Source organism: Chroicocephalus ridibundus, chromosome 8, assembly GCF_963924245.1.
Source record: "Chroicocephalus ridibundus chromosome 8, bChrRid1.1, whole genome shotgun sequence".
In the NCBI taxonomy this organism is placed as follows: Eukaryota; Metazoa; Chordata; class Aves; order Charadriiformes; family Laridae; genus Chroicocephalus; species Chroicocephalus ridibundus.
The window spans coordinates 18,139,570-18,283,006 of NC_086291.1; the positions used below are offsets into that span (position 1 = coordinate 18,139,570).

Consider the following 143,437-nt stretch of genomic DNA (forward strand, 5'->3'; position numbering starts at 1 on the left):
GTAGTCAATGGATGAATTGCTAGAGGTAAGGTTCTTCCCTCCCTTGGAAATGTGGAGAGGTTGAAAACGTGAAGGCTCATCTCTAACAGCCAGCAGCTGCCCCGGTGCAGTATAGATGCTGTGATGGGACGCTGCTGCTCTGCTGGCAGAAGCACTGGCTTGCAAGGCTCTCCCATGGGCACCACTGAAAGGAGGACTGCTGGGAGTACTTGAAGCTGTCGTGGGGTGGGGGACACCTGACCCTGAGGAACAGTGTGTTGAGGACCAGCAAAGCACCCAAAGCTGTGGGTTTAGGAGCAGGCAGCTCTTCCAGCGCTTCCTCCATGCCACATGCCCAGGCTACTGCCTGTGACTGGAGAAAGGATGTGCCAGGATGGACACATCCACTGTCCTGTGGAGTCGGGAAGGTCTACAGGACTGAAGGATGTTGGCCTTTTGAGCACTTGGGGAGCCACAGGCAGAAGGGTAAGCGGGGCTGTGGGTGCCGTGATGTTGGCAAGGTAGAGCAAGGCTGGCAGCGGGCAGGGCTGGTGGCAGCAGCAGGTTCTGCCCACCCTGGGCAGTCAGTCCTTGCTCTAGGCCAGAAATCCAGGACCAGCGGGAGACAAGCCTGGCCACCTGCAGCCAGGCCATGGGCAGGGGTGAACGTCCCAGGGAGGGTGGTGGGGCAGCGAGGCCCCCAGGTGCACTGTCTACCTTGACACAAGCATGAAGAGGGAGTACATAAGGTCTTGGTCTACTGAGTGGAATGTGTGTGAACAAATGAGATGTTTTTTTTCCATCCAAGCACAGAGCTTGTTGGCAGCTGCTCTTACTTTAGGGACCCAGGAAGGGTGTCAAAGTTGCTGAAGACCTTCTGCCGCGGTGGAGAATGCAGGATTGGTGGTGGCCCCGCTGGTCTACAAAGCCTTCAGTTATGGTCACAGCGATAGCCCACCTGCAGGCTGATGTCCTGGGCCAGGTCCATCTCCAAGAAGGTGCCCAATGCCCAGGGCTGGGTCTGACCCTGGTGCCTCCTGCCCTGCCCTGGTCCCTGGCTGGGGTGGTGGGACAGGTCCTGCTTGCTGGGCCCTGCCCTGCTGCCCCAGGGACCCCCCATGACTCCCACCTCCCAGACAGCCCCTGGCCCCAGTGACCTGGAGGACCAGGGAACTGTGGGCAAGACGGTCTCGTGAACTGCGGGCAGCAAAGAAAAAATTCTGGCAGGAATTGTATGACTGAACCTCAGGTCACTACTGTTGTCTGTAATTCAGGGAGGAAAACCATGATGGGAGCTGGAGGCAGGGTGTACAGAGCAGGAGGGAGGTACCGCATCTGCAAGCGCAGTCCAAGGAGTATGGAGGTCTGCCCAGGAAGGAAGAAGAGCTGCGAGCAGCTCGGCAAAGTTGGAAGAGGAAGCAGCTCTGACGGAAACGGTGACCTGGATTCTCGGATCACTGAATAGCAGGAAGACTTGGAGTCTAATTGAGCAGCCAGAAAAAAAAAAAAAAAAAAAAAAAAAAAAAAAAAACCAACCAAAAAAACAAACAACCCAGTAGAAACTCAAATTAGAGCCTGATGAGAAACTGGAAGTGCTTCACCCAGCAGCACGGCTTTCTGGAAGGAGAAAAAAGATGGCACTCTCTGAGAAAACAACTTTGAGGTCAAGCTGGACAACAGCATAGGCTTTCCAAAGCACTGGGAAAGGAATCTAGTTGAACCAGCAGAAAGTTTCTCAGCTGGACAATATAAGGGAGCAGATCCAGGAGGCAAACCTCAACACGTGGCCAAGGCAGGCAGAGACAGTTATGCTGCCCTGGAAATGCAAGGGGCGAAGCAGTTGTCCCCTAACTCTGTGGACACTTCTACATTACTAAGGCTGTGCAGCCTCAGTAAGTGGGAACTAGGTCATCCAGAAATTATATATCATTATTACATGCAACCATATCATATGGCCGTCTCTTACTGATTTTCATTGCTGCTAAAAAGGAAGTAGTGTCAGATGAAGCCATTAATACAGGGAGATGTACGGATTTCTAGAAGCAATGTGTGGAAATCTGAATAGAGCTCTACAAAGGAAAAACCTTCCTGCTCTGGAGAGTGAGAGCATGTGTTTGTGATGCCCAGAAAGCCTTGAGACAAGGTGTCTGAATGACTGGAAGGTCCACAGGAGAGGCTCACGCTCCAGCACATCTTCAGGTCTCTACAGTTCACTGGTGCAAACCCTCGTGTGGGTGCACTTGTACCGACTAGAGAAATTTCCATCTGCCTAGCTTGCCCTCATGGAAGTAAAGAGCCAGTTAAACCCAGTTAATATTATCTGGATTCAATACACACCAGGTAGAGTCAGCTGGCTTAAAGCAGTACCTTGGGGCCAGATATCTTGCCTCTCCTGCCAGCGGGACATACCGCTCAGAGCAAAGGCCTTCGATGTGGCCATGCTGCCACTGGCCCTTTGGTGGGCTAACCTGCAAGCTGCCGCCTTTGTACCACCCACATTTCTCACAGGGAGGTAATTCCTGTTGCCCCGTCCCGTGCCCAGGGCAGGCTGCCCGGCACGCTCTGTGCATGGTGGGCACCTTCCTGCCCCATCCCTGCTCAGCATGGACCCTTCCACACCTGACATGCACAGCTGACAAGCTGATGGGAATCTGGGGTGACCTGGGTGTCGTTTCCCCGGGCTGGGTGCCAGAGCAGCAGGCAGCAGTGCTGGGGGAAGGTGAAGGGTCTCCTGGCTATGTGTGTCTAGTGGAGGCTGCTTGTGCTGTTCCCTTTACAGAAAGCACCCGGAGATACTGAAGCTGGAGCCTTGTGCAACCCCAAGGAAGTTGTCGAGAAGTACGGAGTATCCACCAGCTGTCATCAAGAGACAGACAGACAGACATAGCTGTGGTGGGTGACCAGCACAGGCAGAGTAATGCACCTGGGGAGACCTGCCCAGCAGCAGAGTGCTATGAATAAAATACCATAGTAAAAAGCTGTGGGCAGATAGCGCTCCATCGTGTAATGCTTTTGCTGAGCAGGTGAGTGCTGTCTCTCAGATCCCTCACGCAGCACCAGAGGGGGTAACGCTGCTCAGTTCAGTCACGGCAAACCTGCCTTTGATAGCACGGAGTAGCACCCAGATTTCACCTGTCACTTTGGAAGGCACCAGTATGGAGAGATCCTAAAGAGAGAAAACAGAGGATCTCGGAGCTGTAGCTCACTAGGAGGGAAACACAGCACTTGCTCATGCTTCTTTCCTCTCCTCCCTGCTGGCTCTCTGAATTAAACCATCTCTTGTTCTCCACTCCCATCTCTAGGACTGCAGGTCTCCAGTACATCCTTAGGTGCCCTCTCTGCTCTCCATCTGCTGCTTCTGCATGGACCGGTCTCCTGAGGCCCCACTCTGTGTCTGGCAGCTCTGTGCAGCCTCAGAAACCTTGGGGTGGTTAAAGTTGTGAGTAGGCAAATTGTGTCCTGCTTATCTGCAGCTGTACTGACAGCCCCTCCTCCGTTTCCTGTGGGCCCTTCCTGTCTTCTCCTTTGGCTTCCATCCAGGCCTTGGTGGCATAATGAGAAGTTGCAAATGATCTCCAAAATCTCAAGTGCTTTGCTAGAGTTGTGGCTGCCTGCACGTTAAAGCCACAGCTACGGCAGCAGTGAAGCAAGGCTGATGCTGCTGGGTCTGAGCACTGCACAGCTCAGTGTGACACTGAGAGAGCAGCTCCTCCCTCTCCTAGAAAGGAAAGAGCTGGAAGGAAAATGATCAACAAGAAAAGTGTGTTCACAGGAGAAAGAATTTCAGTTGTTTGTGGATTCAGCTGCCCAGCACAAGCAATATTCGTTAGCACTGGCAGGTAAGGGCATGACACGGTGTCTTTTCTTTCCTTCCACCGGTTATCCAGCCCCCCAGGGGAGTGAGGGCAGGGGTCTAAATGGGGTAGGTCCAGCGGAGGATCTCCCATGAGGGACAGGACTTGCATGAGCTGAGAAGTCCTTGTAACTTCCTTCATCTGTAATTTTAGGATACATCCATTAACTGTATGCAGGTTTGGGTTTATTTCCTGTGCCTTGCCTTCTCCCTTCTCTCGCTGCTGGTGTCTTTAAAATATTCAGGGTTATAATGTTTTACCGACCACAAAAGTCAATCAGAAAGAAAACAGAAGTTAAAAACCTGGTGTCACTCTGAAGTTCGTTCATGGTGTAGGTATACGCCAGACACAGCTTTAACAACAAAGCACATTTTCTCCTGTGGCCGCCTCTCTTGTCGGTAATGAAAACAGGAAGATGTTGCCTTTTTCCAGAGCATTATCGTGAATCCTTGGAGGAGCAGTGATGGTGCTGGAGTGCAGTGCCGGGGTGACCTGTAAAGGTCTAAAGCCTTCCCTGCCCGGGGTGAGAGGGGCTGCGCTCAGACTGGGGCCGGCGGCAGCAGCAGGGACTGACCCCACGACAGAGCCTAAGCCGGGGTTGCCCGGGGGCTCACCTGCCGGCGGTTTACGACCCGGCCCCGCTGTGCTCCGGCGGCACCGGAGGGAGCCAGGAGGGCAAACGGGCACCGAGCACCCCGCGGGCCCTCTGCCGTCGGGGCTGGGGGCGGGCAGCTGCCGCGGCCGCCACCCCGCCGTGTCGCCCAGCCGCGGTCCGCAGTGGCACCTGCTGTCGGGGCCGGGCAGCGCCGCCGCCCCGCTGCACTACAGCCACCCCGTTCTGGGTTTTTTTTTTGGCTTGTTGGGTTTTTTTGTTTTTGTTTGTTTTGTCTTAAAAAAACTCCGCTTGCCAGCGACCCGGGGACAGTTTGTTTCGCTCGGCCCAGCAAAAGTCGGTGGGATTTAGGCTGGATTGTGAACCTCATTCCTTCGTTTCAGTGGGAGTTTCGCCCGCCTGAGAATCTGACCCATTAATTGAAGGGCCAAATGACTGCAGAAATACCTTCCCACACACGCTCAGTGGACGGCGATGCGACAGCTCATCGGGATGATTTGCATGGAGCCCTGACCCAGATCAGAGAACAGTCGTGGCATGAGAAATTTACTTCCAAAGCTTAATAATCCCTAAAGTATCTTTGCAGTAAACATTTCTCCTTTGCAAGTTTTACTGAGTCCAGTTGTGCTGCAAGAGCGGCCTCGTGAAAAAAGAACGCTTTCTTAGGGCTAGAATAAAGCAGCCATTTTATATTAATTATGGGAAGACACCAGTCAAAGGCTGCAGTCATCCCTGATCCATTTCAGAGCACGACAGAAAGGCTGTTATCTGGAAGAACAAAGGGAACCAGTAAGTTATTTATAACTGGGGCTCCCACCATGCATGGCAGGTCCTGAGCCAGTTTAGGGTCACTGCTCCCTATGACAGTGGCCACCCCAGCTGTTGCAATACCATGCGGCCATGACTGGGTTGTTTGATAACTTGGCTTTTGTCTTTCTTCTCAGGGCTGTGAAAACCAGCGGATGGTGCCAGGTGAGCAGAACAAGACTGGGAATGCCAAACATGGCAATCTCAAACCTAAATGAGCAAAGCAGCAAGGCGCTTCCTTGCTCTTGCACCGTGGGAAGAGCTGGCTAGCAAAGGTGATGGATGGAGCGGGGGGGTGCAGGGCCTGGAGCTTGCTGGGGAGCCCGGATAGGATGAACTCCCTGCCTCTGGGTGCTGCAGGGGGTGGCCTCCCTCCTTCCCCACTTCCTGCAAGGAAAGGTGGGATGCAGGGTAGGGATGTAAGGCGGGGGGAAAGAACATGTTAGCCGGCATCTTCCAAAGACAGATTTCATTTGCTTTTAAGATCTGTTCTCTCTTTTCTGTCAAGGCGTATGGAAATCGACTGCATTGTGTCCTGAAGCCCTGCGGGTGTTGGTTTTTCTGATTCAATAGTGTGTAGCTCATTATAATGTGGTCTGATAGGACATCTTCAATTCGCCACTGCAGACAAGTTTCTTTGATTGCTTTGTGACTAGTGCAATTGGAAACATGTTCCAAACACAATGATGGGAAGAAAAGGAGACCTACGTTTCCCTCCAGTGCGCCCCATGTGATCTATCTGGATGTATTGGGTCTGGCTGAGATGGAGTTAATTTTCCCCATAGCAGCCCCCATGGTGCTGTGCTTTGTATTGGTAGCCAGAAAGGTGTTGATAACATACCAGTGTTTTGGCTATTGCTGAGCAGCTCTCGCACAGCATCAAGGCCGTCTCTCCAACATTCCCCCCTCACCAGCAGGCTGGGAATGGGCAAGGTCTTGGGAGGGGACACAGCCGGGACAGCTGACCCAAACTGACCAAAGGGGTATTCCATACCATATGATATCTGCTCAGCAATAAAAGCTAAGAGAAAGGAGGAGAAGGGAGGGCATTCTTTATTACGGCATTTGGTCTTCCAGAGTGGCTGCTACTATGTGTACTGCAGCCCTGCTTCCTGGGAAGTGGCTGGACACCACCTGCTGATGGGAAGGAGAGAATAAATCTTTTGTTTTCCTTTGCTTCCACACTCTGCTGTTGCTTTTGTTAAACTGCCTTTATCTTGACCCACCAAGTCCAGCCATGGACTCGCTTCTGAGAACACAATGAGCTTGTCCATGTATATGGTGACTTGCAGCTCTTTTCCAAATGATCCTGCTCTGGGAAAGAAAAACGTAAGGGTCTCACGTTGGCATGAGCTCAATGATTTGGGGATTTTGCTGTACTTTATGGCTCCGCTAATTGAGTTGAATGGAATATCATCTCTCTGCTTCTGCTCCTCCTGTTCTCTCCAAGCCCAAAATGAGAACGTGAGGGCACAGCCCACCCCCTGTGTGAAGGCAAATGAAAAGTGGAGAGCATCTTCTCTTCCTTGTGTCTCCCATGGCTCTGGTGCTGGTGGTGTGGGGCTCACCTTATCCTTTTCCCTCCCCAAGCCCAGCAAACCAGCCAATGTTTCTGAGACACAATTCTGATTACCTAGATTTAGGAACTCCACATAGGAATAGATAACACAAAAAGAGTGAATTTAAGGGATTTTCAGCTTTGCCCTACTCCCAGTTTCTCAAGCTGGCACTTCCCCCCAGATCATTCCATGCTGAGCCGCGCGCAGCAGAGATCAGCTCTTCCTGCCTGTTCACGCAGCCGTGGGCAAACTGGTTGTACTTTGTTCAGAAGAATAAACAGCAACAAGCATCACAGTCAGCTCGTTTCTACCGTCATCACTGATCTCGATCTGTCAACTGCTTTTGCTGCATCTGATTTGTTGGCAAAGACACTCAAGCCAAAGGTCCTTTGGGAGATGCAAAGACAATAGAAGGAAACATTTGCCCGATGTCTGATGTTACCGCAAAGGGCTGGCCAGCACACATGAAAATACTGGACTTATGATGGAAAGTTTCATGGGAGAATTGCAGGGATAAGACCTGTACTTCTAAGGACCTATCTGCTCCCTGATGCGTGCTCCAATTCTGGCAGGAATCAGCCTTTCTCAGCAAACTCCCACCCCTAAGGCTGGAAGGCTTTTGGGCTCAGGTAGGGCAGGGTATTAGTCACAGCAGCTCCCAGAGTCATTCCCTGTTTCCTATTCCTGATCCTGTCATGACATTCAGATTTCCAAAAAGGAACAGCTGTTCCCATCTGACTAGTCCTGATGAGGAGTACAATTTAAGCCCAAGACACCGACTGTCCTGCAGTTATTCCTTTGGTGCATTTTGGCTCTTCCCTCTTGCACCAGAAACACCCCAGTTCAGACACAAGCTGCGACTGTTCTGTGCAGCTGCTGCTTGTTATCCTGTCAGATCCTTTCGTATCAAAAGAGATCCTGTCTACGCATGAAATGAAACCTAGTTATAAAAGAAGAGAAAAATGTGGATTCCTGGGGCTGGGGAGGAGGCTGTGGGACTGTCTTAAACCCTGGGAGGTTAATTTCTGGTTCTGCAAACAAGCTCTGAGTGGGAAATGCCTGCTGGAGCCAGCTCCTCCCACTACAACGGATGTGTTGAGACTCAGTGTATGTGAAGGTTGCATCTCTGGGAGGTATATTGATGGACCACTGTCAGTGCAGGAAACTAACAAAACATTGCACGGCCCGTGGGTGTAAATTGGAGAAGTCAGACTGTTTTCAGTGGATTTACTCTAGATTTAGTAACGTTTCATCGTTATTTCATATGTATTCAGATTTACTCATTAGTCATCTAAGCAAAGGGGTTTGCAATGGAAGCAACTGCAGATCAGGAGGAGGATGGATGTCAGTAGCAGCAAAGCTCACGTCACAGCAGCACCAAGGCTTAGGTAATTTGGAAGTGTGGGTACCTGTCTCTCACTGTTGCACTAACTTGAATTTGTTTTGCAGAGGAACACGTACAGAAAAGGGCTGCATGGCTGTTCCTGAAGAGGAAGGACAGAAGAACTTGTTGATAGCACAAGGACAAAGGCGCAAACATGCTAAAGGGGTGCGCAAGGAGGATTTAAAGACGGATTCAACAACAGCTACTCAGATGCGAAGAAGAAATTCTGTAGTAAGCACAGGTAAGAGAAGCTATTCTATATAGGAAAAATCTAAATAGAAATGGGAGTTGAGAGTAACAGCACAGAAAGAGACAGGTGTTTTTTTTCCAGAGGTTTGGAACTTAAAGGAGAGAAATTTGATATGGGGAAAACCAGGAATATAGAGCTACCAGTCTCCTCCAGGCCAGCATTGCCCTAAAATAGCATTTGGAAACTAGACAGATACCAGAAGCTTTCTCAAATACTGGCAATCAGGAAAGAGATGGTCACAAAGCGAATTTCAAATGTGTCCAGGATGCTGTTCAAATAGACAGTGAGGGTACAGAGCAGGAAATTTGGAGTTCAAATATATGGATAACAGGAAAACGTGGTGTGCAAAAAGCACCTAAAAGAGCACTGCAAACAGGCTTAAAAAAGATGCAGCAATGTACTGATCTCGGGGTCCAGAGGTGTCACTATGAAGTAATGACGCGCTGTCTCGCTTTTGCTGACTTGAGAACACACATGCAAATTACTCCAGGCTGCATTAACAAGCACGTGTGGACCTGAGACTACAGCAATGCGTAACACATGCCAAGCCAGCAGCCAAATGTGGGCTCAAGAGTCACAGGGGGTGGGGGAAGACTCCAGGGCACATTGAGCCATGAGACCTTGTTGCAAAAAGATGAGCAATATCATGAAGCACAAGAAAACTGTTAGCATTTTGCTGAGTTCTCAGATCTGAGACTGCTAAATTAATGTTTTAAGTAAAATAACAAGATTTTGTATCTTTCCGACTAGTCATTTGACAGCTTTCCACAGATGGTCTGAAGTATGTATGAAAATATAATGCAAGTGGAAAATTCCTTGTCTAACTTTACACCATCCTTATGTACTAGGAGAAGGGTGGAAGCAGAAGAAACCTAGCAAGAAAGAGTGATGTTCCCAGTAGGAAAACAGACTGTGGAAATGCAAAGGAGTTGCAAGGAAAAGCGAGGGGATGAGTGAAGGCGGTGTTAGCAGCACCCAGTTTATCTAGGAAGGGGTAGAGGTTGGCTGAGCTGAAAGGTGGAGACACCCATCAGGAGTGGGAACCAGCACAGCTGTAGATGCTAGCTGAAGCCCTCTATGCAGATGAGATGGTCTCCAGAAGGTGTTCCAGCAGGCATCTGTGTCCTTCACATGGGAGGAAGGAGAGGGCAGGGGTGCTGGAGACTCGCAGGTGGAGAGGGCAGGGCACAGATGGTAGCAAGGAAGGATGAACAGTGTGCCTGGGATGGGAATGCATGGAGGACACTGGGGTCCTGGTCCAAGGGGCTCTGTGGAAAGGGAGAAGGTGGCAGAGAAGAAAAGTGATTCTGAGAGACAAGAGGGAATATGACTTCTAAGGGAGTTTGCAGTCAATGGCATCAAAAGCAGCAAGACAGCCAGGGGGATGGGGATGGAGGAGTGAGAGGCTGTGAAACATGATGGTGCCAGCAGAGGAATGAAGGTATAGACAGGGGCTGTTAGCCTGAGGGTGGAGTTGGCTGTGGTGCTGCCTGGAATTTCACATTCAGAGGACAAAGGAAGAAGAAAGGTAGGTCAGGGTGGGATTTGGGGACAGTGAGAGATTACAACGTGCTTCCCTTGTGGGGCTTGATGAAGGAGCCTGGAGGAAACTGAGGATTTGGAGAGGTAAAGGATGGAGTAAGGCTAGAGGTGCAAGCTATTAGGAGGTGTGGGAGGAGGTGCAGTTTCTGGGGTATTTGGATAGACAAGAGAATGAGAAATGCTGTTGACTGTACAAGAGCCAGGGAGAGTGCAGGAGAGGAGCAAGTCTGTCGCAGACCCAGGAGAAGCTGTCAGTGCCCTGAACAGGGGTACAAGAAAGAGAAGGACTGTGTGAAGGAGTAGCCTGAAGTGGTGAGCAGGGGGTCTAAGGAGAAGGAAACTGGAGGAGAAGGACTGGGAGAGAGGGTGGGGCAAGAGGCACTAGGGAAGAGCACAGAAGGTGTGAGTAGGGAGGCGAAGAGGACGGAAAGGGTACAGCAGTGCAACATGGCTTCGTGTGCAAGAGAAAAGCAGATGGGAGTCAGAGCGCAGAGCTTGTGCGAAGGTGGAAAGGATGGAGAGATGGAAATGTTCCAAGGTGGGAGGGAGAGACAAATGAATAGGCAAATTATAACTAATGCAATAATTAGCTGCTACAGCAGTAATCCGATTGTCACCCAAAAAAAGAGGATGAGGCAGGGCGCTGGTGATGGAGGGGGAGGCGCGACCAGGCGGGCAGAGCCGGCAGGCAGAGGAGCAGAGGTGGGCCTAGCCTGCCAGGGCGCAGCGGCAGCGCGGCGGCAGCAGATGCTGGGGCTGCAGTTCCTATGGCAACATACGCAGGCAACAAGTGTGCAAACGTGGTGGCGTTAGCAGGGGACAGCTGGGTGCCTTTCCATGTCACGGTCCTCAGGGTGGCAGCAGAGCCGTGCACCGTCCCTGGCTACCAGGGCTGCAGGGTGCAGCCCCTGAGGAAACCAGCACAAGTTATGTTTTGAGGCCAGATCCTCTCACTGCTGAGAAATGGATTTCTTGTGCCCTTTCTCCTCGATCCTAGGCATCCCAAAGCCCAGCAGAACAAGAGCTGCAGAGCATCTTGTCAGCAGCGAGGTTCCTGCGTGCCACATGGCAAGGAGGCAGCTCTGCAGCGCGTGGCCTCTGGAGGGGGGCCACGGAGGAGCGAGCATCCCTCCCTCCAGTCCCCCATGGCCGTGCACCACGGGGCTGGGGGCTTCGACCTCCAGTGCCCTGGCTCAGCCCGGCCTGCTGCAGCCGGCACATACCGACGGTGTGTAGGTGCCTTGCAATGCCGCTGCCAGAGCACGGGGCCAGTCTGCTCAGAGCAGGCAGAAACAGCACACGTTTTCCACGGGCTGGGGCCTTATTCTTCACTCCTCAGTAATTTTCGGCAGGATCTTCCCTTCCTCTCCTACCGGATCTCCTGTAATTAACCAGCTACTCTGCAGTGTTAGGCTAATGTCCTACGCTAAACAGCTGGAGACAGAGTACAAAGGCCAATTTTTCTGTCCAAAGCAGCGGTGTTTCCTAATGCACCGACTCCCAACAGCAAGGACGCCCCTGCGGCGTGCTGAGCAAGGGCCCCGCTCCTTTTGCCTTCAAGAGGCGCCCTGGCAGAGGAGACAGCTGGCAGGAGGCAGCCGACCCAGCCCAGGCCATGTTGTCCAGGCTGCTCCCCACCACCCCAGCAGCAGCCTTGCTCCGGCGGGAGCCGCATCGGGCCTCCCAAGCGAACGCCTGGAGCTTCCGCGGGGTTACAGCCGGATTTCGAGGAGCAGCCGCATCCAACGGCAGAGGGAGCTCTGGGAGAGGAAGAAGAGCAGAGGAAGCCTGGCAGGAGCAGCCCTGGGGAAGGAGGCAGGCAAGGAGGGGTCTGGCAGGAGTAACCGCGGGCTGCTCTGCTGCACCAGGTAGGGAGGCGTTAAACGGCGTAAAGGGATGAGGCAAAAAAGGGGCCTGGGAGAGGGAGAAGTGGTTGAAAAGCAACCACCATGGAAACGAAATGCCAGAAGAACTTTAGGTATAAAAAGACATGAAAGAGGCGAGCAAAAGAAGTGTCCGGGTGCTCTTTCTCTTGTAAGATTTAAGATTTAGGCTAACTTCAGGGTGTCTGGTGCTAAATAGCTCTAAGGGGGAGGAGGATATCTTAGTTACTCGGGGAATGTTTTCAGTGTATTTAAATGTTAAAGAGGTCTGGCTACATTTTTTTCCACGAGGAGAATGCTCTGTGTTGAGCACTTCTCAAGTCAAATTCATTTTTGAAAGTTTCAGTGACATTCTGAGAAACTAGTGCCGTGAATTCACACCAGGATCAAAGCAAAGCAGCGAATATGCCTCTGTGGCTGCGTAAACGCATCCATTGGAAGATGATGGCCATTTCTGCCACAGGTGGGATGACAGCAATACCGATCAGCCACATCACAGCGCCTACAAAGCCAGAGCACGGATGTGACTCTCGAGCCACGGAGATCTTGGCAGGAAAATAAATATCCTGGTCTTTCCATCCCTTGTTCTCCGTGGTCCCGAGCACAGCACAAGAGCAGGCGTGATTCATTCTACAGTCTCTGAGCAACCCAAGGGAAAACCGCCTGCTAATTTCAGTTTCTGCTGTCAGAACGTATAATTAACCCAACAAAGCAAAATGCTATTTTGGGTTAGTATGTGATCAGACCTTCCTTCTCCCGCTACCTGTATGGTGATAAAATAAGTTGGAGGTGTTTGGGGCTGGGGGAGGTCTATGTTTAGTTGTTTTGTGGTGGCTATGCAGCATTCGCAGTGAATTCGCACATAAAAATATCGCCGGTGCTTTCTCCAATTAGTTTACATTCAGGGTAAACAGAGAGAAGACGGAATGATTTGGAGATTACGGTAGCCTGCTTCCCTGTCACTGCACATATGTGCAACATTCCTCCCCTGTATATGTCTTTGGAGCAGGAGATGAAGCAGGTTTTAAATGAGCGTGCTGACTGCCACGGTGGCTGTGGGTAGGAATCATAGGAATACTTGGGTCTTTAAGATGTGTCATGTTAAAGTAGAGTGGACAGTGTGATGCTAAACTGACAGTGGATATCTAATTGCAGAAGCTTTAGGGACTGGAATACTTTAGTTTATTGTCATTGTATTGGGAAGAGGATTTCAGAGGTGGAGTTCTATCATGTTGTTGCTATGTTTTCCCTTGGATAGAGTCTCTAGAATGGAGCGATTGATTTTGTTTGATCTATAATATGTACACGTAACCAGCAGAAGGTGCTGCAGTTAAAGTGAAAAGATTAATCTAGCCGTTTCAAGCAAAATCAACTTCTCTCAGTGCTGTGCTGGCAAGCCTGGGTTCTGCAGGCTCCCAGACACAGCAGCCCTGTTGCAGTTGTTGAGGTGGGAAAAGAGCTCCAAGTCCTGCTAGGTCCCTGATTAAGCATCCCCATTTTTAAATAAGCTTTCTCTTCTCTCCTTCTACAGAACAACTGGTGGTTTCTTTGCTCCATGGGAAAATAGGAAGACAGAGAGAAGATGCAGTATGCAAGAAATAAATCATATAGTAGTCCCTTACCTCTTTTTTTTTTTTTCTGCTGTTTTTGCCTGGTCTTCCTCAACTTTTTTTTTTAATGGTCTAGCTGGGTGAGTCCTTAATCTTCAGCCATTTGAATGACTGGAGATCAGTCATTTGCAGGCTCTGAGCATTTTGGTCCCACATATGTTCTTTCTTTTTCCTCCTGCTGCTCGGAAAGCTCTGCCCAGCTGTGCACCTCATTATGCCCTTGTGGCTAGGCTATTTTAAGAAAACTTATTCTAAATGAATAACAAAATCAGCAAGCTCTAACTACGGTAACTGTGGGATTGGGGAAGTAAAGGTTAAGTGCTAGCACAGGTATAGCTAAGCACTCTGAAGATAACTGGCTTGCCATTTCTCTAAAGACCATCACTTTCCTAGGTCCAGGTAGGGCACTTAGGTTTCGTGCCATGCCATTTGCACAGAGAGCCACAGCCATTTCACTGAGAAAGCCAACCGAGAGCTGAAGAGGGAAGAAGGGTTTTCAGTCATGATTTGAAGAAAGAAATAACAGACTGAAATGTCCCAGGGGAGGCAGGGAAATCATTCCAGCGAGCTGGGCTGGACAAGCCGTGACAGCTGAGAGCTTCTTTTGGTCATACCCTGCTAATTCTGGTTATGACAGGTTTTAAATTTTTATTTCCTACTCAGCCTCCACACTTAGCATTTAGTATTTGTGGAATCCAGGATGAACAGAAGAAGTACGGATCACAGAAGTAGTAAAGTGCAAAATTAAGAAAACAGGAAGAGCTAAGTAGAGGAAATGGACAAATTCAGTCATGGACTGACACCCTCTCCCAGCCCTCTGGCTCTAAAGGTCTGAAGGTACCCAACACCTCAGCTGTGGTAGCCGGGCGCTGCTGGGTTGGGATCTGGGTATGAAGGTGCCATGTTACCAGGCACTGCATTTGGCTGACACAGTCTCTACCTCGGGCTGACCAAGCAACACACAATCTTATTGCTGCTCCTGCCAAATTAAAGCCCTGCTCAAGCCAGCAGCTGGGGCGAAGGGTAGGGGATGGTGTTCGCAAGCAGCACCGCTTCCTGCCTTCCCACCAGCCCTCCCGTCCACCTCAGGTGACGCTGCATGCTTTGTGAATTTATCATCCTTTATTGATACGTGCAGATGGAAACGGATTGGCCATCTGTTGGTGGATCCACTGGATGAAGAGTGAAACCCCGTGAAAACCACATCTGTGTAACCAGAAGCAGCCAGCAGAAGTTCTTACATTGTTCCTGCCATCACTTGAAAACCTTTGCTGAGCTGCAGCACGACAACAGGCGCTGCTCGCCATGCACACCAGCACGGCTGCTCCTCATATTGCTTCAAAATACAAAGGTACTTACTAAGAATGAGGTTTCATACCCCAAATCTCCATTCCGTTTTTAGATGGCTGTATTGCATGTTGAGTGACTTTGTGTTATCGCAAATAAAATAGAAGAACTGGTGAGAACACTGTGGAGTTATGGATGTAATTAGAAGGGGGAAGAAACTGCTTTTTATCTAAAAGTCATTCTGACGTTGTAAGATAGAGAGACTCCTCCTCCTTCCAGCACAAGGACAAGCTAAGGAGAAAGTGACTTTTTCCAACCAGGAAGTTCTGAAGCTGTGACAGAGTCACAGCTCTGGAGCAGAACAGGCTGGCTTGCAGGGCCTCCAAAGGTCACCGCGCTTTTAACATGGAGACTGTTGTGCCAGGTGTTTGGAGGCAAGCATAATAGCTAAGTGTCTTCAGAAAATGTGGTAACATGGGTGTGGATAATTATTTAAGATGCAGTTATAAAGTAGCAAAGAAAGTTGGTTGACAGGAATTAAAAAAAAAATAAAATTGATGGAATTTATTATTATTATATAATAATTTATTATTATTATTTAGCATGGTAGGGACAAAGTTTTGCAATGCTTTTTACAGTGGAAAAACATGCTTCTTTCGTTTTCTCAGATATCATTGCGATGGTCGGCAAAACCATAGCTAAAGGAGAATTGTCTGACATAATGTAGTTATATTTTCCGAAAGCTTTGGCATTGGGTGCTGGTCACGGGGCACACTGAGCTGCAGCAGTGCAGAAGTGCAGCCCTTGGGTGACAGGTTTCCTTCTCCTCTCCGGAGGAGCAGAACCCCTTGCCCCTGGGCTGGCTCTCCACGCAGCAGCCTCCCCCCAGCCAGGGGCAGGCACAAGCAAAGCAGGCCCTTGCCAACATCATCTGACTGCAGGGCAATAAAACAGCTGCCAACACATTGCCTAATTTTGCCTGGAAAGTCGTCCTCGCTGCCGCTGCGGGAGGGCGCGGGGTGCAGAGGTGGCACTAATAATGGCTGGGTGGGTGGCAAGTGGCAGATGGGGGCCGATAAGCATGACTGCATCCCCAGCTCCATCTCCCTGCCCACGTGTCCTGGATGAGCACCACGGGCTGAACTGTTCAGCACTTAGAAACCCTTTTTCTTGGGAATGGGTGGCCAGTATCCAAGTGAAGTGACTCATATGCATCCTCCTTCTTACTTAAACCAGAGTCTTCTCCTTCAAGCTTTGCCCGCTCCATGAAGCCAAATCACTGTGTTTCTGGAGCGGGGAAAGCCAGTTCCCTGCCCGTATCTTTTGTCTGTGTTGCCATCCGCACTTCTTCCCAAGTAACCACCTCATCTACCACTTCATATGCCACTTCATCTTAAATTTGCTTGCGAGAAAAAATTGTCAGCCTACTCAAAGCCAGGACTGAAATATTTCCCAGTATGGATTTCCCTCACCATTTTCCAAGGAACCACTGGCACTCGCTATTTTTGGCACCATCTCTTCCTTATGTTCACCTTCTGCTGGTGTGCCTCCTGCACCTGGCTCCCTTGGACAGAGCTTGGACACCCGCTGGACAATGTCAAGCAGGCATACCTGACATGCACGGGATGGCCGAAGGAAAGAACCGGAAAACATCTCAGAATAAATTGTCAGCTTTTCAACCTGCCTAAAACGATAACTCTATTGGAGGACAGATATTTTCTAAAAATTTTTAATGATACAAGGATGTGGATAATGCTAAGGTGGAAAAATCTGACATCTTTTGTCTAGTCAAGGTTAGGGAATTTGAAAAATTTAACCTAAAATGCAGTTATAAAAACAAACAGGATGAATTTATCCTGTGAGGCATATGGCTGCATCGCTGTTGCTTGTTAATGTAATCACTAATTCAGTCCTCTGAAACACAGATGAAAATAACAATATTAGTTCATTTTAATTGTAAAGGGCTGATGTCAAAACTGTGCATGTGGAAAGAAGCCATTTTTCCTCCACTGTCTCTCTTTTTCTGGCATCTCTTTTATCACATGGAGTAACTTGTAGCTTGCTGACTTGTACTTCTGCTGAAACAACCCTGTAGACTATAGCAGGGTAACAAAACAGCTGGGACTTATACTTGCCCCAAACCGAAACAGTGATCTTGAAAGAGCTGTGCTGAGAGTTGAGCCCAGAGAAGACCAAACCTGAGACAGTGGGCGAGGTCTCTGCTAGAGAAGATTGAAAGGAAGTAACGTGAAGAGTTCTAAACGAAAGAAAATTTGAGTTACCTTTAAATACGTATTACAACAAGGGAAGAAAACCAAACCAAGCAACCCAGCATACGTTCTGTAGGAGGTAAGTCTTTCACACTTGCGTTTGCCCCGTCAGAAAGAGACTCCAGTAGGATCTGCATCTACCCAGTTCCAGGTGTCTTCTGCCTCAGGTCCCCAGAGCTATTTGTTTGTTTTGCTAGTGTGCTTCAGCTTGGCAAGGTGTCTTGATTGCCAAGTGAATGTGGATTCAGCCAGCTCTGACCAGCTCTGGCATTTTAAAAAAATCCTTTTTCTTCCGCTTCAATTTCTCTGCCAACTGCCTGCGAGTCAGGATTTCCCAGCCAGCAGCTCCTGTTATTATCTGTTTTCACTTGCCTTGATGTTTACCAGATTGGACTGCTTTTATCTCTATTAACCCTACATCACTGTGGAGCCCCGGTATTACACACCCTGTGTGGCTTGGGCATTGGGTCAGAGGAAAAATAAATAAATAGAAAATAAATTCACCTTATTGAGGAAACAGTGAGGTCTAAAATACTGGCCAAAAATAACACAAGTGTTGATGATCTCAGGGAAGAAAATAACTAAAAGGCCAAATGAAGGTATTAAAAATCAAAGCTTAAAATAAATGACAGCTCATTAGACTAAATCTGAACTCCGCTAAAATTCTCCACCAGATGAAAAAGGCGGTATGAAAATAGTGTTGAACAGCTGAGAGCAGGACAAGCTGGCCTGATTTTCTCCGGTCTCGGAAGCTGAATTGCTGCTAAGCAGTGTTTTCATTTGTAACCTTAGATGCATCTTGCAGCCACTTAGACCAGAAGTTCTGATTAAAAATGCATCTAAAAATATAAAGGGGAGATTCTCAATCTTTGAAGGGCCATAAAGCTGTTCTGAACAAGCACCTAAGGATCCTTTCCCATCTCCCACAGTTCCTAGAAACCATGGGCAGGAAGCAAAATTTGAAAGATGATGAGCCAGTGTTGGTTGTTTTGTTTTTTTTTTAATTTCATTCTTGATCAAGCTCAATGTAGTTTCAAAAGTCATAGGCTACATCCAGTTCTAGCTAAAAAAAAAACCAACACAGGTCTGGTCACTTGTCAGGTCAGTGTTCGACAAAGACTTCAGGGTATCGATGCCCTTTCAGTTTAAGGAGGAAAAAAAGTTTCTAATGGATTTTGGGGCGAGGATGAGGTTCAGTTTGACTTCTCCAAGGCTGCGTGAGCTGCTGTGGAGCGGGGCAGTCCCTGCCATGCAAACGGCCACCTGCACCCAAGCTAAACCGCCTTTGCCTTTCTGGTTCCCTCAAGGGCTCAAGACAGATGCAAGAAAACTCTATTTTTTTTATTCTCCCCTCCCCCACCCCCCAGGTAATGTGTTTATAATTAAAGCACGTCATTTGAACTTGTCGCTATTTTATTTACCTCACGTACTACACTTTATTTACCTGCACAACGAGAACAAGCCACCAGACGTTCTGCTACCGTCAAACCCGCGCCCTGCGGCCGGGCCCGCCGGCACCTGAGCCCGGCGGCTGCGCGGGGGGCGAGCGGGCGGGCCCGTGGCCCGGCCCGGCCCTCACATGCGCGGCGCGGCGGTCGCCATTGGCCACCGCGGGGCGGCGGGCGGCGCTCCGGGTGGCGGGGCCGGCCCTCGCCGCCGCCGGCAGCCGGTGCCGTCCGTGCGCCGAGCCATGCGGGTGCGCGCCGCATGCGGAGAGCGCGCTGCAGGGCGCCGCTAGGAGCCGAGCCCCGCCGGCCCGGCCTCCTCCTTCCCCGCCTGCCGCCGCCCGCATGGCAGCGCCGCGGGAGTGAGCGCCCCGGAGAAGGTCTGCGTCCCCGCGGCACGGCCGGGCGGCTCTCGGGGTTCCCCCAGCCCGCGGGGCCGTCCCTGAGGTGAGGTGAGGCGAGCGCGGAGGCGGGCGGGCGGGCAAGCGGCGGAGGGGCCGCGGGGGAGGGGGCGGCAGCGGCACCCCTCACCTCTCCCTCCCTGCGCTTTCCGTCGCGCTTGCCTTCCGTTTTTTCTTTTTTTTCTTATTTTCTGCCTTCAAAAGGGGCTGGATCGGGCTTGCTGCCGGCGCCGGCGCGCCCCGCGGCACCCCGGGCCCTCGGCAGAGCCGTTGGTGGGACCCCCAGGAGCGGCTGCGGCCCCCCCGGGCTGCGCATCCTCGCAGGACGTGGCCGCCCGTGCGGGGGGCGAGCGGCGGCGGGGCCAGCCCCGGCTGCGGGTCCGGGAGGACGACGTGCTACTGGGAAATGAACGCGGCTGGGGGGAAAAAAATAAAAAAAAAAAAGCGAGCCCCCTTCCGAGAATGGTGGTATTGAATCCATGTGGGGACCGCCAGCTGCGTGTCTTTTGTATGGGGTCAACTGCTCTTGGTGTTGCACCACACGCAGATTAAAAGGGGCCTAAACCAGTCAATAAAACACATCTTCAGGACAAAACCAGCCCTTGTCAGAGAATCATCTGTGTTTTTTTCGAGGCACGTCTCCTCCCTTCCCCCAGTACGTGGCAATACTGACTCCTGCTCCTTGACGATCCCCGAGCCTGGCACAGCAGCTCCTCTGTCTTGCAACCTCCATTTCCCCCCCGTCCCCGTTACAAGGGCTGCCACTGCTGTTCAACAAACACGAATTCAGGCACCGAAAGCTTGTGACTTGCCCAGCATCCTTTGGGGAAGCTGGTCTGCGGTCAGCGGGGGGATGCAGGCTGTGCATTTACGGCACGCCAGCAGCCCCCTGGCAGTTTCTCCCCTGGACGCTCCCAGTGTGCAAGAGCCATGAGGTAGGTTACTCAGACTTGAAAATGGAGGACGGTAGTGGCAACCAGCCTGTTGTTTGGTGGAGTAAGTCTCAGCAATGTTTCCTGTAATGGTGGTGCTGAAAGTGATGTTGTGCTTGGCTTAGCTGCTGGTGCAGAGAGTGAAACATCTTCAGTACTAGCTTTGGGGTACGTGCTATTCATAAGCATTGTCAGTTACAGTTGTTTTTTTCTCTTTTTTTTTTAAAAAAAAAAGTATAGAGAAGTATTTTGTTCTTTTCAGCGTTACGTCCGTTGACTGTGCTAGGAAAGGATCATCTTTTCCGCCTCTAAAACTGAAGATGGGGAATCGCTGTGCCCCCTTGTTTGGGAGGGAGGGCTTTAGGATGTGAGAAATTTGCAGGAGCAGCACTGGCATTTTGATCCCACAGCTCTGAGCTATCAAAAAAGCACTCTCATTGCAGAGGGGGTAGCTAAGTCCCTTTCTTTGTGTTGTCCAGTTCCTCCCCCCCCAGCTTTTTTTTTTTTTTCCACCCCTCTTCTTGGTGGCAAAGGAATCGCCTTTCTTCAAACTTAGGGTAAGGATTGGTAGTATAGAAGGTTAGTGTTATTTGCTCTTGATTGCCATCTTAAATTAATTCACCAAGCCTTGCGTAAAGGCCAGGATCCTATTCATTCTTTGTGATTTAAAAATCCCCTATAAACCTTTTATTGTTAGTTGAAACTGATTTATGAGGTTCTGACCTAGGAATATGCTACTGTGGCTGTATTTTCTGTGCTGTACACCATTTTCTCCTGTGTTTCTGAGCAAGCGTTCCCTGTATAGTAAACTCATTCAGTGCTTTGCCTGTGTCTTGCTTAGTGTGAAAAACACTTGTCTGTTATGTATGCTGTATCTTTTTCTTCCACAAAATAAGCAAGGAATATTTAAATAGATGCTGTTATTTGCAATCAAGATTACTTTGATAAAGATACAAAGTTTACAAAGGCCACATGAGGTAACGTGGGGAAGGGAGCAGCATTAAGCAGTAATTTATTTTGTAAGACCTAGATATGCACAATAGATATCTGTACCAGTCCTGACATCCTCGGGGGGACGGTAATCTGTCCAGCGTGTTCAGACCTGGAGGAGGAATTCTAAAGCAGCAGCACCAGCAGGAGAAAGTCTGCGTGCTGCCGTCATGGGAAGGTAATTATTAATAGGAACAAACCTGTCTAATAACAATGCAAAGAGAGTGAAAGCATTTAGGTCCTTGCTGTGGAAAGATTAACTAGTGTACGTTGCACTAACACATAGCTACACACATGAAATATAGTTCTGGTGTTCCAGTTTGTTCTTAGCCCTGTGTTTCTGTCACCTCAGAGCAGCCTCTCTCTCTCCTGTAGCAGTAGGTAGGTGGTGGTTTGGAGATATCTCAACTGTACATCCCTGTGTATGGACAGCTTTCTTGACTGTGTGCCTGGAAGAGGAGAACAAAGCTAATGCTGTTGGTGATATGCTTGCAATAGGTCCTGCCAGGGACAGGAGGGTAAGGAAATAAAGGCTGGTGAAGAAAAGGGTACGTACATCCCTGTGGTCAAAAGCGCTTGCAACCATGTGTATTGTGGTTTGGTACAGTTTTTTAAGTGACTGTAGTGAAACTTCCCACCTTGGAGTTAGTTTTTTTAATTTCTCTGTGTCTTCCCAACCCCGCTGTGCATTGAGGTCCTGTTCAAAGTCTGTTGAAGACGGTGGGAGTAGGCAGATTTGGAATCGGGTCCTGTACCGCTGTCTGAGTTTCTTTTCCCCTGTTGTGTTCTCTGGTGGCACCGGCTGCTGCGTTGGTCCCACCCTTTGCTGCACAGGGTGGGCTGGCTTGGGATGTCCTGTGGGCAGAGCGCTGGCTTGGCCCCCCAGCCCAGGGTCACCCTTTACTTTCTCCTGCACCTCTAAGAGCCAGAGGGGAGTTTTGATACAGGTACACAGACACTGTGGTCACTGAGGATGAGTTAGTGGCCTGAGGCTTAAAGCATTTAATCAGTGCGAGGCTGGTGATGGCTGTTTTACTGAGAAATAGCTTGAGTCAGAAATGATGTCATGGGGGAACCCAGTAAGCCAGTTTCTTAACTGGATGCACACAGAACGGAGTCTCAGAGTTAGTGTTTTACCAAATACTGAACTCTGCAGGTTTTTTGTTTCTTTTCAGAGCAGCAATCTGTATCTAGCAATTAATTCATAAAATTGCTCTAGATCCTTAAATAGTCATAAAACACAGTTAGCAGTATTTATGTTATATTCAAATGTTATTATATAAAATGGAAAGAAGAGGACATGTTATTTCAATTTCTGCTGTTTGAATTTCTCCATGTCTTGCTATTATTGAAACTGGACTACACAGTTCTCCTTTTGTTTTTTTTTTGTTGTTGTTGTTGTTTGTTTTTTTCCCCTTCTATTTTATTTTATTTTATTTATTTGTTACCTCTCGGTTGCGGGAAGATTATATCCTACCAAAAAAGCCCCCAAGCTATTGATGTACTAAGGAAAATGGAAATAATTTTCCCCAAAAATCTTACATTTAGATAAAGCACTTGTCTGTGCTTTTGCATAACTGACATTTTAAACATTTTTTTTATAACAAGCAGTGAAAAGTCTGTGGACTTCACCATGCAAAGGCTTGTGCACATGACTAATTTTCCACACATGTATAGTCTCATGAGTACGCATGCATAAGGCATGACTCTCTGGAGTCACAGGAAAGGTGCTTGATCTTGAAAGTGTTTATTCTTGGCCGTGGTGTTGAGATGCTGTGGGCCTACTCTTGTAAGTATTTGCCAGACAAGGGGTGAAATATGGAGAAGAATGTTTGTGAAATATGGTTTTCTATCCGCTACTAGCATTATATCTGTAAAAGCGATTGTAATTAGTGTTTCAAAGCTATTCCCTTCCTCTTACCTTGAGAACACTTTGAGCTACATTTTATCAAAGTTTGACTTGCTTGCGTTGCGGATGGGTTTGGCTCAAGATCTTTTGGTCTAAGCAAATTGAGTGCAATTTTCTTTTAACCATATAACAACGAATAGGTACTGATTGCTTGCTAAACAACTTTTCCCCTCAGAGATTTCAAACAAATTCAGGAAAGAACAAAGCCAGTATTTCTAGTGTTTAACTTCTTGAGAGTCATCTTGGGTTTTGGCATGTTAAAAAGGAAAGTGCGTCACAAGTCAAGTTGGCACTTTGTAATACCATCAGTAATACTCACTTCCACATCATTAATTTTAACTGACACTGCTTCAATCTTTCTCTCGCCACAAATTTCTTTAATTAAAAGAATCAAATCTCCTTTCGCTTATTTCTATATTCTCTTCAGCTGTATTCTTCCAGTCTCGCAAGAACAGGTTCCTGTCCCCCTTCGGGAAATGGATAGGAAGAGAAGCTCAAAGACCTTCATGTAGCAGCTGCCAGACTGTTCAGGGAGATAACCCTGAAAGGAGGAAGCTTGTTTTCTTGGAATCAAGCCAGCAAAATGCCACTTTTGCCCAACACTTGGAGGCTAGCAGTAGTATAAGAAGAGAGTATGACTGCACCAAGGACCTGTTTGTTGGCACTGTTTTAAAAGAAATACCTTACCTTTTCGTCTTCTTCCTCTTCAAGTATAAATCAGGGTATGAAAACACGTTATTCATGTAGTCTCAAAACTGTTGCTACCTATAATTTTCCTTCTTTTCACTTAAGCTCTTTCCTCAGAAGTGATTTGTTCTAAGACTGAAGCAGTTGTGATATTCAAGACTTCAGAAACAATCACGGTGTAAAATACAGCCACCCTTAGAGGGGGGAGGAAAGTTATTTGTTGCTCAGATTTTTTTCTTTTCACAGACCCTTTTCTTGGTGAAGGTAACTGATGAAGAAGCAGGAAAAAATAACCAGGCTGAAAGCATTTGGCAGCCAGCAGTGGGTGAGGATAGCAGTCACCTTTATTAACCATGGTCCTGCATTTTGTATTGTGTGAGCAATAAAAAACAAAATGGTCCGGTTCTTGTGACCTGCCTTGCTACTTGTCAGTGTTTAAAAAAAAAAAAAAAAAAACAAAAAAAAAAAAAACAAAAAAAAAAAAAACACAAAAAAACCAAAAAAACAACCCTTTCTGTATATGGTCTTTTTGTTAAAAGGCATCTCAGGTGTCCTGTCTTATGAAGGTCTCCTTTGAAGACCAGGCAAATGCAATTGGAAGATTTCTCAGACCCAAGGGTTGGCATAACAGATAATTAAATGCTGTTGCTACCTTTTCCTATCAAACATCTCTTCAAAATGTTTGCTGTGCATTTAAATTTGAAAAAATGGCACAATTCCCAAACGGGAGTTTTAACATCCCTCTCTATTCACTCGCTCAGGATTTATCTGTCTGAGTTACGCCTCCTGATGATTTCTCCTGTACGTCGGAGGCCATGGGTGAGGCTGCCTAAATACAGCCATCTGCTGCTGTTTTAGACGTCTTATCCGTCGCAGTCACATGGAGCTGGTAAATATGATGAGACCTACATCAGGCAGTGTCCTGGAGGATCTGCTGGAGACCAGTGATGCTCTAGAGGGACCCTTCCCTAGATTCATTATGGAAAGATACACACAGAAAGGAAAAAATCAAACACGCAGGTTCTTTATAGCCCTTGCAATGAAGCAGCAAAGCAGGCTTCTACCCGCCCCTGTGCAACCTAATGGCTACAAAGCCAGAGCTGAGATGCAGGGGTTTGGTTTTTCTCCCTTGGACTTCATTCTTTACAAGTCAGCACTGAGATAAGTTTCTCTATAAAAGGTGTTCCTGATTGCCCTTGGGTTCTACAGAAGCCAAGGCTGCCGCACCTCTAGTGTTTTCAAGTCTGGCCAATGCCACAGATACCAACATGCCTGCTAAAAGCAGTGTTGTTTCTTTGGGTGGACTTTGTTTGAAGCACTTTATTCCTGCTGCAGTGATTTTCCAACTTGGGATTATATGTCTAGGGAGAAAACAAGTGCATAGGATGTGTATATGAATATGACATCTGAATATCTATCTGTTCTTCAGCCATTACCAGATAGGAAGGAAAGGAAACTTAGGCGCTTTCAGATGGTGTGAGAACTTGTATAAAGAACACCCATGCCTGGGATGACCCTAGTGCAGGCTTGCCGAAGCTGTGTGTGCTAAGAGATGGAGGCAGTTCTACAATCTTGATGTGTGCACATACAAAGTTGATTTTATCATATTGTGGTATAGTTTGTCTATCTCAAATGCACTGATTAAAGAATCAAGCTTATACAACACTCGTTTGCTAATCATTGAAAATAACCTTTCAGTTGAAAAGCTTCCTCTGTGAATATTAATATTTTATACAGAAGTATTATGTAATAGACATTTTGTCGCTTTTGCAGTCCTGCACAGAGGAACACGTTGTTAAGCTGATGTCATTTGGATTGTTCAGTATAAATTTGTCCACTAAACCAATGCAAATGTCAGTGAATGATTAGAAAAAAGTCCATCTTGTGTATTTGTACATAGTCCTTTGTGTACAGATCGTGGAAAGGGAGGATAGGAATTATTTTAGTCTGACAGTCTCAGCGTTAAAACTTGAGTGAGAAGCATGAAAGGTAGCGCACTAGCTTGCTTTGTTTTCAAGCTCCACTATGGTTACAAACACTTTCCACATGCATTAGCAATTGCCTTCATCAGAGATGCATGGAGGAACCAGACTTCATGCTTAATCTGACTGGTGTTTAAAAATACAAACTGAGAAGTCTACATAGAGGGTTCCTCTCAATGGCTGCCATCCAGAAATTTCATGTACTTGCTTTCATTCTAATTGAATTAAGAAATAAAGCCTAAACTACCTAGTTTAGAAGAGGAACTGACAAAACGGAAATGAAACTTTTCATGCATTTGAGTTTTTTTTTTAAAGTAACGTTTGCTGTTTTATAACCCACACTAAATCCCTTCACTGTTTTACCTCATTGTCATTGTTAGCAGACAGAAAGGGAAGACTGGCTTGATAGTTTTGCTCTTCTCCTCTCCTGCCCCTCTGACCACAAATCCGTTGGCTCTTGAAAGAAGGAAGTGGAGGAATGCAGATCCACAAATGCTCGTTGGTGCTGCAGGAATTGTGAGTTTGGTCAGTGCTAGTGCCCCCATGGAAAGTGTGTAGGGAAGTGTCCAACAGCAGAATAATGGGAGAAGAGTTGTGCTTAAAAAAAAAAAGTGGACTGAGAAAGAGACAGAATTGTACTAATAGTAAATCAGGAAAATGAAAAATGCAGTGGTTTGGACAAGACTCTATTTCCAGTGGTTAAAATTTGTGGTTATGCTTAGTTTATTTTTAGCATAATTTGAATTAGGATGTACCTAGATTGAAAGGTGAATTTAAAGAGTGCCCTTATTAGCATCAATCAATATAACCAAAACAGATTTTAAAGAAAGAAACTGCCAGGGCCAGAGTTACAGGAGAATAAAAATAGTGAAGCATGTAGTAAAGCCAGAAAATAAAAAGATGAGAGGCATGCAGAACTACAAAAGAAAATAGTAACAGTATGGCAAAGGCAAGGAGATAACAAAATTGTTGAGATAAGTATGAGTAAATATAAAAGAAAATCTTAAAGCACGAAGTTGTATGTACTGTTCTGCATGTGGAAAGTGTACGAATTCTGTTCATTTGACTGAGGGAGTCTCATCTCCAGAAACAGGATTTTCATGCTCACAGCTGAATTGCCAAGTTCTCCCAGTTTGTAATCATCTTGAAAACAGGCTGCAAAGTGATACAGACCCCTGTGTGGACATATGTGTTCATTACAGCAAATTTAACGGGCACCTATAAACTTGCAGGTTGAATTGGTACAAGCCTGGTTTTGGCTTGGGGTAGTTTTGCGCCTGCCTAATTTGTGTTATAAAATCCCAGTCTGTCCACGTGCAGAGCCTCCCAGAGCAGCCTGGTCACAACCAGTATGCAACTGGTCAGTGTGAGGAGCACAGAGTGCTGCTCCTCTGCTGTTTCTTTTGTGAATGAAGAGAGGATGGCGGCCCTCTGTGCTCTGGTAGCTGCTGCTTTTTGTCACCCCAGCCATGTTAAGGCTTCTTCAGTGTCTGATTATTTACCTGCTTGCTGTCTGAATTTGTAAGATCTTAGATCTGGCTTGCTATCTGCTAAAGAATGTAATACCGGAGCTACCAGCAGCAGCCCCGTGTCTTATTGCCTGTGGATCCCACAATGTGTTATCTGTAGAACTGGGAAATTTTTCCTGCTTGCCCAGCAAGGTTTGATTCATTAATGTCTTGGTTATATTCCTGCCTTCTGCGACAGAAGAGAGGAAGCAGGGAGAAGTTTGTGCACAGCCCCTGGCTCCTGGAGAGGGGAAGAGGAGGTGGCCGCAAAGAGAGAAAATTACAGGGAGCTCCCAAAAATCAAGGGGGTGTTTGGTGGCATGTGAAAAGCTGCAGCGAGGCCCTAGTATGGACAATGAACTCCGTAGGGAGTGGCAGTGGGATCCTGTAAGCTCCCATGGAGCGGGAGCAATGCCTAAGGTGCTTTCCAAAGGGAGTGTGTGTGTGGTTTCAAGACCCGCTGGAGCAAATTTGAGCTCGGACTACTGTTGGAAGGGGAAGTCCTGAGCTGCCCCCCCACCTCTGCCTCAATCCGGCAGGACGCTTCTCCCAGGCACACACCAGGGCAGAGGGTGGGAGTGTGTCCGGGGGCCACCACTCTTAAACAGCAGGGTGGCCACAAATCAGCTTAAGCTGATTGCGAAACCTCACTCAGAGATAGCAACAAAATCTGGTATTTATCTGGTTAGGTTACATGCTGCTTTTGACAATACTTCTACAGTAGGTTTCTGTGCTAGTCTGGGGTTTTTCTTCTCTCTTGATGGCATGACATTTTTCCTGTGTGGTGGTTTGTTGTTTTTCTTATGCAGCAACAAAGGAGGAAGATGGCATTTTAACCAAAGTGATTGTCAAATGTCTGCTGTTGCCTGGGTACTTGGAGATACATGTAGAACCGAGAATTATTCAGTTGTGCTGAAATTAAACCTCTAAATGACTGGAACTACTTTGCTTACTTTATTAACTGAGGTGTTGTGTTGCGTTGGTTTTTTCCCCCTAAGTTCTCTACTTCCCCAAAATACTGTGATTTTCCTCCTCCTTTTTTTACAGAATTTGCAATAATTTGCTCAGTAAGTGCATCATCTGATTTTTTTTTTTTCACTCAGCAATGATTGTTTCCCTGTTAAGGGCAACAGAAACAATGTTTTCTGTGGCAGAAAAGATGTTTGATCAAGTGACTGTACGAATGAAGGCAGCCACATGTAGGCTACAGTATATAGGACGTGGCATTTGGAGGTTGCACGTGTTATGCCTGAAGTGCCAAGTGCCTGGCTGTGATTCAGCTAAAATTGGCACTGGGTGGTGCCAACACCCCAGTGTAAGTGGGGTGTAAGTCTTTCCCTATGCTGAAGGGGCCTGAGAAAAAAAAAGAGAAGAATTAAAGGGAATGAGTGCCAGAGGGGACTAGGTTATAAGAGAAGTGGTACATGTGCTCCTTATTTAATCTCCTTTGTGCCCACTGTCCCACATACTGACTCTATTACAGAGTGGGTGTGTATTCTTATATCAGCGCAGATGCTTCTGTAAGTAAGACATTGCTTTGTTTTAATAAATGGAGTTTGTCACTTCAAAAATGGCGGGGGAGGGGAGAGCTAAGGGAAGAAGCGTAAAGAGAGAATTCTTCAAGTAGGATTTGGAACAAAATCCAGGAGGATTTCTATGGCAAGAACTGCAGGGAAGGTGCCTTCACTGGTCTTGGCTCTGCTCAGCCATTTACTTATGCACTGATATGATTTATATGAGAATTTCTGCTATATCTTTTTTAAAAAACAAAATCAAAACCTTATGAGTGCGTTTTGTTTTTTTTTCTCGTTTGTTTCCCTCCAGGTATGTTCCAACTCCTGTGCTCAGTCTGTCTTGGGAAGGGGAGGGCGGTGGTGATGGACCTCAGCAGTCTTTCAGATTGTAGTGGAGCTCTTGAAGACAAGCTATCCTGTTCTTCCATGCCTTACCAAGTGTGGTGGTGGTGTTCGGTTTCTCCTGATGCCTTTCCTTAAGACTGACGCATTTTCAAAAAATGCATCCCTCCTACTTGGAGGTGGGAACTGCCTTTGCCTTCTGTTTTCAAAAACTGTGGCCTTTGGGGTAGCTGCTGAGGAGGGGTTGGAGGGCCCAGTGAGCTCTGCCGTGGCCCTTTTTATGTGGGTCTCTGACCTTGTGAGAAAAGGTTACAGAAACAGCCAAGGTGAATGGCCCTGTGGCCATGAGAGCGTTTTCTGTCAGAGCTCAAGTACGATCCAAAGGTCTGTTCTGAAACCTGCTTGCAGTAGACCTTTGTAAAGTATATAGTCAGAGCGTTTTTCCCCCTGTGTATTTAAAAAACAACAGTCTCTGAAAACTCCAGTTCCACTGATCTATGCTGCAAAAAGGGATTTAGTTCTCCCAAGACCACTTGACCACCCAGACACCTTTGAAGGAGGAAAAACAAAGCACCTGTAATTTCTGTACTTCTTTAAGACGCAGATTTTATTTGCGTATTTGGCAGTGTCTTCCCCATCTCTTTATCCTGGGTCTGTACTGCTACGAAGAAACCTGGACCAGCAGGTTCCCGCTGACCTTTAAAATGCTCTCAGTGGAAAGCAGGACACAGGGCTTGTTCCTGTGGGCTTCTGAGTGCCAGCGGGTGCCAACCCTTAAAAGGCTTCAGCAAATAAATTAAGAGGGAAGTGTGTGTGGGGGGTTGGTTTGTGGGTTTTTTCCTGCAGTGGTTTGGGAGCAGCTCAGGTGGGTTGAGCGCCCTGTGCATGGTGCTGGGCACAGCTCCTTATGGCAGAGCAGCTCTCTGCTGCTGGTGCGGAGGCAAGGGGCTGGAGCAGGGGATGCAGCCAGTTGTCCCTGCCTTTGAGCCCTGGCAGTGGAGCATCCCCTGCAATGAGGGGCTGCCCGTGTCCCTGGCGAGATGCTCGAGTGCCCTGCTGTGCTGGCGTGTGCGGGCGCCGGCAGTGCTGGGCAGGGCTCGGGCAGGCAGCAGCGTGGCTTGGGGCGCAGCCAGGGCAGTGAAGGCAGGAGAAGGGCAGCACGGCGGTGGCAGCCAGCCTGCCGCCCATGGAGAGTCGTGTAGAGTCATGCCGGTTGCTAGGGGACTCATTTCGGTTATAAAGCAGCATCGGTCTACATAGCGGCTTTCTCGGTGTTTGTTGATTGGAGGCAATTACTGTAAAATACTTGATTTATAATGAGGCATACTTAATAAGCAGCAAACTAAAATAAATACTTGTGAATTACCTGCCGGAGTCTGGCTGTTCGTTCTGCTGAGTTGTTGCTTTCCATCTGCGGGCTCTGCTCTGTCCCGGAGCCTCTGAGGCGAAGGCAGCCCCGTGCTGGGGTTTTGGCTGGTGGAAGTGTTGGGCTAAAGGAGGACGGAGCAAAATCCTGTTTCTTCTCCATTCTGTTCATCCTGGGGATAGAGATGTTTTCCAGGCAGCTCATTGACTCAAGGTGGGCTGCTTGCCTGGCATACTGCTGTAGTGCAGCAGTTCAGTTGTGATCAAAGTAGTTGTGTGGAGCACACAGAGTGTGCAGCTGCCCTGTCATTGGGGTCTAGTCTGGCTTTTGCTGTGCTGTAGGGAAGCAGCAGCATAGAAATAGCGATACACTTGGTTAAGTTTGAATGAGCTAATATGTTTAAGAAAATATGTGCGAAATGGCAAATTGCTAGTTTGAGGGATCTCTGCCCTTCAAGAATAGGACAACTCATTTGGAGTATTTCTGAAATTATTAAAATAAGAGTGTGCCCAGCCTTCCCCAGAGATCAGGCACTGGTGGCAAAAGGATGACTAACATTCTGCTTCCGTGTCACAGAGTGGCATTTCTCTTGACACCCCGCTAGTGTCAACGCTTTATTTGGCCACTTTGATTCACAGCAGTTTCTTTTTACACAGGAAGCGTCTGTGGCACTTGTCAAAATGAGAAAGTGACCGTCAGCGCCTGGCTTGGTCATCCCATCACCGGAGCCTCCTGGAGCCAGTGCTCAGCCCAGCTGAAGCCAGAGGAGGAGGAGGGAGAAGCACAGCCTGATCAGGTACTGAGCTGGGAATGGGAAAAGTTGTCTGATGCTGAGTTGAAGTGAAGTTGTGGATGATAATTAGTAATTAAAATAGAGTTCTGTTCCTTAAAATCTCTTGCTAACACGTGTGATACGATGGTGGCCCAGTAATGACAGCCATGTCATCTGTGTGCCTGGCATGGGTGCGTGTTATATGCTTGAGTTCTGTAATAGATCTGAGGTAAACAAAACAAATGCAACTTTGCGTTTTCTGGGTATTTGATTTACACATCTAATGTGCAGTACAGCTCAGTATGTGTTTGCCCATACCTGTATGCAGGCTCCATGTGAGTTTGAAAGAATGGACTTGGAATACTCTTAATGAATGTTTGAACATTGAAGAGACATTTGATGTCTCGAAGGAGAATTTTTCCTCAGTTTTATTCTTTGTTCTAACAGGGAGATGTAAATGCCAGCTTTTGAGGAGCATAATGTTATGTGGCAGCCATAGAGCACAGAAAGGTAGCAGACTGATCGGGTTCTAAGACAAAACCAAGTGTCAGCTTGCTAGCTATATTTTTATTTGCTGAGGTTCCCATAACGATTCCTGGAAACTGGTATTTAGTCTTGCATTTGCATCTTTCAAAATGTCATACTTAAGAAGACTATTATGTTTGTCTTGTATGGAGAGTCAGAGAAGTTAAACGTTTTGGTTATTGTACTAGATATTTTTTTTTCTTACATAACTGTACTTTTCAGTTTATGTGGAGCTCCTGCTCCGAGGACCATGTTCTGAAAAGACTTTGCATGTTTTTATGCACCTTACAGATTCCTTAAGAACAGAGCTGATACTTATGTGTGCTTGTACAATGCTTGCATTGTAGGTGAGGGAAGTACTCTTTGAAGAGGCAAGAGGCACAGTGTTTTTCACCTCATGTGATGCTTTCTCTCCAGAAATATCAACATCTGTCCCTTAGATTGTCTCAATTTATTAGTCACATTTTGATGTTATTTTTTTATTTATTGACCTAGGTGGAAACAGCGGGGTTTTGTTTAGATTATCTGTTAAGAAAGTTATTCCTAATGTTCTTGGGGTAATTTCCAGCTCTATCTAATTATATCTTTCCCTGTGTGGTTAAAAAAGGGAAGTCCTTTTCTAGAATGCATTGGGAATGCTTCACTTTTTTTGTCTTGGGAAACAAAAATCAGCATTTATTTGATTCAACAACCAGCTTCCTGCTTCCCAAGGAAGAGATAGTGGCTCATTTGCCTGCAGACATCCCTCCTGTGGAGAGTCTTTGTTGGGGGGTTGGAGAAAAGCTAGCAGCTACTAGTAAAATAGCTGCATGGCAGGATGAAGAGGGATTATTGAAGCATTACTAGGAAATTCATGGCTGTGTACAAGACCTTATGTACTCCGCAGACAAGCTGACCTAAATTCTGCAGCCAGGCCTTACTGGTTTCTGCGTTGATATGATGTGGCAGGCTGGATAACCTGCAGCAGATCTGGGTTTAAAAAAAAGCGGGGAGGGGACAGAGAAGATTTACATTTGAGTAGAAAGGCAGACAGGGCAGTCTTTAAGATGGATTCATTACAGATATAAACTTTGTTGTTGTTTTCTAACCCACACTTCTTTATTCTTAATATTGAGCACTTTTCATGTAGTCAGGATGAGTCTGTGTTATAAGAATGCTCATTAGGAAGAGTGGAGAGGTTGTTTATTCCTGGATGGGGAAATACATGGACGGTTTTACACATAAGAGGCTTTTACAGATGGTTTGGGGTTGTGAGATATGTTTTAGCAGAGAAATGCTGATATGTATCTTACCAGTAGCGAAACAGTTAACCCAACTGACACTTAATCATCTCTTGGGGGGAACAGGATCCGTATCTACTTGACATAAATGGAGTGGCTTGCATTTATGTTTTCAGGCAGCCTGTTCCTGAAGAATATACATTGAACACAAAACATGACACCAAAATCCAAATAGAAAATGAAATGCTACGTCTGTCAAAGTTGGTCAATCTGACCTGTGTGCAGAATTTTACTGCTGTTACTTCTTGTAGTAGGATTGTGGCTTTGCAGTTGAGTTTCTGCTGGCACAAACCCGGCAGTTACTGCTTCCCCTCTTTTTCTGTCGATGTAAGCTAGCCTGATGCAATGTCCCCCTTTGCCTTCACCCCTCCTGCCTGAACGCTTTCGTTACCCGGGCTCGCCACTTCCTCCTGAGGTGCCCCCATGGCTACCAGAGGAATATTTCTGCTGCTTAAACTGGGTCCTATGAAAGGAATGGTTTATGCAGGCAGAAAAAGTTCACAGCCGCGAGAAGGGCTTCTGCAGTAAGGTTTTTGCTGGCATAGTTGGGAGGCGAGAAAAAAAATAAGATCTTGGCTGATACAGCTAAATAAGCAAAATGTTACAGTGTGGCTAGGGGCTTTCCTGTGCAAGTGTTCCAGTCTGGTTACTGTGATGGAGTGTGTATGTATATATTATATATATTTGTGTCTGGAAAGCTCTTTTGTGGGAGCATAAGCTTTAAGCTCTTTTGATTTCTTTCTTTTTTTTTTTTTTTTAAGAGGAATTTCTGCAGCTGCAGAATCCTGAAGTGCCAGGGGACACAGTGATATCCTCAAACATAGCTGGTTTATTTTAGATCACGTTTCACTGATGTGCTTTTGATTTCAGAACAACTTGTCTGTATAAGCTATTTGTTTACTAGACACACATAATAAGCAGCAATGATGACCTTCTTCTGAAAGTAGGAATGAAGGTACCCGAGGAAGGGTGGATTTGCTTGCTTGTTTTCTTTCATTTCTTGTGTCCCGCTTTACCAGCGTTTCGGCATGTAACTCCTCTGTGCGGTGTAAGACGGCATTCGTTCTCCAGAGCTAGGCAAATGTGATGGATTTACTTGCTATGCATCAGCTCCTTCCGTAAGTTAATTATAAAAATGTATTGATACCAAGCTTAATGTTAGGAGGTAACTTGAGTCAGCCTGCTCTGATCTGTTCATGGAGTGAGTGCCAGGTGTCGCTTGCACCGATGGTCGTTTGTATTTCATGTGTCTGAGCTGTGTGAGCTTGTGGCAGAGGTGGAGGGTGAGACCGTGAGTAGCTGGCTTATGAAAATAAAATAAATTTTGGAGAAAATCAATATCAGTTTTTGACAATGGCTACCAAAGGCCAGACAAAAGATGGATGTCCTGAAGAGCTGTGTGTTTTGAAGCACCTTTCAGCCTCTGGGGAAGGGTGAGCTGGCTCCAGACATGTTGCAAATGGCAAATTTTCCTGGCCATTCACCTGCAGATCGATGTCTAACTTAAATGCTGAGGTGCGCTCCTGCCGTGTTGTAGGGGCTCCCTGCAGGTCTGCCTGCTCGCGTATCGAGAGGGTGTGTTTCAATACCAGAAGCAGTAATTAGAAGTTTATTAATTGACAAATAATTTAAATTTATTTGAATTCCCCACAAACGGATAAACTGGTTTTTGCTTGCAACAATGTTATTGTCAAGGCTGCCTCAAGGCAGAAGTAAATTTTTCCTTAGGTGTAGATATGGATGTCATTTTGACAACTTCTCTGCAATGAAAAGGACTTCTGTGTACCTCGCTTCAGTGTTACAATTTTCATGTCAGGTTATCTTCTCTTTCCTCCTATCCTCCCAGCAGAATTTTCAGTGTTAACGTCAGACACGCAAACTGGAAAACAGCCCTACTGTGGTGGGTTTTCTACTGTTTTTGGTGCTGTGTTTTGCTGCCTGGGCGGGAGGCCTGTCTGTTACTGGTATCAGAAGCTGGTCCCCACAGCCACGTGGCCACGCGTCTGTGAGCTGAGCTGCCTCCGGCCAGCCTGTTTTCCTGCGAGCCTGGACCCAGCCCTGGTACCCACTGCAGCGCGGGGCGGGAAGGTGACGGCACTCATGGGCGTTCATCAGCGAACCTACTGTAGCAGAGAACAATCTGAGCTAGGTCACAACGTGCTCTCTTTAAACCTTTGGCGGAGTAACGTCATGTTGCGCCTTTTCGTGGGTTTCCTGCTTGAGGTGTACCAAATTCAGTAGGCTGCAGTAATCTTAGCTGTGTTGTTTTGACACAACATGATGTTCTTTTGAAATATTTACCTGCTCTCAGTTCTCAACTGGAATCTCAGGAGGTGCATTTTGGGTAGATGGGAAGAGATTCTCGACATGTGGTCGCTCCCTCAAGCGTCGTCCCTTGTCTTTGGTAGGTGATGCTCTCTTGAGTGAAGGGAGCACCATCATAGCGTGCTTGTTCTCGTAGAGGCTGGCTGTGAACCCTGGAGCACCAAACCAGCATAGTGAGGTCCAGCAGCAAAGGGTGGGGTATGCCCATCCTTGGCCATACCTGATTAAGTTTCACAGGGAGGAGAAACGCTTTTAACAGTTGAGAAACCACAGAATGGATTGGGTGGGGAAAAGTTGGCCTTTCCAAAACCTGGTTTTCTTTGTGTTGGTGGGCCCAATGTTGTCTATTAATACTATATTTGCACCTTTTGATGGTGAAAGGGACATACTGTAAGAAGTTGGTGACGTTATTGACTGGCGCCTCAGACAGTAAAGATGGGGGGAGAGAGGGAGATTTGCAAGGGAAAAAATGAACAGCTCTTTGTTGCCCAATTATTTTAGTGCTGCTGTGGTTTAGCTGTAATATTGCGTTACTCTGTCCACAGCTTTTTATGGGCCTCTCTTAGAAAAATTTTAGATTTGAATTCAAGTGTTAGAGTTTGCTTGCAATTACAACATTCCACTGCCTCCAGTGATTGGATATATAAAATCCTGTCCTTTGTTTCTGAGCAATAAACTCACAAACTTTTCACTTATCTGACTTTGCATTTCATGAAGTAGCTCTTGCTCAGTGTTATTATTGGGAGCTGTGGAAAAGTTTTCTCTGCATAATTAGAATTGATTTGATCAATAAGGCAGCAGTCTCTTTCCCATTCAGTTAACTCTTTATGTTCTGCAGGAGGTGGGCAAAAAAAAGTAGGTTTTCTGCTCATAAACTGCATCTGCGACCTTTTGAAGTAGAATGTTTTTCCAGGCAGGCTGCAAAATAATTTTTATGGACATTTCAAGTAATTATGTAAGAAACTTTAATGATTGTTAACCTTTCTGATGTTTGAAATGTTGGGGGGGGGAATTTCATGAAAAGAAATCTTGTGAAAAAGGAAACCCCGGACAGCCCCTGCCCACCAGCCCGACACCATGTGTTGTTTTGATGTCCTGTGGTAGTTAAGGAGAACACGCCCAAGGTTGGGTTTGTTTTTTTTTCAATCTTTTCTATGGAGGAAGCGTGGTGCTTTGGGGCTTTAGAGGCAAAGCTCAACCACCACCACACCATCTCACCACCCTCAAAAAAAAAAAAAAAGACAACCAAAAAAACCCAGATTGTGGCTTGCACCAGAGCTACAGTTTGGGTCCGGCCATAGTTTCCGCTTGGATCTGGCAGTCTCACATGCCTTGCCTTTTTGGCAGGTCGTGCTGCGCGGTGACTTGCTGTCTCCCATCACACTGGGCTGGCTTGTTGGTAGTGCTGCTGTAGACTGGGGGTGGAGGTCATTCCTCTGGCACGGGGGAGGGCTGTAGACATAGGGATGTTGCATAGGATTTTCTTTAGATGCAAGAAGCAGTGGGCTGTGATAGAGCGAGACAGTCCCACATCAAGTTACCACCTTTAGGTTGATTGGTGGTAACCTGCAGTCAAGATCCACAGCAATGCCAGTATTTCATTTTCAGCTGAGGGAACGGGATGGGGAGCTGCAGGGAAGCTCTGCAGGATGTGGACGAGTGTTTGGGAAGGCAGAGGTAGGTGATGGCGGAGCAGGGAGGTATCAGAAGGGACAGCAGCATGGAGCAAAGAGCATGGGTAATGGTATGGGAATGTATTGGTCCATTCTGGCTTGTGCTGTCCTGGTATGTGTATTTAGACTGAGGCAATCCGGGCTAACTGGCTGCCAGCTTGGTAAAATAATCAGGTTGCCAAGAACTCCATCGTCTTGTTAAGCATCATTTCAGATTTATGGCATATTTGTCCATCTTTAATGCAGCTAATTTAAGATATGCAAATGGTTTTTTTAGCACTCTGTAGTTTCTCTCCCTACAGTTCGTGTAAATTTTTTTGTTTGTTTGGGTTTTTCACCGCTGCGCTCTCAACCAGGGTTCAGTCACAAGGCAAGAACTGAGAAACTCTTTCACTAAAGGGGTTTGTCTAGGTTGTAGAGGATGGGAAGATGAGAATTGGAGCTCTCATCCATAAACATTTACCAAAGCTTATTTCAACAGCCACTTCTGTCTTTGTTACAATAGCTGGAGCTATGCCAGTCTAAAAAGCCTAAAACCTGCTTTGCTTTGACATTTAGCTAGATCCTTATATATAATATCCTAGTGAGGGGTAGAGTTACTTCTGTTTTCCTTGCGTGTTGGATGGCACTTACATACAACTTTGGTAGAACTCGGGTGTGTTTTTTGCAGAGTCACTGAGTTTCTTTTGCTTGCGTGGGTTGCTCACATAGCTGTGTTAGCAGGAAGACAAACACTTGAAATAGAAAAATATGATGAGGTGAGGGCTGTCAAGTATTATGCATATATTCTGTACCTTGCATGCTGAGTCCCTGACCTACTTGAGGCCTCTAGGCACTTCTGCAATATAAGTGTTTAGCAATGATAAACTGCAATGTCTGGCAGAGGGATTCAGTGTGCAGGAACAACACCTGAAAAAACAACCTTTAATCCTTTCCCTGAAATAAGCCAGTTCCAAGGTTTCTGTTCTTTTGGGAGGGGTTGGACAGGGTGTTTCCATTCAGTGTATGCTGGCATGATATTCAGCGGCCAGCACCTTGTTTTAATACTTGTCAGCAAAGTAATATTGATAGAGCTGACTTATTTGACCTGTTTTTTTCCTGCATGTGTGCTGCAGTAATTCTTTAGTATTTTTTTTTTCCCCAGAAAGAGTCAGTATACCAGGAGAAGCCCCACTCACCAAAAACGTCTGAAAACAACCAAAAAGAGCAGAAGATCAGACAATCCCCAGATAGCCCCTAAACAACAATGAGCTGTAATGTGGTCAAGGAGAGAGCTGCTTGCAGCCAAGGGCACTTGCTAAGGTGGAGACAGGTTATGAAAACCCGACGGCTATCTTTGATTTTTGAATGAGGACAAAGGTAGTTGTGTTCTCCAAATAAATGCTCAGAGTGGCCATGTTAGTTAGTGTTCTGTACAATATTAAATGGCTGAGTTTCACAGCTTGTCACAAAAGGCCTTGGAGCTTATTCTTGGCTTTCTGGATAGTCTGATCACAGATGATGGAACTAGGCAGGCTAAAGGGTCATGGCATTTTAGAAAGAGATTCTCTTAAAAATAACTCAATGACTTTTAGAGTTGGAGGTATCCCCAAGATAAGCTGTTTCTGATTGATCTGAGGCCAGGGATGTGAGTGTTTCCTCCTTATTAAAAGTATAAAACATGGGTAGATGTGTATAGGATTAAAAGGCTGTGTGGATCAGCACTGGTTTAAAATGTTTTATGAAGTTTGAATGGGTTAAACAGTGCTACTGACGTTTCTTGACACTTTTTGGGGAATATCGTCTACTGCACTAAAAGTATATTTAGGGGATGGACTTGTTTTCATTCTGTACAACCAGAGGGCACATAAGGAATGTGCATCTTGTTTTCAGAGCAGTCATAGACCAGTCCTCAGGAGCTGACTCACTGCTATTTTGTAAGCAGGGTTTGCCTTCCTTTCATGCGGTTCTGCATTTTTCCGTTCCCTAGTCCATGGTAATTTAGATCTTAAGTGTGCTGGTGTCAGAAAGCCTGCTTCCTAGAATAGTATCTTATCCCTGTGTGCCTGGTGTGTACTCGGCCTGATTTGATACTAGCAAACGTAATTATTGATTGTTTCATTTCTTTCTAGTTTGGTCTTCATCAAATTATGGTACAGAGGCACTTTCCCTGCAGCTAACACGATCATTAATACACGGTTATTAATCATTTGGGGGGGTATTGTATTTAGTCTGTTGTACTATCTCACTTGTATGGGCTTGTTTTCAATTTTTCCTACACAGTAGGTGAGACTTTCCCGAGTTTCAGATTAATTGACTTGTTCTGCTTGCATTTTAACTGAGCTTCACTATTGGGTTGCCATGGTAGGGTGAGACTGGGAAAAATGGGCCACTGGAAAGAATCAGAGGGAAGGCCGTGGCTCCGTACAACTTGAGCATTCAAGTTACAATTTCTAGTATGTAGCATACCTTGAATTATGACACTGGGTTCCACTATTGACTTTCAAAATCACTTAAACTTACTCTCACGCCTTAGTAACACTTTATTCATGGCAGGTCAGGTGTTTTCACGTGATTGATAGTAAATTTTTATTACTTCCTTTTACTTGGATCAATTCATTTTTTAATTTATTTTTTTTTTTACTGGCAGCTTAGGAGAGGAGGTAAGGTGCCAGAAGTCTTCATCACTTCACTGTCATCGTTTTTATTTTTTAACTAAAAGCTTTTCTGAAAATAACCATGCACCAATGTGTAAATCAGTGTTCCAAGAGGTCTGCTACCTGTAATTTTTTTATAGCTTTGCTAGGTTAAAGTTGGAAGGTCTGATTTACTTTTTTTTTTGCAAAACTTGTGTGGCTGGAAAACTGACAAGAATCATGCGAATTTCACATTACTTCTGCATGATTAAAATCAAGGGCAGCAGTGTGGGCTGCCAATAGAAATATTCCCAGGAAAACCATATGGGGGGAGATAACCCATCAGAGGCTTCTTCTTCCTGTTCCTTCTCTTCCACTGTAGCTCCAAGGCTGAACATAGTAAATGGGAAAAATGGAAACCACTCTAATGGAGAAAGGGTGGAGTGATACCACTTTTCCTGATAGTAGCCAGAAGGCTGTGGAGAGGGGAGAAACAATAGGAAGCTTTTCGTTTCCTGGGTGGAGTTTCACATTTGACGCTGATAAGTGGGAGCCCGATAGACAAGGCACCGCACCGGGCTAGTAGAAAGGCAGCACCTTCCCTGGGAGCTGCTGGACTTCAGTCTGGGTGTTCCTGCAGGAAACTCCACCCTCTTGTCCTATCTCTGGTGCGTTTTCTAAGCCTTGATGTCGTCGTCTTGTTACTGCTGGCAAGAAGTTGCATGTGTGGGAGATATGCAAATGTGCTGCCATGTTCTGATACAATTTTAGCGCAGGAAAAGAGCAAGCTCTGTACATAGGTATCGACAACTGAGCTCCAGTCTTGCAGCTTAGTTTATTTAATAGAGCTGTGAACTCTGAAAAGAGGTTTACATGGATGTGGGGTATAGGATCAAGTTGTTAATTTTGTAAGCTTAAAAAGCAACTCCTATCAAGCCATATTTCCATAAAACTAAATTCCTTTACAGACAGTAGGAACTGTCTGTATGAGTGTGAAAGAATTGGATTGTTTAATGGCATGATTATTGAGGATTTCTGATGATGTGAATTCTCTCATTGCTTGCAGTGTGTACCATCACTGGCAGAGCACTGGCTTTGCTATGAATAACTGAGGCGGACTTTATCTTTTCTTATTTCTCTCAATGTAAAAATTCTAAATACGTTTTGCCTTTTTTTTTTTGTGTGTGTGATTTCCTTTTCAGGTTCCATGAGAACATGGTATTTTTGTGGGAGAGAGAAATGAAGCTACTAAAATCCTTTCTTATGTGCAGGGTTAAGTATTGCACTCAGGAGGGTAAAGCTCCAGTGGAATTCGCAGTCTTCTCATAACAATTTAGACTTTGGTAAAGAAAGTGGATGAGTCATTGCAGGGGTTTGATGGCTGAAAAGACTGATTAATAATTAATTTTAAAACAAGAAGCCCTCTACTCTGTGTCCCAGCTTTCAGCCATTCAAAAGATCATCAGATTCCCACATGTAGTTTAGCATTTGAGTACTATGGACATGTTTGTTTTATGTCTTTCCCTGAACTGCAAATGTTGCTTTTTCTTTGCTTTTGCTTACCCGTTATTTATAGACATAAATGTCAAATTTGGTTCGAGTGTTTTGATGAGGTTACAGCACTATGAAAGAGCCAAATGTTCCTATTATTTTGGTGTGAGTGTTAGGGTTAATTATACTTGCTTCATAACCTTTTCGAGTTGCACTGGTGTAGTAGGTGCTTAACGGGTAAAGGTTTTCCAGTTTTTCAGTGTTTGTATGCTCTTGCGTACAGGTTCATTTGCTTTTCCTCAACAGGTGTTTCTCACTCAAGGCCTTATATTTCTACAGGTTTGTGTTTGAGCTGGGTGTCTGTTATGGTTTGGGAAAACCCATAACAATTTATTGTCGTTTAGACAATTATTTTATCGCCTGATGACCCCTCCCCACCTGGAAAGAGGAATTGGGCAAAGCAAGGAAACACGAGGGTTGAAATATAAATAGATTTAATAGGATAAGACTAAATAATTAACAACACTAAAGAACTAGTATTAATCCCAATACTAATATAAGATATACAACAATTATACTCAGCCAGTTATATCAGTAGGAAGCTTGGGTCAAATGCCTAGGCCTCACTCCTCATCCCTGCACCTGGCAGGGCTTGAAAATACTGAGGCCTTATGTCCCACGTAGCCTAGCTGGCTATAAAGTAAATGTTATTACGAATTCAAACACTAGAGTCTTCTAAAACTGCAGTCTTCCCCAGAAGATAAATTAGTCCTGTGTCACTCAACCCAGGACAGTGTCTAATGGGAAACCCTCGGTCCATGGTGCCGTTTTGCCTTTATGCTGGGGTAGTGGTAAAAGTGGAGAATGCCGCAGCGCGATCCTGAAGGGACGACTCAAAATGGCCCTTTGAATTCAGTTAAATTAGCATAAGTAATCTCTATTTGAGGAGTTTTTCAACTGCAGTAGGCTAAAGACCAGTTCATGAAAGGTGCGGAAGCTGCAGTGACCTTTTGAAATCCTTTAAGATGTAAATTGGTGCCCTCTGAGTGCTCCTGTCTGGAGAAGATCTTTGATACAAGGTAGGTCTTGTGGCTCTGATCCTAGAAGAGGTAATAAACTGGGTTTTGTCTTTTTATTAATTAAAACCATGTTGTGTGCAGTCCTGGGCATTTTTGGTACCAAATCTTGGATGTTTAGTGCATGGTGAATATACGTCAAGGCATTTGTTTGCTGACAGTGAACAAAAAGCCACTCTCCAACATTTCTTTCATTTTTATTTATAAGCATGAAAGGTGATGAAAACGTGTAATAATTTTACCTTGGGCTATCGCCATCATTCAGTATAAACCTGAAATGCTTCATGTCTTCAATTCAATAGTCTCCTTAGTTGTTAAATTCTGAATTATGGCTAGGCTATAGTCTTCTGACCAAGCTCTCTAATAAGAAGACGGCTGTTGGGTATTTGGCACTGAGATGTAGCTACAACCTTCTGGTGTTGGTGTTTGTGACATTGTATTTTGTCAGATACGTACAGTGCAGCAGCTGAACCTTGCACTTCTCAAGGCCTCAGTCTGTGAAGAGATGTCTAAATTTTCCAGCTTGCAGATAGCGATACACTTTGGCCTGCTTTAACCGTGAACTTTAATTTACCTTAGTCAGAAGTTAAGATTTAGTTGTACTGCTGTATAAATTCTTTATAAGATTTATCATGTGGTGCAGAGTTACCTTGAGTAGGGTTTTTAGAGTAGAAAAACAGAGCGTGCAGGGCTGCTTTGCAAGGATAGCACTGGAGTTAGACTCTAGTTACTTTTGTAAAAAGAGGTTGTTTCACCTTTGTAATAAAACAATTGTTTGCATTGGCACAAAATGTGGAAGGGAAAGCCTCTTTTCTTTCTCTCTTTTCTTTCTCTCTTTTCTTTCTCTCTTTTCTTTCTCTCTTTTCTTTCTCTCTTTTCTTTCTCTCTTTTCTTTCTCTCTTTTCTTTCTCTCTTTTCTTTCTCTCTTTTCTTTCTCTCTTTTCTTTCTCTCTTTTCTTTCTCTCTTTTCTTTCTCTCTTTTCTTTCTCTCTTTTCTTTCTCTCTTTTCTTTCTCTCTTTTCTTTCTCTCTTTTCTTTCTCTCTTTTCTTTCTCTCTTTTCTTTCTCTCTTTTCTTTCTCTCTTTTCTTTCTCTCTTTTCTTTCTCTCTTTTCTTTCTCTCTTTTCTTTCTCTCTTTTCTTTCTCTCTTTTCTTTCTCTCTTTTCTTTCTCTCTTTTCTTTCTCTCTTTTCTTTCTCTCTTTTCTTTCTCTCTTTTCTTTCTCTCTTTTCTTTCTCTCTTTTCTTTCTCTCTTTTCTTTCTCTCTTTTCTTTCTCTCTTTTCGTGTTAAAAGGATTAAAAGAAGAAAATGTGAGGGTGATGAAGCAATTTTAGCTGCAGGGAAGGATATGCAATTTTACTTAGAAAACCAGACCTCCTCAAATGCTTGTTTTACTTCAGTACAACCTCCCTGGGTAAATGTCATGTGCAGGACAGAGTGGGTGTTCACCTGCTGGGTTGTAGAGCGAGGAGGACAGGAAAGCAGTTTGCTCTTGAGGGGTGCAGGGAAGAAGTGGATGATTTCATGGCTTCAAGTAGATAAAACTTGCTCTGGTGGCAGTATGGGCAGTGGAATTTGACGAGAAGTGGGAGGGGAGAAGGATATGTGTGACTAGGGTGATGTTTTGCGTTGTGGAAGGAAGAAGCAGGGTCTGGAATTCATAGTCTGACATTTTTGAATGTGTGAAGTAAGCCAAAGGAAGCTAGTGGGTGTTGGGACATAACTGATTCGCTCCAGTTTGTTGAGTAGGTGTGGACAGAAGGACAGCAAGAAATCACTGGGCTCTGTTTTAACCTAAGAGGCAAAAATTGTGCAACAGCACTGGTCAGAAGGAAATGTCCCAAGGCGCCTGGGGCTGCTCTAGGTCCTGGTGTGGGAACCTGGCAGTGCAGCTGTATTCAGTTCACAACTCCAGAGCTGCTTCTCTCTGGATTCCTGCCATTGGAAACCTCCTAATGCAGGGAAGGCCCTAAACAGAAGTAGTTGCAGTTACATTTGCTTTTCCTGTGGGATCACTGCAGAACCCCTGGACGGATGAGATAGGGTCAGAGATGACCTGTGTTTCCTCCAGACCTTAGTTTTTCCTACTTGCAGACTTGCCTGCGTAGAGAGATTTGTGGGTTGAGGAATGGTGCTGTGAGGGGATTCTGTGGCAGAGCGAGTGGATCTGGCTGTTGAAACTTGCCCCAAGGAGCAGGGCTCACCGGGGCGGCTCATCTCATACACTTGGTCCAGAGCCTGTAAAGCAAGAGTTAACATACACAAAATATGTGGCTAGGCAATGCTTTTGCATTAAACCTTGGTACAGTGTATCTCCTGCTAATTATCTCACTGCAGAATAGGTGAGAAGTGAGATTGTTGGGGTTTTTTTCTTTTTGTTTAAGCTGAACTTGCAATAGTCCCTATAGGTTTTCAGGCTTGGCCACAAGAACATTACTTGTCATGAGGTGTCACATCAACTGAGAAATCCTCAGACAGTAAGTCTGCTCGGATTTTCTGACACTTGCCTTTTTCCTAGTCTTGTCACAATTTTTCCATCATTCAAACTGACTTCTCTTGTATGTTTGGGTTATGGAGGGTGACAAAGCCTGTGAAACATGACTATCCATGAAAAATAATAGTCTGTAATATTCTTTCAGCTTTTCTAATGGGATAATTTTTCACGTGTACATTTGCATTAATAGCAGTCAGCTTCTAGTTAATAAATACAGTGTCCTGTGAAAATAATGGGTTATTAGGATTGGATGGGTTCCTATGGTGCCCTTCGTGCTGCAGCTTTCACTAGCTAGCCGTGCCTTTGCTTGTGTGCCCAGCAGAGTTGTTTACATGTTAGGAATATGCTGGAGGCAAGGAGAAAGGAACAGCTTTAATGTGATGCAGCTTAGATGCTCTGTGGGGGAGGCCTCAGAGCTGTTCATAACAGGATCAAATGTCGATCAATGTTTTAGAAAGAATAAAGTCACTGTTTATGAGAAAATTGAAGAATAGTATATTTCATGCTTTCCAGCCATCTTAAAGCCATCTATTTTTGATCCTGTCTAGGAAAATGTCCCTCTCCTGTGGTTCTTTTGAACCCTGTAGAGTATCAAGTGGTGCCTTATAGAAGCATCTATCCAAACCACTCCTGTTTGGCTCCAGCTGCTTCTCAGGGCTGCCTTCAGTAAGGAAACAAGATGCCAGCTTTTCTTTCAAGAAACGCCTGTTGATCTTGCTGTTGAGGGTGCTGCTGGAACACTGTGGCTACTATTAAATTTGTTTTAAAGGCAGATCTGGGGATTTACTTGCTCCACAGAGTAAGAAAACAGTTACTCTGACATCAACCCGTCAACATGAGAAGATGGCCTTATTGCAAGGTATAAAAGCTGGAAGGAGAGGATAAAGACAGAGGAAACGGCTAGAGAGGACTGGGGAAGAAAACAGCTGAAAACCTCCTCCTCTCCCTCCAGAGCTATTTTTTGTCAGTGACAGAGAGCTGTGGGATGAGCAAAGCTGATCTGTATCTGCAGCAGGCCATGGCTCTGATCTGAAAATGTATCCCCAGGAAAAAACAATGAGAGCCTAACTGCGGGGGAGAGAGCATCCGAAGTTGAGGCACCTCCCTGCTGGATCTGAACCTGCAATTCCTGCTCCAGGCTGCTTTGCATTGTATTCAGGTGATGCTTGAAATCTTACAGCAAGGGGCTGTCACATTTTGTGTTGGATTGTGCCCTGTGTGTCATCTGTCCGGGCAGCAGGTTTGGGAAAGAGCAGCTGGGGGATGCAGCTTGAGGGAAAGGGTAGGGACGGGGAGGGAGGGAATGGAGAGGAGTCTTGGAAAACTGTGTCAGAATAAAAGGCTTTTCAAACTAAGGCTAGGTGCCTGTTGGAAATGCTTCTCTAAAACAAACCTGGCAAATACACAGTCATGAATTTACCAGAATTCAAGCTTTTCTGATTGTGTGGTTTCTTGCATTCTTCTTAGAATGGTTTGGTGTTGAACCAGCATCCTGATGTGTTGTGTTGTCTGGGCCTGTCTCCCCGGGGAGATATTTTGGACAGTTACTCCTGAGTAAATCCCACGTGGTTCTGGAGTTAAGAGCTTGTCTTCACATGCCATTGAGAAATTATTTGAGTCAGCTGAAGGTGTGAATTTAAAGTTAATTGCTTCAACTGCCCTACCTTTCTGTGGCAGAGTAGTTGAGAGTAACTCTGATTCTGGAAAAGAGCATCTGAAGAGGGTCTCAAGCAGTTTAATCAATCAATTTTTTAATTTGTATGGGTTTTGTTTCTTAAGAAGTAATCCAAAGTGCCTTATGCAGACAAAGCCTCAAAGTGGATTATGTTATGTAGGAAGGCTGTTCTTAAGGACTTGGGAGGGTTTATGTGGACACAGATGTATTACTAGTCAGAAATAGCACTTGTATTTTAAAGTCACTCTGTACTTTCATCTGAATTTAATATTCAAGCAACTCCTTCAGACTCTGCTAACCTTAAGCAGAAATTATGAGAGGAATGTGAACTGACTTTAGTCTTTGCAATAGACCTTTGAAACACTGTTGTGGCATCTTAAAGCTGTCATTAACTGTGTGATGACTGAGAGTTTCCGTAGAAACTTCTAGATCACATATTTAATCCTTTGTAGTGAATGGTATGCACTTCTTAGGTGGGTAAAGCTGCTGATTTCTCATGAGATTTTCTAAGTTGATGGGGGGGAGGATGAAGGATGTTAGAGGAATACAAGCCCTCCCAGCAAATTTTGGACTTTCAGCCCAAACTGAGATTTCTTCCCATCCCATACAAAGCTTTTTTAGATATGTGTATGAAGCAGAGAACTTTGGTGAAACCTGGGCAGTAGAAAAAGGCTCAGTGTTTTAGTATCCGAGGCTTTTGGCAACCTGCATAGTTATGTTTACCTCAAGCCTGAGAGGAGGGAACAGAGGAATCCAGCACAGGGAGTGTATGCTTCAGACTGAACTGTCTGTGCAGATGGGTGGTTTTGAATATTTGCTGCCTAATTTAGGGGGAATTTTTTGCAGAAGGTATGGGTAGGGCTCTCCATTTTGCTTTTTAATGTACTGCTACAGTCTTTTTTTCCCCCCTCCTTCACATTCCTTCCTATTTTGCTGTTTTAATAGAAGAGGAATGACTGAACTACGGTATTTTTTTTTCCTTAGTCTGCAGTTGCAGTGGCTGATGTACAGCAAGAACCCAGGTTATTTCCTTTTCAGCTACTGAATTTAGACTCTTGCTAAACATCATAAAGAATTTCTACTGTAACTAAATGCATGCAAGTATGTGCTGCAGGAGCCATGTGGGACTCCGATAATGGGGAAAAGTCCATCGTGTGTGTTGAACTGCAGAATTACATCTGTAGACTGCTACCACCACGCTTCTAGGATACTTAACAGATCACTGTGTGTGAATAGTTAGCATATTTATTTAAATAAAGTTGTGAAACTGGAAGGCTCTGAATGTTTTTCCTACTATTGTGGCAATTACAAAACCAAATGTTGTGGTTTTCTTGCTGAATACATTAAGTTTTATTGCCCTGTGAGAAAATTGGTCCTAGAGGCTAAAGACTGATTCTGTACCAAAGTTTAATTGACTGCATGTGCAAATCCAGGTGCAGCATAGATGCTTCCACCTTGGGCAGGTAACGAATGTTGAAGCCACACTCAAGAGTGTGGCTCACTGCCTTTCTTCTCTGCTGAGACTGCTGAGGAGCACTGCAGTTTCTGTGGTAGTGCCACCCTGGGATAGGACTGAGGTCAGTTCCTTTTGCCTTGTTCATCAAACAAGCAGCATATGGCTGCTATGGAGAAGCTATTAACCTGGGTGAGGGTCAGCATGATGAGGAGGAGCCTGCATTATATGTTCATTGTCCAGTCTGGCTGACTCACCAGATGGGTGACTTTTTAAATGCCTTACCTTTACAATCAAGGAATAGGAGAAATTAATATAGATCTTTAAGTGATTTTTGGATCACTTTGGATTTTTGGAATCAGCAAACATGCAGTCTGTTAGATTTTGTTGCTTCCAAGGTGCTGAACATCCTGTTGGCATCATGGGAAGATGTTCAGTGCCCTGGAAATTCAGCCCATTGCAGGTCAGCTCCTGTTCCAGCTCTTCAGCTGAGACAGCTGCTGTGGACTTTGGTATCACACAACTGGAAGTTGGTGGTTGCCATGGGACTATCAAATGTGACCCAGTTACATACAGGGTGGACAAACAGAGAGCAGCCCCAAAGAAATTATACTTAATGCTTCAAAAGACCTTATCCGTCATCATGGAGAATTTGATGTTATTGTAGGAAGAAAAATGTGAATGGAGAGCAGAGATCTCTATAAGAAGATACTAAATAGCCCAAAGCTGAAATTCTGGTTTAAAGAAAAGAGACAACAACTACACTAACAGCCCTTTGGCTTCAGGACAAATCTAGAAATTTCAAAGCAAAATACAGTAATTAAGGGGACAATGGATACATGAGAATTAGTGTACAGTAGAAGTCAGGATGTAAGTTAGAGAATTAACTCTGGGTATATTCTCCAACTGAAGTATGTTAGGAAATAAATAATTCCAGTTACTAGATGGACATAATAAAGTAGCTCATGCAAGAAAAGTAGAAATACTTGTTAATACGGTTCTGTATTTGGGAAGGTGCAGAATGTGATGCCATGAATGCCATTCCAACAGAGAATTAAGTCCATCTTAATGAATAAAGATTATTACCTTCTAGGGATAGATGTATGTAAATCAGTAGCACTATCGACTGCTTTGAAGAGTTTGCTGAAAAGTCTGCAGGCCTGCCGACAATTTTTAATAACTGTTGGTATTGAGGATCTTGAGATTAACTGTGCCAGAGTAGATGAGGGAATAGATGATTTAACCATATTCCAGCTAGCTTGACATTACTTCTCATCAAAATATTGGAAAATTTAATGCAATATTCAATTGATAAAATATTAGACAAACTAATATCAGTCTATATCACTTCAAGGGAAATGTGTCTTAGCAAACATGGTGACATGCTGGAAACTTAGGTTTTACTTGAGAGAGGGACATGCATGAGATGTAGTAAAGCTATGTCTTCTAAAGGGACCTGATGTAGGCGCAGGGAGATAGTCCAACCTTTGCGGTCCCCTACTACTCCCTGACTCCTTCCAAGTGCTTTCTCAGCACTTTCTCAGTTAGGTTTCCTAACCATGCCCCTTTCTCGGCAACAGCAGAGGTAGTCAGGTAAGACTTCGATATACCCCTTTGTGACTCCTGTCCTGACACGTTAGTGCTATGTGGTATTGCAAAAGTAAATGGAATAAGAACTGACTAACTGATACTTAAAAGTTAGTCACTGGTGGTGAATCATTATCAAATGGGAACGCTTCTAGAAATCTGTTTTAGGGATTGAGGTGAGGCCAGATTCCATTGAACCTTTTCATCAATTACCTGGAGACAAGGACAGGATCTGTACTGATACAACTGGCAGGCCATATCATGCTAGGCAGCGTGGTCAGTGAGGACAGGGCAGCTTCTACAGAGTAATCTGGGTATCCTGATAAGCTGTATCAATCATGAGTGCATTTTAACGTAGTTGGATGCAAGATCATGGGTCCTGCCGGTGTTGTACTTCAACGTAGTGATAGAATAGGAGCTTGGGGAGAAAACTACTTGGGGGTCCAGTGAGTAAACAACTGGACATGACTGCCCTCTTGCAGAGCAGCAGAGGTGTTTTAAGTTTGGGTGATAGGTAGGAGGGACAGTGGGCAAAAGAAGGTGAATTGTGTATGACTCTGGGATTGTGAGCAGCCTGTTGAAAACAGGAGTGAGTTCAGGAAACAGTCAGAGGAGGTATTTGAAGTCTGGGTGGTGTTCAGGTACCGCAAGAAGAGCCTGAAAAAGCTCATTCTTTTGCTGGATCTGTTGTTTCTTGGTAGATAAACAGGGTGACTTGATAATTAGCGAGGAGCACGCTGGAGGCTAAAAGGCTAACAGAAACAGGCGTAACAGAACTGATGGCTGGGACCTGCAATCAGGCAATTAGAAATCAGACACGCATTTGTAATGGTGGGAGAGCATAAGTGCTGGAACAAATAAATGACAAAGGAAAGTGGTGGATTCCACCCAAAATGTTCCCAGGAATGAAAGCTTTTCTAGAAGTGTTATGTTAGGCAAGCAAACGTTTGGCTTAGTGTTACATGTGTTCCTCTGGGCTAAATACAGGAATAATTGACTATAGTGGTCTGTGGTATACCTCTGGCTTCAGTAATACATAGATGGGAATATACAAACCTGCAAAACAAAATGTTGCTCCTACGCTGATTAATTGAGCACCAGCTGGCCCCTCTGATACAAAGTATATATATTGTATGTATGTATACATACATACATGTGAGGCATATACATGGATGGTGCCTCTTGGCCTGAGATATGTAGTTCCTCTGTTGCATATTTCGAGAGCAACAGAAGAAACTGGAGTCCACAAGTGGTTGCTAGGAGTTTCCTCATCATGCATATGGTTCCTCGTGGACTCAAACCGCAAAATATAGGCGCATTTCCACTCTGCTTATGCTAGGAAGTAATTCCTCTCTGCAGGGTGGATTAGCTTGTGCATGGCACTGTCTGAACTCTGCTCTCCTCTCTCTGGAACTGATCTTTCTTACATATAACCAGTTTTGGAATCTTTGTGCTGCTCTTCTCTTGCAAAGTAGTAGCTCAGATCTTTCTGTTCCTCTTCTTGAAGGTGCATCTGAAGAAGTGACAAAGAAAATTAGAATGGAATGGAGTAAGTGCAGCAGGAGGCTCACAAGCAATGACTTTATAAGCAACATCTTTGGGGTTTCTTTGGGTGTTCTTCTTTCTTTTTATAGTGCACAATTAATCTCTGGAACTTGCTGCTGCATGATACGGTTATGGGTAAGAATTAATAAGACTCTAGGAAAGATTAGGCACCTCAGGGGATGAAATTATTCCATTTCATATAAATCTATAAAATCTCTTGTTCTAGGGTTTAAAACGTTTTGTAACAATGGGGTCTAACGTGGTGGGCAGATTATAATTGTTTACTAGGAAACTTCTTTTGCTGTAACATCTGTTTCTAGCTACTTCAACAACAGGAACTAGTGATTCAGAGGTCTGTTTCTAAATTTAATATGAGAAGGAGCGTAGTGCTGGCTGAAGGAACACTGAGGGTGTGTGTACGAAGGGGAGGTGGTGATAAAGGGAGAACGCACCCTGCGTGCTAGAATGTGTCACTGTGCCTCTGACTGTGGGGCATACGTGCTGATATACAAACAGAATATACATGGATCAGAGTAACAAACTGGTTTTGAGCATTCAGCTTTTCAGTCATCATACTTGTACTGTGTCCCTCCATTGTATTTAAAGTAATTGATCCGCAGAGAAAATGCATGGTCTTTATTGGAGGATTGATGTCTTTAGAAGTGGAGGGAGGAATGGGAATGAAGCAAGGAGATTTAAGATGTGGAAGGAAGAAGCCCTAGCAGTGTTTTTTATCAAGAAAACATCTCCAATTTCCTTTATTAACTACCTCCTGACACTTGTTTTGGAGAAAGCTTCTCTGCTCTTTGATGGAGAGTTACAAATGTTTCCATCTTCATTACTTTTTTCTTTCTTTTTTTTTTTTTTCCCTTTTCCCCCTCCCAAGGCTACATGCAGGCACACCCGTGCACACCCGCAACTTTATTTGTGTATGACAGTTGCCTCTGGTAGATACTAACGGACAGAAATTCATTGGCGGGGCAGTATAGGTACAGGCATAATAACTGTGAGGGTTGTTTCACTGCTTCTTCCCTTTGGTGGTCTCCAAGCACGGGGAGTAGCTGCTCAGCCTTGTTGGCAGTGTCTACCTCAATATGCTCCTGAGATGTCACTTGAAGAGCAGAGAGCTCTTCTGTGTTTGTCACTGTTTGTGTCCACACAGAAACACATGTACTTGCTCAAAGAAAACTAGTCAGCTCCTGGACATGTCTTGTGACACACGTCTTTGCACTGTCCAAGAGTCTCGGTGGCAAAGAATCTGCAGAATTGCAAAGAGGGGGAGGGAAGTCTCAAAACAAGAATGGTAATACAATAAAAGTTTTGAAGCTTGAGCAAATGCAAAAGATCAAGCATTTTAGCATCTCTGTCTTTGTAGGTGGGAATGGTTATTTTGTGGTCATGCCATTCGTGGCCCAAAGATGGGACTTCCTTTGAAGCTCTGTGCGAGGATAAAAATAACAGCTCAGTCCTACCTCCCTGGGCTGCCAGTCTAATTTAATATAGCACTAATCTGGCAAAGAGTCAGGTAAGGATACTGGACCTTTGAAGAGAAGAAAATACATTGTTAAATTCATAGGTGCTGTGAATTAGCTCTTAAGAGCTGCATCAAGAAGCGCAGTTCATAAGTGTGATATTTTATGGCTTTTGTATGAATGCCATATTTTTCCCTGCATGCAGTCATTCCAACACAAGTTAAATTCTTTGTTGTAGAAAAACCTAAATATTTTGGAATGCTGAGTCTGAAACACAGATGATATACTGCAGCAAAAGACTCCCGTGGGATTTTTTTATGAGATGGATTTTATTTGTTAAATGAGTTTTCAGTAGTTCTTCAGTACATGCTATTGTATTGTTTGCGTGATGTCTTGCAGTGTCACTGGTCTGATCTGGACTGTGATGACTGAATAAATTGCATCACTTGCTAACTGTGGAAAGATGGCTTGATCTGTAAGACACATTTGTGTATATGTGCATTTTGTAATGCAATTGTAAATCATAAATTAAAGATGTTCAGTTAATGACAAATACGAGCTGTGTCCATAGCTCTTGGTGTTCTTGCCTGCCCACAGGAGTTCCAAGAGTCAAAGGGAATCACAGAGGAAACTGAAGCTGCTTTTGTACTTTGTTGGGGGGGGAGGAATGAAGTAAGTTATGTAGTCTAAGACATCTTGAAGATGGAGACTTTTAAGTGGTCTTTGGGCTTCTCCCAAGGAACATGCTGCTGGCATTTTGGTTTTGTGTATTAGAGGAAAGAAAACACTAGAAATCCCTTGGCTTTCATCTACAGAGAAATAACTGCACTTTGCTGCTATGTTTTGGCCGTATTGGTTTTTGGCATTGGTTGCGGTAATTCATAGTTTTATATCCTGTGGGTTTTCAGTGACTTAAATTACTAAGAAGAAATAGTTTGTCCTGTGGTGGTTTGTGAGATGGTGTTACAGCTGGCAGGGGGACCTTGTCTAAGAGTTGGAGGATCAGACCTGTGGTCTGTTGCGGCTTTGACAGTGACAGCTATAGGAGAGACTTATAGTGCAGAAGACTATAGGAGAAGACTTACAGTGCAGAAGACTATAGGAGCTGGCTGTGGTGACACAACCTGGTTGATTGTTCCTTGCTGACCTTTGCCTTGGACTATAACAGTATAGAAGTCCTAATTAAAAAGCTTAAATGCAAGTCTAACCTGGAAAGTTTGAATAATTTCATGTTAATCTGCTTATGCTTTTGCTTATTCCTAGTAAACTTCCATTTTGAGTCTGCTATAGTCAGGGGGTAGAAAGATCTTTATTCACATCTCTGTTCAAATTGCAGCTATTCACAAACAGCAACTCGGAAGCAAGAAACCATTTTATGTAACTGGATAATTTCAAGTGTGCCATCATCACACAACTTTTTTTTTTTTTTTCCTGTTAACTGAAAGCAGTAAAGATTCCCTAATAAATGAGTCACGATAGCATTATTGCTCTTATTTATATAACTTGAGATCTTGTAGTCTAAGCCTGTTGGCCTCTACCTCCATGAGTGTTTTAATTATTGATGGGGGGGTTGTTTTTGTTTTAAGGCTATCTTGTGATTACTGATTTTGTTTGTGTTTTAGAATCATAGAATTATTTAGGTTGGAAAAGACCTTTATGATCATCAAATCTTGTACAGATACAGCCAGTTGTATCTTCTCCCTTTAGGGGTGGAAGTAAAGCTTTATTACAACTTGCTTCTCTTAATTTGACAAAGCAAGTGTCAGTGAATGTGTCCAGTTTCAGCAAGTAAGTCTATGCAGAGCACTAAGAAGCATTATCCCCAGATTAACTGAATGTGGAAACCTCAGCTACACTCCCTGAGGAAGAGTTACGATAACTGGTGAGAAACAGTTTTATTTGTGAATTGTACACCCACATGGAAATAGCAAAATTTCTTGGCAATTTATATGCTTCAATGATATCTTTGTTAAATCACTTTTCAGAATAGAGTCACGTATTAAGGAATAATTCCAACACGCTGCTAATACTTGCAAACTTTTTTAGGATGTCTTTACTTTGTGACTTTTTTCATGGTCAAAGTGTTGCTAACGTAGAAGATAAAAGGAGATTTATTCCCCTTTCTAGCCCACGGCATAGACTTAAAGGTTCTTCCTTTTATAACTGGTCAAGCTCGAAACTTTGCCTTCCTCAAACACTGTGCCGTGTTATACAGTATGAAATCTGATGCAATTCAACTGAATTTTTGGACGGTAATCTTTTTGAGACAGGATTACACAATGCATAATGCAGTAAGGCTTTGATACAGAGTACGAAATTGAACCTTTTATGCAATATAAATATCAAGTGATAGCAGTGTCTAGCTCTTTGTCCAAAAATCACTTTTTTGGGGGGGTGGGGGAGGGGGTTTGTTTGAGTTTGAAGGAACTGTGACCAAGACCCGGGAGCTGAGCGCTACATGAGGAGCGTAGAGCAAACAGTGCGAGTATTGTGAAAGGTAGCAGCATCTGATGCATGGCATGATGAGACAGGGAGGATGCCCCTAATGAGTCAGGAGCAGGAGAGCAGGATTGCCGTAATGGTCCGTCATATAAAGAATGTCTTAACCCAACAGCAGCACTGACACTCGTAACAGAGCAAGCAGCACAATAAGCCATTAGCCCCATTTTGGGACAAGGCTGCAACCTTCCATCAAGCCTGAAGAACGATGTCTGTCTGACTGCCAGCCAGCTGTTGTACTGGCTTTTCCCTTTCTTGGCTTCAAACCCAAAGTAACAGCCATATCATGCCTGCGTATGTGTGGCAAGCGAGGATCCACCTTCAATATTTCTGCAAAGGCTCTGTGATCCAGGGCCTCTTCATTGTCCATGTGGATGTGGCTTACAGCTGTAGCACATCACCTGCCTTCTTCAAGTCACTGTTTCAGGTCTGTCCTGCAAGGTCAACTGGTGCTGTGCGTGCATGTCCCAAGCTTTGTGATGGGGGTAAAGAACGGTCCTTCACTTTGGCTTCATAAAGCAAGTCTGTTCCTGAGAAATTGAAACTAGCAAAGGCTTAAAGGAATAATTTAATTAAGTTTTATTAATCCAAAGTCGCTTGGTGGTTTTATATCTACGAGAAAGGGTTTTTATTGTTAGCCTTTGAGGAACTTGAAACAGAGATTGGAATTGCTGATTAGCCTAACAGGGAACAAAAACTATGATAGAGTCCTGGGCCTTGATAACATTTATCTTATTTTTTAAAAGTGTACTTGAGGCATAATTTGGCACGCAAAATTCTTGGTCAAATACGGGCTGTTACAAAACTTTATAATAAATGAAATGAATGGTTTTGTTCATGTTTCGGTCTGGCCATGACAAATCCTGAACTCTTAACTGACGGTTTATGGGAATGTAGTCATATGTATATTATTGCTGTACACCCACATGCACAGGCAGCAGTCCAAGCGTGCAGATGAGATAACAGGAATGTATAAATAAAGTGGTTGGCTAGTTGTCCTAACATTCTTGTATAGATCCTTGTTAAAATAGTACCAGTCAAACTTATGAATAGATCTGGTGTATCGAAGACAACTTGCATTCGGCTATGACGTTGTACGGGTCACTGTGTGGGCAATTTGTGGGCAATTTTTTTTCTGTTTTGTGTTGAGTCAACAACTTGAAATGCAAACTGAGAACTCGAGTAATGCCTGATAGTTGCAGGTTGCCTCCAGGCTACCCTGTTTCAAGTGAGAGGTGTGTTTGCAAGCCCATAGGGCTGTGCCACCTGATCTCTTAGGAGTCTGAGGAGGTCTCTGCATGCCTGTGGGAGAGGAACACTGTAGTTGTCCTGTCTCCCACCACCACTACTGCACTGGAACTGGTGTTTTCTGGCACTGTTACCAGATAAAAGCAACATTTACTCCGTTGTTCCTGCCTGCTTCATATATGCAAGTAGGCAATGCCCTGCCCATCACCCATACCTTAGAAATACTTCTGGAAATGAAGTTTGGGGTTTTTTTTTTAAATAAATCTTGGCATGGTGGAAGGGCTAGAAGATGATTTAGAAGGGACGGACCCTTCTCCCAGGTCAGTATGATGCTAGTGTTGCATCCTAAACTTGCCTTGCTGGTTACCCATGCTTGCACAGACCTTCCTGGGGACTTGACTGGGGCCTACTGGAGGATGTGAAAATTACCTGGTTTGGCTGTGTATTGAAGCAATAGCAACTACATAAACCTGACTGTTTTGTTTTTCTCCAGTTAGAGGGCATCTCTCCTTTTATTTCCATAGCAGCTGGGGAGCGGCCGTTGTGCTGCTTTAAGTGATGAGTTACTTGCCAAAACAAGTTCAAATGGCGAGCACCTGGGGTAAGGAGAAGTGATGCCTACAGAATAAGAAAAGCTGCCTCTGGACTGACTTCCCCATTTGGCCATCCAAGCAGATAGCACATTGGCTGAAGAAGTCAGACAGACAGTGACATGGTACATGACTGTGAAGCTGGCTGCCAAAAACGTTATTGCGAGTGCATGGGGAAGGCTGTAGTAATCACAGCAGGGTGGGAAGTCCTGGAGCAGGAGTGACATCTGTCTGTAGATGAGAGTGAATAAAATGTCTCCTTTTTTCTACATTTTTATTTTGTTTGAGTTGAAGTGAAGTACATGCTTGGAAAGCTTCATTGTCTGTTTTAAACCAGATTTGACTGGAAAGGAAAGCTTCATTGTTTGTTTTACTGGAAAGGTAGGATTCAAGAGCTGTTATGTTCAGTGCCTTATTTTTGAGATAGCATCACCCTCAAACCAGTGGGAAGGAGTACGGCTAAGTATATAGGAATGCTGTAACTGTAAACGGATTTATCTGGACATAATGTTAAGTCTTTTCAAAGACAACAGTGCATTAAAATGTTAAGTTTGATTATACTTTTAATCATGCTGCTATCCCATTTTTTCTGTCTTTTTCTGGAAGCCCGATGTTTTTTGTTTTCTTGCTTCGAATTTTACGGCCACAAACATGCTTATCATTGCCTAACAAATAATCACTTTTAGATTGTAAGCCTTCAGGGGCAAGGGTTGTCTGCCCGCTCCCTGCTGGAGAGCCCTCAGTGCAGAGGTTACAATTCCAGCTGGAGCATTTGGGTCAAATCATAATATAAATTTAGCAATAGTAAATATTTAAATTGGAGGCTGTATGGATCTGTTAGTGCTGTGAATGGCAGCAAGCAACACAATTGAGCCTTACTGAACCTTTGTGCAGAGCTGGAAGCTTGCTTGTTAGAGCAGGAATGCCGCTGTCTCAGGGAAGACAGCAAGTCTTTTGGAACGTTTCTTTCTATTCTTAAGGCAACGTTTTTGAATGGGGTTTTGAGAAAATAGAGCATAAAAAGGAAGGAGGTGATCTGAACTCATCAGCAAAACTTCAACAGCCACCAAAATATGTGTTGTAGTGTAATTCCTTTTAATGCTTAAGTACTGAGATTGAAGTACACACCCTGAACCAAACAATTATGGGACTAGGTGGACTAAGTAAATAGCTTACCTCTTACAGAAAGCAGCTTAAGTTTAGAAAAGGAAAAAGAAATATAGTAAACTTAAATCCCTTTGAGGGTAAATGCTTCAGCTGCAGGCATTTTTCCTGGCATGAAACCCCTGGAGATTCAGCTATTGGAAGCTTGGCAGGAATGCAGTAACATTAATAAGTCATCCTTCATCTGTTGATGAGAGTTTTATGTGAGAAATCATTGTTGTTACCCATCTGGCAGGACATCCGAAGCACAGAAGATCTCTTTGCTTGATAAAGAGCAGGTAGGGTTGGGAGCAGGTTATTTGTCGCCCGTTGTCTACCCAGGGTGGGGGGAGACAGGATGGTGGGAGGGGTGTCAGAGGCTGCTTGGCAATTATCTGGAGTAGTTTCAGTGACACAGCTTTACAGCTAGTCCTCGGCTCGAGCAAGGAAGTCTCCCCTTTTCCCTGGGGAGAGAAGAAGCTGCGTGACATTTAAGTAGTAACGCAGTTTGACTATTATCCCATCAAGAGTTGGTGAGACTGTGTATTTGAAAACTGAGGGTGCAGCCTATTTAATGAGCTGTAAACTTGCTGCCTCTTTTTTTTTCTTTTTTTTTCTTTTTTTTTTTTTAAATCAAGGCAGCTCTATGTTGTCATAGTGGGTAAAATGAACGCTGGACTTTTTCATATCCTGATTCTCAGCTGCACTTGATGTACCTTCCTAGTGCCATGGAGAAGAGCTTGGCAGAAATAGAGGAACTCTGATATGCGAGTAGGAGGCTGGTGTTTACGTGTAGCTTCTTGTGTCGCTGTGTGCTTTTTGATGGTTTTGTGTGTGTGTGTGTTTTAATTTGCTTTTGTTGTTGTAATTTTTTAATTTTTGTGACCTTTCCTGGATATCGCTTAGCTAATGGATGTCATGGAACTGTCACTGCAGGTACTTGAAATGCAGTAGTTCATATGTGTGCAAATCTTATCTACGAAACTTCTGTTTAATGTGTAACCCAGTGAGAGTCGCTGTGTTTGCTGTTCTGTCTGAAGAGATGAACCAGCTCAGGTAGGGAACAATGGAGCCTGTTCTTTAGTTAAAGGAACTTTTTGCCTGCTCTTGGCTCTAGATCTCCATGAGGATGCTGTAAATGTTTCAGTGCAAGGTCACTGGCATGTACATTAAAAATAAAAAGAAGGAGAGTATTCATTGAAAATAACTTAGTTTAGTTACTCATAAACCTGTGTCCATTCTGATGGGAATACAGTTTAGAAATTAAGTAAACCTAGACTTTAGTATCATGAGTTAGGGTGGAAGGGTCATTTTGCCCTTAAGAGGTACTATTAAAACCTAAAGCAATGTGAACTTCAGCGACACATTTCTTTTTCTTTCGTAGTCACTCCTTCCTATTCTTTAGATATGTTTAGGGTGTGTAGGTAAATGTACTAATATGTCCTGTAATAAGATTTGTATCTTTACAGTCTGTGGCTTAAAATCACCCAACTAGCAGCTCTATGCCAAGTTCAATTTCTTACTGCTTTTGAAGTTGCCCCAGTTCCAAGTGAATCCAGAACAAGATGAGACAGAGACTGGGAGTGTGTGTGGCTGCGGATCAGAAAGGAGTGTTTTTTAAAGGAATTGCGTGAATCACTGAGTGCCGTCTCTATCTGAGATCAAGCTATTTCATATAACAAACTTTGTAGCCATGTGGTCTTATTTATGTAAAAGCAAATTTAAATAACATCTCAGGGTCTAAGCCATTTTTAACGGTTCTGTTTTTTAGATTCCCAAACTAAAAAGGAAATACAATTTTGTTATATTTTTTTTTCCTTTTTCTCTTCCAATCCTTTTAATTACTTCTTTTAAAATTGTATCACTGGGGTTTTGTGAGTGATAAAAAGCAGCCTCTAGGGACTGGAGTTACCAGATGTGTTTTTATTTTGGTGCAGCCTGCTTTTGCATCTTGATAAATTCCAAAAGTGCTCTGGCCAGTAGAAGCACCAGATGTCTGCTGTGTGTTCCTGTACTTCTGACAGCGGTCATGAAAACACTGCAGAAACATCACTGGCTAAAAGATAGGGGAACAGCAGATTTTGAAATGGCGAAGGGATTAAAAGTTTACCACTTGTGCGCCAGCAGCTATTAGAGTTTATTGGATGGTGTAATTCTTAATTGCATTGTATGTCCATGCCAGCACAGGTAAATCAACTGCAGCAACTTTCAGTTGTGTCTGTACTTGAGTAAAAGCACTGAGTGTTAAACTGGGGGTCTTGCACACACAAGTTAGGCTGTCTTTTCAAGATCACTGGTTTAGGTATGTTTTAGGAATTCTGTGAAATGAGATACAAAATGTCCGCTCACTGTTTTTGCTCTAGTCTGGCCAGATAAAACAGAAAATGCGATTGGAAATTTGATTGATGAGCCTTAGCGTCACTCCTACAAGCACTGGTGATGTGCTGCCCCACATAAAAGACGGGTGAATTGGTATTGCATAAATGACAGCAGTTGTAGCAGCACTGTAGGGTTTGGAATGCGTGTGCCCGCGTACACTGCGGCATGTTCTTTGCCTTCATCTGCAAGGTCCTTGTTACGCTGCTGTAGGATTTCTGTTCAGGCAGTCGTGCTACGCAAGATTCCTGCTCTTCCTGAGAGAGACTGCCGGTCAAATGCCTGTGCATTCACGGACTCTTACTTACAGATACGAAAAGCATAAGTTCAGTGTTTACTCCTGCTGGGGTCTGGCCTCATTAGTCATCTCTCTTGGTTTCTTGCATGTTGCCTTGCTAGGTGGTTTGTTTTATAACTGTAAAATCACGTGTGGCAAACTGACTTGAACTGTAACACATATATCTATAATACTGAGCTCTTTACCAGCTACAGAGCGCTATGCAGAGGGATGCTCAAGGACCACTCTCCTCTCCACTCTTGTTTCCTTCTCCCATCTCTCGCCCTTTATGGTCTCCAGGGCTATAAACCTACGCAAAGTGAGGACAGAACACAGTGTTGCTGCACATTCAGCTTAGGATCTCTTTGAGCTTTTCAAGGTAAAAAACTGACAAGTTGTATTCTGAAAGATACCACGTGCCTGCACTGAGCCCTGAAGCCTGGGGACAGATGGGAACAAAAACTGAAGCTTGTGCTTTTGGTCAAAGCAGTCCTCTCCTAAGAGGGTGTCTCAGGAGTACTGCAGTAGGCTAAGTGGGAAGTTGTTCATTTTCTGTGCTCTGTGGACACAGAACTCGCATGTGGCAAACACAGAGTTAACTGTGTTATTCATCTTTGGGTACTTTGAGAACCTAGTCCGAAATACAACTCGGGGCTCCTGTCATGAAAGTAATCCTTAAACAGACTTCTCCGGTCATTTACAGCAGGCAGGAATGAGATATGGTTCTAGAGTTTATTGTTAGGGAAATTATGGCCACTAATACTGCTTTTTAAATATCACATTGATTACAAAACCATCTGTGTAGGAGTGGTGTATAGCACTAGACCTTCAAAGAGCTGGTAAACAAGGAAGATTCAGTGTAAACACTTAAATAGCAGGATCCAAAAGTAGGTTAGAGTGTTATACAACCTGAAAAAGCCCAGCTTTGAAGGGCAGAATTTTTGAAGATTTAAATAAAGAAAAAAGTTTTTTATAGATTTAATTTTTATAAATGAGTACTAACTTGGCATTGGTTATATAAATCAAGAATCTTATTTTTGTCTTCAGCTTACTGAAGCCTAATATTTCTCTATGCAGTCTGAGAGAAATTAAATTTTGGTAATTTTTTTGTTTACTGAATTACTGTCAGTCAGGTCAATGTTGTTCATAAAGATGACAATTGCTTAGATGGGGAATTGATTTACAGTCTCTATCAGAGATTATATATTCCCTTTGAGGGAAAGTCCAAAAATAATCGCTGTGCAATTTGGGCAGTGGTATGGGGGAGTTGGGGAGATGGGTTAGTTGTGGTGGTGGGTTTTTTGTTGTTTTTTCTCCCTCAAATAATGAGTTTATGAGTGGCGCTACTTAATCCTTCTTAATCATGTAAGTATGTTATCAAATAACAGTATCATATTTTTCCATATATATTTATATAATGAGATTTAGTTATACTTAAAAGCTATTGTGGAACTCTTGTTCTTTAGTTGGAATGTTTTTCTCTACAGGAAATCTTCTTTCAGGTTTGTGTTTGTTGCTTTCTCCTTATTCAGTTATCATCCATTACACCCACAGAGCATCTTGTGGTACACCATCTCTAAAATACTACCTTCAGTGTGACATGCAATTAATTTTAAGAAAGTCAAGTCGTACAGATAAATATCCTATCCCATAGAAATTTGCTTAGCCTGAAATATCCAATAGGCCAAACCAATAACAGTTTGCTCAGTCAAGGGGTAGCCAAACAAAAATAAACTAACTCAGATCTTGCAGATTGATCTAAAACTGGTAGATTTGTTCACTGTCCGATGTTTAAGGAAGAAATAGTGAGTGGGAATTCTTGTAATTCTAACTCGGTGGAAAAAAGTAATGGGAATCTTCTTCCATGCAGGTTATGTTAAATCTGTTTCTGATCTTCTGAGACAAAAGCGCTAATCAGGAAGTATCTGATACCATAAGCAGCACTGTAGTCCTTGCATTCTCGTGTTAACGTTCTGCAAGACCTTCCGTCACTGAAGAAGTAGAAAAACATTTCATATAGTAGAAAAACACACCTTTACAAATACCTATGTTGTATTTTATTGTGGAATGTTTCCTGGGCTTTTCAGGCAATAGGGATATTCAATGCACAAATCCACGCTCAGCTGAATTTGGAGGTTTCATTTGCAGGATGTTTGAGAAGAGAAGCTGTGGTCACAGTTGTACCTTAAACTGGTTTCGTAACTTGAGTTGGATCAGGTAGAGCAGAGCACAATAATTTCCAGTGGAATAAGGCAGCAGAGAGTTAACTCCCCCTTTTCAAATGGGCTGCTGCTTCTCTACAGCTATCCAGAGGCAGTGCCTCAGCCAACATACTTGGACGTGCAAACCAGGCTTGGAATAGCTGCAATATTCCCAGCTACAGCAGCAGGGACAATTTCCCTCTGTTACTATATCCCAAAGCCTATTGGTGTTTTGGTTAAACCTCCTTCAGTTTGTTTTAAACTTCTCTTAATCTCAGAAACTGAATAACTAATGAAGGTGATGAATGTGTCTGTATGCTCAGAATGCATAAATTCATTCATAGGCTCTTTTCTGAATGCCTTTATGCATTATTTTACAAGGGCTCTGGGGCTCCTTATACTTGGTTCTGTGGGGAAGGGGAAAAAAAAAGGATGGTGCCATATCTTTGATCTTTGCAGATTGTCTGTGCAAGAATTGGTATTTGCAGCATCCTGGCTAGGAGGAATCTCATAATCCGTTCATATCACATTAAGGTCTAATTGCAGATATTGCAGATAGGATGTTGCAGCAGTAGAAAAACATAGCAAGCAGAAATGGTTGGTGGAAAGAGAGAGTAAAATATACAGTGGAAATAAATTTAAACCTATGATCACTTCATCAAAAGCAAGCTTGCAAAGCCCTTTAGTTATGGGAAAACTTTTCTTCTCCTTAATTTCCTGTGGGAAGGGAGAAGACAATTTGTTCATGGTTGCACTTTTTCTTTTCAACTAGAAATGGGGTTTTTTTTAGGAAATGCTTGACCAGTTGTGGTGACAAGGCTAACTCAAGAATCTTTTTGTTTCCCGAAACAAAGTGGGCTTGTTCAGAGTCTTGGGAACCTGAAAGTAAAATGAGAGGTTCATGTGCTACGATTCTGTTTTTATTTGTTTGTTTTAACTTTGAATTTGCTTTAACTTTAAATATGCTTTTGAAACAGGAGAGCCAGTGAATTACAGGGGCAGACAGATGAAGTTTTTATCAGTAAGTACAGGAAGAAGTAGGATGTAAATAAACATTAGTGACATACCAATCTGTTGCATCCTTTTCCTCTAACTTCTGTATTTAAGCCTGAACAGTTTCTTAGGAAATGACCCCAATATGTCCACTTTGTATTTCAGCATTTATAGTCTGAAATTTGCCAGAAAAATTCACCAGGATAATCACATTCTGAGCTGTTTCTATTACAGCTTTTCTTTAAGACTAATGAAAGGATTAGTTGCTAAAATTAAAGGTCTTCCTTATTTTGTGTAGCTGTGCAGCCCTAAATATCATACTGTAATAAGCTTGAATTAAAATCCGTGCTTATTAAAACTGAACTAAAATATGCTATTATAAAAAGGAGACTATGTCCTGAAATTCCATATTGGGAATTAAAAATTACTTCTCTTCAAAAACCACAGGTTTCTAGTTTGGGTCTAGATCTCAGTGTGTCAAAACCCCATGTTCTGCTCAGCTTCAAGGTCCATTAGGTGCCTTGAGAGGCCTGAAAAAGGCTGAAAGAAACGCATGTTTTCACCATGAGAAATCAGAGGTTTTGGCTTTTCAGCTGCATAGTACTTTGTTCTTCAGTTTGAGCTACCTGCATACAGGCTCTTTTTTTGCACCAGGTTGTGAATAGGACATGGACTGGTCTTGAGGGGAGACCGCCTATGGCAGGGAGCTGCAGGCTCTGCCTGCCAGACACAGAATGACATTTACATCTCTTTTTTTCTTTCTCTTTTTCTTTCCTTTTGTCCTTACTACAGTGTCATTTCTGCAGTTTATCATGAAACCCCACCACAATCTGGTACCCTTAAAAGGAGGTGAAAATTAGTGATGAAAATACTGTCTACTTACTCCAAGTCGTATTGTGGACTTTAAAAGCAGGTGTTGAAAGCTTCAAATAGTCTAAATTTAACCTTGCAGTAAAGAAAACCCCAAAACATTACAATACTGTAGAGACCTGTTGTTCTGAGTACCTCTTAATAGTTTGACTTCTAAGTATCTGCAAAAATAAAATAAAAGTGAATTTCTATGGTTATTAGTTTAGTAAAATCAAACACCAATAGATGTAATGAAAGATTTAAGGGAGAAAATATCACATTTTTTCGCAGCTTGTCAGTCACAATGCGTCTTATACTGTGTGTAGGCTTATAGTTTTTCATTTTGTTTTTTAAGACTGGGAGCATTTAAATATTTCAGGCATAGGAGGACAGAAACCTGTTTTCGTCTCCTGGAATTGAGGTTTTTCTAGCTAGAAAAAGGTCTGCCTCTCTTTTATGAGACTCAGTATTAGACAGTAATGCCACAGAGGGGTTTTTTTTGTGTGTTTTATAACTGCTAATCTCTGCCAAAACAGCAGTTCTTCTGTGAGTATCAGTAACTTGAAAGAAAAGGCATGTTCAGAGTGTTGAATGTGGTACTTCTCGGTGTAAAGCTCCTGTTACGCCACCCTGCCTACAGCCTCACAAAGAGGATTACACAGGCTCTGTTGTGTCTCTTAACCTTTCTTTAAATCATTTTGTGTGCGTGCAAGACAGAGGTCTCATGGAGGTGATTTTTAGCTTTGAATTTTTTTTATTGTTCTTTCTAAGTCTCTGGCTGGAACCACTTTGTGCTCTCTCATTTCTTTTCCATTATTTCCGTTGCTTAGAGCAGCCATGTCTGCAGCGCTTGGGTTTTGGTGCTTTATCCACGTGTTCTCATGGCAGAAGCACAAAAATCACCTTCATTCTGTGAAAGGAATTCTGCATGTGGTGCCCCAAACCGCAATGAAGTAACTTCCCATGTAATTAGCTAGTACAAAGTTGAGGGAAAGGCTAGCCCCAGAGGAACAAGCAGTAGCAGCTCCCCATGTTTGTTACGGCAGTCACCTCGTTCCTCCTTCCCATCCCGCTTGCCGCCTCCTCCCAGCGGATCGCAGAGCTCTGTGTGCAGCGGTACAGCTGTAGTAAGCATGCACTTGTCCTTGCTAAGTGTTTGGCTCTGTGCTCTCCTGTCCAACGATTGCACTGGTAACCTAGCGGGGGAGAAGTTCTTGTGGGCGAGACCACAGGGAAAACAGCCTGGAGATGTGTGAGAGCATCCCTTCCAAACAGCTTCCAAGAAAGGGGGGAAAAAAAAAAATCCATGCAGGAAAAAAACAACCAACCACTGACCAACCAACTCTGTGGCTGTTTTTGTGGTTCTGCTGTCCTGGGCAGGTGGCAGTTGTACTTAGGAGTAAGGAGGGTCCTTCTATATCTATCTGTTCACATTAGTACAAATGACTAATGCTATTCTTTTGCACAGGGTTGTTATTTAAATGTCAAAGGTAGCACTTCTAGGGCAGGCAGTCAGGCTGTGACTCAGTCTAGGTATGCACAGGGAGACATTAAAGAAAATGGGATTTTGTTGCTAACTTCGAGTTCAGCACTGTGAGGGTTTGATAGCTGCGGGGCGTGGAACTGGTCCCCGTCCTTCAGCGCGTCCCACAGCAGCGACAGCCCTGGGGAGGCATGTGAGGAAAGGCTCCGGAACCGTGCTGCCGGGAGGAGGCTCCTGTGGAGCTGAGAGAACTGTAAGACCCCCCACAGCTTGTGTTACTGATGATGGTGGAGTATTTGATGATTGTCCACTGGAAAATATAGAAAGTGAGAGCTGGGAGGTCCTGTCCATTCCCTGAGTAACTGAGCCTTAACTTTTACATTTTGGCAACTGTGCAAAGAGCACCAACGGAGAGGAGTGCTGCACTGAGATAAAGCCTTCTCCTCTCTGGCTGCCTTCACCAAATCCCAGGCTAGGTATGCAAAACCGGTAAGAGCTCCTGGGAGGAGAGTGTGGGAGGCCAGGGGCTGCATCCCTCCCTCCCTGTGGTGGAGAGACACTTTCATTGTGAGCTCTGTGCTGGGCTCTGCAATGGTGACCCCTGGCCTTCCCCACAGATGGAGATGATGGGGGCTGCTTGCACTGGTGTGAGGAAGGAGAGGGGTTAATGCATGCCTTTGACCATATAGGCAGCAGCTGATACTTGAGTTCCGAGTATAGAAATGTCTGTTATCTTCTTCAGAGAAATGTGGCTAGAAATGATCAAGTGATCGTGTTGTATATTCATGGCCTGTGACACTGTCCTCTCGGATTTGTAAGGTGCAGGTCTATACGAATTTGTATGCTACAAGTAAAAAGTAATAAATCTGATGCGTCTTTATACTGTCTGCTTTGGTCTCCTTCTGCTCTGCTAAGCCATTCTTCTCCCAACCAAGGGGAGACACACTCTGTGTGGTAATATACATCCCGTCTCTTTCCCCTCTCCATGTGTGCACACAAGCTGCATATTTTACTTCAGAAACGGCAAATTTTGGTCACAAGTTCAGCGTCTAAAATGATGATTTTACCACATCCTGCTTGCACAGGAAGCTTATTTTTTAAAAAGCCAATAAGTTGAGCCCTCTAGATTTTGTCAAGACAAAAAGCAAAGCAAGCTATTCAAAGCTGCAAAGAGGTTTGGATTCTCACATGATCAGTTTGCCACTTTGTCTGGCAGTGAATATGTTTAAGTTGAAGTGAAAGCCTCGCTGCCTGCTCCTGTGCTACCTGGACTAACCAGCTTCCTGTCATCACCAGGCTGTGATGATAATATGAAAAAATATTTTCTCCATTATGCTAAGAGAGTTGTGGTTTTTTTTTTTTTCTTGGTTAGCTGAGTTGTATTTTTCTGAGGAAGGATTATTTCTTCATTAATTGGGGAAAAAAATTATACAGTACCATTTGGTCCAATAAATAGGTAATAACTATTTCTCACTGTAAAACATCAAAACACATTTAAAAAAATTGTGCCCAATATTCATATAGTAACAGCAAGACTTTCACTTGTGCAGTGGTACTTAAGGTAAAGGAGCCAATCAATCTGGCAAGCGATGTCGATGCTCAGTAGCAAGGAGTGGGAGACATTGACTGTTATTGTGTTAGATGAAAAAAAATGAGAGAACTTGCTCATAATGTAACAAGAGACCTAAAATGTGCTGTGCGAGTCACGAGGAAGGTGCAAAGCATTTAACAAATGCTATTTTGTTTAAATGCAAGGTACTACAAAATAATGTTAGTGCTGGATTTCATGTGTTCGGACTGAAGCAGTTATTCTTACAGAATCAGATTTTGTGCAGCGTACTCAATTGTTGCTATTCGTGTTATTAATACAGATCAGCTACAGCACTTTACCTTTCAGATATTTCAGTTGCACAGAGCAGGCCTTAGTGCTTGCACTGTGAAGTGGCAAAGATACATAAATATGATGTGAGATGAAGTGAGAAGACTTCTGTTTTGATGCTGGAGTAATGCATCATTTCAGAACATATCCTTTGAGATGAGGATTGAGTTGAGTGAAATGATGGACAATGTGTGACAGGCAACAAAACATAAGGAAAACTGGAACCTTCTGAGGATCTGTATGTCACGGTGTGATTGTTAAAAAAACAGTAAAATAACCTGCTTACCAGTCAACAATACTGATTTTTGTCTTTGTTTTCTTGTAGGAATGTTTACCCTTGCAGAAGTTGCATCGCTCAATGACATCCAGCCAACTTACCGTATCTTGAAACCATGGTGGGATGTATTTATGGATTATCTAGCTGTTGTGATGTTAATGGTTGCCATTTTTGCTGGAACCATGCAGCTGACCAAAGACCAGGTGGTCTGCTTGCCAGTTTTGCAGTCTACTGTAAATTCAAAAGCACAACCCAGCACATCAGGGAAGGCTGACTTTACCACTGTTGAAACAACCACTGGTCAAGGAGAAGAAGCATCAATGAGAACGGTTTCCTTTGGAAGTGCCCCTACTGTAACACCTGACATACCTCTGAGCAGAGCTACCTCTTCTCAGTATCAACCCACTGAATCAGGCCAGGAGCTGAAGAAGGAGCGGAAAGATTCTTCAGGCCGTAAAACAAATTTGGATTTTCAGCAATACGTGTTCATTAACCAGATGTGCTATCATTTGGCTCTTCCTTGGTATTCAAAGTATTTTCCCTATCTTGTTCTCATCCATACTATCATTTTAATAGTCAGTAGCAATTTTTGGTTCAAGTATCCCAAGACTTGCTCAAAAATTGAGCATTTTGTGTCTATATTAGGGAAGTGCTTTGAGTCCCCTTGGACTACAAAAGCATTGTCTGAAACGGCATGTGAGGACTCAGAGGAGAACAAACAGAGGTTAACTGGTGCCCAGTCCCTGCCCAAGTATGTTTCCACTAGCAGTGATGAAGGAAGCCCAAGTGCCAGCACTCCCATGATAACAAAGTCTGGCTTCAAATTTTCAGCTGACAAGCCGATGATCGAGGTTCCCAGCGTCACTATTTTAGATAAGAAAGATGGCGAACAAGCCAAAGCGCTGTTTGAGAAAGTCCGTAAGTTCCGGGCTCACGTGGAGGACAGCGATCTGATTTACAAGCTCTACGTTGGCCAGACTGTCATCAAGACTGTCAAGTTCATATTTATTCTCTGCTATACTGCAAACTTTGTCAACACCATTAGTTTTGAACACATCTGCAAACCGAAAGTGGAACACCTGATTGGCTACACACAGTTTGAATGTACGCACAACATGGCTTACATGTTGAAGAAGCTGCTTATCAGCTATATTTCCCTCATTTGTGTCTACGGTTTCATCTGCCTCTACACGCTTTTCTGGCTGTTCCGAATACCTTTAAAAGAATATTCCTTTGAAAAGGTCAGAGAAGAGAGTAGCTTCAGTGATATCCCTGATGTCAAAAATGATTTTGCATTTCTCCTGCATATGGTAGATCAGTACGACCAGCTGTATTCTAAGCGATTTGGTGTCTTTTTGTCAGAGGTAAGTGAGAACAAACTACGGGAAATTAGTTTAAACCATGAATGGACTTTTGAAAAGCTGCGGCAACACGTTTCCCGCAATGCCCAGGACAAGCAAGAATTGCATCTCTTTATGCTGTCGGGGGTCCCTGATGCAGTGTTTGATCTGACGGATCTGGAGGTGTTGAAGCTGGAGCTGATTCCTGAAGCGAAAATCCCAGCGAAAATTTCCCAGATGACGAATCTTCAGGAGCTTCATCTGTGCCACTGCCCTGCGAAGGTCGAGCAGACTGCCTTCAGCTTCCTCCGGGACCACTTGAGATGCCTTCATGTGAAATTCACAGATGTTGCAGAAATTCCTGCGTGGGTGTATTTGCTCAAAACCCTCCGTGAATTGTACTTGATAGGCAATTTGAACTCTGAAAACAATAAAATGATAGGGCTCGACTCTCTCAGAGAGTTGAGACACCTTAAGATTCTCCATGTGAAAAGCAATTTGACCAAAATTCCCCCCAATATCACAGATGTGGCGCCACATCTGACAAAACTAGTCATTCATAATGACGGCACTAAGCTTGTGGTACTCAACAGCCTTAAGAAAATGACTAATGTTGCGGAGTTGGAACTGCAGAACTGTGAACTGGAAAGAATTCCCCACGCCATCTTCAGCCTCTCTAACTTACAGGAACTGGATTTAAAGTCAAATAGCATACGCACAATTGAAGAAATCATCAGTTTCCAGCACTTAAAAAGATTGACTTGTTTAAAGCTGTGGCACAATAAAATAGTCAACATTCCTTCCTCCATTACCCACATAAAGAATTTGGAGTCTCTTTATCTCTCCAATAACAAACTCGAGTCCTTACCTGCCGCAGTGTTCAGTTTACAGAAACTTAGGTGTTTAGATGTAAGCTACAACTCAATCGCATTGATTCCAGTGGAAATAGGTTTGCTTCAAAATCTGCAGCATTTTCACATCACGGGAAACAAAGTCGACGTTTTGCCAAAACAGTTGTTTAAATGTGTTAAATTGAGGACTTTGTGTCTGGGACAAAACTGTATTACCTCAATCCCAGATAAAGTTAGTCAACTGTTGCAGCTGACTCATCTGGAACTGAAGGGAAACTGCTTGGACCGTCTGCCAGCCACACTGGGGCAGTGTCAGCTTCTCAGGAAAAACGGGCTCTTGGTGGAAGATCACCTCTTTGATGCTTTGCCCCCAGAAGTTAAAGAGGTGTTGAATCAAGACACAAGCATTCCCTTTGCTAACGGGATTTAGGCTGAGGTGAAATGCTCTGGTAGCTGACTTCCAAACAGCAAATGCTAAAAAGTATGGCAATTGTGAGACCATGCGTTTTAGAAAGCAGAATTCCTTGGAAGGCAGGACTACTAGCAGGATTAGAAGAGGTGTAACCGAGCGTTCAATGTTTGCAGTGTTTTAAAAGATTCTTTCCAAAATTTTTGAGAGGATAAAGAACCTTAATAATCTCAATTCTTTTTTCCTTAAATTGTTTGTAACTTGGATGCTGCCGCTTTTGAATGTTTACAAATTTGCTTGCCTGCTTAAAGTAAATGATTAAATTGATGACCTTTTCTTACTATGCAAGTTATTCTTTAAGGTCTGGATTTACTTTAGTGCATTACGGGGGGTGGGGGGGAAAGCAAGGTTAAATGTTGTATATGGTATGGTTCTAACAGCACTAGAAACACATGTGGATGTGTGTTAGCGTTCAGCCATCCTCAGCAAACGAAACCAGTTTGGCTGTGCTTTGAACTGCACCAGAACCACCATTTTCCTGCATTTAAGGTATGTGGTTTGCATCAGGCCAAGTGTGTTTGCCTTCATCCTTCATCCTCAAGGCCTCATGGTTTTGGGTGAGACTTTTTCTGTGGTTTAGTGTGCTACTCCTTCACACTGGCAAAGACTGGTCACATTCCCGCAGCTAGTCTCTCCCCCAGCTTCCTCTGTCCCACGCAGCGGTGGGTGGTAAAAGGGAGAATACTGCCACTTGGCTTTCAAGTGGGGGATATTGGAACTGTTTTGCAAGATGACTTTGAAAGCCATTAAACACCAAGTGACTTTACTGCTCATGTTTTGTTCCTCTTCCCAGTTTTCATCTGGGAAACTCAAGGCATTTTACAAGTTGGTGATTGTTTTGTTTCACAGCCCTTGCTTAGGGACTATGGTGTCTGCTCCATTTTCTAGACTAATGACACAGACATAAGAGTTATGATTTACCCAAATGTAATGTAGCTTTATCGCCTGTTGTGGTGTGTCTTCCACACCTGGACTTTAACCAAAAGACCATCCTTCTCCCCCACCCCAGTCCAAACAATTTGATGTTTTTGAACACTTACGCGCTGTTAGAGAACCCTAACCGTGTGCCAGATAAATCATCAAATAAAGAAAAAAGCAGACAGTAGTGAGCGTGGGATTTATTTTTTTTTTTTGGTGGTGTTTTTTTAACTGAATTTGCATTGCCAGAACCATTAAAGAAATACAATCCATTAAATCTGCGAAATCATCAGTTGTAAATCTTGGCCATTTACATTCCATATGTGCAGAAAAGAAGTACTATGCTGGGAGATGATTACATGATTACTCATGGTTTAAACACAATTCCCTATTGTAGTGCGGTCAGGACTGAACTAGTCTGTCGTTCAAGGCACTGTTCTCACACAGAAATCCTCATGCACAGCGATTTCTACTGTAACTTCACCAGAGCTGCCCTGACTTACACCACTATTAATGAGGGGATAGTTTAGGCCTAGGGGCATTGAGCAGTCGGGAACATTTCAAATACTGCTCTTACGAATCTTGCACATTTTATTGTTAATCATTTACTGTTAGTCGTGCTGGGAGGACTGTTCTCAGCTGTAGGTAGCAGTCTCTGAATACATACCTGCACCGTGTGGCATGTATTTCAGAAGACCGGTCTATGAATAGTGGTTTTCCTGCTTCTTTGGGGGATATAGTCTGTTTGCTACTTGCCAGCAGGTAGTAAACTTGGGATGTTGACAGTTCTGCAACACCAAGTCACAGGTCTGGCAGAATACTTGCAGTTACTGATCTGTCCTCCACTGGGAAATTTAGTGCTAATCCTCAGAAAAATTTTTTTAAGTAGAATTTAAGGCTGCAGCGGATTTTTTTTTTTTTTTAAGAAACTCCTTCATGTGTTTATTTTTTGCACATAGATCACTTTAAAATTGCTGGACTATTGACTCTTTAGAAAAACTGTGGAATATACTATTGATGTATACTTTGTATTTGCTGTTGAGTGTTATTTCAGCTTCCAAGAAATTGTGTGTAGGAGGGAGGAAGAGTTGGAGGATGACAAAGTAATTAAAATATTTAGAAAAATAGTTCTATTTTTCATCTTTTTTTCTTATTTTAATAGTAGAGTCGCACAGAATGCGGCTGTGGGTTGATCCAGCTTTTAAAAGCTTTTTTTGGTGTTTCCGATTCTCCTACTGTCCCTACTGATGTTCAAAAAATAAACCCATGTCCACTTCATATGAGTATGGTATACATAATTTAGACCACTGTTTTGACTAGTTATTAGCCAATTGTACTTCTTTAGACGACTTCCTCCAAAATAAGTATGTGTTAAAGTTAATTTCAGGCTTGTGATGCTTGCTTAGCATAAACTCCATTCTTGTTTTTAGGAGAGCTTTCTCAGAGTGGGGAGGAATTGCCCATCGTCCCCATGTCGCCTCCCCCTAAGTCCTTCCTTCTCTTTGTGACTGTTTATAATGTTCCTATTTCCTGTGTGTCAACTGACACAGTCTTGCTTTAAAGTCTTGGAAGTTCATCTCTTTTCCATGTAAGGCATGTGAAGTATATTTTGCATTTCTATTTGATTTAATAAATAAGATGTTTATATCTTCCTCTAATCTATTTTTTTTTAATGGGGGGAAAAGTGTGTTTGCATAGTAAAATCTCTGATTTCAAGTATTTTGCACCGAACTTGTTCTGTAATGCCTATAATAAGGAAGAGGTATGAGTTGCTGTTCTGCGTCCTGTAGGTATGGTTCCTAACTAGAATACAGTACTTCAGGATAAGGTTTTTTCTTTTTTTTTTTTTTCCTAATTTACGTAATCTAAATGACCTGCCACTGTTTTTATTTGGCTAACGGAGTTTTGCAGAATATATGCAGGGTCCCAGAAGAGAAATGACTGTATTCATTCAAATGAAAGGAAGTAGGAAATTGCCCGTTCTGTTTGCTCCTGTCACTGTAACATATTTCTGCAAAGATCCTTTAATTTCCCAATAAATTGGAAGATGCCTTTTGGAAGATGCTTCCTGTGATGCAAGTACAGCTGTGGCTGTCCTGAGCAGCCATCAGGTCTCTTGGTGCAAGGGAGGTTGCTGACACTCATGAAAGGCTCTCTGCCGCTAAGTAAATGGCTTTGCAGTCCTGAGGTGCCCTCCCTGGTAGCAAATGGGGAAGCCCGGACACTGTAAGTCACGTCTGGTTATGGGGGATTCACTTTGTGAATAAAAATTCTTAATAAAAATCTTACAGAAATAGCTGTTCTGTATATTGTGTTTCCATGAATGTACACAGAAATTAGTGGTGTACGGTTATGTGAAGGCAATGGGCTGGACTCTGATTCTTTTACCTAAAGGCAGGTCAAACAAATGAGGTGTTCCTACAGCTGTGGTGTTGACCATCATCCTGACATCTTGCAGGAGCAGACTTTGGCTTTCAGACCTCTTGGTTGTCAAGATAGGGAGCTGTGCAGGAACCTGACAGTCCTGAGTCAGGACTGAGACAGTCCTGAGTCCTAACTCTTCTGCAGCTCATTGTGGACATCAAAGATGAGACTTCTGTCAGGTCTGTGGGATGTGAACCCGTGAGGGTGCTAAAGATGAGAACAAAAACCTCAAATTTGCCGAGGCATCCCATTGTTGATGGCGGAGCAGTTGGGCACGGTGGCAGTGGGTTGAGAGTAGTTTATCTGGGCTGCTGTTGCCCAGTGCGATGGGATTATTGCTTGTGCCACCACTGGCCTTGAAGATGACATGGAGCATGGCATTGCTCTTCAGTCCAAAGCAAGGAGGGAGGCTGAATCCGTGACTTGAGACCTACTTTTGGTTTTGGCACAGCCTTCTCCTCACCTGGGGAAAAGGGGATTAAAAAGATTTAAATTTCCTGTCTATAAGCTGGGGATTCTTTAATGAAGGTAAAATGCATGAATGATTGTGAAAAACACAAATCCTGTGGAAACGAGGTCATGTAGAAAGATTCAAGAGGCACAGGCAGTCTTGTCATTAGCTGCATGGCTGAGCCCTATCAACGCGTTTCTAATATGTGATCCCAGAACGATTTGATCCAGCAAACTATCATAGGCAGGACTAGAAGATGCCTCAAAATGTCTTTAAGCCTGCCACCCTGCCCCATGCAAAATAAGGTTCCCTAATTTATTCCTGCCAGATGTTTGGTAAAATGTAGGAACGGGTTACACAGTGGTGGAGATTCCAGCTTCTTTAGGCAGGCTGTTTCCTTAATCGTCTTCCCTGTTGAAGAAACACAGCTAGAACCTTAGCCTGGCAGCAACTGCTGATGCTCAGTTTAGGCCAAACTAAATGCTTAGAACCGTATTAATGTATTTGCGTGCAGAAGTACAGACTGAGACAGACTTCTGCACGGGCATGTTGCGTCCCAAGCAGCTTGGGAGCACTGAAGTTTGGAATTCCTTTGAAAAGAGCTCTGAGGGGCAGGTAGCATCAGTCTAGTTACAGATAGAATGCAAAACGTTGGATTCTCCAATGATGGCAGGGCCATCTGCAACCATGGTGCAACGCATTTATGGCTGGTCTGCCTCAGCTTTGGCTGGTGGTTGACATCCTTACCCTTGCAGAGCCTGGGTGGTCTCTTTGTTCAGAAAGACATTTTGTGAAGGCATTTAAATAAAATGTTTTCTCAAGCAAGTTTGGTGTAGGAACATGCAAGGTGATCCTTAAGATGACCAGTATTGAAAGAATTGAAACAAATTCTGTAGTGTTTGTAACCTTGGCATTAACCCCTTGCCTCTGACTGTGAATTGATGAAATTGCTGCACGAACTACTGATTAGCTTGCAGGGTTCCCTGAATGATTGGCAATTTTAGCACTGCAGAAGAGTTGCCGGTTCAGACTGTCCACTTGTGCTTGTACAGTGTGTTCAGCGCTTAAAACTGAAGACATCAAACACTGATGTTGCAAAACCCTGCGGGCTTATGCTGTGACCAATTTCCCAGGACGGCAAATCATTCCCAATGCTGCTAAAGGGAGGGAAAGCTGTATTACTGAGTACAGTTGTTTCTGTAGCAAAGACGAGGCTTTAGAATTAAGCTCAGAAACAGATTTTCCAAGCTGATTACAAACACGCACCCTTTCCACTATAAAAGCCATGAGAGATGTCACTTCTGGCAGAGAGAGGCTGAAAATAGTTCCTGTAACTCGGCCAGGCATGGGTGCAGAAGTGGCAGCTCTTTAACGCTGCACATCAACACAATGCAACTCAAGTGAGGATCTTTAAAACCACAGGCACTGGAGTTTGGCCAGGCTGCATCTCCCTCCCTCCCTTCCCTGAAGAGAACAGCCCCTAAGCCCTTTTGCAGTTACTAGAGCCAGGACCTTTGTTCTGTCTTGCCTCCGACAGCACGTTGCCCCTTGATGCTGGAGGTAACGTAGGGTTATTGGTTTAATAATGACTGTTTGGGAAGAATGCCATCTTCTAAATTAACACCATGGTCGCTTGCAGGAAGTCTTCCAGCACAGAGCAGGTCTGTTTCCATAAAATGAACATGTTGTGCCCATAAACAACGAAATCTTGAATTGGGATTGGGTTGCATAGACCATTAGGAATAAATGCATGAACACGTTGCGGTTCTGCTAACCAGTTCTGGGTAGTTTTGCTGCTTCAGGTGGTTGTAAAAGTTGATTTCAAGACCTTTTCCCTAACACCATCCTGCAGTGTCTCACGAGCCAGCACTGCTGTCCTGGGGCAGGCTGGCTCGTCCAGAGGGTGCTGCTGGAGCTGAGGTGGGAGAAGGCCTGGGTGCCGTGGCCTCTGCCAGCATGCCGTGGAGGATCCCCTCTGCTGGGGCAGATGGATTTATCTCGCTCCTCCTGAGGCATCGTGTATGGAAGATGCAGCACGACATTGTGTCCTTAGCTACTAAATAAAGGGAATGCTGTTGACTGTGACCTATTGCCAAGTGACGCGTCTGAAAGATGGGGAACATGATAATAGGAGGAAATGCAGAATAAGGCGGGGAAAGAAAAGGAATAAATAGTCCTGAGAGGAGGTAGAATCCCCCACCCCCAGCTCAGAATTTCATAAGTTTTAGAAAGGTGGTGTAAAATCTGGAGTGCAACTTACAGCTGCTCCTGCCCAGAGGCAAGCTCAGACCTTCAGGTCACCCTAGGACTTTTTGACTCCTTTTTTTTTTTTTTTCTTCCCTTTACTTCTCTCCCCGCTGTCTCTCAGACAGGGCCATGGGTGCCTGCACGGCTGCTGCTTGTGTGCTCTCCTTCCCCTCCTGCTCCCATGCAAGTATCCGCGATAAGCTCATCCCTACAGAGCTGTTAATGCTTATCCCAGCACAGCCATACCCGGGGCTGCCCCCCTCCCTGGCTGCATGCAGCAGCGCTCTGCAGGGAAAGCCCGGGCCCTATCGAGGGACAGAGTCTAATCTTGGAGCTGCAGCTTCCCCTCCTGAAGGGATTCCCCCTCCTCTGGCTGGCAGGCGATACCCGAGCGGGGCAGAGCCCTGCCAGCACCGGGAGGCTGAAGCTCCCTCCCGGCTCCCAGCTTCCCGCTGTGGGGCTGCTGTGTGCAAGTGCTGCAGAGGGGGCTGGTGGGGGTCTCGCGGGGATGTGGGACCTGGGCTGAGGCCTCCCAGCGTAGAGCCGCTGAGCCTTGGGTCCTACAGCCAGAATGAGACTCCTCAGGGGCAGTGTCTTCACGCTGTGCTCCTGGGTTGCCCAACCGGCCTACCCCTGAGCGGGTGGCCCTGCAGAAAGCCTGGCCGCACCGACTTCCCGGCATCCTCCATGGGAAGGAAATTCAGATGCGGTTTGCGAGGCGACTTTGGTCTGATGGCTGAGCAGGGGAGAGCGGCAGGGTGTCGCACAGCCTCAGCGTGCCTCTGCGCAGGGCCAGGTGACTCTGCTGCTCTCCTTTGCTCTTTGGCTTCTCTGAGGTCCATGGGATATACCTGAAGGTGGTGGCAGCTGGTCTTCAAGCCCTCCAGGCTCTTACCTATCATGAGATTTTTATCATGGACTTCTTCACGCTCTGTAGCTGCAAGGACATCCTACGGATGTAAAATGCTGGGCAAGTGGAGACTCCGGGTACGTGCCCAGGTCTGTAGGGCTGTAATGTGTAACAGAGCTGGAAACCGGATGCCTCTCAGGACTTCAAGTATTAGCCTATTAAAATTGGGAAACGTGCTCTAACGAAAGGCAAAGGCCAGCTGGGTTGTAAATTGATCCCTGTCAGTATTGATGTTTATGTGTATTTGAGACCTAGAAAATGCCGGCATGATCTGACCCAGGAGAATCAGATACGCTTCCAGGCTGTCTTTGTTCTAAAATCTAGTTAATTGGCTTTAAATCTGAGTGTATTAAAAGGGTGTGAGGTGGGACCGTCCCTGTGAGCCAGCCCTAGTGCGGGCGAATAATGCACACGCTTGGTACTTGGAAAAGTTCCTCGCACCTTCAAAGCTATTTTTGCTTATGTGATGTCTGAGTCTGTGTGTGCCTCTCGCCGCAAACTTCCGCCCGCACACAGAGCATGGGTGTTTTCCTCAGGTGCTGGTGGTCTGAAAGCACAGTGACGCAGTGCCATTCCTGCTAGACGGAGGTGAACTCCAGGAGTCCCCACAGGCATCGCATAAGGAGCCTTAGTGCATCCTCTCTCAGGGACCGCTCTTCTTTCAGTTGCGGACCGGTAAAGCTGACAGGCTGCAGTTTGGAACTAGAACTGTACAGAAGAGGCCTTAATTAAACCATTTTTTCTGAATTAATTAAAAGACTACAAAACGGTCACGTAGACAGCAGCGCTGCATCACAGTTTGAAACCTGCCTTTTTCCTCCCCACTGGGCGGTCAAGCTAAGCTTGGCCACCTCTTCCCCAGCAGAGCAGGTACGATCCCAGCTGGGGGGTCTCTGCAGGAGCTACCCCTCAGAAGCGCACCCACAGTGAAAGGTAAGTGCATCTCTTCCAGTTTACCATCCCACATAGACGAGGTCCTTGTGCCTGTGGCGCTTTGTTTATCTTTGTGCTTGTGTTATCAGCCTCAGCAACATGTTTAACTCTGAATATATTCGTTTAATTAAATGCTTTTAACATTCATTACGGGGCTGCTAATTGCTGACTCCCCCAGCAGCAGAAGGCATGGGGTGTGAAACACCGGTGAACAGCCCGGGTGGGACCACTCAGTGGGTCCCAAAATGAGCGTTTTAGCCTTACAATCTGCCGCTCGCACCTCACCCGACTGAGAAAGGGTTGGCTTGAAGGAGACCTGAGAGACCCAGTGTTGCCGCAGTTGTGCTGGGCTGCAATCAGTGCTCCTGAAAGCCTGGAGGGCTGCTGCTATTATTAGCAAAATGTTGGCAGCGTGATTAGCTCTGTGCAAGACTCAAAGAAGCTTAAAGGATGAACGGAGAGATGCAGACTGGACTTAGGCACTGCCTATTATAAAACGGTGGCAGCCCTATGTGAGTGGAAAAAGGTGTGTAGACACTGGTTCTCTACTGTTATCCTGCTGGCCACAGCACTTCCAGGGATTGGCAGCTAACGGGCCTCGGTGCGAGCTGCTGCTCCTTGCTGTAGGAGAGTGGAGCTGGCTGGGGCGGGCAGGAGGGATTCCTCACGCTGGGATGTGCAGCGGGGCTGGGCAGGTTTACGAGGACGTGGGGTGAAAACGCCTGAGCCTCGAGGCCATGGGCTGTCAGCAGCCCCGCTGCCTGCAGGGCTGGCTCAGTTCCTCGTAGTAGCTGTGGATTACACATCTTGGGAAAGGAAAAACAACCCTAAACACTCGGTTTAGTACAAAAGTATTTTGGTGTGGTGCTGTTTTGGAGGTTCGCAGCCGCGAAACTCCTGCTACAGGATATTGGGGATGTTATGAGTTTTCATAGTCTCAAGAGGATGTGTTGTGGTTTGGGCTGTTCGTTTTAGAGAGTTCAGTTAGTTAGAAGAGGCTTCGCTGAAAAGTAAAATTACTGAAAAGAAGATTGGTTCTGTTTTACCTCAAAGCAGGACAGGATGCAAAGGAAGTTCATGGGAGAGAACTCCAGGGAGGATTAGTGAATACATGGAAACCACCATGGCATGGCCCTGGCTTTTGCCCTGATTTTCCTATTATCTGCAGCATCTCCTGTGGCTGCTGTCAGAACAGGAGGCTCTCCGAGAGCATGCCCTGGTGGAGAGCAAAGAGCGGCTGTGTGCTGCGCAAGCCTCCTTCCTCCCCTCCGGATGCACCACAACTACAGCATCTGCTCATGGCCCGTGGCACGGCAGCGTGGCTGCTGGCCACGGGAATGGCTTCAATTCCTCCATCATGACAGCTTTATTACAGGCTGCTTGGGATAACTCTTTGTGATAGAAAACCTAATTTCTCTGTCCTTCTCTGCCTCGCTTTGGTCCATCCTCCACGGCACATACCCCTTTTGCTTTTTCCAGACCAGGCTGTGGTGGGCGCAGAGGCACCATCTGCTTGAAGGGAAGAGGCGTTACTCCTCAGTGTAAGCTACAGCCTTTGATTGATAGATACTTCCTTGGTTGTGTGACACAAACAGGCCCAGACCACAGTATGTGCCCCAGCTGCTCGCCTTTGTCCTTCTTGGGGGGCTCCTCGCTGGCAGTGGCCCCTCTCCTTCCCACCCCATGCAAGATGGACCGCTGTTTCCTGGTTCCTGAGCGGTCTGGGCTTGCACAGCCTTCAGAGGCTGGCCACAGCATGGGCTGCTGCACAGGAGACAGGGAAGGAGCTTCAGGCTCTGCTAGCAGAAGATACTTGAGTCCCACACATGCTCACACAGGGGAATGAGGGACTGACAGATATCCCCCCGTCCTCCTCAATTTGTGCCAAAGACAGGGGTATGCTCCTGCCGCGACACCCAGAGGAGAGGAAGGGGTGAACAGTTGGTGCTTGGCTTTTGCTGATTTTGTGTCTCTCCAGACCACAAAAGGACCCAGATGGGGCTCCTGCCCCTCGCCTGCATGCTGGGGGTTGCTGGGGGGTGTGCTGCATTTCGGGCACAGTAAGCCAGGCATTTTGGAGCTCTTTGGAGCTGAGTTTTAAATGCAAGCGTGTTTCCAGCCTGAGCAGAGCAGGGTGGCTCTCGCTCTCTCCTGGAGCAGTGGCCATGTTTGGAGGTGCAGTCCTTGGTTCCTTCTATGAGTTCTCAGGCAGTGAGAACACTTCTAGAGGTGGCTAAATGGCTGTTAAAGGCCGGGCTGGTGGAAATCTCCTGTCTCGAACATTGCGGGGTTGGAATCAGGCACAGCTTGTGAGATTAATGCGATGATTACGAGGAGTTTGGAACTGGTCCCAACGCATCACAAAAAGCAAAGAAATGCTGCGGCTCAGCGTGCTGACTGTTCGCAGGGCTGTGCTGCCTCTCCACTGCTCAGCATCCGTAGCTCAGCCGTATAAAGGGCAGGGTTAAAAGAACTCCAGTTAAACCATCCTCCAAAAAAACTGGGATGCTTCTCAGAGCTTGATCACTTGCTGGGATAGAGGTGAACTCTTTCTGTCCTGCCCGCTCTTAATGGACTTTTTTCTGTTCCCAAAACATTTATTCTCAATTCCTTTGGCTTCACATCCAAAACAATTCCAAGCTTGTTTTTTCTAGATGCCTCTTTTGAGAATTGCACACTCGAGCCATTGTGCAGGGCAGCTCCAATTACAACCTGCTAAAAGTTTGACAACAATCTCTGCAGTCTTTATTTTCTCTTCCCTGTGGCCTGGGTTTTGTTTGGTTTTTGAGGTTTTTGTTCTGGCAGAAACTTCTTTGTCACAGTTGGGCTGACAGTGGCCTACAACATCATTGTTGGATTAAAGGACATAGGGCATTTGGAGTGGTCTTTTATATGTTTCTGAATCTCAATTATTTCCCTGTAAGAAACTACAGGCTGTCCCAGAGCTGCTGAAATGAATCACTCGGGTGAACGCTTTTTCTTCTTTTTCGCTGCCAATTTGAAACAGTAAAAAGTCTGGCTAAATTCTTCCTCCCTCCCTAATAAAATCTGATGCAAAACTTCCATTTGTTTGGAAGAATCATTCTACTGCAGCACCCAGCAGTACGTGGGGACCATTTTCTTTCTGAAAGGGTTTTACTGCACATTTATGCTAACTTTATCAGAAAAAGGCACCCTCTAAAATTCAGGGCTGAGACCTGAGCCGTTTTGGAGATGCTGCCGTCCTTCATTAACTAATCTGATGGTTTATTGAAACCACAGACTTGTGGGGAGCATTTCTGTGCCAGACTTTCTCAATGAGCCAGTTGTGCAGGTGAGTGCTGTAAGGGTTGCACAATCCAGCCCTTCAGCTTCTGTAAGAATATCTTTTTACAAGCTCTAAGATCAGGAGGAGCACCCGCGATATTTTTACTTTGGTGCAGTCCTCTTCAGCAATGAAGGACTGTGTGTCTGGGATGTTTACTGGGCAAACACCACAGCTTTAAACTCCTGCAAGTGAAACTGCCTTTATTGATTTTCACTGTCCGAGGCATGCCAAGAGCAAATATAGATACAGTATAGAATGTGGATCTTCAGGTGCCATTTGGGGATAAATGTTTACAAGGACATGAGTAACAGCGAAAGAAACGTGCTTGTGGCTGAAAAATTTCCAAGCTTTATGTTGTCCCTGTCTTTGCCGATCTGGCTCAGCCAGGGAAATAGCAGGGAGCGCCTGGCTGGTCAGCCCTGCCCCGGTGCCCGGATCCAGAAGCAGGCAGGGAGCAGGCGTAAAGCTGAGAAGGCGGGTCGCTCCTTGGATCTGCTCTGTGTGTTTTGCTGAAGCCTCAAGAGGAGAGCCAGCCAGTGCTATTCCTGCTGGTGGCGTTGAGAAGTGGACACCAGCCTGCTGGGAAAATATCCAAGACCATCAATTCATTTTCATTTCCCATGCGGCAGTTAGATGGTGACAGCATCGATTTAATCCGAGAGCTGGAATTGACAAACTCTATCCATGGTTGCTGATACATAGCTTTGCTTTTCCTGTGACTTAGAGCATCTGGGAAGTGGCTTTAAATGGGCAGCTGGTGTGTCGCTTTGAGGAGGGAAATGGTGAAGGTCCACATAGAGACAGCTGCTGTGGCACAGCCCTCGCTAGGCCAGATGGATCCTGCGCAGGTGGGACGCTACCTTGGTTGTTGTACTCAGCTTAAAAGTTTCTTTAATTTGCTGAGGGAATCAGGCCTGACAGGACTTCATAAACAACTTTCTTTTTCCCTTTCCTTAGTCAGATCCCAGGGTGAACATAATCTGTGGAGACATGAAGCTCTGATGCAAAACGCCACATCCTACAGCTGATGTCCTAAGTGACCCTGTCCCACGTTTAACAGCAGTCTAGTTTCTGTGTTTTAAATAAACATGTGGGGATCTCTGACCTTTTCACTTGAGGTATGCGTATATGCCAAGGGAGGGTATGATCACAGCGCAGGGTGATGTTCCAGTGCTGCCTTTAATTTGGCTGGTCTGACTAGCAGTGGCACAGATGTCACCAAGGGGTGTTGAGACTCTACTTCAAGTGTCTGTAAAAATACCTTCCCTAATGTTGCCGGCACAGCCCTGACTGTGCGCACACAGGAGCCCCACCTTCACTTGCTAGCAGGTGGCTCTAATTCCCCATGCGTCTGGTGCCAAGAAATTTTGCAATTTTTTTGTGTAATGGATGGAAAGTGGTATTTTGGGTTTTTTTCTGTGAATGCTGCTTTTGCTCTCCTTCCCCTGGTATATGTCTTGGAGAGTTTATACATCTTAATGTAATTATGCAAAGGGAAGGCGTTGCCCAGAGGAAAGGAGAAAGTGGAAAAAAATCATATAAGCTTCCAGAAATAACATGGAAACCGTTTTATTTTTCTGTAGTACTGAAAGCCTATTGTAGAAGAGTAAATTAATATTGTTTGCAGTCATACACGGAAAAGACTATATGAGTGTATGAGCATCTGCTAGGAATGGCCTGCCTGAGTGGGACCCCAACCTGTACCAGCCCTGCCGCCAGAGTTTCACTGGCGTAGCCAGGGGTTTTCCAGGGGACAGGCGCTGGGATGGCCCCTTGTAAATGCCATCTGATGAATCACGCTTTTCTGAGGCAGTTGTGGAGCAATCTTTGGCTCCACATCTGAATTCCACTGAACAAGCACAACACAGGAAAAATTCCTTACACATAACACGAGGAGAAAGCTAGAGCTGGTCTAGCCCGCATCAGTTCCTGGGGCAACCGTCTCACACGAGGTCTCTGAACCACACGGAGCTTGAGCTGGCTGTCGTACGTGGGTGTGAGCTGGGCAACCACAGCGCTTGGGGCCAGTTTCAGGCTTTACCCATTTCCAAACCCTGGTATTTTGCGTGCAGGAATGCGGCAGGAGGCAAGGCAAACCGATTGCTTCATGGGGCGCTAATCCTGGTGCTTGGAAGCTGGCCCTGGGTATCTGGGCCTAACGTTATGCTAGACCTATATGTTTGCATTTGATTTTTGATTTGCATTTGCATTTGATCATGGGAAAATACGTAAGCACACATCCCTCACACTGCTGGCTCTCTGCTAGCTTGCTTGTAGTTGCTGGAGCCATAGGTAGGAAAGGAGAGAGAGAAAGGCAGGCATACCTCAGCCTCAGGAAAGATTTGTGTCAGAGCCCATAACAAAGCCAGTTCACCAGTGCCCGTGGCTGGAGGTGACTGGGCTGGGTGGTAAATGCTGGCAGGAAGAAGGAACGTATGTACTTCTTTTTTGTTTGAATCCTGATTTGACCGTTCTGTCCTGGAATGCTTAATGTACTCCACTTAGAAGGGGAAAAATACAAATCTTCACAGCTCCCTCCCATAGCTCCCTACGATACTTGTGGCCTTTGTGGGGGGGAATCTCAGCAGTGAAGGGGTGATTCCATTAACCTGGTGGGAGCTGAGGTTACATGTACCTTGGCAGCAAAAACAGGTGACAAAAACTGCCTTTGATGCCCCTGTCTCCCCCTGATGCTCACTCCTGCCCCTCCTCAGAAGGTCCTTTCAGGAGAGCTGATTCAGCTGTTTGTGTGGCTGCACATAAACTGGATGAAAGGGTGACATTTGAAAAAGCCCTCAGAAAGGGGGAGGTGTGCACCTGTGCAGAAATCCCATGGTGTACATCTGTATTAAGATCCATAATCACAGATAGATGAGGTTATCTGCACTTAAAGTGCTGCTGGATGGGAAGCACAGATGATGAGGCAGTCGGGAATCGTGTGCCCGGGAAGTATGTGACCCTGGAGCACGGAGTTGAGTGAAATCCACATTTCACTGGGATGTTTGAAAGGCAGTCAGCGCTGCTTTCAAAGTGCTCTCAAGTATCGTGGAGGAAATCTTGACAGAGTCTGCAATCCTTGCACTGATAAATGTGCTCAAGCTGCAGAAAGCATCTCTACGTTCATGTCAGGACTTGAGACCCAGAGTAACAAGTGCAAACAAAGAGGAGGAGGAGCAGGAGGAAGCAAAAGCTGATACTGAGCAGATGCTTTCTGTCCTTTTCGGGACGAGCTGCTCTGGGCTCAGCAGAAGCAGCTGTCTCCCGGCGAGGCTGAGCCACGCTGCGGAGTGGAGCAGGCAGAGTTACCAGGGCAGAAGTCATTTTTCAGACCTCGGAGTGAAGCTTCCCAGGGCAGAGCTGGGGGGATGCGAGATGTCCCTTGGCACAGAGCCACGTCTCCCTGCCACGCTGGGAGCTGCTGCCCTGGCTGCTGACACCTGTGGGAGGGTGGGTGACACAGCACCCACCTTTTGCAGTGAGTAAACCTACCCCCTGTCTCCAGAGCAAGGCTCCAAAGCGGGTTAAAAGCACAATTATTGAGCTAACAGAGTGTGTAATCATCAGATGTTTCACATTAACCAGAATGTTTGGATGTGAGGCTCCTCAGTGCAGATTAATTCAAAGCACCACAAATGGAAAGCACACAGAGAAGCATTATTTTCAGCATTAAATTTCTAGATTGTACTAAACACACACTACATGCACGAACCTTATCCAGAAACATGTGAGCATATGCAGGCTTTATGAGCCTTGAATGGTAAAATATTTGCTGAAATTTCTGCCATCCCTGAAGTGCATGGGAATTAGCACGCATGCAGGGTGAGAAAGAGGCTGGAGCTATTTTATTCTCTTACATGTTTTAACGGATTCTGCACGTGTTCCTTGTTTTCATGGAACTATGCAGCAATTCCCCTATAAAACGTCGTAACCTGGTAATAAACTGTTAGATGAAAGGTTGACTGTGTGCCATGGTGTGCACACTATACCATAAATCCAGCAAAATCAGATGGCAATTTTCCCTTCCTGCGCTATAGGAAAATACCTTCTGCAGACCAGCTCCTTTGGTAATACTCACCAACATAACACAATTTAAGGAAAAAAGTGCTGATCACTCTCGTGGCAAGATGTAATGGGCCACATGGAAATTGTTCCTGGAATGAGCTACTTTGGAAATGCAGGAAAAAAATATCTGAAATGTTATGTCAACCCATATGTTGATTTTCTGGTGATTTTATCACAAATCTTGTTAACAGCTAGTGTTTGCTGTACACCTCTGCAGTCTGACTCAAGAGAGCATGGAAACCTGAGCTTTAAATAACAATAAAAACAATAAATTACAAATGAGAAAAAACGTTGCTCAGCGTCACACTGAAAAGTTCAAGAATAAAGCCCCAGACAAAAGGCTCAGAAAGCACAAATAAATATACCCTCAACTTCCCCCTCCCTCCCCTTTTTTAACTTATTTTTAAACTTCGTGTGAGTCCATGGCAGTTTTGAGGAGGGAGGCAGAAGAGCCTGGGTAGCCTCCTACCTCTGTGAACATTTCCTGTAGGAAGCCCACCATCCTAAACTCTTCTAAGCTTACTGCAGCATGGAAGAAATGGAGACATGCTGCCTTCTACCCGTTTCCCTACAAAAACCGTGTCCTGCAAACTATACAGAGAAAGAAGGCCAGACGACAGTGTGGACACAGCAGCCTGCCGTGCGTTTTCTTCTGCTCCTACAGCAGGGATGAGTTTCCTGTGTCTGAAGAGCCCCCTTCCTGGGGGATTGCCTGGAGTAGGTCCCTTCCCAGCTGGGACTCTCCTCTTCAGGCTTCTCTTTCTCTTTCTGTAGCAAGCCCATGGATTTGTCTATGCAAACCATAGTCACAAGGAGGACTAGAGACCAAGACCTTTGGCCTTAAAAGTCCTCAGCCACTTGAGCTGTATGAAAAAAATCACCCAGTTATTTATTTTTTCCCTAGAAGATGACATGCTTTTTCATATGTCTCTTGTTTGGCACTCTTGTCTTCAACCACAGTCACAGTATCCTAGTTAATGGTGAGTTTTATTTTAAAGGGGCATGTACATAAACATGCCTTTATACTCTGAGATAAGTTGTCTGACTGCTGCTGTGTACTGCAAGTGTTATTTATCTTCATGGTTTTTATCTTGGAACCTCATGGTTTCTCATACATGCTGCTTCTATCTAAAAAGTGTTTCAAACGTACGTGCACTGGCCAAACTTTCTAGGAAAACTGTGAATAAACCCTTGCTGTGAATGGCACCTTGCTATTTCAGCTACTCTGTATGTGTGAAAGAGGGCATGTGCAAAAAATAAAATCTACTTAAATGAGAAGTTTCTTGTGAGGGAACTGGCTTTGTGCCCTTTCTGATACGTGAGTACCTATAAAGAAAGGTCAAAAAATATAAAATATTGGTAACGAATATGTATGTTTGTGTTAGTTATATGCCTTATTTGGCTTTTTTTTTTTTTTTTTAGGACAGGGAAAGTTAGGGGGTATGGCACAGACATCTCTAACATGGGAGCAAATGGGCACGTAAGAGGCAACTGAAAGAAGTGCTTCAGGACATCGGTGGGCTGACTGACGGTGAAAGGACAAGTCCAGTTCTGTCTTTGCTTAGGGCACTTACGCAGCTCTCACTTGCCCAGTGTGGAGGCTATAGGGCAAACAGCCCAGCCAGAGCCCAGCACACCTCCAGCAGCACTTTCCCGCAAGATTAGATAATAACTAGAACTGCCCTCCAAGGAGTGTAAAGTAAAACTAAGCTGTAAATCTAAAAAGCATAAGCGTAATTGCTCATAAGTATTTGCATGCAAGAAGAGTAAGGCACTTCACTGATAATTTGCCAATTACTAATAAGTTGCTCTGTAAAGATTCTTTTTTCCTCTAGGGATGTGTGATAATGAAGCTGATATCCTCTCTCTATTCCAAACCAACCAGAAGTTGGAAATCATGCCAAAAACAAACTAAAGCCTGAAATATGTTCTGCTACCCTCACTTCTGTGTTCCACTGTGACACAAAAGTTATTGCAATTACTCTTTCTGTTGAGTGCCCACTGCTGCTTGTGGAATGCTGATGGGGCTCCAGCAGGTCTGTGCTATGGCACATTAGAAAGCTCCCAGTCTTTCCTGTAAAGGGGCTACATGAAGAAGTTTGTTAAGTTGGGTTGACTTTTAATCTATATTCTGAGCCTCTGTTGCTTGGTTTTTTTGTTTGTTTTTTTTCCATAGGAAAGGATAACATGGTTAGTATGTTTCTGCATTAGCACATTTCCACCCCCTTCTGCTGAATTTTAGGGCATTTTTAATGTACGATATATACGTACAGAGGGCACAATAGTTCAGCTTTGGAAATACCATATTATGGCTCTGATTTATGCTGTGATGACAGACATAAGAGCCCACTGAAATCAGCGTGGCTCTGCATGGTTACCATGGCTCTTCTGCAAGGCTCAGATGGAAGGATCTGCTTCTATGTTAATATCCAAGAAGAAACAAAGGGAATTAAATTTCATGTTCTAGAAAGAATCAATGCAATTTTCATGTCCCTGCCCCACTCCCCATCATACTAAAATGCAAAGAAAGCCACTTCTTGAAAATGTCAAGTGTCAGTGGAGATGTATGTTAAAAATTAAAGTATGCGTATATATGTTCCTCTGCTGTGAATGCTGTTTTAACAGATTTGTGTCAATCACACCTGCTCTAAACAGAGTTAAGAGACAGAGAGCTTTCATCAAAGGCCAGAAGACACCCCCCCCTCTTATTATTGATGAGATTTAGGTCAACTCCACTGCAATGAAATACAGAGGATTTGTTAGCGTTAGGCCTCCACGATTGCTAGTAACTGGTTGCTAACCACTGTTAGCAGCAACTGATAGTCATTTTACAGAATTTCTTCAGGTTTTAGACAATGCTTAAAATGAAAGGGTAGAAGAAAACACAGCACTTGGAAAGAGGAGGAGAGGGTGTGGGTAGTTACAGTACTGAACTACAGAAGTGCTGTATTTCACAATAACCATGCTGCTGTGTGTGCTTGGAGAAATCACTGATTGTTCTCTTATCCCTGTACTGGTCTGAAGAATTTACAAAAAAACCCCAAGAAAACAAACCCAAGGAAGCAGCAGAACATGAATTCAAGAGCAGAACAGGATCACACAGGGAGATTCTACACTGAACTGGAACATTCATGTTTTGGATCATTGAGAACGAACGTACAATACTGGTCTGTTCCCTTTCTCTTCTTATGTCTCCATTTTGTTTTGCTTTGCTTAGCTTAGATTTTTCCCTTTTTGGAGTCCTGCAGGGAGGAAAGAAGGAGCCTTTGTTTTAAAAAGCCTGAAACCAACAGTGGCCCATTGATCATAATTAAGTCTAAAATAATACGCTTTTGCTGACCTGTTTGTATTGAATCCAAAAAATCGTATGTTATACCTGCTGTAGCCTTCGTCTGCCCCTAGATCCAGTTTCTTCTCCCCGCGCTTCTGGTTCTAGGACAATAACTTTAAAAGCCCAAAGATACCTGTGTGTTTGCATGGCTGCATGTGATCTGTCTAGTGCCTGAAGTGCTTGTTGGTATGAGAACGAATTTTTCATAATCAGATGTTCTCTTTGTCACATACCCTGTTTTCTTTGACAGACTGCTGTCCCCGTAACAACCACCTCTGTTGTCAATAACTTCCTCAGATGGTGAAACACCACACAGGATAGCAGTGATTCTCATAACAACTCTGGGGGTTGCATACAAATTACAAGTAACCTTGCCGTGATGTGCATGGGCCCAACTCAGAGCTTCCTGAAGTCTGTATGAATCTCTCTGTTGATATCAATGATCGTTGGTTTCTTCAGGGGCTGCTTCTAACCTTTTGAAGTCAGATTTTTAATATGACGAGATAAAGAGGCTTAACCCTGTGACTCTTGGTAGTCTAGTATGCTCTGAGTAAATACGCTGATGGATTAGTCACAGAATGTATGTGCTTTAGGAAAGTAGTACAGAGATTCACAAAAAAGATGCTTTTTTTTTGGCATCGAGTCCTTTACACAACAAATGGGAGAGTTAGGTGCCTTGGTCCTGCTTCTGCCCCTTCTCAATCTGGGTCTTTACAGAGACCCACACCACACACCCAGGCAGTGTGCACAGCCCCATCCTGGTTCTAAGGATGTGTGCTCAGGGAAACCTCCCCTTCGTAGGTTTCCCTAGTACCTGTCTCCCAGGCTGCTCGTTCCACTCACCAACTGGTCTGGCTTGGAAGTCATGAGCAGATCACTTGCACAGACACAGAAGAGAGAACATGATCACATGGGAAACAGTTAAAAACAGAATTTAAAAAGAAGATAGGACAGACAGTGGCAATCAGTCCCAGGGCTCAGCCACACAAACATACTGACCAGCAGCCTGCTTACATGCAAACGGTCCTTTTCATTCCCCTTTTCCAATCCACCTCCATCTTTTTTGTTCTTCCCTGACCTACCTTTGCTCCTCCCTTTCTTGACTTTGGCCTTTTCCCCAGACATCTCATAATAATCCTGTATCATCTTAACGGTCTCCTGTTCAGTCCCGGTGTTTCCCTCTCAGACACCTCATTATAAATCCTGTTCTCCTTTATGCAATAGTCCCTTTAGGTTGCATAGCCTACCAGAGAGTTTCATTTGTTGAATCCCTCAGTAGGTTTTGCACCAGGGCAACAGCTAAATCATTCACCTTTGATAGTCTTAGGAGCAGCTGATTCAGATGTTTTGCACCAGGGCAACAGCTAAAACATTCACCTTTGGTAGTCTTAGGGGCAGCTGATTCAGATGAATCAGGTTTTCTTGATCTTTGTGTTTATTTTGAATAACCATTAGCCAGATATTCTTACAGTAATCACAAATCTATCTATTCTGCGTGATTTCCTCCCTTCAGAGCTGCTTATTCAATAGCATTTTCACTAGCTGTCTCATTTGGCCCAGCCAGATGCATTGGAAAGGGGTGAGAATCCACTTAGTGCATTCCTCAGCAATTCATCCTGCAGCATGCATTGAATTTCTCAAGCAAAGATGATAATTTACAGTTTTGACTGCTGCATGTTTCAGGCCACCTGGGAAAATCAGTTTATTCCCACTACATTCGTATTGAATTGTTACCTAGGATAGCCTTTGGATTCTCTGCACGTACATGCTATTTTTTAATTCCTCACATTTTTTATTTTGCATGCAGCAAAATGCACAGAGCTGTGCCCGTGCCTTTTCTTGCATGGGGGAAAAAAAATCTTCAAATACGTTTATTTTTTTCTTGAGAAGAGACAACATCTGTGCCAAGTTGTGGTGAAGGGGTGGGCTGGCCTGAGGCAGGCTTGCCGAGGCAGCTGGCCCATGGCACTACTGATGGTTGCCTTCTAGCAGGAGCCTCTCTTGACTGTACAGCCCACATGCCGGTCTGCTCCCATCTGCGGGGCAGCGTGATGCTGCTGCTTGCTCCAGTTCGTAAGCATGAGATTACAAGTCAGGTTGAGCAGCGCTGCAGCCAGCAGTGCAAAAAAAGGCTGCAGAGAAGCAGCTGCTATGGTGCAAACATGAGGCATACAGCCCTGAATGTATAGGAAAACACCTATTGTATAAATCTCATGTTCAATGCAAGAAACTTGTCTGGTCTGCACAAGGGTGCATGTGCAAAGGGATGGGTGCACAAACAAGTCTGCATGCAGATTATTTGGACCTTGAAACCACCGCTCTGCCCAAGCATAACACATCTTTGGCTGAGAAGTCAGTGGTGAAGCCGAAGGAAAGATTCCCTTTTGCGGGGAATAACCGTTTTCTCTGCATGTATTTCTCCTGCGATGCTGGGGAGAGAAGGCAGCTGAGAGCTACCAGAGGAGGGAAAAGCTTTCCATCAGGGAAAGCTGCTGGCTGCGGTCCTCTTTGCTCCGCTGTAGCAGAAGTCTGCCGTTCAAGTACATTCGCATCTGCTGCCATCCAGAGCTCGGGGAGGGAAACTGTCTGACTGCTCGGCCAGACTTAGGTTTTAGTTTGATTCAAAACTTGGACTCTGGACCTGGGTGAGTCAAATCTTCCTTTCCTGCAATGAGGCTTTTATTACTTTTCAGATGTGGATAAATTGGAAGTTTTTGATGCCATCCTGTCAGCCACCCAAGACCGAAAGAAGCCCTGTTTCCCCGACAAAAACAAGCCTCAGGAGAGAGTGGCTTTGCCGGCCCTTACAGCCTGAAGGTTCACCCATGGTTGGTCCTCAGAGACATATTCCCAGGTTTCCTATACCAGATATGCTCATCACCATCTCCCTCACGTTCAAAACTGTAAGGAATTTAATACTTCTCCGCATATGATCTTCACACAGGGCTTTGGGGCTTTTTTTTGCACAATGATCTATCTGGGGCGAAGTCTGTTTCTTCCTCAAATCTTTGGTTGCACAGAGCACAGTGGTATCTCACGACTAACTTAAGATGGAAGACTGTGTTTATCGTTGGCCTGTTTCAGTGCAGCCTGTTACAGATGCTGAAATACTTTGTTTTGGGATTGACAGATAAACCATTAATACGTTAGGTTCATATAAGGGGGCGATTACAGGGGTGGCATTGCTTAAGTAGATGGGTTTTTTTGCAAAACCATTTGGTTTGCACAATGGAGCAGCAGCCCCTGTTGGGAGCTGGCAGGGGCACGGGACGGGGCTCCTCAGGCCCGGGGCTGTGGAGCTGCAGGGAAACCACCTAGGGCTTGCTCCCGCCAGGCACTGCCCGACTTCCAGCTCTGCATAAGGGCAGATTTTGGTATTGGTACACAGAGGGGAGTGTTTTCTGCAGCGGCCACATCACCAGGGCCCAAGGGGGTGTGTGCGGGAGGGTAAAGGCGTGGATGTTTCGCTACTGCTAATCGCGTAGCGGCTACAAGCGGGACAGGACCCGGCGCCAGAACGCAAAATGACGGCTGCCAGGGCCCAACATGGCCGCCGCGCAGCCTCCCTCGTGACCCAGCCGATCCGGGCACCCTGCGCCCACTCTTCACGCGGCGTCACCGCCGATCCTGGGCCCCCTCTCCTTGCAGGTCGGCCTGCTCACGTGACGTCGCTCACGGGCCAATCGCCGCTCGCCGTGGCCCCGCTGCTGCGCGCAGGTCCCGCCTCCCCTCGTTGTGGTGGAAGGCGCCATTGAGGATAGCCGGAGCTGCCGCCGGGCTGCCGCGGCCGTCAGCCGTTCGGGGGAGCAGGGCTTGCCGCCGCCGCCATGGACTACGGGGAAGGTGAGGGCGCACCCCCAGAGTAAGGGTAGGGCCTGGCCGCCGCCCCCGCTGCCGCCGCGGGGCCCGGCCGCGTCTCAAAATGGCAGCGGCCGCTTTGTTCCGCGCAGGACGGAGCTCCTTCCCTCATCCACCTCCTCGCCGCTTCTCCCGGGTCGGGGGAGCTGCGGCGGCGGCCGGCGGCGGGAGGGCTGCGCGGGAGGAGGGGCGGCGTGGGCGGGCGGGCGGCGCGGGCGGGGGCGGCCCTCCGCGGGGCGAGGCGCCCTGGGGCGCGGGGCGAGCGTGGGGCGAGGGGGAGGCGGCGGGCGGGGGCGGCGGGGGCAGAAACGGGGGGAGCTCGGGGCGAGCTCCGTGAGGGGGTCGTGTCAGGAGACTGGAGATCCGACAGGAGAGAGAGCCGCCTCTTGTTGCGGCTCCCTGTCTCTCCCCTCCGGCTCTTGCTAAGCACTAAGTCATTCTCACTGACCCATCCTCTCCAGCTGAAGACAGAGATTGGAGATTCCCAGATACCCCCATGCATTGTGGTGTGAACATGCCCAGTGGGTCAGTCTCAGGTATGAGCTATAAATACGTCTAACCTGTAAAAAGCGTTGGGGCTGAACAGTCAGTGTTGACAAAAACAAAAAACAAACGGGTTATTAAAAGTACGTAACATGGTTTGACTGCACATGTTTTCTGGTGGAGTTGTAACTGGCTGGGAATGAGACTTGATTTTCATCTTGGGCATGTCAACATGAACTCCTGCACGTTACAAATCAAAATTGTGAGCTCAAGGAGTGGGGATGGGGGGGAATAGAAACTTTTCATACGATGATGCTTTTTTACATAAATCAATATTTCATTTTCATACGGACTAGTGTATTTGATTCTTACTACTTCTACTGAAAAGAAAGAGGATGTTTCCCCCTTTTATACAGACATGGAAAAAACAGAACCTGGACCTGCTTGATTTTTATTTTTGTTATTTATTTATTTTTTTAAGTTTAACAGTTTGGGAAGGAATACAGAAAACCTGTAAATTAAATGTGATACAGCAAAAGCTAACACTTGTTTTTATACTGTGAAAAATATCACATAGATACAACAAAAAGGAATGCACATATTTTTGTAAGATGAATAAGTTTATGAGTTTAGTAAGACTCAAGAAATGATTTGACATCTCTTGCCAGCATGCAAGCAAGTACTAAAAGGATGTTAATATAAAAACTACCATAAACTGTACCCTGGCTTCACTTACAGATGTCATCACGTAAGTGTTTGCTGTTGGATCTCTTGATACTCTTGCATTGAAACAGACCCATCTCTGGTTGCAGTATGATCATTTTTATGATACATTCCTTGAGTCTTTGCTTTTTTGCCAGTGATATTGTTTTGCATTTATCTTTCTTCATAGTAAAAGAAATAAATTAAAGCCATGGCCCTGTTGTTTAATCTTCTGTATTGATTCCTAATTAAATATCCTTTAGTTTTTTAGTAGAAAAGGTTTTTCTTAAGTAGCAGTTTTAAGTATCTTATTGGAATGTTCACTGTAATGATTAACCAAACGTGCTTTTCTGAGATCTTATGAGAGTAGTATTAAAGCAAATCCAGGGTCATGCTATGGGAAGTAACCAATCAAATGTATGTTGTACAGTTAAATCGTTCCTTTCGTGTACCTCTGTAATAATAGTTTTCGTTGTGATAATTAAACTTTCTATTATTCATAATTATAAACCAAGTTTAATTATGATGTATACAGCTTGAAACACTTAACATTAATGTTCGTGCATTGTATCTACATTAGTAAGGTATGAATAAAGCTTTCTCTTACCCCGGTTCTGTATAGTGGGCTAAAGGCTATTTTATAGGGGTCCAGTAGATGGCAATAGAGGATGGATGTGGAGAGTTCTCATCTTTGCCCAGTTTTCATTTGAGTTCTTGGCAAAGTTCTTCCTGGTGGAAACTTTTAGCCAGTGTGAAGCACTTTTTGTTGGATAGCTGATGACTGCTGTAATTCCACCATTGTCCCTTGCTTTGAGACAGAGATGACATGGCCTGTAGAATAAATTGTTAATGTTATTAACAGAAATACTATTAACTATTCATGTTAATATTTTAATTATTGTAACTATTGTCCTTTTAATCTGGAAGGGGAAATGGCTTTTGCTTCTACTCCTAAAATTCATCTTGGTTTTTGCATGGCACTCGATGATGTAGTCAAATTTCTGTATGTAATGACAAGGTTGTGATCTTAAAGCAGGGATGGTGTTATCAAAAGAGTAATGTGCCTGGAAAAAATGTTGCTTACTCTTGCACAATGGATTCTTAAGCTTGTTGTAGTCATTGTGGATTATGAATTTATAATACAGGGGAATTTAGCTTGTTTCAAGCTGATACTTCTGTTTCTTTTTATTGTTTAAAGGTTATTTTTATTTTAGTGACACTTGTTTTTTTCATTTATTATTGATTACTGCAAAATCTTTCACCTTCCTCTCATCTTCCTAGCTTTTTCATATGCTCCACATCAAGAACACTATTGAAAATTATTTTCTTTGTGCTATGAATATGATTCCAATGTTCTCTGATCTTAAGCTTTTTCTTCTAGATGGAGTCCTTTGTACCAAGGGATTCTGAGGCGTATCTAGCTCATGTTTAACTTCCTAGTTCTCTTTCTAAGGAAAATGTGCTTTTTCTTTACTGGCTATTGAGATTTATTTTGCAGCTATGTTAAATGATCACTCCACCAGATACAGCTTCTTTTTATTTTTTTGTTTAATCTGAAGGAATACATAAACATTAATATTTTAATTTGTAAATTGATCTTGAATTGATCTTGTCTTTTAGTGTCCCATTCTTTTTTATTTTGGAGTTAATATATTCTTTTTCCCCTTTGGCATAACTCCTTTCCCCTCTCTCCTACTGTAGTAGGCTTTAAGCATGATCTAGAAATGAAAAATGAGATTGTTCTTTGCAGTTCTGTTTCTGTACTTCAGTTCAGCAGCTTATTCATCTGCATTGCATTTATGCAAGAGGCTGCAGATGCCAAAATCTCATTTACTCCTTCAACAAACTCTTTGTTTCACATACATTGTCAGTGCCTTCATCAGTTTGGAGATTCACCCTTTCATTTTTAAACTTTAGGAGCAAATATGAATCACTTCTTTTGTTCTTTTTTCTTCTCTTTTTCATGCATAGTATTTGCAGATATACAGATATAATATTTCTTCAAAGGTTTTGTTGATAAAGAGTTACTATTTAAACTTAAATGAAGTACTACACTTTTGAATTTTCAGTTTGAGACACTGCAGTACAGTTCCTGGTGGTTTTTCTCTAGTGCTTAAGCACATGTTCTCTCAGCGTGTTAAATAATTTTACATTGAGTCTGAGTAGTTTGCACAGATAGGCAACTTCTGTGTACCTCCACCAGTGGTGACAGCCAGAACCAAGATAACAGTGAATGGGGAGCAGGCTACAGGTAGAGGAAATTGTACTGCATGGATACAACTTTTTTTAATGCTCCCAGTCCGTTTATCTTGCTTTAGTAAGTAGAAGAAGAATCAAGTGTGAAAGAGGCTGGTGCAAATGGATTTTGATGTCTGTGATTGTGAGGTTTGTCAGTTAATAAGCTATTTACCTTGAGATTGTAATAATTAAAGCCGTATGAGTGATTGTTATTCAGCTACTAAATTCAGAAATTGAAATCCTTTTATTTTGGTTCACCTAAGTGAATATTTACTGGTTTCTTGTATGTTTTGCCCCTTTTTAGGATAAAGGCTTAATGCCTGAAGAAATACTGCGCTTCTTAATTTTAATGCAGTATCTTGGTCAAGCCCTGGGCATGAATGTAAAATCTATAAATCTTTGGTAAAGTTTGCAGCTGACAAAATAACTGAACCAGGAGGCCAGTGGTTGAAATGATAGGTTAACTGCTTCCCATTTTGGAACAGTTAATGAAGTAGTCAGAAGGAGATCATAAGATCACCTTCATTAGCTCAGATGAAACATATGTCTGTCCCACCTCACCAATATCACTGTCCATTTGGAGGTGTGGAAGGAATAGCAGAAGTACTCCTTCGGTGTATTTATATGCCTTCACTGGTTTGCAGCCTGGGGACTTTAAGAACCAGAGACATAGTCTTTGTGTTCGACATCCTTTGTGTTTCTCATCAGTGGATTTAACCAATTTCTTTCTTAAATCGATGTAAATCTTAGTAACTTCTTGTCACAGAGCAATTCCAAGACTTAAGTATCTGTTTTGTGAAAAAGGATAAAGTTAATTTTTTAGCTTGTTATTTTTAAGTTTCATTTGCTACCTCCAGTTTTTTGTAGCAGAAAATCATGCAAGTGATCATCCCTCTTCATTTTTTACCTTTTGTATCCTCTGTTAAACCTTTTTAAACATAAGTGTATTATAATGTAGGTAAATGCAGTGCAGTGAGTCTGGAAAGGATGAGTAAGTTGTTCACTGTTAGGGAGGAGAAGGTGATGTCCTAAAGGCAGTGATTTGAGTATTTAGGGACTGGCATAGCTCCACAGCAAGACTGATGATGTTAGATAACCTGAACCTTAGATGAGTAAGGAGGGTATTGAGCAGAAATGGACGTCAGAAGTTATCCTGTGATTGTAAAATATATTTTAGTATTTTCTTTCATGCTGAGAATGTTAGACCGAAAATTTGCTTCAAAACTGCTTCAAACCAGTTTTCGGAAGAGTTCTGTTGTGTGTGAAAGCTTTTGTGTTTTTCCCACTGGTGAACTTCTGGCAACACTGGTCGCTACCTACTACACTGTAATAGAATTGAATTGCAGTGGCAGGGATCTTGGCAGTATGCTGTGTTCTTCCTTGACTGATTTGATTCACCTCTTCAACTCTTAACCTAATTAATTTTTGCCATCTCTGGGTCTGTAGATGAATAGGGAGCAGGTGAAACTAAGGCAAATTATTCTGCACTTTGAAGTCGGATATTTCAGTTTTCAGAATGTCATTGTCTTTTGATTAGATGTACTGTATTTAAAAAATACCTTGGATCTGAGATTCACCATGGGATCATATAACCTTAATTTCTGTGAAACTGGAATTATTTTATTAATTGCCTTACTCTTTTTACTGACCTGCATCTTTATGTAGGCAGTCTTGAGGGTATTCCACTGGGTTAGGTGGTAGATCATTCAGTCACACCAGAGAAGAATATTAGATGCTTCTATTAGAAGGCTCAGCTATTTCTTTAAAGAGTAACTTTTTACAGTTTAAGTTGACGCTCTGTGGTGCTACATGATTAGTATTTTGAAAAGCTGTTCTTCTGCTTTGCTGCAGAATTTTTATTGTATGTCTGGATTAAGGAAAGGTGCAGCGTGATGTCCGTGTTCAAAGTTCATTGTTTCAGAAGTATCCTCTTTATTTATTTTTTTTTTTTAGAAGGTACCTATGATTGTTAAAATAAAAAAAAAAGTCAGCAGGAGGTCTTTGGAGTCTCCATTCAGGCACGTTAAGAACATCTGTGTAAAGGTGATACACTCAGTTCAATACCATTTGCAGAATTCTTGTTGACATATGTAAATTACGATGACCGCCTGGTGCTAATAAGAAGCAAGTAGAAACAGGAAATAGAATGTATACTTATTTTCATCACTACTGTTATTTTCATGAAACAATATGCGTGCAGAATTAAGTTTCTGTTTTTCTTTAAACAGGGAAATTTCTTATGACTTCAAGTGAGCTTATTGTTTGGTTATCTCCTAGAAAAGTCAGTGGTTTTACACTTTGAGAATTTGAAATGCATAAAACACTCTCTCTTGTCAGAGTGGACAAGTCTCTGTGTGGTTTTATTTTTATTCTTCCTGTGTTCACTGTGTTTTCCTTCTCTATGTTACCTTTTCTGTGAGGCTTGATTTGCCAGGCTTTCTTTGTATTATCCAAAAGTTAGTGTTGGTTGGCACTGGGAAGCAGTTTTGGTCACTAGAATGTCAGTGAAGTGCAAATTGTGCACGCTACAGGAAGACAGTGGATCATACTTGTTATGTGGATCTACAAAACTGTTTTAGTGCTTTGAATTTGAGTGTTTATTTAACCAGAACTTTAATATATAACTTCCAATGTTGAGGAGGAAGTTGGTTGTTTTGCCAGACTTCATTACAAGATATAAAGATGTCATGAAATGATATCGGTTCAGCTATGAAATACCGAGATCTTTGTGCAGTTAGTGAATTGGAACCCCACTGATTTGCGTAGATTTTTGTTTGTGCTATGTTGGAGAAAATTGTTTTGTTTGACTGTAGCCTATATGCAGTCTGCACTGCAGCATGGCAGCTTGTAACCTTGGCCCGAGGTGTCTGTAAATGTGAGTGAAGGTTTCTTGTGGCGTTGGATAGAGAAAGCAGACGCCTGTGAGCTGTGTGTGTTATTAAAGGGTGGCAAGTGGTCTTAGTTCTCCACTAACTTCTGACATATTCTACATCAGGCTTCTTGATTTAATTCTCTTAATATAACGTGCGTCCGAATTCCAGCGGATGAAACAGTAATCCTGAGTTATCCACTACTGGGGAAAACATTTGAACTTGATTTCATTAAAGAGGTGCTCGGATGATGACAAAGACACACGGCTTCCCTAAGCACAGTTCCGGAATTGGTTTGCAACTGGCAGTTTTGTATTTTGTTTGTAAGCACTTAGGAATTTAAGATAGATTACTTACTAAGACTTCTTGCTTGCTTTCTTTATAAACATTTTTCTGCTCTTTTTTTAGACATGGACCGTGATTATGGGCATGGAGGCTATGGTGGCCCACGATCCATGGACTCTTACCTTAACCAATCCTATGGGATGGAGAGTCATGGAGGTGGAGGAGGTGGTGGTGGTGGTAACAGGTAAAATAATCCTTCAGTTGTCCCAAGAATTGATCAAATTCAATTTAAGTTTAAATCTTTCTGTCTTTTAACTTAAGTGTTCCTGAGGCATGTTGTTATGATTTTGTATGAACACTTTCATTCTAAGTCTTCATGTTTGATAAATACTGGCAAATACTAAACTGTAAGAGTTTTCTTGTAATAATCAGCATTTTTGTGGAAAAGTTTGACAGTGAAACCATGCGTCTTTGAATGAAAATGGAAAAAGTTGTATTTTTTGGTAATGGTTAGCAATTTGTAGCTGATTGGCCTGACATACCATTTCTGACATAGGAGACTAGACCTAACTGGTTTAGTGCCTTAGACTGAATCTATCAACATTCCGTTTTCAAGGAACATTTAGGGTATGTGTTCTTTGGTTTGAATGTGCAGTAATCAAATGATCTTGGTATTGAATCTGAAAGTCATGTCCAGATTATTTCATTGGCAGGTACTGATTACAGTCAAAACTGTGTGCATGTTCTGGGCTGCTTTGTAAGATGGATTGGTCTAAAAATAAAAATTCTGATGCAGTGGTCTTAAAGTTGTGTATTTAATGCTAGGATACTATTACTGTTGCTCTTTCAGATAAAAACAGTAGGGATCAGCTGATTTAATTTAGGTCTTATTCTCGTATTCAAAGAAGCGTGCTTTTCAGAGTAGTGATTCTATCTTGGAGGAAATAAAATGTGAAGAAAACTTAGATAATCTGATGGTTTTCTTGTGCGTGCCCTTGAATTCATGTCTGGCTGTAGCCAGACGACTGTATGATTCTTGTCTTGTAGTCACTGTGGTGCCACTGGGCAAGGACAGTACTAAGTAGGGAGGCTGGAGAAGTGTTGTGTTTTGCTGCACGGTTCTGTTAAACATTTTAGTGAAGTATAATATGTTTAATGATGAACATTAAGATTGACTTAAAAGTCTGAGCAGAGATTCAGGAATGAGCTGTACCTACCATATAGTAATCTGCATATGATTAAGGTTGAATGACTACTTGAACACCGAAATGTCACTTGCCATGTAATGTTAATACTGTGCATGGACTCTTTCTGTAGATAGTGTCATTTTCTGTGTAGCTTTGGGTCTTCTGAGACTAACATTTTAAAATGAAGGCATTCAGTTTACTATAGATACTGTTAGCAATTTGAGTCTCTTCTAGTTTATATTTTAGCAGTCAAGGGGTTGTCTTTCCCAGCTCCTGCTGAATCTCCCTTTTATAACCCTGCAGGGACACTAATGTGTTTCCCTTCCAAGTGGTTACAAGTATTGATGATTTCTAGCTTGGTCTCCCACCCCAAGGCAAAGCAAGCTCTTGGGAAATAACTAAAGCTTTCAGTTCCTTGCTACTCTACTGTGAAATTCCAAGGACTGTTTTTGTGTCCACTGTGCATGTATTGGGATAGACTTTCAAAATGCCGAGTTGCTAGACTTAAACGGTCTGCAAGTGAAAGATGGGTACACTGAAGGTTGTGAAGTCTGATTGGAAGACTGAATTTTACAGGGAAGAAAATTTTCAGAAAGTACAAATATGAATGGAAGAGCACGTGTATTTTTCCTTTCAAATTAGAACTATGGGTGTTTAAAACTCACAACTGTACCACTAAAAAAAAAAAAATTTTTTTTTTTTTCCTCAGTTCAGAACTAAGCCGCCTTTTAACTGCTGTTTAACTGTTAGAATATGAGGGCATGATTTTGAAGAAAGGAGAGTTTGACTAGCCTATGAATGTCTGCAGGTGATTATTTTTGTGAGACTAGGGCTGGGCTCTAATAATGTTTTAGTAAATAAATGTTGCTGAAAATTTTAAGTTAACAAAGTTCAGGCTTACTGAACTTTAGAATTGTTTGTAGCAAAAATGGCTCAGATAGCTTTCTATCTGGTCATAGAGTGATTTGCCCAGCCCTAATCAAGGTTAAACAATAACACAACTGTACGGACCAGTATAGTAATAAAATGATTTTAGTTGATAAATGTCAACTGATAACTTGTCTTTTGAAATGTATAACATTAGTAAGCTTACTTTTTTTTCTCCTCACTGTGCAACTCTTCCAGGTTTGGACCTTATGAGTCTTACGACTCCGGGTCTTCTCTGGGTGGGCGAGATCTGTACAGATCTGGCTATGGTTATAATGAACCCGAACAAAGCCGCTTCGGAGGTAGTTATGGTGGTCGATTTGACAACTCCTACCGGAATAGCCTTGACTCTTTCGGAGGTAGAAACCAGGGCGGGTCTAGCTGGGAAGCACCTTACTCCCGTTCAAAATTGAGGCCTGGGTTTATGGAGGACAGAGGAAGAGAGAGTTACTCTTCCTACAGCAGTTTTTCTTCACCCCATATGAAGCCTGCACCTGTAGGCTCTCGGGGGAGAGGAACGCCTGCTTATCCTGAAAGTGGATTTGGAAGCAGAAACTATGATGCTTTTGGAGGACCATCAACAGGCAGAGGCCGAGGCCGAGGAGTAAGTACAGAATCTTTTCAGATTCTTTTCACTAGACACTCTTTTAAACCCTTTCAAGACCACTGCTTTAAAACGAATGCACTGTTCAGTACAGTGTGGGTTTTTTGTCCAAGCAAACTATCATGGTTGACAATGTTGTTTACCCCCTTGAAGCTGTCTTCAAGTAGAACCTAGTCCCTCTTTCTTTTGAAAGTAATGAGTAATAGAAGACTAGTTGATAAGGTTTCTTAAATCTCTCCTTTTGTCTGAAAGGTGAAGATAAAAGTAATAGGTTTGGTCTAAAAGGGATTAAAAGGACTTGCATTTTTCCTTGTAAACACTAGCATCTTTGCTGCTGGTGGGGAAATTCTTGAATATTGTAAAAAGTTTAATTCAAAGACTTTGAAGTTTTGAGTAGGTTAAAGGTGCAATGTATAAGTAAAAAAATGAAACCCAGGTTGTGAATACTAGAGTAGTTTTTGTTTCCTGTAAAGGTGAAAGTTTAGCTAATTCTTTAATATGTTGAACACATGCTTTATCAAACATCAAGTCGTCTTTTAAACCTAATTCTTACTCTGACTTGTGTATTGAAAGAGTGATGGGGAGGAAATGGCAAAGGTGGGTGGTTAGCAGTTACAGTGATTATTTTTCAAAATTAAAGCACGGTTAAAGGGGCATCATCAACTTGAAATGGGTCGTTTCACAGAATTAAGATTAATTTCCAGATAGCGTGCCTAGTCCTGATACGTGCATTCATTTTGTTTTGAAGATTTATGTTCTAACTCATTTTCATTGGATTTCTTTCCAGTGTAGAGCGTAAAAACTATGTCCAAGAAACAGCAAGGTTAACAGCACACAAAATAGTGGATCACAGTTTGGAGAAGTAATGCTTGATATTAAATGAGCTAGAGGAAAAAAATGTACAACAGAAGAGAACAAAAAAAGAATCCTGACAGGAGTACTAACTTTAAGTTGATGGTGTCCCTTTATCTTGGTTTTAAAATTCCAATTCTGATTATGGGTTTTTTTTAAGCATGAGGAGTTCAGTGAACACTTTTCTGCCTGTGCGTCTAGGTGTAACTTATCTTTTAAATTTCTTAAGCATACCATATTTCTTTGGGAAGCAATTCTTTAGTATTAAACCATACAACTTGTTTGTAGCTTGAAGTGTAGAATAAGATTCTTTTTTACTGGGTCTTTTAAATGCCTAATGGTGTGGTGGTTTTGTTCCAGAAAGTCTACTTTGCAGCATTCTTGAGTACTATAGTTGCCATATTCAAATTTTAGCTCAGATTTGCACATGGCTGCTGGCTAGCATGTAACATGGTATGAGAAAAAGATTCTAATCTTTTATGTTTCTCTGCTTGTGAAGCTGAAAGTGTTAGGTACTTAAGCTTGGATGCCATCCTTTCAGAACTCATTTAGATCTGAAAGTTTTGTGGAGAGTTACAGCCGAGTAGTCTTTTTTCTTTTTTTTTTTTTTTGTTTTGCTTTTGAAATTTATCTTTTTAGTCTTTTATGTAATAAAGGAGAATGTAAAGGCTAAACTACTTAACATATGTAAAATGCATTGCACCTTTAATAGATAGACTGTCTGTTTAAAAAAAAAAAAAGTACTTAAAATTATCCAAGTGCATACCTCATGTCAAATGTATGTGTACAGTGTAAATGTATATGCTAGGTAGTTCTATAACTATCTCAACTAAATAAATTAACATGGAGATCTTGTGCATGGACGTCTTTCTAATAAAGAAAAGTGCCTGTTTTGGTACATTCTGTCTGTCATTTAAAATTTGCTTAAAAAGAAGTTATACTTTTCACGAAGTATGTTGAAGTTATTGTGTTCTTTTAACTTTGATAGCGTAATACTAATTCTCTGCCCATGGCAATACAAATATTTCTGCTTATCCAAGTCAGTCATCCAGTCAGTGGGCTCTCTTCTGCCCTTTGTTAATCATATAATTGAATTAATATTAAGAAGTATGTTAGTGCTTTTGAAAATATTGCAGCTACCTAAATTCTCCCTCTTCAGATTACTCATGTATTCTATGCCTTCAGAGAGGTAACTGTCTCAAACAAGTGTCCACAAATGACTCTACAGCATTTTAGAAATTGTAGAAAGGTTTAATCTTTCAACTGAGTTTTCATTTCTATTGCTGCCATGTTTTTTATCGCTCCCTCAAGGCCCAACTTTTAAATTCTGAATTTAGTGAATTCAGTGGAAAGATAAGTTTAAAAAAAAAAAAAAAGAATAAGCTTCCTTCAATTAATCACTGTTCCACACTGGACGACCATCTTTACTCAGTTTTCAAATCACTACTAATCATTTGGCGTAAAGAAGCTGTGTGCTTTTTTTTTTTTTTTTTTTTTTTTTAAATGACTGCTGACTTAAGTGTTGAAAACTGTGTTGGTTAGCTCTGTTTTTTCCCCAGAGGGAGATGTCATTCATTATCTAGAGAATCTGAAGAGAGGAGTCAAGATGTTAGGCTGAGATATGAACTCTGATGGACGTGTTCATTGTCTGGACAATGGTTCTGAATAAGCAGAAACACAGTTTATACATACGTATTTGTTCTACTGGACAAACACCCACAAAGCCATTGCACAACACATCATCAAACTGGGAGCTTAAATTTCCCTTGCAGAAAGAATGCAGATTTTACTTAGTTGACAGTTTTATTGTACCAAGTAATTGTTTTATTTCTATTGATTTAATATACTAATACCTTTTTCTTGATTTCACAAATTTTCAGCATATGGGAGACTTTGGAGGAATGCACAGACCTGGAATTGTTGTTGACTATCATAACAAACCCAGCCCTGCAGCAGTTGCTGCAAGAGGAATAAAAAGAAAGATGATACCACAGCCATATAACAAACCTGGCGGTGCGTTTATCAAGAAACCCAAAATGACAAAACCTATTTTGAAGCTGAGCCAGAAAAAATCTCCTAGTAAGTAAAAAGTGCCAAAATTCTTAAGTTAAAATTTACTAATTGTTTAATTTATTATGAGTTATTTACTTTTAATATTCAGAAAGAAAGCTGTATGTGCTGTTTTGTAACACTTCATTTTCTACCCTTGAAGTACTCTGCAGCATTTTATGAATTTACTCTTCTAGCTCTTCTACTGCAAAGATAATTTTCTGAATGAAATTGCATTTTTTGATGTGTTTAAATATGTACTGCTGAAGACTATTTCATTGAGACTTTACAATAATACATCCTGGAGGCAAATTTTCACCACTGAAAATAATTTCAGGTCTCAGGTTGCCTAAAGTGATAGTGCCTGACAAATATTAAAATACGCGAAATACACCCTGCATTCTGTGAGCCTGGGCACTGCTGCCCAAACCTTAAAATGTGCTCTCGAATGAGCTTGGGCACTGCTGTCCAAATACTTTGACAGATATAAAAAGTAGCGCATCAGCTGCAATGCAGCTAAAATAAAGGCATAAGATGTGGGTGAAGAGGAGAGGAAAAGGGAGGCAAACTGAGGAAACTGAAAATTGTTAGGGAATAATTTATGAAAGTCAGAGAGAGATTGCTCGTTCTTGTAAATGAAATTCCATAATGAGCAGAAGAACTGGAAATACGATAAATAACATAGGAATATAAATTGCAAAGCGTTAGTAGTGCTTGGTTTGTTTAGCTTCCCTAAAGATGTCCTACAACTTCCTGTGCACCCCCAGCCTACTCACTGGCAGGCTGGTGTGAGGAGCAGAAAAGGCATTGACTGCTTAGCAGCAACCAAAAACATTAGTGCGCAACCAACACTACTCTCATCCCAAATCCAAAACATAGCAGTACACCAGCTACTAGCAAGAAAGTCAACCCTATCCCAGCTGAAACTATGGTAGACTCTTAATAATTTTGATACTGTAGGCAAAGCTGGAGAAAAAGATTCACTAATGAGGTTTGAATAAATTACTTGCTTTGAGGGAATGTAAACTTGAGTATTAAATATTATGAATGGCATGTACTGCAGTCAAATTTTAGTTTTTTATACTTGTAACTTCCTCAGTAATTTGGATCTGCAATGTTTTATACAGTTAGATTTCAGATCACCCCTGAAAAATGTTTAAAATTACTTTAGCTCAAAGCTTGCAAGGTAAACGCACAGACTTGGGAAGAACTTCCACATGAAAATTTTATGTTTGACTTTGTAGTTCTAGTTAAACTACTGTATATTACAGAACTTAGCTTTGGCTTCAAGAGTGCTGTAAAAATTTCAGGCAGTGGGTGTGTAGAACACATTCTTCTACCTTTTGCACAGGGAACGTTACTGCTGGATTTACCAACTTTGTTTTGATGAAATGGGTCTGTAAAGTACACATCCAGGTCTATCAAAGACTTACATCTCAAAGGTCTCCCTCTTAGCTTCTTCTTTCAGCACTTTTGTAGGTTCTCCTTTTCTAAACTGCCTTCAGACAGAGCACTTCTAGCTTATTATCTGTTACCCCTCACTGACTGCCACGGTCCAAGGACCGATGTACTACATAATACTGAAGTTACTTTAAGAAGTTGAGGAGATAGCGCCTACTAGAACCCACTTTTAATCAGCCTGTCCTGTGGCTTTGAGGTTGGGGGGAAGAAACTATTGGGTGGCTTACTAGAATCTTCTGAAACTTGAACTGAAAGGTGCTCTAAGCAGTATCATGTGAAGTGAGTGACAATTAACAGAAAATTGGTATACAGTATATGTATGAAAATATCTCAGAATTTTATTTCCTTTCAGTCTTGACTGTCTTGTTTTGTTGAGTTAGATGTAGGTGACTGCCTCTAGAAGACTGTTTAGTTTATATTCCTAAGGATAACTGATTTTACATTTGTTATTATTACTAAAATATGATAAATTATAAACGTAGACTGTACTAGCTGCCTAACAAGGAGAATTTTTTTCATAACTATCTTATGCCTTGAAATAAACTGAGAGTGTTAGTGTTTCTTGTATTATTTATTTCTTTCTCATTTTATGTTTATAGACATGAAGACATCTTTCCAGGATTCTACTATAGAGGTAAAGATTCCCGGAATTGGAAAGCGTTTGTGATTGTTGCAGAAGTTTGCACAGTACACTTTAAGACGAGTAATTATTCAGCTAGAGTTAGGAAAACTAAGTACTACATAAGTTTTTCTAAATATGATTTTTATTTTTTCACTTTATCTAAAACTGTCCTGTCTTGGTGGCAGTCTGAAATCCTTGCTGATTTAAAACGGAAGATGTAGCTTGTGCAGATAGTCTGGAAAATGAATTTTAAAGTGTATTTGTAGACCCTACTTATTCGTATAATGCACAGACAGCTGTCATATGAACGCTTCTCATGTTGTCATAGGTAGTCAGCTTGAATTCATACACCTATGGCCTGCTTGGATGGGTTGAGAAGTTAAGTACAAAATGACAGGGAGATTTCTAAACAGCAGTGAGGAAGAATGGATAAGACATAAGGCACATCAAGGAGAGAGGGTAAATAAAAAAAGAACCAGTCTTAATAGGTTTTCTCTGGTAGGGTACAAAGATTAATTCCCACCTACGGAAAGATCAGTTGCAACAATAAGTAAGAACGTGATTAGTGAGCTAAGCGTGTATGCATATGCTGGTTCCATGTTGAAAGACTGGAACGTTATTTTCCTTCTCTTTGAGTTGATGTATTAATATATTCTCAACTAAGCATTTAGAAGTCTGAATTAGAAGTCAGAGTACTTACACAGAAGACAGTGAGAATTTTGATTGTGAAACTAATTCACAAAGACTTCAAGATATTAAGGAGAAATGGATAGCTTGAAGTGTTTGTACACAGAGTCTAACTAGATACTCGATTTGCTTTCTTCTGTTGTCATATTTGGTAAAAATAGCAAGTAACAGATTAGTGGAGCTAAAGTAATTTCCACTGTCTTTTTCTGGATTTAGAATGATGTCTTGTTGTGGTTTTTTTTTTCTTACAAAATTTATGGATTTGACTTTATTAGGAAATTGAAGTGGACACAAGTGGTGCAGTGGTTATATATGAAGACTTTACAAGAGATGCTTATGATCTTGGATATCAGACCTTTGGAGGTAAGTCGGTTTGCTTTGTCAGGTAAGGTATTGTATTTGTGTGACTTTGAGTCAATAGATTTAGCAAGCGTGTATGTATGACCTCTAATAGTTACTGAGTAGCATGACTACTTCTTTTTAAACAGTTATTAACTTAGGCCGTGAAGATTATTGTTTGTAACATCCATCCATTGCTTGTTTTGTTCTTTACATGCTTATTGTATCATCTCTGTATGTTGTTGTTGTTTGACTTGTTTTAATTTTTGTGAAATTAAACTAAATAGTCTTCTAATACTTACCGCCATTCCATTGCTTAAATGTTGTTATCCCACCAATTCCTTATCCATATCCTACTATTTATCCCACTAGCTGATCAACCTCACCCTTAAATCCTAGGTGAGTCGATTTATAAAAGTGGGTTTAGTTAACTCGGAGAGCTGCTCTCAAGAACATAGGTTCTATTTCATATGCAGTCTTAATGAAACAGGTTAATTATTAGATAACATAAAATCAGTTGAAGTGTATATTAACTGTAGTGATTTCAAACACGTACACAAAGAAATCCAGTGCTAAGGCTGAAACTATTTTTGGTCCTCTTTCCCTCCTGTGCTGCCCTATTGTGTATGTAGTCTAATCTGACGGTAAGGAGTGCTGGAAATTTGTAGCCAATTGATTAGAGTTTATTTTCTTGAAGTAGTAGTAATGTTTTTTTTTAATTGTGTGGGTTTTTTAATTTTTAAAAGTTTGCGTAAGTGCACTGAAGGAAGGTGGGAGTCCCAGTTTATATCCAGATTAAGGCTTCCATTCCCCAGCTTCTAACAGGACAGGTGCTTGAATTTGTGAGCTTGAGGGGTAAGATATAGGCCATTTCACTGCACATAATGTCATACTAGATGATTTTTACAGCAGTAAAACAAATGATCCTTTGCATGTTTCCAGGGTTGGTGATAAGGCACGAAGTGAAATGTAACTCCTGAGATCAGTAACAGGAATTGCGTCTGTGGGTGGGTGGTTGTTTTTTGTTTTCAAATAGAATTAAAAAAAAAATCTTCTGGATGGGACTTCTTCTCCTGTCTGGATCAGAGTAATTTTTGAAACTCTTTGCTACAAAATTAAAAACTTCAGGGTAATCAAGAATGAAGTGTATGCTGTTAGTGGAAATGTCTTCAATACTCGGTGACACTTCTAGAGTCACAGAGCTTTTTGCAGGTCCCCTATTTTTTTTTTCTTGCATTATGCTGCTGTACGTTCTTTTCTGTTGCTGTTTGCATGGAGGCAGAGAAAAACTAAGTGATCATCTTTTTCCTGCTCTAACACTACTCACTGAATAATATTCTAATTGTTTCACTTTGTCCATAGGCTTTTAAAGCAGACATAAGAAAGGCAAACATAAGTACACTTATGCAGAAATTTCAGTGTCCTTAGAAGTCTTTAATGTTGCAGAACTAATTTCTAGTCATTTATTTGTTTGCACTCTTACTAACATGCCAGGCGATAATGTAATGGGGTTCTTTGAAGGTTTGCTTGGGTTTTTGTTGTCTGGTGTTTTGGTGTGTGGGGTTTTTTGTTGGCCCCAGCTGGCTCTTCCGTCACTGGTTTACTTCCTCATCTGAAAATCTTTGGAACGTTTTTTCTGTGAAATCAAGTGAAGTTTAGTGGGGAAAAATAATAAAGTTGTTGAAGTTCAAGTTGGGTACTATACCTTAATGAAACACTACCTTGTGTCCTTTATGAGAACCTTTGCTTTTGGTCTTGGAAACTGCCTTCTCAGCAGAAGAGAATAGCTTTAGATAGTTTTTATGTAGAGGGATTGTAGCAATGGTGTTCTGAACTCATGGAGAGTTTTAAATAATGTGTTTCTCCCCATGCACCCCAGTACCCTTGCCTGGTCACTTGAGGTCTTTAATAACTAGGCACAACAGGGTAGGGGTTGCTTTAACTCTGAATTTTCTTATTTTTATAGTGTAATCTAGAGTGTAACCCGTTAACTACTTAGTTTGCATTGTTGAAAGCAAATATTTAAATTGGTTGTCTTTAGAGGAGGAAAACATAGCAAAACTTCCGTGGCATTCAAACAAGCCATGGAACCACTTTGGTATAGCATCTTTCTCTGCATTTTGAGGTGTTTGTGGAGGAGAGAGGGAAGACAGATGCTTTATTGGGTTGGATTTTGTTGATGGTTTATTTTTGTTGATGGTTTGGTTTTTTTCCTGGAACATAACATTTAAAAGTCCTTCTATTGTATGTTAAGATGGTAAAGGAGAAGTTAAAAGTGAGGAAGAAGAAAAGCGGCGAATTGAGGCCAGAAGAGAGAAGCAAAGGCGTAGAAGGGAAAAAAACAGTGAAAAATATGGTGACGGATACAGGTTTGTGCAATAACTTCTGTCTTGTGTGCGGTGTTTTTCTTCCCCTTTATCCTAATTTCCTAACGCCTTCTTCCCCACATCAGTCCACACTTGAGAGGCAGCTTAGAATGGCACTGTTTTTGAAGTATATATTTCAGTTAAACATATATTCACGCTGGCTTAAGCTGTTAGAAATTGACTTTATTCTGGTTTTATATGTATTGTGAGCTATTTTATATCAAAAACAAGTAGATAGTTCTGTAACTTTCCTTAGTCTTGCCACAGCCAGGTGGGCTAATGGCCAGCACTGTACAAAACTGTTCTGTGTCAGTGCAATATTTGGATCATAGCGTTAGTGCCTTCTCCTCATTGTACTTCGGAGGCCATGTTTCCTTATAAAGATTATATAGTTTTTGTATGGAAAATGAGCTTTAAATGAATTCTTTTGACTATTTGTATTTACGAAATCATGGACTGGCCTGACTACGAGAAGTACTACAAAAGATGACACAAACTAGTGACCTTTGATAGATAATGTGGCTTTTAAATGGATAGCTTCTGATTTCAACAGTGTCCATCTTTTACATAGATAATTCATTACTCTGAGATAAGCCTGGTTTATATTTGGTTCTTGTAGCAGTTAACCTTCATAATGGTAAAATACTTGGTAAAATACTGGAAATTTTTTTTTTTTCATTTTCACTTGGGCTTCTTTAAAGAACGCTTTTCCTATTCCTTTCTGATTAGGTTTGTCAAATCGTTATAGTTTTGAGGAGAGAGGGAAGAATGCTTCTTTCATAGTAATATTATTTAATATATTTCTTTTGATAGAATGGCGTTTACATGCTCATTCTGCAAATTTCGAACATTTGAAGAAAAAGAAATTGAGGCGCATCTGGAGAGTGCAGCTCACCAGGAAACATTGGATCATATCCAGAAGCAAACCAAATTTGACAAAGTAGTGATGGAATTTCTTCATGTAAGACAACTGTTTTTTGATCTATATAATACTTTTATATTAAGTTGTAGTTACAATTTAACATTTATCTTCATAATATGCATAATTTAGCATCAATATTCGTTTTGCAGGCAACTTTTGGCACAGCATGTGTTACTAAGTTGACGCAAATTCAGAGTCTGTAAAATAGTGTTACTTTTACAATTAAAAGTAGATGCCTTAAGAAGTAACAGCATTGCTATTTATTACAGAGCTATTCTGACTAATATTTTAAGTATAGGTTCCTATTGGAATATAAACAATTGTACATCAAATATGTTACAATTATATTTTATTTTCTGATTCTCTGTAGGAGTGTATGGTGAATAAATTCAAGAAGACAGCTATGCGTAAGCAACAGACAAGTAACCAAACAGAAAATGCTCAAGCTGCTGAAAAAGATATAATGGAAGGTGAGTAATACTCTTTATGTAAAAGTGCATACTGTGGAGCTCTGCTTATCTTTTTCTTCTTTCATTCTTCGTTGAATTTGATAAAATGTTTGGATTGAAGTTACTCGTTTTCACACCTTTTCTGTACCTGCCTGGGATTCCTTGCTTCATTTCTGATATAACGTGGAATGTAAGCACAGTGGGAGATAGCAAACTTTACTTATGTTTATGTCCAGGTAGTCTTGTCAGAAGGTAAGGTAGCATTGGGCTAGGTGCCTGACAAAAAGAATTATGTGGGCTTTGGCACAGTCCTGTTCAGTATAGTGCACGAGGAGTGGCAACAGGTGCAAGCAGATAGATTGAAAGAGAGTGTGTAATAAAACAGTAAGGTGATAATGGTGACATATGATGGCAAGGATCTGCACAATGTAAGTGGGACAGTTGCTGTGGTTTTGAGGAACGCTGACAAAAGGAGGAGTTCGAGCACTTTCTTGGCTACCTGAGATGCATCTTGGCCTCAATTTTTTTCCCCTTGGCTGCCCTACAGGCAGTTATCTAGAGCAATTTTTGTCCCTGCCTTGCTGCACCATACCCTTTCACTTTATCCTTTGCTTGAGGGCTTTCAAAAGATGTGCTAGAGTCAGAGGAGACATCTTTTGAGTACCTTTACTTTAGGCAATGTTCAGGTATATGAATATTACCTTAATTCAATTTTAAATGCTAAAAGCTACTTAAAAACAGGTATAGCCAATAACTTAACAATCTCCCAAATTCTTTTTGTGTATTTTCCTTAAGTACTGGAGAGCTGTTTGCCTTTATGATTAGAATGTTCTGTTGGCAAGCTAATATTTAAACTTGCAAGAGGAGTTGGATTCATGTGCTTCCTGGTCGTGAGGGGAGGCAAGGAAATAAATTAGTTCCTCTTGGGAGGGATACAGTAAATCCAGCTGGTTTGGTGAAGCTTTGTTTGTTTGTTGTATCAAAATGTGTATTACTAAGGATATTAGTTATTGTTGGTTTTAAATAGACGGCACTTTTGTACATTAAATAGTTCAATTTGATTGTTGTGTCACTTTTATTTCCCCTCTATTTGGGTAGGTAGGTGTTCATATATCATAACCTCAGACAGCAAACATAATTGTCTGGGTCTCATATGTAGTCTGTGGAGAGAAGGCGTTAGAGTATCCAAGTGAAAAACTTCCTCCTTCAATATTGCCTTCAGCCAGCCTATTTTTGATGCCTGAATTTGGGTGAATATTCCCCTGGGGTTTAGTTTGACATGTTTAACAACTGAGATCTCTAATTTTGTGGTATAAAACAACCACTCCCCTCTTCCAGTTCCGTAGAATAACCCTTTTTTTTGTTAATGATTTGTTGCATCTTCTTTGGCAGGGGTTACTGCTGATGACCACATGATGAAAGTTGAGACTGTTCACTGCAGTGCTTGTAGCGTGTACGTTCCAGCATTACACAGTTCTGTTCAGCAGCACTTAAAATCTCCTGATCACACAAAAGGAAAACAAGTAAGAGATGACATACTATTAAAAAAAACAAAAAACAAACAAAACAAAACCAAAACCCAAACAACAGAAAACAAAGGCAAGCATGATTTAATAGTAGGTCAGAAATGTTGTGGTACCCAGTGCAAGTAATTTCTTAAGTTGTTGATGGTATTACTTGTTCTCAAGAAAGCTAGAATCTCCTTGTTACACTTTGTAAACCTAATGTTTCATTAAGTAGCCAGTGCATAAGCACCCCCAGTTAATGAGATGTTTGTATGCTTACTAGCTGACAGTACTAAGTCACGAGAAGGTTACTAGGAATGATTTTTTAATTTTATGTGAATTTTTTTACTGCCATGAAGTGTTGGAAGTATTTTGTTATTCAAGTTGCAATACATATGTTTCCAGCAAGATAACAAACCTAGTGTCCTTTTTGTTTTTACTTAGCTATTATCTTTTTAATTTGAAGGAGAGTAAGAGCAGTTTAGAACTAGCAGTAGTATGAAATTGGTCCCTGTTACAATTTATAATTATAATTAATAATAATTAATAAAATTATCATTATAAATTATAATTTATAATGATACACTTTTTTAGGTTGGTAGAAGTGTTGAAAGAGTAGTGTGAGTGGAAAAAATCAGTTACCACAGTAAGCAAGACTGCAAAGTAAGGTTTTGTCTATATATGAGCTTCTGTTAATATGGAATATCATGGAATCACAGAATGGTTTGGGTTGGAAGGGACCTTTTGAAGGTCATCTAGTCCAACCTTCCTGCGGTGAGCAGGGACATCTTCAAGCATATTAGGCTGTGACGCAAAAGCATCCATGTTATCTCTAAATGAGAACAGGTAATTATTGTTGTAGAGAGGTGCGTGGTTGTAGTTTGTTATATAAGCAAGATGTGAATATATCTTTTGATCAACCTGAGCAACAAACTGTAGACACAACCAAACTTAATTGAGCTTATGTGGTTTGAACTTAAATGCTAAGAGTGAGCATTTCATGCTGCAATACAGTAATTTTTTTCCTTACAGAAACTGACCACGAATTCAAATTTGTGTGACAGTTGTGATAGGTATATGATAATGATTCACTGTAAAACTTGTTTCCTAGGCTTACAGAGAACAAATAAAAAGGGAGAGTGTTCTGACTGCCACCAGTATCTTGAATAATCCTATAGTCAAGGCACGATACGAGCTGTATGTGAAGGTAAGATGCAAATGGAAAAAAAAAGTCACCTGTAATGTTTGCTGTGCCAGTATTTCCTCCATGCTGATGGAGTTTAACCTCAGTGCTCTGTCTTCTGGTTCTGCCTTCTAGGTATCATGCAGATTGAATACACTTTTAAAGTATTTTGTCAGTCTCAGATAACTTCATTTGCAGAAAAAAAATACCATCTCCAGATTTACCAGCTTTTGGTTTTGGTTTACCGTTTATATGGCTGTCTAGTCAATTTTTAATTAGATCCTCTTATAAAAAAATAATCAAGCTTTAAGAAAGCATCAGCAGTGTCTTTAACTCTATACATGATACTAACTGTAGAGCACAAAACGCTTTAGAAATGAGTCAATCTTTGTTTAGAGACAAAGGCTTCAGCATGTGGCTTTGTACTAAACTACAGTGCACACACTACTCAGCTACTTTTTATTGCATGGAATTTCTGGCGTTCATGGTGACATACAATAAATGAAAGCTTACAACAGTAGTTGTCGTGATCAGAGAATTTAAAAGGCATGGCAGCCTATTTTGATACGTGGCCTGGGAAACATGTGGACTAATTTTAGTAAAATGTGGGTTTTTTCCTTCTGGGCCAGCAAAGTGACTTTTTCTGTAGTACCATTGTTAGCTATTTCTGGTAGTTACTTTTAATTGGTTTATAATTTTGCCTGTGCCCAAACAATAGGCTCTTTCAGACAAAACAATTATTGTGTTGCAGAAATATGACAAGGTATAAGCCAATGCAGAAGTTAATTGTGATTGAAAATGTCAAATTAGTCATGTCCTGCAAAATTATGTATGGTTGGGTGTGTGAATCAATTTAAGACAACTGTTCTATATCTGTTAAGAAAAGGCAGCAAATGACCAGATAACCACAGCCTGGAATATCTGAATATATTTCTAGCTGTCTCTTCTGGTGCTCCTTGTGGCCTGGTATTCCTGTGCACTGTCCCGTACAGCCCCCTAGTGGGGGACTGGTAAAAAGGGGAATGGAAATTTGCTGTTAATCAGTTGGAAAACTGAGGAAGACAAAATTTGCAAGATTGTCTTCACAAGGAGACCACTTACATTTTCAGAATGCCTAGCACTGCTATTTCCTGGGGTGGATTGAACTTAATACTCTTTTCAGCAGCACCTGCTTAGTGAGATACATCTGGCTTCTGGTTATGCAAATCCCTTTCGTCATTATCCAAATGTATAATCAGCTGCAGACTGAAGGAGTCCAGTTTTATTGTACAGCATGTGATGAATCAGAGCATGCGGTGCACGCATTTCATTCCTGCAGTCTTCAGGAGAGTAGGAAGTCCTTGTTACAGCCAAAAATAACTTGCTTTGAGATGAAGGGCAGATGGGCTTGGGGAACACCCCTCCCCACCCCCAATCAAAAATCCCCAAAATTCCAAACAAAGGGGGAAAAAACAAACAAACAAACAAAAAAAATGAAAAAACCCCACCAAAACCTCCCAAACCTATCATTCTGGAAAGTGTTTCTATTTTGCAAATGCAGCGTGGAAGGAGGAAATTCGGAGCAGGGAAGACCTGCAAGGCCGTTGCAAAAGCAGGTCATCATCACAAATATCTTTGACAAAATGAGAACAAAATTGCAGGTCAGCAGCTCCTGGTTTTTATGCATCCCTCTTGATACAGTCTGACATGAGCAAAAAGATAAAGTTGAATTAGGGAAAGTTATTTTTCTGTTGAGGTCAGTACTAGAACCACACCCTGCTGAAAGTAGTAGTCACCCAACTCTTTACCACAACCAGTACGTGGGACCCGCCTTCCCCCATTGTGGTTTTGTGTGAAACATTCTCCTTAAGCCATTTCGATTGCTCCATGGAGCTACTGAGTAACTCCTTGGAGGATGACAATTGAATGTAATTTGGGTTGATTTGCTGGCTGACACCTGGCAGCAGGTGACCAATTTGGAGGATATTTGCTATGTGTTACATTGTCTAAGACTTTTCAAGGCTGAAGGCTCTGGCTAATGTTTGACTGAAAATGAGGGAGTGGATCGTGACTTCTGGTCTGGAGTAAGCTAATTGACAAGCAATAACAACTGCTGTCTTAGTTGGGAAACCTTGGCCACTTCTTTTGAGTAAAATGTTATTCTGTCTGACTTATTCCTCTACCCAGTGCTTGATGGAAAATCTCTTTTGCCCTTTGATTTAATCTTCTCTCCAACTAGGGACCGCTCCACATGTTGTTTGCTGTATGTGCAAAAGGAAAAAATGCAAACAGATGCATCCATTTTAAACAAACTTACAGTTTCAAATGTGTTGTTCTACAAACACTCCAGTTTAGTTTTTCTTTAACTGTATGTTTCTAATTTGCACTGTGGAGAGGAAAGCAGAAAGAAAATTTTTTTGCTGATAAACATTTTCAATTTTATATTTAAGCATTTAATTATGAAGTCAGTTTCAGACTTCGATTTCACTGCAAAATCTTTTTTTAAGAAATAAATGCGAAGCTGGTGGTACTTACCTGTACATGCTAAATAAATACAAATACTTGAATCTTTCAGCTAGTTCTGTAAGCTTGGACACATCAGCTGTAGCAAAAGGATAAAGGTTAAATTACCCCTGGTAATTTTCACTGAGTTAAGCTATTTTTTTAATTTCTGATTTTTTTTAAACATGGTAAAGGTGCCTGTGGTGTCCACTGAAAATGGAAGGGTCTATATGGAGTTGGCCTAAAATGCCTCATGTGTTGTGTGTGGGATTTTTGTTTGTTTCAAGCCACTTGCAATTAACGTCCCAGCTCCACAGAAGACAACTTCTGTAAATTAGGTGTTGTGGCTTTAGAAGAGCTCATGGTGTTTATTATAAAGGCTCTGATCTTTGTTATGCTTCTGGTCAGTGACAAGAGTAATGAATGGAAAGGAAAAAAAAAACCAACCAGAGTTCCAGGTAGGGCCAGTGGTATGAGCATCAAGAATCATAATGGTGGAGAATAGCCTTTTTTTTAAAGGTGTCCTTCTTAATTTACTAATGCATCTTCCTTGGGTCTGTTAGTATTGGAATAACTTGGTCCTGTGTACTGTTCTTACAGTCTTCTGCTGGCGCCCACTGTGAGGACTGTCATTTTCTGTATGTTGTCTTCTGTCAGGAAATGCTGTTTCTGTTTCCTGTACTGCTGCTGCTTTAGAGCTGGTGTCTGCGTTGTCGAAAACTTTGATGGAATTGTTCCATTGTTGGAAATTTCTCTATTCAGTTTCCAGAAAACTGCTGTACCAGAACTGAGGTTTCCAATTGTCAAAACTTGCATGTTACTTACCTTCATGATCCTAATGGTGCTGGTGACCATCCTTTACACTGTTGTATTCCATTATTATTGTTTTTTTCAGTTCCTATATTTGAAAATCCAATTCAGTGCTTAAATTAACAGCATATTACTTGCATGCTGTCCTTCCTATGCAAGGAACCCTTCCACTTAATCTCTTGCTTGATACCTTCATCATAGATCTTTTAATCAAAGAACCTTGAAAGGATTGTTTCTTACCTTGTCTGTTCTTCTTTCCCCAGTGTTGGTCTTGTGTGATACCCTTTTATGCTTCACATGTATTCTTTGTATGCTTTTTTTAAAGTTCTTAATATCTCCTTATTCTCCTACATCCATATTGTAAAGAGAGGGGCAGGGAGGGAAATCCACCACAACCCACCCACTCGCCACTCTAAAACAATCATATTAGAAGTTTTATGAACCTGTAGCAAGTCCCTTTATAATAAAGAGGGAGAAAAAAGACAATCTTGTTTCTCAGGCAAGAAGTTACCACTTGATGAAGTCATGTAAGTCTCTAATTTTGGACCATTTAGAACTTCCTAGATGGAATGATGTCTATGATAAGCTGCTTGGATGTTGCTCAAGAGAAGCATCATAGAGCTTGACATTTTCTGTTACTATATCCCAGGACTGTTTGATCATGTGTATTAGTGAAGGCATTCTAAAGTTTACCAGTTAGGTAGGGAGACTTTGGTATCTTTTTGGGTCAGGTTTGTGAGACCTGTTATAAATAGATCTAGAGAGTGGTTTCTGGGGACATTTAAATCCCAAAGCTTTGGTTGTAAATACCAGTTCACAGTCTTAAGCTTTCTCTGCAATTTAAATATTCCAGAGACAAGGAACCCAAAGAATGCATCTCTTGGGAATAAACTGCTTATCTACTTGTGTTTTTATGCTCTGTAGGAATCATAAAGTTTTTCTGCAGCAGTTCAGTGGTGTGTCTGTGTTCTTGTTTTCTGTGTGGTTTTTTTGTTTTGTTTTTTAAAACCATCTGGGAAGATGGGACCAGTGTGGCTGTCAAAATCAACTAGCTTCAAAATTGGCACTGCGTGCTGTCCTGGATGCCTCTGATGCAACATCACTGGAAAAGAGTGCAGTCGTTAGGATCTTCCCCTTGAGGGCAGTAACTTTTTCCTTAGTCTGAGAACTTGAAAAGTGCATTTTTCTCTGAAAAAAAACAGTTGGGGAAAGCAGCTTTTTTTTGTTGTTGTATAAAGATGTGTTCAGCCAGAAGTAGTGTGCTGAATCCAGTTCTGCTAGGTTAACCAGAAGGAACATACTGTCTCCACAGGAACCAAGTGTAACAATTTTCTGTAGCTTCTCCCCAAGAGTCAGGGACAGTCAGAAGTTGCCTGCAGGAGTGTGGGAAGTAGTCCCTTTTAGAAGTGCATTTTTTAGCTACAATTCATCGTTATGCCTAGCCTAGAAGTGAGAGGATTTTAATCTTTCCTTTTGTATCAGATCTATAAAAGGGCTTCTGATATCCTTGTGAAACATTTACAGAGAAAGGCCACGTTTTGTTTTCTTTTGCTAGGAAACAATGCTCTCTATTAGGCCATATGAAACACTTCGTATACCTGTCTTCCCTCTGTAATATCTACTGATGAGCATGTATTTGAAGCAAGCCAGGTGAAGTATTCTTAACTCAGTAATTAGCTTATTTCTGTCTCTGGAAATCCTTGTTCCTGTGCCCAGGTGTGATTGAAGATACTTGGCTAAACACAAGGAAAATGGCACTAGAAGCTTTGCAGTCAGGAGGTCTTTCGCACTTCTGTCCAAAATGGAGTGTAGATGAGTACAATTTTGTGGAGTTGCACTAATCTTTATTGAATTAAGGTTTGGATGATTAGTCTCTTATTTCAGAATGCTTTTCATTGATGTTGGAATTGAATTGGTTTGGGCACTCACTTTTACGTATGTTGGGGTTTTTTTGTGAAAAAGTTTACTGAGTTAATAAATATTTTTAGTATTTCAATGTTGGACACTTACCTGCTCAGTGAAATACCCCTTGATGTTCTGTAGCCATGCGGTGCTTGACAGTGATAGTGGACCATGTAAAAGTGGCATGGGTTTTAATTGAGATGGGGGGTTTTCTTTTTTTCATAGGGCTCAGATAAGTTATGATACCAGCTTTCTGTGTACTTGACCCTTATGAGAATCTACTTCTAAAAAAGCCAAACTTAGTATCTTAAAGAAGTTTAAATACTGCCTTATTCATGGGGTTTGTATGTGGCAGGTATGTCTTTGATCAGGCTGAGTTGATTGGGCTTGAAGTACCATTTTAGTGCTGTAGTCTGGCCGTTACAAAGTATGTGCATAAAATTATCCTGGGACTTGGAATAACATGGTCTTGAAGGATTCTGCTCTCTTTGGGTTACTCTTTAAATCTGAATTTATGATTTTTCTTGATTTTAGAATAACAACAAAGCCAAGTTTTTGTTTAGTGGTATTTGCTAAATGTTTTTGCAGCTTTCTAATTTTTCAGTGATTTGTAGGCCACCTGGAAGACCCTACCTGAAAAATGTAACTGAATTAAAAATACTGATGTTAAACAAAAAACGACAAGGGGTCTAGTACTCAATTTTTTTCTTTTGGATCATCTTTTAAATAATATTCTTGAAATCCCAATCCTAGTGTAGTTAGTGATTGGTGTCATATGTTCAGATCAGACTTGCTCTGTCAGGTGCTTGAATGTGAAAGGAGCTTTAGTGAATAAACTCCTAAAACTTCATGTTGTTATTCTTTATTGTTTATTGATTATTCATAGTTCTTAAATATCTGAAACAAGTGAAAGCTGAGGTATGCCTTGTACTGAATTATTGTATGAAACAGAGAAATGTGATACTAGAATGCCAACATATTTAAAATACTGTCTGAGAAATCTGCTTGATAGTTTTTCTAGATCAGCAATGGGATGAATTTCAGGATAGTCAATGTAATTAATTCTAGATATTAGATAATTAATTTACTTAGATAATTTAGATTTCTTTTTCATTTACTGAAGAGTTTGCCTTTTTGATAGAATTATTCAGAGTAAATAAAGACTGTAAATAAGAAAAAGCAGAAGGAAACTCTTCTGTTCAGATTCAGTTTTGATTGGGGAGAAAGAGGAAGCAGCTGTAGTTCTTAAAAACGTGTTGAAACTTTACCATGTAACTTTCATTTACTGAATGTTGAAGTTAAACTGAAGTTTGTGTGCTGCGTACTTTGCCTTTTTCTCAATGCCATTTCTACTTTCATTAAAACAGTTTATTGGGATCCCAGTTTCCAGTGTGCATAAAAATGAGGTGTTGCTAATTTTAAATCAAATCTGTTCTGATTTTCTTGAAAAAATCTTATTAAAAAGCTCTACAAAATACCATAGCATTTCTTAGTCACTGCCCTTCTAATTCACTGAAATTTTAAGTATTCTTTAATTTTATGTTTGAAATAAATATCTAAGTGTTTGTTTTCAATCTTCTGTTTCAGGGTGAAAATCCATTTGAAATTAACGATCAGGCTCAGGAGCAGCAGACGGAAGAAGAGGACAAAGCTGATGAGCCAGCTGAGGGGGAGGAAGAAGAGGAGGAAGAGGAGGAGGAAGAAACTGAAGAACAAACTGACTTCACTTTAGACCACACTGAAGATAACTAAGTGCAAGAAAATGAAAATATATTGGGGGGGAAAAACAGCTTTTTATTTCTGCTCTAAAGTGGCTAAGACTCTTTAATAGTCTCCAATGAAGTTGTTGAAGATTCCCCACCGTATGCATGCATTCCATTCCGTGGAGAACTTGTTTATATAATTCCTCTGTGTTCCCGATTTTGTTTAAAATGAAATTAAGACTATTTTAGTTGAGCTTTTTATAGCAAACTGACTGTTAAAGCTGATTAAAACATTGTGTTGTATATTTTTTTAAGCATCCTATTTTTTTGATGTGTGTATTGAAAGTTGGATATAATAATAATTCTGGTCTAATCAGTTGAAAAGAAAGGCGGGTCTGTGGGGTAAATATATTAAATGCTGTATGGCATAAGCTTATCATATTTACCTCTTAGTACAGAATGAGTAACTTCAAAAATTGTGCTGTTGAGTGTGGCTGTTTTGGGGACTGCATTGCACTCTGTATAATAGAGTATGTGTTATAATATGCCTTGTAGCTTTTTGTGATAAGATGTACCAGTTTGTAGCAATAAAACACTTAAGAAATGTTGCTGTTTAAAGTGTCCAGAGTTAAGTATTTCAAGTATTTCCCCTAGCTGACTACCACGTTGGTTTCAGGTCAAATTGTGATTGATACTATGATTGAAATTATCTAAAATTTGTAGTTGCATCTTAGTGACTCATGTTATTTATTGCTGATTTTTGATGTATTAAGACTCCACCTACCAGAAGAGATAAACATTTTAGCCTTCATAGTGTGCCATGGGGAAGCATGCTTTCGGTATACTTACATGCTGTGCGCTGTTGTCTATCTTAGAAATTATATGTAAGTATGTTTGTTTTTTTTTTTTCCCACAGCTCCTTCTAATCTAGTTTTGTGTAATCAGTACTGGAAAGGTCTGATTTAACATGTATAAATACAGTTAAGTAATTTGCATCATTTTTCCCTAAATGTGGTAACTTAACATAAGTAACCGTACAATCTCTTGTGATCATCATGGGAAATTTTTTTCAAAATCTCATCACATCTGTAATTTGTGCACCTTTCTTTTGGAGAACCTTTGTGTTAATTTGTAGCCATTGCTGTATACAGGTGGTGTAAGCAGAGAGTGGACAGAGGTTAGATAGAATTAAAATACTTCTAACCTCAGATGCGGACCAATTTGCTTTTTCAACGATCTTTTCTAGAATTGGGGAAAATGTGCAAGTATTATGGGGGAATACTTGATTTAGATATTAGGCCACCAGAAAGTTTTGTAGCAGTCAACTCCAAGGAATGCTGTGTATTGTAGTCACTTAACTGTTGCCTTTTAGTGTAGAAAATGTAACATTGTGAGGAAAGAGAGAGGAAACTGAGTTTGGTGCCTTGACCTCTTGCTCTCTATATGGCTTATATTTTTCCATTTAAAAAAAATCACCATGAAGTAGCCTTGATTGTTGTAGCTGTAAGTGGATTAGCTTGGAATTAAAAGTTAGCATGGGTTGGTTGAAAGATGTGTGAAGCCTGCAGCTGTTGAACAGTATCTCTTTTGTATATGTAAGCATAAAATAACAAAGTACTTCCTAGATCTCCAAATACTCATTCTCCTGTTCTCCGTCTTACGGTTAGGATTAAAATTAATATTTGCATTACTTTTAAGACGTAATCTGCCCTTCTGTCTTACAAGTTGGTCACTCAACTATTATGTGTTCTATTTGTAGATCTCTTACCCTGCAAGAGGAAGATGCTGATCTCTTCCCAGGCAGTAGGGACTGTATCAGTGTTCTAGAAACTGGCGAGAGCTTTAGCATGAGAACTTGTTTGCAGTAGTTAAAAAAGCCTGAGATGCTGCCCAAATTTCTGCAAGTGGTGGGTTTTTTGTCTTTGTCTATAGCTCCTTTACTAGTTGGAGAGAATTAAATTGCTTCTAAGCAGCCACAAAATAAGCCTTGTACCTAAGATCTCAATACTTTATTTCCATTGCTGTAGTAATTTTACTAACTCTGACCTCGGGATCTTTGAACTCTAAGCATTCTTGCCTTCACTGGTAATTGATTTCTTATGTATACTGTTCTCACAGTTCTTACCTATAAAGTGTGTTAAGTGATAGCTTAAACTTAGATGATATATTTTTGGGAGGGAGAGGGGAGGCAATGTGGTTATAATGGGCAAAATTACTTTTTTCTATAGGCTTAGAATGAACTTAATGGAGTCCCTGGGTTCCTTTTATAACTAATGTTTAATCAAATTAAATTAATTTCCTACATCAGTGACAAAATATGGAAATAATTTCAGAGGGAGTGATGGCTGCCCATTCCAGATGACACGGATTCCTGGTAAGCTCTGTGTGTCGTCCCCCCTTCCCCCCAAGTTATTACAAACTGAGTGTAGATTGCATTTGGTTGTTTCAGAATCTCAGAAATACAGTCTACAGTTGTAGGCAGTTCTGGATGACGGTGCCTGCTGGAATATACAGGTATATTTATTTACACATCCCTGCTAAGACACCTTTCCAGTTTACTTTGTATTCACCAAAGGACAACTATGTGCTGTCAGCTTCCTGACTGTTTGTGAGTGTTGGTTGCAGTGACATAGGCCTTTCCTTAGATCTTTTTCTAAAGAACCTTGGAATTTTGACTACCCCAAGTGATAAACTTTATAAAACCACGAACAATTTGGCAGCATAATTGTATCCCCCATCCCTAAAGACCAGGTTAACTAAATGAAAGATCAGTGGAAAACTGGACTTGAAATGTAGTTGTTGTTGTCTCACACTGCAGGTGATGACTGGTTATTAGTGGTGTTTCTTGGAGAGTCAGTTGTTTAGGGAAAAGCAATCGGATGCAGTTTAGGCAGCTGGTCCTGTCCTGGAACCAATATTGAGAGGTTTGATAAGGAATTTTGAGGTTGGTAAAAAGTGGCATCAGGTGATGTTAAGTGTTTCAGGATGTTCAAAAACATCTGCTAGGGAATAAAAGTGGTTGTCCTTGATTACAGGCAAGATCTTTCTCTAATCCTGTTCCAGTGCGTGAGCTGTAGAACGTTTTAGTGTCTTGAGTGTGAGAAGGTGTCGTACCTCCGATCTGAGTAGCTAAAACTGCATAGAATGTTTCAGGTGAGGATTTACTTTTGCACAAGTACTGCAAGAATTTGACTTGCACAGTGATACTAATGCTATTTTATTTCTCTTGGAGACACCTCGCTGCATCCTTAATCTTTTACGGGACGTTGCTTAATGGTGTCTTGGTTCATAGTTGCGCTGAAGAACTACATGCAACTCGTCTCATGGTTTAACTACCTCTTTCTGGAGCTAGAACTTAAATCTTCTTGCTCTGGGACATGTTGAGAAAATACTCTGTGGTTTTTTGTTTGTGTGGGTGTTTTTGTTTGTTTAGGGTTGAACTTGCAAGGCAGAAAGTACAGTAGAAAGAAATACGATGCTTGCCACTTATGCATAGTGAATAACTACCCTGCGTGTTCTCATGTGTATTGCAGCCCACACGCAGTAGACTTTTTGTATGCATGTGTATACAGTCATTTTTTTGCTACACAGTATAACTGGAGAACAATCAGCATCACACACATGTAACATTTGGCTTGTTTTCATGCTGTGCAAAGGACTGAAATCTTGAAATGAGCCTGTAGATTCTTTTGCTTTAGCTTTTCCTGTAGTTAAGCACAATTTAAATCAGAATAAATTAACTCAGTTTTCAGCTTGTGGAAATATTAACTATAGATTCTCTTGCTATCTTCCGCCAACAGACTTCTACAAAAGTAATCAAGCTTTTCTTTCAATGCCAGTCTAATCTTCCAATATTTTTCAGATGCTGGAATGCCTCCTGTTCTTTCTAAGCAGCACTTAAATAAAGGATCCAGAGCTTTTCTTCAGTTGGTTATCCTTCAGTAAATGAAGTCCTCGCCCACTTGGCTTTTAGGATGGTAGGGAGAAACTTTATTGTAAGGAGTTCCCGTAAGCATCAGAGAGTTGAGTCTCACCTAGATGCTTCCTCCCAACCTAAGGCAAGGAAAGACTTGGTGAGTCCCACATACTCTTGGGTCTAAAGCCTGCATTGAAGTCCCTCAAATCATGTAAGGGGATGGAAATTTTACATCATGTTTGTTAGCGGTGAAGATTTGTTCTGAGTTAAGTATAAAAATGAATAACATCATCTGTTCAATTTGTTTGTAAGTTTCTAAAATTGTCCTAAGTTTTTAGGATTACAATACTATACTTGCTTTTAAAATAACTATAACTATAGCAAGTCCTGCAGCTCCATTCAGCTGTCTAAACAGATTTGGCTAGTTTTAAATACCGCTAGCCAATGAATAAGCCTTTCTGTAGAAATAAAAATGTGTATAAACCAAAGTCCAACATCTAAAACAAAAGAGCTTCTGATCTCGTCTACAAATCTAAGCCTTCCTCATCCCATCCTTTGGAACTTCAAAGCTGATGCCCACAGGAAAAGGAATAAATACCTAGAGGGTGAACTGGAGCATCAAAATCTGCTGAGGCAAATACATAAAAGAGAAGGCTGCTTAACAAGACCCCCAAGACCCCCCACTATCCTGTGATTCTGATCTAAAACAAAGTTCTGCCTGTATTCGGAAGTGTGGCTGGTTTTTTTTGGTGTGTGGGTTTTTGGTTTTTTTTTTTTCAGGATTGAAGAATACCAAGTGTTATGGGAGAACAAGGAATAAATAACCTGTTTGCCTTTGTGGTCCCCTGCAGGTCAAATATTTGCGTCTTCATACCAAATGTGCCTGTTCTTTTATGGAGACTTGCCATCTTCATTCCTCTTTACCCCATACGTCTTCCCAACGGTCTCTAGAACACACATATTCCAGACTATTTCTGTGTTTGTAGGGTTCTCTGTATACCCAAAGCTATGAAGGTAAGTCAAGAACGTTGGGAACTTCTGCAGGGTACCAGGAAAGCTAAGAATGGATAATGTGGTGGCAGGAAGGATGCATATATTGTGATGTTGCAGGCATCCATCTGGAAGCTGATTACTCTGAGGGAGGGGATTGTGGTGGCAGGTCAGCAATTTGTTTAGCATGCAGTCCCTGTTTACCTGGAGTACGGTGGCATACTCTGTGAAGGCCATAGATTTATAAGGCTGGGAGGACTGCTCTTGCGTAGCTATTCTGGGTAATGTTAACTGTCTTTTGCTTGCTGATCAAAAGTCTTTTAATTGAGCTAGAATATATGTTTTAGAAAGCTATCTCATTTTAACTGTGATTATTAGATGAGGGCGAATCTTACACAATCTCACTACATTTTATTTTAAAAGCCTAAATAGAAGTTATTTCATCAGTGTGGGGCTCCATATGGCATTGCCCTCTTTTTCAGCCTTTGTGGCTATCGTTGTAACTTTTTGTTTCTGTTAGCGATAAATAAATCACTTGTTAAATGCCACAGTGAACAACTTAAAAAAAAAAATAAATGGGGGAGCAGGGAAGGAAGAATCCTATTGACTACTGAGCAATCTCTGATGCTACCTGGGCATCTCCTCCCTCAAAAGGTTGGCAAAATTATAAAGTTGTGTGAGCCGAGTTCTCTGCCAGGCTCAACCATAGGGTTTCCCACCCTGTGCCTCTCTTATGTGTTTTCTTTTGGAAAACGTGAGTAGTCAGCTCAGGTGTAAGGCTAAGTCAATGTTCAAGAAGTGCAGTTGACTCAGTGGAGGGAAAGAGCTTTCCCATTTAATTATTGGTAGTGTTGATTACAGTAGAGTTCAGCATTGGACAGGTGGAGTTGCCTTCCTGAGCTGTGAGGGTTTGGCTAGCAAGGAGTGTCGTGCCCTTCCCAGAGGGAGGAGTACTTGGTATTGTGTTGTGCCAGTTCTCTATGTGGAAATGCACAGAACGTGATGTGGGGTCAAGCAGGGATGTAGGTTTTAATGTGTTACTCCTTAGAGGTTCTTGTTCATTCCTGCCCTTCATAGGTATCACGGGGACTACTAGAGTCATTGGGATGGAGTAATCCCTATGTCTGTCCCTCCTCTTGCCCTGCAGACATCTGCTGAGTGTCTAGAGCATATGGGCAGATTTTGTATTTCTCCCTGGGTTTCTTTAGGACTACGTATAGGAGTTAGGGTCCGGTCAGGTTGCAGGCCAATATTGTAGCAGTTCCTAGTAAACGGACTATGCAGGGTCTCCAGAGTGTCCCAGTTCTGAATCTGACTGACTGAACACCCTTTTGGTAAAACAAGATTGTCGTGTGAAGTGGGTATATATAAAGGATGTTAGCCTTCCTACTTGTGTGCCCAGTCCTTAAATACTATGTTACAAATGCTTTTCAGTGAAGGGTTTATTTCTGCCACTGAAATTCCTTTGTGCCTTTTGAAGATTGTCAGTAGCATGATGCTAAATAATGTCATAAGTGTTTGTGTACAGCAGTTATAATTTTAAAATTATACTTCATTCCATCTACTGCTTGTCTGAAGGTAAAACCTTCTGTAGACGGTACCGTTACAGTGTGCAGCAGTCCTAATGCTGGAGTTCTCAACCCACCGCGTACCAAGGGGTTAATTTGTTTCCATCACTGGGGATTTGAATTGCTCGTCAGTGCTGAGGTCACTGTCACTGTTAAATGACAGATGTCTTTCTGAAAATCCCTTGCATCTTTCCTTGTGATGTAAAGTTCAGTGACTGCAATAACAGGGTGTTGTTCTTTAATAACTGTTAAATTTATTCTTTAGAGAATTTACAAAGATGTCCTATTGCTCTGGGAGAGCTCCCTTGACGCTGAACTCTGCATTTTCTTTTTGCATAATGCCTACAGATTTAGAGCCACTGTACTCCCAGTTGTATAGCTTCTGTATCCCTGGTTCAGTGCTGCTGAAATACTCGTAAATCTCCTTTCTTCTAGTGGCTTTGTGCGGCAGCTGGGGTATGACAATAAGGTCCCTGATCTATGATTCCAGACAGCCCCTGAGGGTGAACAGATCGACCAATCCTCATCCCCAACGTAAGCCCGGGGAACTCGCTGTCCCTGGGAGGTAGTCCTCTAATGCTTTCTATTTGTATTCTGCATGAAACTCTTCTTGAAGCTGGACCGTTGTTCACTTAGAGAATTATTCAGTGCACAGTATATAAACTCCCACTAGAGATTGAATGCATGTAAATAAAGCATGCCTTAAGTCTAGCATAATGTAACTTTAAGTGAGAAGAAATAGACTCAATCTAAGCACCTTGTAAGGCTGCATTCACTGCTCAGATCTGCACAATGCAGTCACAATCTGCATTTCTATCTCACATGGATAAGAGGTAAGGAGGACAGCTGTATAGGTTTTCTAATTCCAGGGATTTCCTGGCTTTTTATTGAATTTGGTGAGAATACAACACTGACTTTTTAAAATAACAGCTGTTTTTGAAATAGTCTGGTGAAATAGCAACATTCACATTGTAACAGAAAGAGACATAGTTTGAAAAATGTGATTGATTGACCTTTATGCTACACATGCCTCACGAAAATGGTACTTTATACTGGGTGTTTTCACACCACCCAAAAGCCTGGGAGGCATTTCAGAGCACAGACAGAAGATGATCCCTGCCCTACAGACTTTGCGGTCTCCTTGTAATCTCTAGCTATGTTCGCTTCAGCTGTATTATTTTTGCAACTTTCGTGTATGTATAGCAGCATTGACATGTATTTTAACTATAAATTATTTAGAAAGGATCTGCTTGAAAGCTAGTACTCGTTTTCTCATAAACCTCCGTCATCTGTTTTAAACCTTGAGATTAATGAAGTGTAAAGGGCTATTTTTAAATGCAAGGTGTTACACTCATGCTATCAGCCTTTGATTACACTCGGCTTATCCAAGCAGTTTTAATGCTGACACAATTGTCAGACTAACTTTATTTTCTGCAGCAGCTTTAAATGAGATTAAATTGCTTCAGTTTAGTGATTTGCTATTTGCCAGAAAAATGTATTCAGTATGTGGAAAACAAGTTGCATGCTTGATAGAAGTAGGATGTTCTGTGCAAAGTCCCCAGCGCATCGAGGCCAGTGGCAAAGTTTCCACTGACAGCAGCACAGCCAGGGCAGCACCAGCCTCTTTGAGTAAGATCAGGTGGTGGACACTTTATCAACACTGCTCTTACAAAACTGACGCTTCTTCTGATATTATAGAAATACAATTCCATACATGCTCGGTGAAAGCTGATCCATAAAAAAAAAAGGGGAAACCTTAATGGAATAAAAGTATTTTACTTTTAATCTGTATTTTCACATTAGTTTATGGAGCGTATGTTTAAGAACTGATAGTCATCTGTCCAACTTCTCCAGAAAGGTAAGGGGACACTAGTCTGTCAGAAGAAACAGGAATAGCTTACTAACAGAGTACAAAGCAATGGAAATGTGAAGTCATATTTGACTTGTATTTCATTCTCCTTTGTGAAGTTATCTACACTTATGGCCTTTACCCTGTCCTTCCTCGGATGAGAATTCAGGAAGGCAGAGAGAAAATCCTGTTTAAAGCTTACGTGTCTGTGTCCATAGAGACTCTTTTTTTAATTTTAAACAAAGGATTCAGTTGCCAAAATTGAATATGGAAGAGTGTAAATTCATCCCTAATAAACTTGGATTTGTAATGAAAGAGTTAAAGATTGTTAAACTGTAGCAGGCTGTTTGAATTTAGGTGGGTTTTGTTACAGATGATCTAAATAAGGGATATTTCAAGCTCTGAAAGTAAACACAAAGTAATAATTGTCTCTTTAGTTTTGCTTAAGTGCAGCAGAAGTCGATAAGCACAAAGTCCTAGTGACTGTGGGAACGTGTACATAAAATAATATTCAGAGCATGCAATGTTTTGTGCCAGAGTGCTGGGGTTTGCTAATTACTCTTACTGGAGAGCCAAGCAGTGTGCTTGTTGAGAGGGGGGACCTAAGTAAGCGTATGACGTCGTTAATGCAGTCTTGGTTAGCTAAAATGAACTTTGCATCAACATTAATTTGTATTTGTTTTATCCTCACTGCTCTCGAGGTTTCTTTTAGCTGGAGATTCATGACAATATGACTTTTGGGATGTTGAACGTGGCCAAAATAAGGAAAGACCTTCTGCAAACAGAACTGGGTTGCTTCCGTTTCACAGACTTTTCAGACAATCAGATTTTCATTTTGTGTTTCTTACAAAAAATGCTCACAAAGACTTTATCAAACTAGTGTAATGATGTCCTAAACATTTTTCTTTATGGTTCAGAATGGTTTTCAAAAAACTCAACAAGCATTTTAAAATGAGAAGATGTTTAAAACATAGAAGATACCAGTTAACACAGGAAGTTTTAAATGCAGCAGGAATTCTTGTGAAAGCTTTATAATTGCAAAGAGGTGTTACTTCAAGCAGAAACCAACAACTTCCTGCGTTGCAGAAGTTGTACCTGTCAGACTGTGGATTCTGCCTGATACATTTTTCACTGTAGCCTTTACTTCTTTCTCTCGTCCATAAATATTTACTTAATTTCCATGGAAGTACACTGAGGGAACATGGCAAAATCAGAGGCAGCCAAATTCTACATCTTTGATAGAATACTGTCTTTTCACTTCCTCTTTTGCTCTATTCTGGTTGTCTTTTGTTCTATTCAGAATCTTTTGTGGGTCAAGCCTGAGGAGGGTGCTATAATGGTTCCCCTATTGTGGTAATCATTATTTCTACCTATTAACTGTGTTAACCAAATGTTAATTCTTAGGTTGATGTCAGTATTGTAGATCAAGATTGACTTATTTTCCCTTCTGTCTTTCTGGTTCCTTCTTCCTCTGTAACATTTGTTTTACCACTCGTGATCTCCGATTTGTTACCGAAGTGGTAAGGATATTTTATACAGGACTTGATTCCTTCTCCCCCTCTCCCCAAGTTGTTCATTCACTATTTTTTCCAACTTTTGAATCAATGATAAACGTTGCTGGAAGGCAAGTATTAACCTCTGAAAGAACATGCAAAAGGAGTTACCCATTCTTCAGCTCCCTAAACTTTTTTCCTAGTATTTTTAATGTAGAAACTGTATTTAAATCCGGATGCAATTTTAGCACGGAACACTTAAGTCTAGACAGATCCAACTTCAGTGTACCTTTATTATAGAAAATAAATTGCCTGAGATGTTAAGCGACTAAAGACACTAAAAATGCAAAACATGAATGCAAGGTTGCAGGAGCACTTTCATTTTATTTCAGACCTCTGCTCACTTACCTGTAAGAGATTTTTAACTGTTTAGTTCCTGGGACCCATATTTTCTTTTCAAATGGAGCTTGGCCGTGTTTCTTTGTTTTGGTTTGGTTTTTTTGTCCCACTCCCCCCCCAGATTATTGTAGAGTTATTTTTCCTAACTTAAGAAAAATAATCCTAATTATAAGGGGCTTGATTTTTATTTTTTCCCAAGATTAAGTCAATGTCCATCCTTTGTAAAGTTCTTTTAGACTTTATTGGCAGACTGTCGTAAAACTAAGCTGATCAGCCTTTCCTGACCTTACAGTTTAAAGTATACAAATGCAGAACGTTTGTAAGATGTTTCTCTAGTGATACTCCCCAGCAATATTATATTTCTACTTTTAGTTTTGTTGAGCTTGGCATGGTGGCATACAGTTGTGGTGCTACTACTTAACTGTGCTCATAAAACTTCTTAGATTTGTTCCTTTCCTCTGAGTGGGTCAGAAAACATCATAAGCCCTTCAGAGAAGAGCAGAGTTCAGTTTGCTCCGATCCTATCCATGAAGATAAAATACTTTCCTAAAAATCATGGGGGTTACGTCCTTTACATTGACCTCCCAGTTTGGAGAGCTTCTACGGGTTGGGAAAGGATTGCTTCAAAGAGTTTGTGTTTGTTTCTTATTTGTTTGACTGCTATTTGGGAGCACTGATGGTTAACAAAACCAAACAAACACAAACCAAAGCAAAACTCAAAAAAATCCTTGAATATATGGTGGTATGAGAGGGAAGTATTGCTTCAGAAGTAACTGAATAGGGGTCAAAAGTTCTCTGCTGGTATTTAGCTCTTCCGAAGACTTCTGATGTCTTGCAGAAATTCATTTAGTAATGGTTAAGCTTCTCACTTGGATAAGGGAATTATAAAAGTTCATAAAACAGTATTTTGAGATTTCAAGACAGAGAGAGCCTACCACAGAATCACATCTTTTGTTGCTGCCATGACTTAATAACCTCAGGACTTCCGCTTAAGTAAAATGCCTACTTTGTACCTGGGTTCTTTTGTTGAAGAAGATGCTTTCATTTAACTCCTTTTCCATGAGCAAAAGAGGGGCTCGGCTCCTTCAGTGTTTCAGTCCTTGTATTTCCAAAGCAGCTCTCCATGGTTTCCTTCAAAAAAGGTTATTTTGTTGCATGTGAAACTCATCTGGTTTTCAGTTCCTTGCTTTTTTTTTTGTTTGTTTGTTCTCCCTGCGAAGTTCAGAAAAAAGGAGTTGTTTTGTTGTCTAAAACAAACTCAAGATTTGAAAAAACCCAAAACAACGAACAAACAAACAAAAAAAACCCCAAAAAATCCACCACAAATGAACAAAGTCCAAATTGCTGAGGCTGGCTGGCTGAAGGCTTTATAACGGAGCCCACTGGTGTAGTTTCTGTGCAGCAGTGTGGTTAATAAAATGAGATCCCAAGTGAACTTCTTGGAGGCTTTTTATCCTCTGTGGTGGTAGGCAGCAGAGCCCGGTGTAATCCTGAGATGATCAGTGTTGATTTGTTAGCTTTGCCTGACAGTAGAACCGAGGCCGTCACCCAGAAAAGGCCTCCTCGCTCTCCGGGTAGCGTGTGCTCTGCTTACATCTTCATAAGCTGTCCAGAGTAGCAGGTGTCTCTCCTCAGAAGTCTTTCTTCTCGGAAGTTTTGCTATTAACCCTATTGAAAGATAACTTTTTCTCTCTGTGCAGTTTCCTTGATTTTTAGTAACAGTTGGATCTGAAGGGTTGTTAATGTTACTGGAATAAAACATGTTGGAACAACCATCAATGGGAGCTCATTCTGTGTGAAGGAGGGCTTTTCTCTGACGAGAGGGGTAAATCAGCGGTATTTGTAAAAAGGTATACTTGCCTTGTTTCTTTCATACTGGCTTTCAAAATCAGAGTAGAATTAACAAATTGGATCTTGCTTGTGTGTTTATATTCCCTAGGAGCAAACACTTCATAATGTTCTAAGGCTAATGACACGCTCTAGATGTTTGACCTGGTGTGCTGTAGTGTGTGCTACAAGTAGCCCGAGTAATCGGTCTTACTTTCGGACTTCATTAAAACGCAGTGGACCTTCATTGTGCCCCATGAATTCCTACTTTTGGCTGATGGCTTCAGTTACCAAAAGGTGAGGTCGAAGGGGTTAGAAAGTGTCTCCTTAGCTTTTAATTTCATATAAGCAGAAGTTGGTTTGTCCTATTTGCTTTTAACCGACGTGATATTAAGGACATTGTCTCGGTCTCCCTATTTTGTAGAACTAACTGAGGACATGGGAAGTATTCATTGGAAGCTCCACCACTGTTCAGTGAGAGGGTAAGACAGGTAGGCTATTGGGGTTTCAAAGAGGGTTTTTTTTCCTCTGGTGTTTTAATCAAGTGGGCATTAGGAGAAACCAATGAACAAACTACAGGTTTAAAAGGGAGGGGTAAAACTCTGCCACCTAAATACAGTGTGTGACTTGAGTGCTGTAATGATTGTGCTGATCCTGTAGTCGCCACAAGTGGTTAGCACAAAGGCAGCTTCGGTTTCTGATGGAAGGAAAGTAAGGAAGAGAGGGTTTTCTTCTTTTGTTTCAGTGATTGCAATCGTGGATGTTCATCACACTTCAGTGCAACAGAAAGAAAATCATCTGAAGCAGAGGCTCAGACTGATTCCTTCTAATTTCTTTCGTAGGTCTTGCCCTTCATAACAGAGGAAAACAAACACAGAGTGTTTGAAGAATATGGCCTGTAAAAGCAAAGGGGCTGTTCTACCCCTGTGAGAGAAAGCAGAGGTAGAAACATGGCTGTTGTCATGCACTGGACGCTACTGAACAGAAAAGAAACGAAGTGGCTTTAGCCTGAGGGGCGCTGTGCTGGTAGCCCCAGAAATGCATGATTAAATAAGTGAGTGATTTTGGGGCAGTGACTTTCAAATGACTATAATTAAAAGCCTTTAGAAACCATTCTTCCCATAGTGGTTGTGCACTCCACGCTTAATCATAAGCAAAAGAGCTGGTTGGCTGGGTGGTTGGTTTTTGTTTGTTTGTTTGTTTGTTTTTTTATTTTCCAAATAGTCTTATAGCATTCCCTCATTTAAACCCAATAAACGGGGACAACAATTGTGACTTTGATTTTCTGCTTGATCAAGACAGATTATGTAATTGTAGCTGAATTCTGAGCACTTTAGTGTTCTGTGAAAAGTCTGGGACTATGACCATAGTTCTGATTTTTCTGTCTTCTCCCACAGTCTGGAAATTGACAAGTAGAGGGCAGCAAAGTTCTATTTTTTTAAGTAAAATTCAAACCATTTTTTATTCAAGTCTTTTTTTTTATCAAGCTAAAGAATGTATTTGTCTGTTTGATGCATTGGTTGATGCTCTTTCTTAATGATTCAAAATTAATATAGAATTTTCAACTAAGAAAAAAATATGTACTAAAATACAAATAAATTTAAAAGAAGCTTGCCTGCAGTCTGGTTAAACTGGTTGTGAAGTAGCTGCAGTACAGGGAAAAAAAAATCACTGCAGAAAAATTGAAGGACAGCTTTTCAACATCAATAGTGAGAAACTTGTGCTGGTTTGTGCCAAAATCTATAATTACAGACCGCATGCTGAATTGTATAAATTGAAACAAAATGAAATTGCACACAGATCTCTCCCACTTCACTTAAGGAAGAAAAAATGAAAGGGAGTCTTGCCTGCGGCTCTGGATTGATTTTTGGATAAATGCCCCATCTTTGCCTCATTTATCTTGCAATGTGAAATTATTCATATTACTCAGTGGTGACACTCTATTCCCCCGTGATTCCTTAAGTGTAGTTATGAAATGTTGGCATTGAGTTTGAAATCAGTTACTCCTCCAGCATCAGCTGTAAACAGTTCACAAGAGGAACACGAAAAGTATTAAAGCAAAAATGCAAATATAAGTGGAAGTTAATTATTATGAATTCATCCAAAAGGAAATACCCCATGCAGTACTTTAGCCATTAATAATGAATGTTGATCATTAGTGCAGAAAGTAGAATTTACTTCCTTAAATACATTGGAACATATATTTTATCTTTTAGTGATTATAATGTACTGTTTAGCTAGTAATGCTGCCTGGTACTAGTGTTGCCTGTTACTCTACAATGAGTATACAATGAGTTTAGGGGATGGTTTGAGCTCAAAGCTGATAATGAAGATCAGGGTCTGAAGCTGGCAACAGTCATGCTTTACTCTGGTGTTCTGTACTGAAACATATCTGCCAAACAAACCCAAATCCCTCTATTTAAATGTTCTGGCCCGTTTTCAGAGTTAACTTTGATATCATGTAGATTTGCCGAAGATGGGGAGTTGCCTAAGTACGTAAGCACTTGTGGTGGCTCACCAGCTCTGAAATGTTGAGATTTTGCACAGCCCGATTGAAGCTGTCAGGTTAGGGGTAGTTCCTCTGACTTGGCCTGTTAGCCCCCTCTATGCATCCTTGAAACCCCCACTTTCAACTAGGTGCAGGTTTCTTTCAGTTACACCTCAGGTAGCTGTTAATTTGGCTTCTTTGTTCATAGTGGATTAATAAAATGTGGGGAGAAAGTTTACACAAAATGAAAAAATCCTGGTAGTAAACACAGAGATGCTGTCTGTCCTTTGACTGCTTAGTTGAGAGATGGAAAATATTTTCCAAGTTTAACTTGGGAGACAATATTAAGATTCCTCTTAATTTTTAATATTTTTTTCTTATTTTTGCAGGTTTCTGTCAAAGTACTAACACTGTTTTAAACATATTGCATTCATTTTATCTCATGTATGTACTGGGGTGTTCACTGCTGTCAACAGGTGCCCTTTTTGAATGCCATGGAAAGCACATTTTGGCTTCCACGTTTTTAGTCTTATTGTGCTTTAGCATTTGGATTGTGTTTTGTTTTCCCTCTTGTTACTTGGTCATTCATTACCTTAGATCTCCATTGTCCTTCCTTTGTATATCATTCCTCTTGCATCTCTCCCAGACAAAATCTTGAAATGCTTAATCTGTCTGAAACTGTGACCCCAAATTATTGCAGGCACTTTGAAATATCTCCTGCTCTATCTAAATCAAGTTTTCAGGCGTGTTACCTTGGACCCCGTCACATCTGGATAAATGAGTCTTAAGTTGTGTCTAGTTAACATTTTTATTTTAGGTTTTAAAGACTCATTGTTTATTTATGGGAACAATTTCGTATAAATAAAAATTTTTTGATAATAAAAATTTTTTGATAATTTTTTATCAAAAATAAATACACGTGTAAATGCTGTATTGTCACCTGATGATTTACGTGTTAGAATAGTAAGTATTCAAGTATTGGAATAGGAATAGTGAGTATTTAAGTATTAAAATATTTATTGCATGTTAACTCCTCATATAAGTGACAAATATTTGGATCTGCAGAAGAAATCATAAGAAATGTAGTAATTTTGTACATAATGCAGTTTTTTAAAAAAAAAACAAATAAAATTCATAAATCAGATAAATAACAGTACCTAATGGGTTTCATTGTAGTATGAAGTTACGGATATCCGAAACCGTAACAGCATAAAGCAGCTCTAAGCCAAATTGGCCATTTTAATTTCTGCATTGTTAACATTTAGGAAATATGATTAACGAATTTTTAATGCATATGTTGTTTGTTTTGGGTGGATTTCTTTTTTTTCCAGAAGAAAGCGAGAAGGTTAAAGCCAGATGTAAAGCATTGCTGCTTTGCATCCAAGGTAGGTCTGAGACACACGTTTTTGTGATCAAATTGTATCATCTAAAAATACGCTGAATTGAAAGACCGAAACACCCTTTACTATGTAGCATCACAAGAGCATAGCTACTATAATGTGCAAAATATTGCATTTTTCATTGGCAAGCTAAGTCTGTAGTGCTGCTGGTAAAAAACAGATTGACACTTGGTCATTATTTCTTATCAAGGGTGTTTTACTTGTAATGCTATTTGACAGCTATATTCTAGGTCTGACAGCATTGAACCAGCTTAATTCCCACTGAACTGCTCTAAATACGTGGTATTGCAATCAGTTTAACAACCCCTGGAGGCAATAAAATCTCTCCTTTGAACACACACAAGGGGAAGAAATCTAAGATTTATAAAGGGCAGCGAGTATTCAAGATAGGGGCAAAGTTTATGTGTGAGCCTATAATTGATGTTTCCTTTGTTGGAAAAGAAAGCTTGAGGATACTTTAAGAATTAATCTTTAACAAGTTCTAATCTGCACTAACAAGATCTGCTCAAGATGAGTGAGAGAGAGGTATGATACCAAGAGTTTTGTCAGATTCAGCCAACGATGAAAATTCAAAGGTGCTGTGTAGTTCAGGAACACTTCTGAGCAGGTAAGGAAACTTCACAATTAGATGTGAAATCTGCTAGAGCTCTCTGCCGCAGGTGGGTGAGCGCAGAACTTGTAACCTGGGCTGCTTGTTCTCTACCATCTGTCCACGTGAGCGTTCCTATGGCTGCAAGCACTTCCCATTATCTACCGAACATACAGGATAGGTGGGAAGGTACTTTAAGTTTCTCTGCTCCTTTTGCTCTTGCAACATGTAGTTCGGCAGATCAGGCAGTGACAAAATAAGGGTAGATGCTGATGGGCATATTAAATAGTATCTTACCTTCCAAGGGATACCCAGTGCTTTAAAAAAATACTGTATCGGGTATCACCCATCAATAAAATGTGGCTGCCTCTAGGATGAAGGCTGGTGTCTCTCTAAGAGGATACACTGACAGTCAGGATTTAGGAATAGAACATATAAAAAAAATATTACTTAATCATGTTTGGCAAATATCTGTTATATCTTTTATGTTCTACTTTATGTCCAAAAGACGTCATGAGGAATTTCTTAAAAGGCAAGTTGCAGAAAGATGACGGCCTTCTCTGGATTAACCAATACTTCTTTCACTGTCCCCTGGGACACAGAGGCCTCTCGTGTCATCATTGCTCCCCTTGGTCTGCTTAATTTATAAGATCTGAAGCAAGGTGTCAGGGTGAAGGCCTGATTGCGGTCCTTGCATAAAGGAAAGGAGCGATTGGGCCAGTGGAGGACGCTGACAGGGCAAGAATATGGATTTCTGTACTTCAGTAACTCTCGCAGTCCATCCAGAGTACCGTGCAAAAATATAAACCCTGCCATCGTGTAATTTTAGTAAGATACTGTTAACGCCATAGGAATACTTCATTAAGATGTACACAGGAATCTTTTCCTTACGTATGTAGAAAGAGTATTATGGAAAAGGTTTTCAGAGTGGCTTACGTTTGCAGAGCTATACAGTGCGGGGTTAAAGCATAATCGTCTAAGAGAAGTCTCTGTGTTCCAGGTAACCACCTGACCGCTGCTTTTGTACCTGTAAAGCATCAATCGATATGGGGAGCTTGGGAATAGCCTTCCTAGTGAAGGGGTGAAATAGCCGTGTTACCAAAAAGGGCAGGAAATCTCACGTTAAGCCTAGTTTGTGAGAAGAGCTCTAAATATGGAGAAAACGAGCACGTTTTCTCTGATACCAGAAAAAGTGGATACTGTCATAACATCGGACTGCGGAATTGTATGTGAGGTGGTATCCACTATTGCTGTACAGGTGGCGGAAACTGGAATGGGTGGCTGTCAGACTTCCCAGGCAAAGATTCAAGCAGTGTGCCGTGGTCCGCGGACAGTGTTCCAGCAGGGACAGCCAGTTCCTGAACGTGCCGCTTCCCTGGTGCAGTGCTGCCATGGATTGATGCAGACAAGATGAAGTTCTAGTAATTTTCCATCTGATTTTTTTTTTTCCAGAGGTTACAGAAAACTTATCTGAAATAATTTGTCTGTCAAAAATGTTTCCTTCTAGCTCTGGTGTAGAGATGGTCTTGTCTAAGTAATCATGTCCTGTAGCGTTTTTGTTGCAACGGTTGAGATTTGGGGCTGTCAGTCTGCCTCACTACCGATTCATTTTCCTCCAGAAATGAAGGTCGCCTTCTTTTTAAGGGTTATATTAGCTGGCACTCGGATTCCTATACAAATTCAGTCGAGTATTTGTGACGGCAGGACAGATGGTTGCAGGTCTGATGCTGTAATTGTTTGCATTTAATTTTTCTTAATCAGCTATAAGTCTAATAGTCCAGAGAAAGGGCCCTTACAGTGCTACAGAGAGAGGCCACTTCAGTATGTGAGCGATAGCTTCTCTTCTTATCTGGGAAAGGGGAAGAAGCAAAATCCCTCTTGCCTGTGGTGAATAGGTAATTACAAGGCAGTGTTTCTCTATAATTAAACAATATTACAAAGTGCTAGTAAGATGCTACAAACAGCTGGGCATACCTTCTAGGAATGTGAAAATTACCTGCACTCCAGCTAATGTCAATAGAACTCTGAGAGTTTTCGTCAGATGAGAAACTATCAGGTAGGTGTTGATATCTTTTCATGTTCAGTTATGTTTAACAGGTATTGTCAGAAAGTATTGCATTCAAAGGTTTGACTGCATTCCAGCATGCCCTTAGCCACTGTACCGCTTCCATTGGAAAAACCTGCATTTCCTCTACTGTAGTTTTTGGTTAGTTAGGGGAGTGCTTTCATTTGGCTCAATGACCCGTTGCTGGGTGCAAGGCTCCCATGTAAGTCCAGCTGTAGAACAGTCCTGATCAAATCATTACCATGATTATCAAATACAGTCCGTAACACAGCTAATTTCATTTGGCAAAACAGGCTACCTATTTGTTTTTGACTCCTTTTTTTTAGTGCTCATATTCTACGTTCTGTGAAGAATTTAGCAGTGTAGTTCTATTCATAAGCCCATTCATTATTATAGAATTTGTTAGATTATTTTCTGCTCTTTATGAAGCATTGCAGATAATAAATAATTGACACCTAGGTGAATCTGTCTTCCATCAAGTGCAGTGCCTTTGCTTTTCAAGTTGTTTTTCTAGTGAAAAAAAAAACAAAACAAAACCTGTTGACTCGGTGTTTATTGCCAATAGAGACAAACTTTAAAACTCCTGCCAAACAGGATAGTTTTAAAGACAGAAACTTCACTGTCCCCTTCTCTAATGTTACAGCAGGAGCACGGTTGTCCCTTTCATGCCCAATAGTTTTGCTTTATCCACGCAGCCCACAGGAACAGACTGTCCCTTTCTGCTTGACAGCAAACTGTATGGGCAAAGAGCAACTGTGGTAACTGATGTAAAATTTATGGTAAGGTACTTATTTTTATAATGCAACACTTGCGTTATTCCAAAAGATTTTGTAATCTTTTGCTTCGTGCTAGTTACGTAGTCAAAAAATGGTGTAAAAAAAAAAAAAAAAAGTAGATTTTGAACAGGCTCTTTACTCAATGTGAAGAAGGAAGGTTCTTTCCTGAGTAATTAAAAACAAATTAAGTAGAGGCAATAAATCTTTGTCTCGTACATGAAGGTTTCAGTACAGTGAAATTGCATTTCATTGGTCACAGAATGAATTATAAATGAGACAGTGAATCTAGTGGATCATTTCAAATGACTAATCTTAGTCAACCAGGTAAGCGAAGATGGCTATAAATTGGGTTAATTACTGTAGCTTGAGTTTTAGCTCAACAGCTCTTAATTTCAACTTTCAAAGGCTACACAAACCAATTTTGTACTCTTAGATTATAATGAGCAGTCTTTATTCTTTAATCAGTTCATCCAGTATCTGGCTGTCTACTGTAACATTCCTTTGAAGTCTAGAAAGATCTAACATAATTGAAGAAATGTCGAACTACTTGACTCTCTCTTTTTTTAATATAAAGGAATTAAACATTAATCAGACTTGTGCATCTCAATTAAGCCAATTAAAATTATCACAGAATGTAGTGCACAGAGCAATAGGTAGCTTTAATGTTTGAATACATTATCAACTTTTACCTAATGTTCCTTATTTAAGATATTTGTTACTCAAAAAGGAAACGCATGCAACCCATTAAAGAATGCTACCATTGTTTAAAAAGTTTGACTAACTTCATTCGCTTAGTGTAATTGCCTACATTTATGCACAAGATATGCTAGAATTTGTTGCATTTAGTTAAAAGTAATACCATGGATTACTTCAGGTCTTCCTACGCCAATCTTATTTCCATATTTTTTTGGTGCTGATTGGGGTTTTTTTTGTAAGAAAAATATTATACGCTGTATCTGAATTAATTTCTGTCACAGGGAAGTATGGCTTAGTCTTTACTGGCTGAAGTATATACGCAAAGTCCATATAATTACTAATAATTTGTAACAAGTGTTAATTGATAAACAACTCCCTCTGGTAGCTTAATTAAAGCTGTAGGATAGCAAGGCGATTTACAACTGGGATTGATCTCAATTAGTCAACAAAATCTGTGTAGTCTGTTCAAAGAAGAAGGAGGAAATTTAGCCTAGCGAGGCTTTGGGGATTTTGTCTTGTAGTCTTTTTTTTTTTTAACACGAGAAATAAAAATCACAAAGTATAGTAATGTTTTCTGCAGTGATCTATCTACTGTATACTATGCTTATCTTTTACGCAACCCAGCATTTGTTCTCTCATTTGTTTGTTCGTTGTCAGGTTACAGAACAATATTCAAACATTTCTTTTCATTATACACAATGCGATAAAAAAGTCATTTCATACAGAGATGTACATTTTAGAATAACACCCCCAGGAGACCAGAAACGAGAGAATGAAAAACATTTAAAATATGTCAGTTTTTGATCTTACTTAGAGATTTGTTTATAAACTGGCATTATGCAGCCTTAATTAAAAGATAACACAGGAAAGATGGCATTGGGGAATAACTGGGTCTGTGGAAGCACACTGATCTTATAAAGTCAGCTGTGCTGTTTCAGGATTCGCTACTCTTTTATCATTTGGACTGATAGTAAGAATATAATCTATGAGTACTTGAAATTGCCCCTGTGGAATAAAAAAAGTGTCATCTCTGTTTAAACTAGATCACAGACTGGCTGCAAACAGCTGCTGAAACATTAATTAATTTGTTTGCAAATAAATCATGGATATGTACTAGCTGAAAATACTGATATAAACAAGCATGAATGCTGTGCATCTTAGGTTACCTATGGATCCCTGGTTTGCCTTTGTGTTTTAAGACAACTTTATATGCACCAGCAAAACCAACACAGAGACCAAATAATCTGGAAGAGCTGAGTCTTTTTATTAAAGTTGTCCTATAGATATATCGATGTGCTGAAATGCAGATCAGTTTCAGTGCTTTAAAAAACACACATCCATTTTACATTTGTGTAGGACTGAACCTCATTTAAGAAAGATTTGTTAATCAAAGAGAATGAAATATTTTGGTGGCGGCAAACGAATGTGGGTTTAACAAGTTTGCAGCTAAAAATACGGCTTGATGATTTCAGCGGTGCAATTTATGTTCCTCTGGATCTCGAATGCTCTTTTGTAGCTGTGCAGCGTTCCTCTATCAATTCTGCTTTACCTGGTATGAAAAACACCTGCTTTTCATATACCATCAAGGATGCTGTTTAATGTCGATGGTTTGTTTAAAGAAACAGGCTAAGCGCTAGCTGTGTAGCTTCACTGACCTGGAGCCCAGGCACGTGTGCCCAAACTTGCACTCGTGACAACACGCACGCGTCCTTGGGGCTGGCCTCATAGCAGTTACGGTGCTT

General features: G+C 42.3%; 2 protein-coding genes and 1 long non-coding RNA gene across 13 annotated transcripts in view; all 3 read left to right on the forward strand.

Annotated features, from left to right (window-relative positions):
- Window positions 1-3,650: 3,650 nt before the first annotated feature.
- Window positions 3,651-73,750, forward strand: LRRC8D (leucine rich repeat containing 8 VRAC subunit D). 10 transcript variants are annotated; one of them, XM_063343852.1, is made up of 6 exons: window positions 3,651-3,818; window positions 5,391-5,418; window positions 8,262-8,437; window positions 13,403-14,832; window positions 30,771-30,910; window positions 67,960-73,750. In XM_063343852.1, the coding sequence occupies exon 6, from the start codon at window positions 67,962-67,964 to the stop codon at window positions 70,530-70,532; it is 2,571 nt and encodes an 856-aa protein (XP_063199922.1). In that variant the 5' UTR covers window positions 3,651-3,818; window positions 5,391-5,418; window positions 8,262-8,437; window positions 13,403-14,832; window positions 30,771-30,910; window positions 67,960-67,961; the 3' UTR covers window positions 70,533-73,750. The 10 variants fall into 10 exon arrangements, with proteins under 10 accessions (XP_063199922.1, XP_063199926.1, XP_063199924.1 ...); XM_063343856.1 differs by having other exon boundaries at window positions 14,620-14,832; XM_063343854.1 differs by lacking the exon at window positions 5,391-5,418.
- Window positions 73,751-92,846: 19,096 nt separating this feature from the next.
- ZNF326 (zinc finger protein 326) lies at window positions 92,847-123,306 on the forward strand. 2 transcript variants are annotated; one of them, XM_063343710.1, is made up of 13 exons: window positions 92,851-92,997; window positions 93,474-93,548; window positions 99,714-99,834; window positions 101,903-102,308; window positions 105,041-105,239; window positions 107,270-107,304; window positions 108,255-108,342; window positions 110,573-110,687; window positions 111,498-111,645; window positions 111,977-112,076; window positions 113,448-113,578; window positions 114,672-114,767; window positions 121,524-123,306. In XM_063343710.1, the coding sequence occupies exons 1-13, from the start codon at window positions 92,982-92,984 to the stop codon at window positions 121,686-121,688; spliced, it is 1,695 nt and encodes a 564-aa protein (XP_063199780.1). In that variant the 5' UTR covers window positions 92,851-92,981; the 3' UTR covers window positions 121,689-123,306. The 2 variants fall into 2 exon arrangements, with proteins under 2 accessions (XP_063199782.1, XP_063199780.1); XM_063343712.1 differs by lacking the exon at window positions 93,474-93,548 and having other exon boundaries at window positions 92,847-92,997; window positions 121,524-123,303.
- Window positions 123,307-138,072: 14,766 nt separating this feature from the next.
- The window catches only part of LOC134519373 (uncharacterized), a 16,224-nt gene continuing 10,859 nt past the window's right edge, over window positions 138,073-143,437 (forward strand). The window contains exon 1 of the long non-coding RNA XR_010072202.1: window positions 138,073-138,176. This is a non-coding gene — a long non-coding RNA (uncharacterized LOC134519373). The remainder of the gene's footprint in view (window positions 138,177-143,437) is intronic.

Bases quoted from the DNA above. Each gene is read 5' to 3' on its own strand.
- ZNF326 (XM_063343710.1), top strand. The intron at 93,549-99,713 runs GTATGAGCTATA...CTCTTTTTTTAG, and splicing joins GCCCAGTGGGTCAGTCTCAG to ACATGGACCGTGATTATGGG. The intron at 114,768-121,523 runs GTAAGATGCAAA...CTTCTGTTTCAG, and splicing joins GATACGAGCTGTATGTGAAG to GGTGAAAATCCATTTGAAAT.
- LRRC8D (XM_063343852.1), top strand. From the start codon at position 67,962: ATGTTTACCCTTGCAGAAGTTGCATCGCTCAATGACATCCAGCCAACT.